Genomic DNA, 144,179 nt, shown 5'->3' with positions numbered 1-144,179 from the left:
ATTATTCCAATTTTAAACAACTATTTTAAGAAAGCTCAAAGGTCACTATGGGGAGTTTGTCACCTAACAAAAGCCGACAGCTCAGGTTTAGTGTCTCATTCCACCATCCTTGGCTGATGAGACTAATAGTTAAGGTGTTTAAAGGTAACCTACTCAACTAGTAGCCAGTCTTAATTAAACAAGTGGAACTTACCATCGTTAGGTTGTACAAAAATCGTTCATAAAAGTCACTTAGGGAAATTATTCTGTCAAGTCATAAGGGGCGATCATACAAGCAAAGCCACATAGGGCAACTAGCCAATCGAAGCCACATAGGGTAAATAGTCCATTCCAGGATACAGTGAAAGGGATTGACCCCAAAATCCATAAAGGCACAATAATTCCTTAGATGGTAAGTCCACAATAAACTTTGATTTAATTTATTAGATAGAATAGCCACTAGTTTGAGGACTTCTAAATGCACTATAAAGTAATCACAAGTAGTCAAACAAGCTACAAATAATATTAATGACACTAGCACATATAAAATAATCATTTTAAAACAGAATAGAAATATTTAAGATCCATAGCATGTTCAGATATATGAATTTAAATCCAATTCATCAATTAATTATAAGGAATCAAAATTAATAAGAACAATGAACCGCATTAGGCAATTAATAAGACAGTGAACAAAGATGAATAAACAAGCTAACTATCGTGATGTATAAAAAGCTTGAAGGTAATCCTCACCTTTCAAGAGTCTGTTCGTCTCCCCATAATGCTAGAGATAGTTGTACACACCCTAGGATCAAGTTCTAACAAAATTAGAATACTTTGTGTGGTTAGATTACAATGTAACAAAATTTATACAATTAGGATTAAAGTTAAATATTTAGATCATATAAATTTTAGGGCTTTATCCAACAATATGAATCTAAGTGTATGTTTTAGAACTTGAACTCTAACTTGATAATTTGTGAATTGGTATTAATTTTTCCCAACAATATCTAATATCATTATCATAAAAATGAGAGTTTAATAAAATGCTAAAATGATAAAAAATAGTTATTAAGAGTAGCCTAATAAAAACTAATATTAATAATTATATTAATCCATAATGGAAATGACAATATTGTCTAATAATGACAATGATTATAATAGCTAACAATAATGAACCTAGCCATACTAAATATTCTAATGATAATAATAACACCAAAAATAATAACAAAAGATAAACCTCGAATTACCTTCTTGCGAAACTCGACCTAATAACGTTTGAAATCAACCAAGTCCATGCTCAACTCGAACCCAACTCGGTCTAGACTTGGTGGAATGATAGCCGAGTTGACTCGGGAGTGACTTCTTCCTTTTCTTCTTCCTTCTTTCTCCCTCATCTTCCTTTCCTTTCTCCCTTTCTGCTTCTTCTTTCTTCTTGCTCTTCTCCCTTTTTCACTGTCAGTATGTCTAGGTCAAAACTCGCTCTATAACTCTACCTGATTCAAGGGCAACGAGCCGGCTTAGCAACTCACCCTTCTCCTTCTTCTATTCTCCTTCCCTACTTACTTTCCTTCTCTATTCCTTTACTCTCTCTTTCTTTCCCTCTCTCCCTGTTGGAACTCTAACTAGACTTAGACTAGACCCATGCCCAACTCAACCCAGCTGACTCGGCAGCGAATCAACCCAAAGTCTCTCTTTCTTTTATTTTTTCTTTCTTCTTCTTCTTTTTCTACTGAGATTTCAGCATCGTACGGACTAGACTCAAGCTTAGATTCATGCCCCGACTTGGCAGCAGCTTGAACCAAACTCGGACCGAGTCGTCTTGACTCAGTGAGGCACCAACATGCCCTCTCTCACAGATCTTCTTCTTTCTGCTTCTCCTCTCTTCCTCACTTTCTTCAGTCCTTCCTCTTCTATTTCTCTTCTCCTTCTCCTTTCCTTTCCTCAGTTGTAAGAAGTCCAACAATGGATTTAGCAAGGCTCGGCCCTTGTCGAGTTGAATCGAGTCAACAACAGCATAACACGGCTGACCTTTCTCCTCGACTCAATTCTTCTCCCACTCTACCCTTCCTTCACTCCATCTTCTTCTTCTCCCTCTCTTTCTCTGAATCCCATTTTACGACAAGACAAAGGCTAGACTCGGTCCCGACTCGAACCGAGTCACCTAATGTGGCAAGGTTGAAATGGTGCACTCTCATACTCTCTTATTTCCTTTCCATTTTTAAAAATGGCTGCCCTAAAAGGTAGCCTCTTATAGGCTATATTAACCTCATTCTAGAGGCTTCTGATGCCAACTAATCACTTGATTAGTTATGGGTTAGTTGTCCGAGCAAGTGAGTTTTCGAGGTGATATGTTCATATCCGAATCGCATGGCTATTGTGAGACCCGTATCCTAGTCCGTACCACTCTGTAAACTTTCGCGGTCCTCTTGATCGAATTCTAACAACCCTTGACCTATAACGGACATTTGCACGTGAACCTAAGTCACATCCCGAAGAATTATATCGGCTTGACTCAAAACTTGTACCGTAGCGATCGCATCGTCGCCGCGGTTCCAACGTCGCATCTCGCGCGCCGATGTAATACTTGGGCAGAGATGTGGGCTCATGTTCAGTTCGAGGAAAACATTGCGCGTTGCAAATATCTAGGAAATCTCTACAACACATCACATCAATCCATCAATCAAATGTCAAGTACAACACTCATCCCCAAGTACAACCACCTCTCCCGAAAATCGACTCTCTCCCTTACACAAGTACATCTATCCCTCTCTCCCATCACTTCTCTCCCATCATCTCTCTCTCCATTTTCAAGAAACCCTATGAGAGCAATCGTCCAAGCTTCATGGATAGAGTTTGTGTGGCCCACCTTCCTACATCCCATCTCCACCATCCAAGCTTCATCTCGACCATTGAAATACATTCCATGGAGCTCTAGGATGCATCGGTGGAAGAAAAAGTCCAAGAAGACGATCGGTGGGTGATTTTATTTGTTGATTTTGATGATTTGAGGGCCCACTTGTAGTGGGACCCATCTTGATGTATGATTTGTATCAAGAGGGGCCCATAGTGGCGGGCCCCTACGCTACTCCGTCTCTCTCTCTCTCTCTCTCTCTCTCTCTCTCTCTCTCCTTCCTTATATGATTGGCCCACCCAATGTATGTGGATCCAGGCCATCCAAAGGCAACGGCCCACTATGGTGTATAATCTTAATCCACACCGTCAAATCCTAGACGATGTGTGAAGCAGATTAGCTGATGTAGTTGTTGTACTGGTCAGCAAGTTCTTGGGTCTGATAACGAGGTATGTGTCATTCTTAAATGATCCATGCCATCTACATGGGGTCCACACATGTGGCACCATGCAGTTCAGATAGGGCGTAGACCCCACCTTTACGTATGTATTTCATATCTATACTAACCATTTGGGACGTGCTGCATGGGGCGCCCATGATGTATGTATTTCGATTATCCCGTCCATCTGTTGGCTAGACGTGTGGGACCCACCCACACGTGCTTGACGTGTAAGGGTGGGGCCCACCTTATATATGTGTGGTGCACACACACCGTCCCTCCATAGGGCACTAAATGTATGGGTTTTATCCAACTGTCCAGATCATCCATCTGGACACTGGAGATCCTTTTAAATAAAAATAATAATAACAATAATATTAATATTATTAATATTAATATCATATGAAATTATATAGATGTAAGAGGTGGCCCATGTGGGACCCTCCTATTGGTGATTGGCTGGAGTACCTCCACTGTCCAGTACTCTGGATGGTGGAGCCAAGTCATATGTGTGGCATCCTCACCGTCCAGACCTTGGACGATGGGGCCCACATCTAATGTATGTGTTGTATCCAACCGTCCATCCATTTGATCAGCTCATCCTAGAGCTTGGGATGAAAACTAAAATAGATCTAGTTATCAAGTGGACCACACTGCCAAAAACAGTGGAGATTGGATGTCTACCATTGAAACCCTTTTGGGTCACAGAAGTTTTAGACCAATATGATATTTGTTTCTCAGGTTGGTTCAGGTCCTTGTGACTTATGAACAGACTAGATGGAAAAAACATGTTATGATGGCCCCTGTGAAAGTTTATACAGTGGAAATCACTGTCTCCACTGCTATTTGTGATGTGGTCCAACTGACCTTTTGATCACTATCACCACTGTTATTTGTGGTATGGTCCAAATGATCTTTTGATAGGATTCGTTTGTTTGGATAATGCTCTAAAAATGATCTCTATAGATGGATGAATGGTGTAGTTGTTGTGGCCCGTTTGATATGGCCCGTTGGATGTATTTGGGGCCCATTTGATGTGGCCTGATGTGATGTATTTGGGGTCCATTTGGAAGGGCCCGATGTGATGTATATGAAGCCCTTGTATGAGGCCTAATATGATGTATTTACGGGCCATTCGTTAAGGCCCAATGTGATGTAATTATGACCCACGTACCGAGGCCCAATATAATGTATTTACGTCCCATTCGTTAAGGCCTGATGTGATGTATTTGGGGCCCAAGGGTTGAGGCCCATTGTGATGTATTTAGAGCCCATGGGTTGAGGCCCATTGTGATATAATTGGGGCCCCATGGGTTAAGGCCCATTGTGAGGTATTTGGAGCCCATGGGTAGAGGCCCATTGTGATATATTCGAGGCTCATGGGATGTGACCCTTTACGATGTATATTAGGCCCGTGTGAGTGGCCCATGATGATGTATATGTGGCCCATATGATATGGCCCACTTGATGTATGAGAGGCCCATGGATGTGACCCATCGTGATGTGTATTAAGCCTTGAGTGAGGCCCAATGTGATGCATATGTGGCTCATGAGTTAGGCCCATCGTGATGTGTATTAAGCCCTTATGTGAGGCCATGCGACCACTATATGTTTGGCTCTATGTGGGCCACTCCTTAGGAGCAATGTTGGTTAAATGGCCGCATTGATGGGCAATGATGGTTTAATGTCTACACTATGACCTTCCCTTAGGCCTTGTTCGGCCGATCATCGAGGTCAATTCCGATTGTCGAGGCCAATTATCGAGGCTGATTCTGATTATCGAGGCCGATTGTATAGGTCAATTATCGAGGCCGATTATTGAGGCCGGTTATTGATACCGAATATGAGTTGTGACAGCATAGCATCATGATACATTCCCATATGCATCATCTGCATATTCATTATGAGATGTGATTGACCATTGCACATGTCATAGTGCAGGTGGTTTATGGGACTCCCTTATAGGCAGAGTTATCCCACATGAGTGCATAATATGTGCAGGATTGATGCATGACTAGATTGTATGACTCATGCATCTTTCATTGTGTGTTGTGATTACTATACACCCTACTGACACCAGGGCCATAGCCTCCACAATCATGTCATGATGGCCAGATGGGACACCGAAAAACTATTACTAGCATCGGGCTTGTATAGATGGCCCTGGGTGAAAATTCTTAAACCCTCTTGGTACCAGAGGACGCCCCAACGTCAAGACCGAGTGGATATATATGAGTACATGAGGGCCGTATACCAATAGGCCGCGTCTCCCACTGTGTCGTGGTCGGTTGGGAGGGGGTGTGGCCTTACCTGCCTGAGGGAGTAGGCATAGCTAGGCTGAGTATGACCAGCTTGAGGAATGGGTGCACTATCGACAAGCCAAGCCTGATATTGGTAGGCGGATAGTGAGGTCTCTTTCACTTACCTAGTTATACACATGATGGGGCGGCAGGTGGCGAAGAGTGTACTAGACCTCGGTGATAATCCTAGAGATGTACAGTACTGATTCGTGGAGCAGGAGTTGCATACTTAACATTATATTTATTCATTCATTCATTCACTATCCACTCAGGCTGGTGGTGCGCAACTAATTGTTATGTGTACTTTCGCAATGGCCAGGATTTCGGTTGGGGCGTGCGACTAACCTGAGATCAGGAGCTTACCACATTGATTCTATCTATCCAAATTTAGGTATGAGACTGTTTTGGATAAAAGTCTTTTGTGATAGACCCCATAGCCTACGATACCACGTACTACATCCCAACTGCACATTGCAGCTTGGTCATTTCATTGGCTTGCTATGTCTTTTCATCGCTTATCCTGGATGAGGTTGATGATATTTTTTATGGACTTGTCAGTATTTCTGCTTACTCTGATATTGTACGGTTCGCAGAATTACTAATATTTCTGTTTACTCTAATATTACATTCTGATCACGTATATATTGCTCACACACTTACACCACCCTCTAAGCTTTCTATAAGCTTATGCACGATAGATGCGTGTAGTTAGGTTGCAGCAGCGTTGAGCTTCGAGCGTGTAGCAGACTCATGAAGCTTTACTTTTGATATATATATTTCCCTTTCAGCACTGTATTCAACTATTTATATTAGTGGATATGTGATGATGATGTTGTTTTTGTGATTTGGGTAAACTTGTGGTTATGCTTCTTACGAGATAAATGAACGTTAGAAAATCATCCTAGTAGGATCCCAGGATCGGAATCTAGTGTATGTGCACTGGGAGCCGAGAATGGGTTACTACGGAGGCTGTTGGCACTGGATTCGGTGATCGAGAATTTTGTGAGCCCGGTTTTCGAGTTTGGGGCATGACAGAAGATGGTATTAGAGCATAACTTGGAAATACCTGAAGATAACATTACATATCTACTAATAGCTACCCTGCACTTATGATTGTTGAGAACTTAGAATGGTTAGATCTCCGAGTTCGAATAAATTGAGATATTCTGATATAGCTCCCTACCATTGAAATTGTGAGGCTTCATAGTATTCCGATTTTAATTGTTTCTGATCCGGGATTCGAAGTTCAGTGAGGTCATCATAATGCTAAGGAGACGTCTTGGGAGCGCGAGGCTAAGATTAAAGAGCGCCATCACCATTTGTTTATAGATTGATTATGCCTTATATGGTATTGATTATTATGTGACGATGCTTCCTCTTCCCTTGCTTTGTCATGCATAATAGTAAATTTCAAGGATAAAATTTTTATTAGGAGGGGAGAGCTATGAGACCCGTATCCTAGCCTATACTGCTCTGTAGGCTTTTGCGGTCCTTGCAGTCAAATTTTAGCAACCTTCGACCTATAACCGGCATTTGCACGCGAACCTAACTCGTATCTCGAAGAATTATATCGGCTTGACTTGAAACTTATACCCTAGCGACCGCGTCATCGTCGCGGTTCCAACGCCGCGTATGGCGCACCGATGCAATACTCGGGCCAGGAGATATGGGCTCACGTTCAGTTTGAGAAAAATGCCACGCGTTGCAAATATCGAGAGAATCTCTACGACACATCACATCAATCCATCAATCAAAAATCAAGTACAACACCCATCCCCAAGAACAACCACCCCTCCCCAAAGTTAACTCTCTCCCTTACACAAGTACATCCATTCCTCTCTCCCTCACTTCTCTTCCATCATCTCTCTCTCTCTCATTCTCTCTCTCCATTTTTAAGCAACCCCATGAGAGTAACGTCCAAGCTCCATGGATAGAGTTTGTGTGGCCCACCTTCCTACCTCCCATCTCCACCATCCAAGCTTCATCTCGATTGTTAAAATGCATTCCATGGAGCTCTAGGACGCATCGATGGAAGAAGTCCAAGAAGACGATCGGTGGGTGATTTTATTTGTTAATTTTGATAATTTGAGGGCCCACTTGTAGTGCAACCCATCTTGATGTATGATTTATATCAAGAGGGGCCCATAGTGGCGGGCCCCTCCGCTACTCCGTCTCTCTCTCTCTCTCTCTCTCTCTCTCTCTCTCTCTCTCTCTCTCTCTCTCTCTCTCTCTCTCTCTCTCTCTCCTTCCTTATATGATTGGCCCACCCAATGTATGTGGATCCAGGCTGTCCAAAGGTAGCGGCCCACTGTGGTGTATAATCTTAATCCACACCATCAAATCTTGGACGGTGCAGGAAGAAGATTGGCGGATGTAGTTGTTGTACTGGTTAGCAAGTTCCTTGGGTCTGATAACAAGGTATGTGTCCATGCCATCCACGTGGGGCCCACATGTGTGGCATCCACGCAGTCCAGATAGGGCGTAGACCCCACCTTTATGTATGTATTCCATATCTATACTGTCCATTTGGGACGTGCTGCATGGGGCACCCATGATGTATGTATTTCATCTATTCCATCCATCTGTTGGCTCGACGTGTGGGACCCACCCACACGTGCTTCATGTGCGAGGGTGGGGCCCACCTTATATATGTGTCACACACACACACCGTCGCTTCATAGGGCCCTAAATGTATGGATTCTATCCAACTGTCCAGACTGTCCATCTGGATGCTGGAGATCCTTTTAGATAATAATAATAATAATAATAATAATAATAATAATAATAATATTAATATATTATATAGATGTATGAGGTGGCCCATGTGGGACCCTCCTGTTGGTGATTGGCTGGAGTACCTCTCACCGTCCAGTACTCTGGATGGTGGAGCTAGTCATATGTGTGGCATCCTCACCGTCCAAACCTTGGATGGTGGGGCCTACGTCTGATCTATGTGTTGTATCCAACCATCCATCCATTTGATTAGCTCGTCTTAGAGCTTGGGATGAAAAATAAAACAGATCTAGTAATCAAGTGGACCACACTGCCAAAAACAGTGGAGATTGGATGTCTACCATTGAAACCCTTTTGGGTCACAGAAGTGATAGACCAATATGATATTTGTTTCTCAAGTTGGTTCAGGTCCTTGTGACTTATGAACAGACTGGATGGAAAATACATGTTACGATGGCCCCTGTGAAATTTTGTACAGTGGAAATCACTGTCTCCACTGCTATTTACGATGTGGTCCAACTGACCTTTTGATCACTATCACCACTGATATTTGTGGTATGGTCCAGATGATCTTTTGATATGATTCGTTTGTTTGGATAATGCTCTAAAAATGATCTTTATAGATGGATGAATGGTGTAGTTGTTGTGACCCATTTGATACGGCCCATCGAATGTATTTGGGGCCCATTTGATGAGGCCCAATGTGATGTATTTGGGGCCCATTTGTAAGGGCCCGATGTGATGTATATGAGGCCCTTGTATGAGGCCTAAGATGATGTATTTACGGCCCATTCATTAAGGCCCGATGTGATGCATTTGGGGCCCAAGGGTTGAGGCCCATTGTATTTGGAGCCCATGGGTTGAGGTCGATTATGATATAATTGGGGCCCATGGGTTAAGGCCCATTATGATGTATTTAGAGCCCATGGCTAGAGGCCCATTGTGATATATTCGAGGCCCATGGGACGTGACCCTTTGCGATGTATATTAGGCCCGTGTGAGCGGCCCATGATGATGTATATGTGGCCCATATGATGTGGCCCACTTGATGTATGAGAGGCCCAGGGATGTGACCCATTGTGATGTGTATTAGGCCCTTGAGTGAGGCCCAATGTGATGCATATGTGCCTCATGATCAGGCCCATCGTGATGTGTATTAAGCCCTTATATGAGGCCATGGGCCCACTATACGTTTGGCTCTATGTGGGCCACTCCTTGGGAGTAATGTTGGTTAAATGGCCACATTGATGGACAATGATGGTTTAATGTCCACATTGTGACATTCCTTTAGGCCTTGTTCGGCCGATCATCGAAGCCGATTCCGATTGTCGAGGCCAATTATATAGGCTGATTATCGAGGCCGGTTATTGATACCGATTATGAGTATGTGACAGTATAGCATCATGATACATGCCCATATGCATCATCTGTATGTTCGTTATGAGATGTGATTGACCATTGCATATGCCATAGTACAGGAGGTTTATGGAACTCCCTGATAGGCGGAGTTATCCCACATTAGCGCACGGTATACGCAGGTTTGATGCATGACTAGATTGTATGACTCATGCATCTTGTATTGTGTGTTGTGATTACTGTACACCCTAGTGACATCAGGGCCGTAGCCTCTACATTCATGTCGTGGATGGTCAGATGGGACACTGAAAAACTGTTACTAGCATCGGGCCGCCATAGATGGCCCTGGGTGAAAATTCCTAAACCCTCTTCATACCAGAGGATGCCACAACATCGAGACCGAGTGGATATATATGAGCACATGAGGGCCGTATACCAATAGGCCACGTCTCCCACTGTGACGTGGTCGGTTGGGAGGGTGTGGCCTTACCTGCCTGAGGGAGTAGGCATAGCTAGGCTGAGTCTGACCAGCTTGAGGAATGGGTCTGCTATCGACGAGTCGGGCCTGATTCGTGGAGCAGGAGTTGCATACTCAGAAATATATTCATTCATTCATACATTCACTATCCACTCGGGCTGGTGGTGCGCAACTAATTGTTATGTGCACTTTCACAATGGCCAGGATTTCAATTGGGGCGCGCGACTAACCTGAGATCAAGAGCTTACCACATTGAGTCTATCTATCCAAATTTAAGTATGGGACTGGTTTGGATAAATGTCCTTTGTGATAGACCCCATAGCTTGTGATACCACGTACTATCATCCTGACTTCACACTGCAGCTTGGTCATTTCATTCGCACCACATATTGCATATTGCATTACTTTCTCAGTATATGACATTGGCTTGTTACATCTTTTCATCACATATCCTGGATGAGGTTGATGGTATTTTTTTATGGACTTGTCAGTATTTCTTCTTACTCTGATATTGTACGGTTCGTGGAATTACTAGTATTTCTGTTTACTCTAATATTACATTCTGAGCACGCATATACTGCTCACACACTTACACCACCCTTTAAGTTTTCTATAAGCTTACACGATAGATGCATGCAGGTGATGTTAGGTTGTAGCAGCGTTGAGCTTCGAATGTGGAGCGGACTCCTGGAGCTTTGATTTTTGATACATGTATTTCCCTTTCAGCACTGTATTCAACTGTTGATATTAGTGGATATGTGATAATGATGTTATTTTTGTGATTTGGGTAAACTTGTAGTTATGCTTCTTACAAGATAAATGTACATTAGAAAATCCTCCATGTAGGATCCCAGGATCAGAACCTGGTGTATGCGCTCTGGGAGCCGAGAATGGGGTACTACGGAGGCGTCGGCACCGTATTCGGCGATCAGGAATTTTGTGAACCCGGTTTCCGAGTTTGGGGCGTGACAGATAATCCAGTTATCTGGATGAACCTCTAAGGCTATAAGCTAACAGATGAACGATTCAGATCTGGAGATGAGGTCCACTTAGGGAAGATGGGTTTTTCCGATTAATGGAGAAGATGATGAGGTTGATAATGATGGATTACAATTTATTGGTTATTCCTTCAATCTAATTTGTATGGATGGTGTGGATTTGATCCTAGAAGATGGTGGGACCCGCCATTTAGTCTACGATCAATGAAATCCTAGTGGTTTCCGAGATATTCAGTTTCTGGATGTTTTCTCGTAATAATAAGTTCTCTTATGAGAACTTGCGGCGACTATGGAGGAAGCTTTAAGAATGCCCTAGATCTAACACTTAGGAAGCATTAGGGATGTTTCTAAAGATGTACGGGTGGTTGGTATTGTGCCATTTGTTTAAACGGAAAAGATTCCTTCCGTAATGCCCTAGCTTGCAGTAAAACCCGAAAACAGCTCTAGATCCGATTCCACGGTTGAGATTAATCCACATGGATGGTAAGGATTTGTAAGAGCCTTTCCATTTGTGGATTGCTAGCCTGGCAGAATGGCGAGTTTCCATTTTTGAAAGATCCCTCTCAAGCAACTCGTCTTGTGCATGAGCTTGTTGACACGTACAGTTACACCAACATGTCAAACTTTCATGGATTTGACCGAATTTGAGGTCCGCACATGATGGATGGTTTGAATTTCTCGAATGTGATCAGATGGTGGGCCCCCTGATCAAAACAGCAAACAATTGTCCGTCACTGGTGGGAGAAATTCGAAAGGAGAAGGAATTTCCTTCTTCGGGCTCGAGCCAAACCCGGTTTGACCCGGATCCGATTTTGGTGTGCTACAGGTGCAACGCCGCTGATGTGCACTCGCAATGGTTGTGGGGTCCATAATGAGGTATTTGGCAAATCCTCTCCATCTATGTACCTTAACATATCATTTTAAGGTATTAGACAAAACATGAGGTTGATTTAGAGCTTAGGTGGTCCATAGAAACTAGATTTTGTGTTATTTTATTGACTTTTATTATTCTAACGGTCAGTTTGATTTCAATCCGAACTCCAACGGTCAAAAGGGCCTTAGGAATCTATTTGGATGATTAGGACACTTATTCTATGGGCTTTCACTATTAATACCTTTATTATAACATCTTTCATAATATAAATGATTATCATTATTATATTAACTTAAAATTGAAATGCCTACTCTAAATAGAATTGTCCTTACAATAAATCAATCTTAAGGTAATTTTTAATTGTTATGTGGGCCACACTATATGAACGTCTAATTTCCAAGTCTCGGTTTACTGAGCATTCAAACAATCCAACGGTTAGATTGACTAGTATTTAATTATCAATAACCCCAGGAATCTTAAAGAATGTTTAGGTATGATATCACATGCCTCAACAACTAGATTTGGATCTTGGATCGATTAGTTAGTGTCGATATAAACCTACATTGAGACATAAGGGTCATCCAAGGGTGGTAACAGAGTAATCAAGCATGGTCTAAGTTATAGGTTACATGAGTTTTATCATGCTTTCATGCTAGATTTGATTTAGATGATAACACTCGAGTACTGAAAAGTATAGGGTGTTACAATCTACCCTCCTTAAAGAGAATTTCGTCCTTAAAACTCAACGGTCCTACCTATACTGTGAATGAGAATATCTCCTTTACAGTGTTTCTAATCATTCACCAATTTCCCTGTGACGCATTTTTGGTAGGTGTAACTGCTACTAAAACTAGGGTTATTTTATGATGTAACATGCATTACGAATTACTTGCATCGATTTGTGCACCACTACCCAAATCCATGGAATTACGCCCCGACCAAGAGGGTCACTACCTAGAGCGCATTACTTCCACGATAAAATATATGAACTACTATATATAAGGCCTATAACACATTACTTACATTAATAGAGAAATAATTCGAACCATGTGGGTTTTGGAATTCTAAGACACATGCTCAAGCCATAAAGGGATGTGGCACAAGGCTAACTTAATAAAGAAGAAAAGTAGCATTAAGTTATCTCAATAAAAGAGAAGAGTAGCAAATAGGCTAACTCAACAAGAATAAGGGAAGAGGAGCAAAAGGCCAACTTAATATAGAGTGGAAGCACGCGTCGCTCTCAAAATTAGCAAAGGGTAGGGCTTGTATCCGTCACCCCATATAAATTCATAGAAATCACGCATAATTAAAATCATACCTTAACCATAATTCCCAAAAGGATAAATGATTCATAACGGTCTATTAAATAATTACATGAAAAATCATAGTAATATGAAAGTATGTAAAAAAAATAAGATAAATCATATCAGCTCAAATTAGTGTAAGCTTAAAGGAATCTCTCTCCTTAGCCTTAGATCTCGATGTATGAAAGGTTCTACATGAATCACAACATCGCTTGAATAAGAGGGAGACACCATGCATGTGAAGAAGGAAGAGGATGATGGGCATCTAGGCTTCTCTCTCTCTCTCTCTCTCTCTCTCTCTCTCTCTCTCTCTCTCTGTCTTCCTTTAACATTGGGAGGGGGTGTGTTTCACATCCCACTTGGATTGGGTTTCTCCAATTTGACCTTTTCTGGTAATCTTTTCTTAAATTTAATTCATTTATTGTGTCGGGGTCGTCGAATAGAGTCAGGGTATATAATTTTCTTGGTAATCCAAAATTTAGATTGGCCTATCTTGAAAATCTTCCTAACAGGTGCCAAAACGAATATCACCTCAATTAACGGTCCACACTTAATGATCAGTGCCCTATTTTAGGAAAAATGTATAGTCATGATAGGTAAATGGTTGGACAAAAGTTAGTAGTTGATCAATGGTGGAAAATGCATAAATTTAAAATTTTACCTTTTACACCAAAATGCAGGAATTGGAGTTAAGATGGTCATCATTCAACGGTGTAGGATCATAGATCGAGGTCTAAATTTTGTATGATAGCGTAGTCATATGAGGCCAAAGTGTGGTCCAAATTTGAGTTGTAATTGATGGTGTAAAGTGGGTAAATTGGAAGCTCCAAATTTAGAAAGAGTTGGTAAGCCTAAAACGGATAACTTCGCCCCTAAGGAAAAAGCCTACCAATGTGTGGTTTTCATATTTCACACTTGGTCTATATGATAGAAAATTTAAGTCATTCATATAAAGAAAAATATCCTACTACAACTACCCACGAGCTTTCTTCACTTGATAGACACCAAAATCAACGGTTAAGGGGTTGATTTGTCAATTGGGTCACTTTTACAATGATCTAAGAGCTAAAATTCAACGTGTATGGTTAATTTACGATAAATAGGCATGGTATAAAATTTTACATGAAACAGATCATGGGAACCATGTGATTTAGAATTCAAGGGTATAGATTAATGGCATTAAGTACTTACGATTTTGTCATCTTTTATTTCTCTAACTTCCACAGTCCGTAACGTTAGACTATACCATCCAAATGCATTGAACTTTCACAAATATTCTTTATTTTTCATTCTCTTTCCATCACCCCATTTTGAGCCTTGATCGCTTACAAATGACCAAAATGCCTTTTTAATGGGCTATAACGCCCCGAGGTTTAAATCAATGTTTTCATATATTTAATAGAGAAGTCAGCCGGTAGTTGTAGCATATACCTTACGATCTTCCAAATGAACCATTCATTCTGATATTTAGGCAGCCCATTTGGTGGATCCAAATATAATGGACAGTTAAATGACATGTTAAAAATAGGAAAACTTGATGATTAGTACTCTGATCATGTACGTAGGTGGTTTTATGGTCGGTTTTGCAAATAGATGAATACAAGTAGGTTTTTAGAGTGATCAAGAAGTAGAAAATGTATACCGTTAGATTCAAGTGACTTATTCACATGTGTAAATTCTTCAAATTATAGTCCTGATGATGGGTTAAGCATATTTATAGGTGGTGATCAAGATGAACGGATAGCATCTCGATTCGATACGTGTACAAAGTGGACGGTTATATATCTTTACCTAGTGGTGAATAGTTGATTGAATGGTTAGTTATGATAAACAAGTGAGAATACTTGGATATATGATGATCTTGTCCTAGAAATCAACAGTCAGATGACTTGATCTATGGATGAAGATTATTTTCAACGGTCAAATTCAGGTTAGAGAATAGATGTAAGGATACGATAGGATAAATTGGTGACATACACATGTATATACTAAATTAAATTTCATGCTAACACTCGAGATTTTTCAATACTCGGGTATTGAAAAGTTCGGGATGTTACAACAATCAACTAGGAAAATCAGTAGTGATCAATGTCAAAATTGACAAGGGTGAAAACACAGGATAAAGTTGAGCCGCGGTAAGAGGTACAGGAGTAGGTGGAGCAGCCACCTATGAGGAGAAATCACCTGTGGATCGTAGATTATCGATGAGATACAGAGATTTCTTGAATATTACATTCACCCTCATTACGGATGAGGGGGATCCGCCCACCTTCTAGGAAGTACTGGATGACCCAAATGCAGAGAAGTGGATGGTGGAAATGCAAAATGAGATGGTCTCTTTGTATAAGAATGAGACGTGGAAGCTGGTGGAGCTTCCTGTTGGGCATAAAGCAATTGGGTCCAAGTGAATTTACAAGAAGAAACAGGATAGAAATAAGGAAAGATTAGTTGCGAAAGGGTATGCGCAGAAGAAGGGTGTCGACTTTAGTGAGATTTTCATGTCAGTGCTCAAGCAGGTATCTATTAGATTTATGTTGGCGTTGGTTTCCCAATACAATCTGAAAGTGAAACAAATGGATGTGAAGACTACTTTCCGATACGAGGAATTAGAATAATAAATCTACATAAAGAAACCATAGGGGTTCAAAGAAAATGGGTTAGAGAATAAGGTTCGCAAGTTAAGAAGGTCGTTGTACTGCTTCAAACAGTCGCCTAGGCAGTGGTACAAAAGGTTTAATACTTTCATGATGAGTCAAAATTTTACCAAAAGTGAATATGTTCATTGTGTCTATTATAAGACACTGAATAATGGATAGTTCATCATACTAGTATTGTACATAGATAACAGGCTTATTGCCAGCCATAGCATGTCTAAGAATGATACATTAAAGATTCAATTGTCAATGACATTCAAAATGAAAGATTTGGGAGCTGTAAAGAAAATTCTCGGCATAAATATTCATAAAGACAGACAAAGGAGTAGGCTACAATTATCGCAGGCATAATACGTTGAGAAGGCATTGGTTAAGTTAGGTATGGACAAGCTGCAACATCCTAAATTTTCACGGCCAGAGTTTATACTCGTGCCCGAGAAAACCGGGTGTTAATAATGTATAAATTGGATGCTTTAAAAATTACACCGTATTTTTTTTTCATTTAGATCACATCCAGATATATTTATGAAGGTAACATTCATGAGAATAAAATCGACTGTATTGATTATTTCATCAGTATAAAAGAATAATCAAATGTCCCCTCAATGGGAGCTTATTACATTTATCAAGTTCGTAGCGGAAGTATAAAACTAAATCATAGAACTATCTTCTTATTCTTTCAGTATAATCTTCCATAGGGAGATAGTTCTTTAGGTCTTTAATTTGTCCGCACCTACATCATCTGTACTCATAATGATGGTTATCCTTTAATATTAACAATAATTCAAGAGATTCATAAAAGTAATATAAGAGTTCTGATACATCCCGTAGTCCACTAATACGAGGGTATCAGAATGCGTAAACAACCTACATGATATGAATGCCTAGCAGAGTGTGTGCGTCTCATCATATGTAGTGATCATCACAATGTGGAATATGATTTATAGAAAGCCCAGCTCGACTTACATCCCATAACTACGGATATTCGCCGGCATGGCCAATGCTACCGTGGATTTACGTGAACACCTCAAGGTGCACAACACATGAGCTGGGTGAATTACGTGACATTATTTGATCATGGAGTGACTATTTGCGACATTCAATCCTGGAAGTAATGTGACACTGCATTTGTGAATTACACAAATCAATTTGTACACCACTACCTAAAAACCCAGGGAATTATGTAACGACCATGAGGGTCTATACCCAAAGCACATTATGTCCATGATAAAATAATTGAATCACTAATTGTGATACATCTTAACATATCACTTGCACTTATAGAGAGATAAATTGAATTGTGGAGGTTTTGGAATATTAAGACACATGCCCAAGCCTTAAAGATAAATATCGCAAGACCAAAATAATAAAGAGGAGAGTAACAATGGTCAACTCAATAAAAGAAGAGTAGCAATGGCTAACTCCACAGATAGACGAGTGGCAATGGCCAACTCAATAATGAGGAGAGTGGCAAGGGCAATGCTTGTATCCATGGCCCCACATAAACTCATAGAGGTCTCATGTAAACAGCATTATACTATAATCTCAAAGGAAAAATAATTGATGATAAAACATATAATTGTAAGAAGAATTTAAAGTAACTCGAAGGCATGTTAAAAGCAAGATAGAAAAAAATTACGAAGGCATGTAAAGGCAAGATGAAACATCAGGATGGCATGTAAGGGCAAGGTAAATATAATAACTTAAATTAATGTAAGCCTAAAGGATAAAACCCTCACCTTTGATGTCGGATTGCCCTCATTTGTTGTTATAGCTCTTGTGTTTATGCCACATGATTGAATTCTAAAACAATTCAATGGGTTAGGATTTTGCCTAAGATCTAGGTTTAAGCTTAGAGTAGTGATGATTTTAGACCTGAACCTAGTATAGGGTTATTAGCAGATGAGTGATTTACCCTAACCTCAATTAGTAAAACTCAAATTTAAGCAGAATTTACCTGTCGAGTCAGCCCAAATCAACTAGTTGACTCGCTAAGTCACCTTGAGTCGACTCGGTTTGACTCTCCCTCCTTTCTTTCTTCTTCCTCTTCCCTTCTTTCTTCTCTTACTTTCTTCCTTTCCTTCTTTCTTCTTTCATGTTCTCGATTACATCCAGAAGGGTTGCTGGACCAAGAATCACTTTGCAGCTCGACTGGCGACCTAGCCGAGTCAACTCGTGCAGCAGACCTTGACTCAAACTCACTTCCTCCCTCTCTCGTTCCTCTTTTCACTCTAACTCTCTCTTATCCTTCTCCATTATCATCCTCTGCTGGATCAGGGGCCTGCTAGAACAGACCTAACATGAGTTTGTTGGTGAGGCTGAGTTGTCTCGGCTGGGAGTTAGCAACTAGGGCAGTTGCGGTTTCTCCTTGGATCTCCTCGTTGTGGATCTTCTTCTTCTTCAATTTCTCTTCCTTTTCTTTTTCTTTTGTTGTGTATTCCACAACATGGGAGGTATGTTTTTATACCCGTCTGGGCTTCCAAAATCCTCTGCGTAACTCTTACGCATTCTGTAGTGGAATAGGCTGGAACTTATGCAGTCTTTGTGTTTGCGTAAGGAAGTCAGCAGTTACTTACGCAACTCCTCCTTGCATTGCTATGGAAGGTGGGATGGCCACACTCTAGATCTTTCTTTGATCAACATGGAGGTGATCGAAGATCCCCTACCCTCATTCCGGATGGTTCAAATCAGAGCCTGAACTTCGGACTTGATCGTCCTTGCGCGTGTTGCATCTGTTCCTTCTGTTGGCATAAATTGCGGAAAGAGTTCCACTAACCTGTCGATATGAGATTCTCCTGATTTCCTTAGAGTCTAGGTTGTAGTCAGAACTCCCCTTGATGGAGTTTGAATGGTTTGGATTTGATAGAGGTGTTGGGTAAGGGAGTACAAGCGGGAAGAAAGAATCAGAATTCTTTCCATTTTTGAAAAAGAAGCAACCACACGGCTTGTTCTTGATCTGTTCGTGTGCGCACACGTGTAAGGATATGTGTGGGGCCTTCGTGGTTCTGGTCGGGACATCACCCTGAACCGATTGGATGATTCAGATCATCCAGACGAATGATCAAGGTGGCCCACAACTCCCCCAAACAAGTATCGTCTATTTGCGTTGTGAACAACGCAATTTTAAGAGACGGTTCTCCCATTTTGAAATTCGTCAGGTCAAAAACTAGGTTTGACCCGACTTTCCATTCAGTGCATTGCTGGTGCATGTGTAACGTGCACATGCCCTACAAGTGGGGTCCACTTGTGATGTTTTTGAGTGAATATCCACTCCATCCATTCATTTCTCCATCTAATTAAAGGGGTTGAGCCCAAAATTGAAGCATATCCAAAGATCAGATGGGCCATACTACATGAAATGGTGGTTAGTATGATTTCCACTATTGAAACCTTTCTAGCCCTATAGTGATGTTTATTTGTCATCCAACCTATTCATAAGATCATACAGATATAGATGAACGGAAGTATCCTACTACAACTACCAATGACTTCGATGGACACCAAAATCAATGGTTAAGGGGATGATCTGTCAATTGGGTCATTTTTATAATGATCTAAAGGCTAAAATTCGACGTGTACAACTAATTCATGATATATAAGAATGATGAAAATTTTCACTTTAAACGGATTGTGAGAACCATGTGATCTAGAATTCAGGGGTCTAGGTTAATGGCATTTTGTAATTATTGTTGATCTAATAGTTTTGTGAAATCTAATGGTTCTACATGATTTTAGACACGGTTCTAAGTAATTCTTATAAAAGAAATTATGTCTAAACCATTATTGATGAAGGGTTATTCATTGATTTAGTTAGGGGAATGTACGTGTATCAAACCATGTGATCAACGGTCAGATGACTTAATTTATGGATGAAGACTATTCTCAAGGGCTAGATTCATGTTGGGGATTGGTTGTATGGTTAGGATAGGTAGACTAGTATCATACACATGTATGTATTACATTAAAATTTATGGTAACACTCGAGAACTTTCAATACTCATGTATTAAAAAGTTCGGGTTGTTGCACAAACCGAAACTAGTTAGCACACCTCATGTTACTCACTTTAAGCTTTCTTTAGAACAATGTCCTAGTACAAATGAAGAAAATCAAGTGATGTCTCGTGTACCCTATTTAAGTGTTTTTGGTAGTTTGATGTATGACATGGTCTCTACAAGACCAGATATTTCACATGCAATGGGTATTGTGAGCAGATATATAACAAACTCCAGTAAGCAACACTAGGAAGCAATGAAATGGCTACTTCGGTATATTCGATGTATAGTATACTTACTCTTAACATTTTAAATTTTAAAGTGTAAATTGGTAGGCTACATGGATGCCAATTATGCAGGGAAATGTGGATAACAAGAGATTAACTTCCAGCTACTCGTTTGTTCTAGTAGGTGGTGCGATCAATTAGATGTCAAAAATTTAGTATTTGGTTCCTCTTTTCACAACCAAAGTTGTGTATATGGTGGTGATAGAGGCTTTCGAAGAAGGTGTTTGGTTTAGAAGGATAATAAATCACCTTAAGCTTCAACAAGAAGCGTACCAGTTAATCGTGATAGAAAAAGCGCAATCAATTTGGATAAAAACTTGGTTTACCACTCTTATGTAAAATGTAATGATGTTCATCATTGTTGGGGCACAAAAATACACAAGTTCGTGGGAGTCGCCCAGCTTGTTGTGCGGAGGTTCCGTTGTGGGGGAGTTTCCATTGTGCGGAAGGTTCTGTTGTGTGAAAATAGAGACTCACACATGCAGGAACCCCCCCCCCCCCCCCCTTCATTTGCATCATCAGAGAAGTGAGAGAGGTATTAGGGAGCTCTTAGAGTTAGAGTGACACCACAAGCAGGTAGCTTGCAGGATGCTACCCGTGCAATGGAACCTCCCTCACAATGGCTGCGGAACAGGACTCCCAATGGTCCATCTGTTGTACGACAGTGATCTTTCTAGATTCGTCCATGAATTATTCTCCTATGCATATTGATATGGAACAAGGGATCTCGAGTTCGCACAACTCCTCTGTCATTGCAACGGACACTTTTCGAATTGAAATGCTGTCAAAATTGTTATTGGATTACTTTCCTTTCCTTCCATTACATCAATTCGATGTACTTTATTTTGGAATCAAGGAAAATATGGGGATATAAATAAATTCATAATCAATAAAACATGTGATGATGAATGTTTTTCTATATTACCATTGTTATTATTACACATGGATATTTTAACCCGAGATACTTCGTTTCTTGTCGAAATAAAATGGCGACCCTAATAGGGATTAAACCTAGAATCACTTGTTAGAAATGAAAGTATTTTTGTTGGGAATATCTATGTGTAAGACTAAACCTCGGAATAATTAAAAGAATGTTTATTATCAAACGACGCCATGATGGTGCCAAAATGGCGACTCTCAACGAGAACATCCTCCCCTTCATCTCCAAAATAAAGTACAGTTCGATTTTTATCGAAATAACTAATAGTTTGTTTTGAATACTAGAAAGTACCAAAGAAGGCTGGATCAGCTATGACCAGAAACAGGTGAAATCAGGTGATGTCTGGGATGGTCTCTGCCTCACCAACTATGCAAAAGGGCAATTAAGAATGGATAGTGGTAACATATAGAAGACAGAAGGCTTAATCCCCATTTGTGAAAAGCATGCTCTCACTGGGTGAGATAAGAGTGCCGATCGCACAAAATACGACAATGTGCATTCCCACCTTAATTTCACATTAATTGTACTCAAGAAGGACCAAATTACCCTTCACTCATCAAAATTTCCCTGCACTATCGATTTTGAAGAGAAAGATGCCAACAGCAGATTCATTAACAGTCCATAAGGATAAGGGAAAAGTTATCGTGACAAGCAAACCTTTGCCCATGGTACCCCCTGTGATGGATTCAGTGCAAGCTTTTATATCGAGAACATCACATTGTGAGATGACTAGTTCCTCAAGATGACAATGCGCTAGATTCGGATTGACCAACGGTTTGTGTAACACCCCGAACTTTTCAATACCCAAGTATTGAAAGTTCTCAAGTGTTAGTTTAACTCAATACATACATGTGAACAATATCGATTTAGCTATCCTAACCCTACATCTACTCTCCAACATGAATCTGACTGTTGATCATGTGGTTTGATACATGTACCTTTCCTTGACTAATCAGTGAATAACTCTCTATGCACAATGATTTAGATGAAAGTTCTTTTATAATAATTGTTTAGAAATGAGTATATAACCATGTAGAACCATTGGATTTCACAAAACTCCTAAATCTACAATAATTACAAAAATGCAATTAACTTACACCCCTGAATTGTAGATCGCATGGTTCCCACGATTCGCTTGATGAGAAATTTTATACCATACCAATTTATTATAAATTAACCGTACACATCAAATTTCAGCCCTTAGATCATTGTAAAAGTTGCTCAATTGACAAATCAGCCCGTAACCATTGATTTTGGCTGTCCATAGAGCGAAGAAACCTCGTGGGTGGTCATACTAGGATATTTCCCTTCATATGAACAACCTAGATTGCCCATAATATAGACCAAATATAAAATATGAAGACCCCACTCTGATAAGCTTTTCTTTAGGCACGAAGTTATCTTTTCGAGGCTTATTAACTCCTTATAAATCTGGACCTTCAGATTTAACCACTTCCTGTTGTCCATCGTAACTCAATTTTGGACAACAGTTTGGTCTCATATGACTATGGGGTTATACAAAATTTGAACCCTAATTTATGATCCTACACTGTTGAACGCGGAAGCTAACCCCTTCCTTTTGATGCAAAAGTTGAAATTTCAGATATATGCCTTTTCCACCATCAATCAACCACCAAATTTTGTCCAACCATTTGCCTATCCTGACTACACATTTCCTTCAAAATTGGGCCCTGATCATTAAGTGTAGACCGTTAATTAAGATCAAGTCCGTTTTAACACCCGCTATGAAATTTTTCAAGATAAGCCAATCTAAAGCTCAGATAAACTTCATATTTAGTCCTGTGACCCAACACAATTGGCTTAAACTAATGAATGGAGTGGATCCCTTATAAATATCATGATGAATCCCACCTGATTCGTAGACCAATCTAAATACCTCAATTATGTAGGTTTCACGTACGTTAAACTGTTGGGAAGCATTGGACCATCAAATATGGTGTGGGTCACACAGCTCGGATCCATCCCAGATTTCAGCTCACGCCCTGACTTAGATACACAAACCAAATGAATAGAGTGGCCCTTCACAAGGACCATCGTAAGTGGACCCCACTAGGATCGTAGACCAAGCGACACCTCCCACTCGCGAAGGCAAAATTCCAAGGAATCCATCACCGCATCGATTACACCACCCATCCTTGATCCAAGAAGGATCTAAACCACTTAATCCCTGCTGGAGGGAGATTTGATCACAACCAAGAAGTCGGAATAGACCACACCAGGACAACCAGAGTAGTGGACCCCACCCATCTCAGCAATAGAGTCAGAGTCAGATTCCCTCCACAATCGGCAACGACATAAAGAAATCTGTTGCACTCGTAAAGCCTTCCGCATAGGGCGTCCGAACTGAGAGACCTATCCCAATCCAAGCCATCCAAGCCATGGATAAGGGACTTCTGACCCTTCCCAAGCCGGCGAAAATGGGAAGAAACAACGGGGAATGGCATTTTACCATTTTCCATTGGAACGAAACCAAACCATGGAAACTGTCATTCTAAGCGATAGAAAAATCCAAGACGTCTATTCGATGGCCCGTCCAGATCCGATTGGAGCTATGGAAGAAAGAAGAAAAGCTCTGGAAGGTGATCTTTGGATGCAGACAGCAATTGCACTGTTCCGTTTTTCCTTGTTGTGCAATAGAGACTACATAAGAGTTTCGCATGAAGAGCCAGAGACCCATGCACCTATAAATCCTCTCTCATTCGATCATTGGAGAATGCTAAGTAAGAGAAAGAAAATAGGGAAAGAGAGAAACAGGTAGGAATGAAAGAAAAGAGAGAGAGAGAGAGAGAGAGAGAGAGAGAGAGAAGATGAGAAGTATTATAAGATGGTGTGACTCACTGAGTCAAACTAGGTTTTTGCCGAATCCAGCCCCTTGTTGGACGTGTTCTGAAGTAGGACAGTAGGAAAAAAATAACAAGAAAGGAAGAAAAGAAGAAGAAAGCAAAGAGGAAGAGTCGAGCCGAGGTGACTTAGCGAGTCGACCTGCTGATTGGGTTTGTTCAAGCAAACCCATGTACTGAGTCGACTCAACAGGTAGATTTTGCTTAATTTTGAGTTTTACTGACTAAGGTTAATTACTGATTTAGGGTAAATCATTCATCTACTAATAACCCTATATTAGATTCATGTCTAAAATCTCACTCTAAGCCTAAACTTAGATCTTAGGCAAAATCCTAGCCTTTGATCTTAGCTATTAGAGTCATCCAATATGGCGATCTAATCCCATGAATTGTTTAAAATAATGTTAGAATTCAATCATATGATGTATACACAGAACTATAACAACACCTGAGGGCAATCCGACATCAGAGGTGAGAGTTTTTCCTTTAAGCTTATCTTGCCTTTTACCGATTCTCATGTTACTATGATTCTCTCTCTATGTTTAATTTACCACCAATAATTACTTACCCTTTGGGATTATGGTATGATGTTAATTATGAGTGATCTTCATTATTTTTATGTGGGGCGATGGATACAAGCCTTACCCTTGCCTTTACCAATTTTGTCGAGTTAGTCCTCGCTACTCTTCTCTTTATTGGGTCGACCATTGCCACTCTCCTTTTATTGAGTTGGCCATTGCCACTCTCCTCTTTATTAAGTTGGCCATTGCCACTTTTCTCTTTGTTGAGTTAGTCATTATTACTCTCCTCCTTATTAAGTTGGCCATTGCCACTCTCCTCTTTGTTGAGTTAACCATCGCTACTCATCTCCTTTATTCTACCCTTGTGCTATTTACTTTTATGGCTTGGGCATGTGTCTTAGAAGTCCAAAGCTCCCACGATTCAATGGATTTTCTTCTTTGGTGCAAGTACTATGTTAGGAATCTCACTTCTAGCGATCAAATAAATATCATGGACGTAATGCTATTTCGGTAGTGGCCCCTAGAGTGACACGTAATTCCAAGTATCTTAGGTAGTGGTGCACAAATCGATGTAAGTAATTCACAATGCATCTTACATTACCTCCAGGATTGGAATTCGCAAATAGTCGCTCCATGAACAAATCATGTCACGTAATTCATTTAATCATGTGTTACGTCATCTTGGGATAACAGAATAAATCCATGTTAAATGTGGGACACACTGGCGAATCTCCATAGAATGGGATGCGAGGCGAGCTGGATAAGTCTAAATCATTTTCCACATTATGTGATCACTAAGCGTGATGAACCGCATATACTTTATTAGGCATGCATTCATGTAGGTTGCTTGTGCATATTAATACCTCTCATAGTTGTGAAGTACGGGATATATCAGAACTCATACTTTACTTTTATGAATCTCTTGAATTATTGTTAATCTCAAAGGATAACCATCACTATGAGTAGGGCGTTGAACCTCTATAACCGTATAAATGATGCAACAGATGTACAGATTGAAGACCTAGAGGACCATCTCACTATGGAAGATTATACTGAAAGAATAGGAAGATAGTTTTATGATTTAGTTTTATATTTTTGATGCGAACTCGATAATGTAATAAGCTCCCATTGAGAGGGTATTTGATAATTTGTTGAATTCTTTCACTCTAGTGAAATAATAATTATAGTTGCTTTTATTCTCATGAGTGGTTACCTTCATGAATGTAACTGGATATAATTATGATGAAAAAATAAGGTGAATTTTTAAAGCATCTAATTTATACATTATTAACACCCGGTTTTCTCGAACACGAGTGTAAACTCTGGCCATGAAATTTCAGGATGTTACAATTTATTTTCCTCAATATCATCAACAACGATGTATTCATCTTCTCCTCCAGTATCAAACCACTCAGGGAATAAGGAAGCAAAGGTCTTTATGGCAAACATTAATCAAATTGATCTGTCTCCGTTAGATGAGCACTTAGTTGAGATGGCGCATACACAAACCACCTTGGTAGAAGAACGCAAGAACTTTCAAGAGGCATTAGCAGCATCGACCCATGACACGACTCAGGTCCCTACTCCTCTTCCCATCTCTGTGTATGTCAATGCCAAAAACCCTCTTTGCAACCCCTAGATCTTTCATCTTAAATGTCCCTTGAGCTGAGCTTTTAGTATGTCGATCTCAAACATGCTATGACTAGCAATAAGCATGTCATTAATATATAATACTAAGATTGTAAGGCCCATAACCTAGTCCATACCATTCCTTAAGATCCCGCGGTCCTCTTGGTCAAATTTCAGTGACCCGCGACGCGAAGGTAGCATTTACGTGCGACCCTGAGTTGCACCCCATCAACTTGAGTCGACTCGACACTAAGACTTGTACCCTTGCGACCACACCATCACCGCGGTTCCAACGCTGCATCTTACGCACTTATGTGATACCCAGGCCAGGAGTTGTACGCCCGTGTTCATATCGAGGGAAACGCCGTGCGTTATGAATTCTGAGAGAATCTTTACCCAAACATCACATCAATCAATCAAAGTACAACCCATCACTCACCCATACCTCTTCCACCAACTAGTCAAAGCAACCCATGCCTAGCCCATTCCTTTTATCCCAAAAGTTAATGAGACCCATGCTTCCCATATCATATCTCTTACACACCACTCCTCTCTCTCTCATTTTCTCACTCCATTCCAAACAATTTCCAAGGAGAGGACATCCAAGCTCTTCCAAGAGAGCCAAGTGTGGCCGACTTTCTACCCCTCTCATCTCTCATCCTAGCCCTTCAATCTCCATCATCTTCCATCAAAGTTGAAGCCAAGGAGCTAAGGAAGCCAAGTGACCAAGAAGGAGTGCAATCGGTGGGTGATCTTAGGATTTTCACCCTTGATTTCTATTTAAGGGCCCACTTGTGGTGGGACCCATTTGATGTATGCTTGGTATCTTATAAAGGGAGCTTGTAGTGGCAGAGCTCCCTTCACCACTCAATTCTCTCTCTCTCTCTCTCTCTCTCTCTCTCTCTCTCTCTCTCTCTCTCTCTCTCTCTCTCTCTCTCCATTTTGGTTGATGGCCCACCATCATGATGCATGAGTTTTATTTACGCTGTCCATCTAGCGGGCTGACCCGCTATCAGTGAACGGACCCACCTTGCTGCCCACTTTTGGGCCGGCTTGGACTAAGGAAAACACAAGTATCAAATTTACCCAAAGCTGGTGGGTCCCACACATGTGGACCCACCTTGATGTACGTGTGACATCCACACCGTCCATCCATCTTGTTATCCAGATAGTGGAGCCCACTGTGATGTTTACGTGTCATCCTCGCTATCCAGTTGCTGGACAGTGGGACCCACCACGATGTATCTGATTTATCCATGTTGTCCGTCCATTTTTTTTTTGACGTGGGACCCACCCCACAAGTGTTGCACGTGTGGGAGTGGGGCCCATCTTGATTGCTTGTATATCCGCACCGTCCAATCCCTGAATGGTGGGACGGATCAACTGGTGTATCTCACCCAGCTATATAGGTGTTGTAGTGATGTCATCAAATTCTGTGGGCCCCACATGAGGTATGTGTTATGCCCATACCGTCCAGGTCATGGGTCCCCACCATGATGACATGTGATATCCACACCACCTATCACGTGTGGGGCTACCATGTTATGTGTTTCATATTTACACATGTTGTAAGGCCCGTTTCCTAGTCTGTACTGTTCCGTTGACTCCCGCGATCCTTTCCGACGAATTCCAGCAACCTGCGACCTATAATCAACATTTGTGCGCGATCCTAAGTCATATCCTGTAGATTTGAGTCTGCTTAATCCAAGACTTGTACTATCTGCACCGTCGCCGCAGTCCCGACGCAGCGTCTTGCATACTGATTCGATACCCTGGCCAAGAGATGTGGGCCCACATTTATTTCGAAGAAACGTCGCACATTTGTAAACCTAAGAGAATCTCTACAACCCATCCCATCAATCAATCAATCAATCAAAGTACACACCCATACTTTCTTTCTCCACAAGTCAAGCAACCACCCTAAGTCAACTCTCATGTCAAGTACATCAATCACTCACATCCATCACCTCTCTCTTACAACCACCATTTCTCTCTCTCTTTCTCAACAAAAATTTCAAGCAAAGTGGTGGACGTCCAAGCAATCCTAAGAGAGAAAGTGTCTTGTGTGTGGCCCACTTCCCACCCCAAGATCTATCATCCTAGCCCTTCATTTCTCATCATCTTCCATCAAAGAGAGGCATAAGGAGAGCGATGTTCCATCAGACCAAGAAGATCGAACGGTGGGTTTTTCTATAGGCCTAGATTTCATTATTTTGATGATGGGCCAAGTGGGGCCTACCGATTGATGGTATGGATCTCACTTTAGACCCTAGATGTGGCCGATGGCCCACTATGATTTTCATGATCATTCCATGATGGGGCCATTCTCCATGGACCCCATCATGATGTTTACTTCTCTAAGTTTAAAAGAGGTCATCTAGACCTTTCATTTTGGTGGAGAAGGAATCTCCACCGTTGATTTTGATTTGGTGGGCCCACATGTATTGGGACCCACTTGATGTATAATTGAATGAATGGAAGAGAGGGCCCATAGTGTCGAGGTCACTCCATCGCACGTGTCTCTCTCTCTCTCCCTCTCTCTTTCACCTTTTCTTGTGATGATGTGGCTGTGTGGCCCACCCAGATGGACCCCACCATGAAGCATGTATTTTATCCAAGCCATCTATAGGTGGGGCCCACCTTAAATGTGTGTTGTAGGCAAACCGTCCAGCGTCCAAGGGCGTTAGATGTGGCCACGGTGAAGTGTGAACTAACGGTGTGGTGTACTGGACGCTGGACGTGGCCACGGTGAACTGTGAACTAACGGTGTAGTGTACTGACATGCAAACCACCAAAAAAATATCAGTTTGATTCAAAGCTTTGGGGTGGGCTGCTCATGCTGGCCCCACCTAGATGTATGAATTCAATCCACGCCGTCCATCCTATTTCCCAACTCATTTTAGGCGTTGAGCTGAAAAATGAAGCCAATTCGATTATCTAGCGGGCCATAGCATAGAAAATAATGGTTTTACTGTTAAAATCCACTTTGAGGTTTCTATATGCCAAAACACATCGAATATTGGGCTTGATGTGTCTATCTTGAGCCGTAGAAGCCAATGGGTTGGGTGGATTCTATTGATGCGGGCCCCACCTAGGAAAATCTTTAAGAAAATAAAAAACATGTGTACAGTAGGCACTACTGCTGTTCAGAGGATGTGCAACGTCCTGCTACGCTGGGACGTGAAGAGGGGGTAAGGATGTGGGTCCCATCCGTGGCCCCCACTATGATGTGTGTAGAACATCAACACCGTGCATTTGGTAGGCCCCCTTTGAAGCAGTGGCCCCCCCAAAAATCAGCCGTATGTGGAACTCAGGTGGTCCACACTACAGGAAACAGTGATGATTGAATGTCTGCCATTGAAATCCTTTTGGATTTCACAGAAGTTTTGGATCTTTATGAAATTTGTTTTTCCTCTTCATCCGGGTCTGTGTGACCTTATTAACAGATTGGATGGCAGATAAACGTTATGGTGGGCCCCACGTGGGATCCACTGATGTATGTATTATATTCCACACATGTGGACCCCACCATAAGGTATGTGATTTATCTATACTGTCCATCCCTATGGCACCCACCATGATGCATGTGTTGCATCCAAACCATCCAACCATTTTCAAAGTTCATTTTAAGGCTTTAGACTAAAAATAAGATAGATCTAGGATCAGTGGACCCACCATCAATGTGGACAGTGACATCCACCGTTCAAACTTCTAAGGGCCATAGTAGTTTCCAATAAAGCCGATATTTGTTTTCAGTTCATCTATCACTATGTTAACTTATGAATTGGTTGGATCTCAAATACATTATGGCGGCCCACACAGTGACATGATCATCCATTGATCAGGTGGACCACACTGCAGAAATAGTGGAGGATTGAACGTCTATCATTGAAACCCATTTGGGTCACAGAAGTTCTAGATTAATAGGGAATTTGTTTTCCCTCTTAATCCAGGTCATTATGACCTTATGATTAGATTTGTTAGAAAGTAAACTTTATAGTGGGCCCTGTGGTTTATTTAACCGTGAAAATTATTATCTCTATTGCTATTTGTGGTATGGTCCAAATGATCCTTCAATATGATTCTTTTTGGGGATGTATGAAGCCCATTTTGATTTATTTGTGGTCATCCGTTGAGGCCCACCTTGATATGTATAAGGCCTATATGATGAGGCCTATATTGATGTATTTGTGCCCTGTCCATTGAGGCCCACCTTAATATGTATGAGGCCCATATGATACAGCCCATTTCATGTATCTAAGGCCCAAGGGTCGAGGCCCAATGGGATGTACACAATGTCCATTACAATGTGTGATTCCACCATGGTTCATGTAATGATGTTTATGGCATGCTATGCCTTGGGAGCAATGATGGTTTGACGCCCACATTGAAGTACAATGTTGGTTAAATGTCCGCATTGTAACTCTCCTTAGGGCCCATGGATAGGCCCATACTTATGTGTAGGCCGTCTAAGCCCATCTTCGTTGTAAGGATAGTTCATCACTTTATAACATGCCTAGTATAATTTCATGACTCATGCCATATGCATCATATGTATATTTGATATAAGTAGTGACTGATCATAGCATATGCTATTGGGCAGATTATTTATGGGACTCACTGATAGGAATTACCCACATGACGCGTGATAGGCACAAGATTGTTGCATGACTGGATAGCGTGATTCATGCATCTCACATTTGTGTGTCATGATCATTGTACTCCCTAGCTATATCTGGGTCGTGGCCTCCACAGACACATCATGGATGGCCGTATCGGATACCGAAAATACTTGGTTCTAGCACTGTGGGCACTTAAGATGTCCTTGAGTGAAAGTCTCAAAACCTTTTTGGTATTAGGAGTGCTCCAACATCTAGACCGAGTGGATACATAAGCACAGGAGTACTGAATACCAGTAGGCCACGTCTCCCACTATGTTGTGGTCGGTTGGAAGGGGGTGTGGCCTTATCCGCCCAAGTGAGGGGGTTGTAAACTAGGCTGACTTTGACCAGCTCGCAAATGAGTCTACTATCGACGAGCCGAGTGGGTATTGGCAGACTACTGGTCAGGCAGATAATGTGGTCTATTCCACTTACTGGGCTGTGCGGCTAAGGAGGCGACAATCAGTGTGAAGTGCACTAAATCTCGGTGATATCCCAGAGAGAAACTGTACTGACATGTATACTTGATGAGGACTGGCATGCTTGTTTTGCATCTCACATATGACATTTAGCTACGTAAGCCTCGCATCGCATGGCCTTAGTATGGCCAATAGCATTCATGCCTTACATCACATAGCTTCGGTACAGCTGATAGTATTCATGGACTTACCCGCATATTTTTACATTACTCTGATATTGTATATTTGGCACTTGCCTTGCACACACACTTACACCACCCTCTAAGCTTTTGTAAGCTTATGTACAACCATTGCGTGCAGGTGTCATTGGATCACAGCAGCGATGAGGCAGGAGTGTGCATCAGATTATTTTGGTGCTTTTGATTACCTTATATTTTTCTTTCAGCATTGTGCTTAAAGTTTTTGATATAGTGCATATGTGGTGATGTTGTTTTGTGACTTGGTTATGCTTGTGGTTATGCTCCATTACAAAAACAAAATCATACTAAAAATCCTCCTTGTAGGATCCCAAGATCGAAATCAAGTATGATGCTAGGATCCGAGAATGGGGCACTACGGAGGCTGTCAGCCCCGGATTCGACGATCAGAAATTTTGTGAGCCTATTTTCTAAGTTTGGGGAGTGACAGAAGTTGGTATCAAAACATAACTTGGGAATACCTAAGGATCACATCACATATCTATTATGAACTTAGAATAAATAGGTTCCGAGTCTAAATAGCTTAGCAATTTTTTGACATAGACCCTTAACGTTTATGCCTTCAAGAATTTTTAAGGCTGATAGGCCTTTGTTCCTTCCTGTAGGACATCGCTCTTCTGCTGATAGGCCCTTGTTCCCAAGCATGTGCAGTAGCAGCGCGCATTAGAGTTTGAGACTCTGGTCCAGGGGGACATGAATGTGTCCCAGTATGAGGCATGTTTCGTCGCACTATCGAGATTCACGACATACCTTGTTGATGATGATGGGCGGAAGGCTCGCCGTTTTGAGAACGGCTTGCGTCCTGCCCTCAGGAGCCATGTGGTCGGACACATGTTTTCGATGTTTGAGCAGATTGTGGAGAGGGCCTAGTTCTATGAGGTAGATTGGGCTAGTTTGCAGAGGGCCCATGACCAGAGAGGAGATCATAAGAGGAAGGTGCCCTCTGGTAGCTCCCAACAGTAGCAGCAGCGACGCATGACCCACCCAGCATTTTGAGCACCAGTGGCACCCCCAGCACCACCTCTGGGACCATTTTTAGGCACTTGCTTTGGGTGCGTGGGACAGGACATTGTTGGCATGAGTGTCCCCATCTGTAGCAGCAGCTGCTGAGGGCACCATATCAGCCTCCATGACATCCCCCACAGCAGCAGTAGTGACCGCAACAGTAGCTTCCAGGACCTCCCCACAGCAGCAGAGGTAGCAGATCAGACCACCACAGTGGTAGCAGCAGTAGCAAAGACCTCAGAGGGGACCTGCACCTCCCCAGTAGGCCCAGGGCAGATTTTATGCCGCCCAGCAGGACCCTCAGTCATCAGGAGGGGTCATCGAGGGTACTCTCCTTGTTTCTACATGCATTACACATGTATTATTTGATTTTGGTGCATCGCATTCCTTTGTGGCCGATGATTTATGTCGATCGACTGGTTTGCCAATAGAGTTTACCCGTGAGGGTTTGTTGGTGTCGACACCCTTAAGGAAGACTACAGTGTTAGACCAATTTTGCTCATCTTGCCCCATTCTGATTCGGGATATCTTTTTACCTGTTGATCTGTTCGTATTACCGATGTCCGAGTTTGATGTCATCCTCGGATTGGCTCACCGAGTACCACACTATATTGGACTACTCCGCAAGGACAGTCACGTTCTGTATACTCGGCATGCCAGAGTTCCAGTTTATTGCCGAGCCCAGAGGAGAGCAACTTTCCTGCCTATTGTCTTGTGCTTTTGAGGAGTCAGCTGCTTTGAGTATCGACCAGCTGTCAGTCATTGTGGTTTTCCCGATGTGTTCCAGGAGATTCCGGGGTTACCACGTCGTCGGCACACTGAGTTCCAAATTGATCTCATGCCCTATACCGTGCCTATTTTGAAGGCCCTGTATCGTACGGCACCGTTGAAGTTAGGGGAACTGCAAAAGCAGTTGGACGAGTTGCACGAGCTAGGCTTTATTCATCCGAGTAGTTCACCATGGAGAGCGCCGGTACTCTTCGTGAAGAAGAAGGATGGCTCGTTGAGGCTTTGCGTAGATTACCGCGAGGTTAATAAGGTCATGATCAAGAACAAGTACCCGCTTATGAGGATCGATGATTTATTGGATCAGCTGCAGGAGGTGCAATTCTTTTCGAAGATAAACTTACGGTTCGATTATCATCAGGTTCGGGTCCAAGATGAGGATATCCCGAAGACAGCCTTTATGACACGCTATGGTCATTTTGAGTTCCAGGTCATGTCCTTCCGATTAACCAATGCGCCCGCAGTATTCATGCAGTTGATGAACGAGGTCTTCCATTCATATCTCGACCAGTTTGTTGTGGTGTTCATTGATGACATTCTAATTTATTTGAGGACCCGTGAGGAGCATTAGCAGCATCTGAAGATTACCTTGCAGACCCTCTGTGCACACCAGCTTTATGCAAAGCCGAAGAAGTGTGAGTTCTAGCAGGAGGAGGTGAAATTCCTCGGTCATGTGGTGACGAGGTAAGGTGTCGTAGTGGACCCCTCGAAGATTGATGTCGTGCGTCAATAGGTCCAGCCCACAAATGCATCCGAGATCCATAGTTTCCTTGGTTTGGTGGGCTGCTACCGACGTTTCATTGAGGGATTCTCTCGTATTGCAGCCTCGTTGACCAAGTTGACCCGGAAGGGTGCCGAGTTCGTTTGGAGTGACACATATAAGCAGGAATTTATGGAGCTAAAGGATCACCTCATGTTCGCTCCTATCCTCACTCTTCCCTCTAGGAGTTATGGATTTATTGTATTTACCGATGCCTCGCGAGTTGGCTTGGGTGCTGTCCTGATGTAGCACGGGAAGTCGGTGGCTTATGCATCTCGCCAGCTCAAGGTCCATGAGCTGAACTACCCCACGCATGATTTGGAGCTAGCAGCAGTTGTCTTCACCCTAAAGTTGTGGAGGCACTATCTCTATTGGGTGAGGTTCGAGCTCTTCTCCGACCACAAGAGCTTGAAGTATCTGTTCTCTCAGTCTGAACTGAACATGAGGCAAAAGCATTGGATAGAACTCCTGAAGGACTATGATTTTAATCTCTAATACCACCCAGGTAAGGCGAACATGGTGGCGGATGCCCTCAGCCATCAGCCACAAGGCCTGGTGGCGCATATGATGATTCAGGAGTGGAGGATGCTTGAGGATGTGTCATCTTATGACTTCGAGATCGGCTTGCAATATTCTATCATGCAGTTATCGAGCCTATCGATTCAACCCTCTCTTATCGCAAGGGTAATCGAGGCTCAGCAGACAGATGAGTTAGTGCAGATTTATCAGGCTGAGGCAGCATTTGAGAGTCAGTCAGATTGGAAGATTAGTTTTGATGGTGGACTTCACTTCAAAGGCCGATTATATGTCTCGGATATTCCTGAGTTGCACCGAGATCTTATAACCGAGGCACATCGATCGCAGTTCTCTATCCACCCTGGCTAGATAAAAATGTATCATGATATGAGGCATCAGTATTTTTGGACGAGAATGAAGTGCCAGATAGCTAGTTTTGTGGCCGAGTGTGACACGTGATAGCGTATCAAGGCCGATCATCAGAGACCCCCTGGTCTATTACAGCCATTGAGATCCTGATGTGGAAGTGGGAGCACATATCTACCAATTTTATCATGGGTTTGTTGAGGACACAACGTGGTCATGTCGCCATTTGGGTTGTCATGGACCGTCTAACAAAGTCGGCACATTTTCTTGTGATTTGTGAGACCTGGCATGCGGACCAGCTCACTAAGCTATTTATTACTGAGATCGTGAGACTACACGGTGTTCCTGTCTCGATCGTTTGAAACCGAGACCCGAAGTTTACATCTCAATTTTGGGAGAGCTTCCAAAGAGCGATGGGGACTGATTTGCAGCTCAACACCGTGTACCATCCGCAAACCGATGGCTAGACCGAGAGGGTCAACCATATCCGTAAGGATATGCTTTAGGCCTGTGTGATTGATTTCTTAGATAGTTGGGACGAGCACCTGAGATTGGCAGAGTTCGCGTACAATAACAGCTATCAGGCGACCATTGGCATGGCTCCTTTTAAGGCATTATATGGCAAACCGTACAGATCTCTAAGTTGTAGGGCCAAGGTTGGAGAGCGGCGTCTCCTAGGTCCCGAGCTTGTGTAGCAAATGTCCGAGGCTATCGATATCGTCAGGCAGAGGATGAGCATAGCTTAGAGCTGGCAAAAGAGTTTTGCTGATCATTGACGTCGTCCCTCGGAGTTTATCGTTGGGAACCATATATATCTCAAGGTCTCACCCATGAAGGGTGTGATTCATTTTGGAGCGAAGGGAAAGCTTGCCCTAAGATTCATAGGACCTTTAGAGATCACCGGGTGCGTTGGCGGCATGGCCTATCGGCTTGCCTTGCCATCTCAGTTGTCAGGCATCCACAACATTTTTCATGCCTCTATGTTGAGGAAGTGTGGGTCAAACATCATTCCGGTTATTGATTGCCAGCCATTGGAGGTTCGTGAGGATGCTTCTTACATTGAGCGGCCAGTTCGTATCTTCGATCGAAAGGAGTAGGTCCTCTGGACCAAAGTCATTCCCTTAGTGAAGGTGCAGTAGGGCCATCATAGTATGAATGAGGCGTCTTGGAAGCGCGAGGCGGGGATTCGAGAGTGTTATCCCCATCTTTTCGATGTTTGATTGTATGTTGAATTATGTTTTGATTTTATATGATGTTATATTTTTTATTCCCTTATTAGTTATGGTTAGCTATGATGGTAGTACAATTTCGAGGATGAAATTTTTATTAGGTGGGGAGAGCTGCAAGGCCCGTATCCTAGTCCGTACTATTCCGTCAACTCCTGCGATCCATCCCGACGAATTCCAGCAACCTACGACTTATAATCGACATTTATGTGCGATCCTAAGTCATATTCTGTTGATTTGAGTCGGCTTAATCAGAGACTTGTACTATTGCGACCGCACCGTCACCACGGTTCCGAAGCCGCGTCTTAAACACTGATTCGATACCCTGGCTAGGAGATGTGGGCCCACGTTTATTTCGAAGAAATGCCGTGCATTTATAAACCCAAGAGAATCTCTACAACCCATCCCATCAATCAATAAATCAATCAATCAAAGTACACACCCATGCTTTCTTTCTCCCCAACTAAAACAACCACCCTAAGTCAACTCTCATGTGAAGTACATCTATCACTCATATCCATCACCTCTCTCTTACAACCACCATTTCTCTCTCTTCTTTCTCAACAAAAATTTCAAGCAAAGTGGTGGACTCCCAAGCAATCCTAAGAGAGAAAGTGTCTTGTGTGTGGCCCACTTTCCACCCCAAGATCTATCATCCTAGCCCTTCATTTCTCATCATCTTCCATCAAAGAGAGGCATAAGGAGAGCGGTGTTCCATCAGACCAAGAAGATCGAACGGTGGGTTTTTCTATAGGCCTAGATTTCATTATTTTGATGATGGGCCAAGTGGGGCCTACCGATTGATGGTATGGATCTCACTTTAGACCCTAGATGTGGCCGATGGCCCACTATGATTTTCATGATCATTCCAGGATGGGGCCATTCTCCATGGACCCCATCATGATGTTTACTTCTCTAAGTTTAAAAGAGGTCATCTAGACCTTTCATTTTGGTGGAGAAGGAATCTCCACCGTTGATTTTGATTTGGTGGGCCCACATGTATTGGGACCCACTTGATGTATAATTGAATAAATGGAAGGGAGGGCCCATAGTGTCGAGGTCACTCCATCGCACGTGTCTCTCTCTCTCTCTCCCTCTCTCTTTCACCTTTTCTTATGATGATGTGGCCGTGTGGCCCACCCAGATGGACCCCACCATGAAGCATATATTTTATCCAAGCCATATGTAGGTGGGGCCCACATTAAATGTGTGTTGTAGGTGAATCGTGAACTAACAGTGTGGTGTAATGACATGCAAACCACAAAAAAAAATATTAGTTTAATTCAAAGCTTTGGGGTGGGCTGCTCATACAGGCCTTACCTTGATGTATGAATTCAATCCATGTCATCCATCCTATTTCCCAACTCATTTTAGGCATTGAGCCAAAAAATGAAGCCAATTCGATTATCTAGCGGGGCATAGCATAGAAAACAGTAGTTTTACCGTTAAAATCCACTTTGAGGTTTCTATACGCCAAAACACTTCGAATATTGGGCTTGATGGGTCTGTTTTGAACCGTAGAAGCCAATGCGTGGGGTGGATTCTACTGATGCGGGCCCCACCTAGTAAAATCTTCAAGAAAACAAAAAAAAAACATATGTGTGTAGCAGGCACTGCTGCTGTCCAGAGGACGCGCAACATCCTACTGCGCTGGGACGTGAAGAGGGGGTAAGGACGTGGGTCCCGGCCATGGCCCTCACTGTGATGTGTGTAGAACATCAACACCGTGCATTTTATAGGCCCCCTTTGGGGCAGTGAGCCCCCCAAAAATCAACCGTATGTGGAACTCAGGTGGTCCACACTACAAGAAACAGCGATGATTGAACGTCTGCCATTGAAATCCTTTTGGATTTCATAGAAGTTTTGCATCTTTAAGAAATTTGTTTTTCCTCTTCATCAGGGTCTGTGTGACCTTATTAACAGATTGGATGGCAGATAAACGTTATGGTGGGCCCCACGTGGAATCCACTGATGTATGTAATGTATTCCACACGTGTGTACCCCACCATGAGGTATGTGATTTCTCTATGTCGTCCATCCTTATGGGACCCACCACGATGCATATGTTGCATCCAAACCGTCCAACCATTTTGAAAGCTCATTTTAAGGCTTGAGACTAAAAATAAGACAGATCTAGGAACAAGTGGACCCACCATCAATGTGGACCGTGACATCCACCTTTCAAACTTATAAGGGCCATAGTAGTTTCCAATAAAGCCGATATTTGTTTTCACTTCATCTATCACTATGTTAATGTATGTTGGTTGGATCTCAAATACATTACGGTGACCCACACCGTGACATGATGATCCATTGATCAGGTGGACCACACCACAAAAATAGTGGAGGATTGAACGTCTACCATTGAAACCCATTTGGGTCACAGAAGTTCTAGATTAATAGGGAATTTATTTTCCCTCTTAATCCAAGTCTTTATGACCTTATGATTAGATTGGTTGGAAAATAAACTTTATAGTGGGCCCTGTGGTTTATTTAACCATGAAAATTATTATCTCCGTTGCTATCTGTGATATGGTCCAAATGATCCTTCAATATGATTTTTTTTTATGGATGTATTAGGCCAATTTTGATTTATTTGTGGCCGTCCGTTGAGGCCCACCTTAATATATATAAGGCCCATGTGATGAGGCCTATATTAATGTATTGGTGGCCCATCCGTTGAGGCCCACCTTAATATGTATGAGGCCCATATGATGTAGCCCATTTGATGTATCTAAGGCCCAAGGGTCGAGGACCAATGGGATGCACACAAGGTCCATTGCAATGTGTGAATCCACCATGGTTCATGTAACAATGTTTATGGCGAGCTATGCCTTGAGAGCAATGATGGTTTGATGCCCACATTGAAGTACAATGTTAGTTAAATGTCCGCATTGTAACTCTCCTTAGGGCCCATTGATAGACCCATACTTGTGTGTAGGCCGTCTAGGCCCATCTTCGTTGTAAGGATAGTTCATCACTTTATAACATGCTTAGTATAATTTCATGACTCATGCCATACGCATCATATGTATGCTTGATATGAGTAGTGACAGAGATATAGCAGTTGATATTGACTAAAGTGTGATTTATTTGGGAGAACTAACATTCAAAGGAATATGCATATAACAAATAGATATAAGATGATCGAGTCAGTTTAATCAGACATCATTTACAGCAAGTATGTATGCATATCAGTTAGAATAGAGCGGTGATATAGTAGATAAAATAGTTTAAAAAATCACATGCATTCCATATTAGATACTAGATAAACCAGGGGACAAATGAGACATAATCATGGCAGTAAAGAGGAGCGGATTATAATCAGCCATTTTCAAAATTATCCAAAACATATACTACCCCAGACAGCAGTAGATTCCCAACCAAATTGACAAGCCCACTCATGGGCACCCAAAATTAAACGTCAGTCTTAACCCATCCATGGGTAACATATACAAAAAAATTGTTTAGACGGTCCAGGTTAGTGGGCGATCACATACACTTATGAGTGCGCAGAACATCCAAAAAGGTATTTATGTTCATACGCAGTAATGAGAGTGAAGTGTGTATGATAGAGCCCAGAGATCAATACTTATGGAGCCGAGGAGGATGGTGTCATATAATCTCGTCGACAGGTGAACAGCTCGACTAACTGTTGTACTGTCTGCTGCACTCCTTGGACTATCCGTTCCAAAACAGTAAGTCTATCGTGCACTGAGTGGATATCCTTCTGAATTGCCCCAATCCTGTCTAGTTTGAACCATTTGTCATACCCAGGCATTGACGTTGACAGTGCTTGATTGGGTCCAGGGGGTTCATCTCCGTCCATTTCAGTTCCTTCCATGGGAGCGTCGCCTGCATCTCCTACTTCTTCTTCTTGAAGCTCTTCCTTAGATGGATCCTCAGGGTATTTATGGAACTTCAAATCCATTCTTCGAATATTATTTTTGTTGAAGCTTTGGAGAGGAAGAACCGGATCAGTGGTCATTGGAAAGCCGATGGCATTGCAGACCATGTTTATGATACAGGGATAGGGCAGATGAAGATCCCTGGATGTATGGATGGCGTTTACCAACTGATAGACAAGCAGAGTCAGAAGACAGATCTTTATCCCTTTGGCAATTGAGTACACTAGGATAGTCATGAAACCCGTGAGATCGGACCGGTTGGTACTTCTGGGATATATATTTGTTGTAAAGATACCATGCTGAACCCGAAATCTTGGTTCCATGTACCTAGATTTCAATGCATTCCCTTGATACCAAGGGATGTCCCTACCATAACAAAGGTACTTAGTTACCATGGACCGAATTTCAACATCTTCGAGATCCATTTCTGGGAGACCCTCAGGTGCCATTGTCAGACCAAGGATATTCGCCATTATAGCAGGCATGATCAGCACATCATCTCCATCCAGAGAGACCATGATAGATGAAGAGTCTGACACGGGTGAGTGACACGTGGCAAGGAAGTTGCGTATTCATTCGAGTTGGCATGGCCCACCAAAATCTAGAACAGGTAGCTAATTTATTGTAGCAAACAGGGGTTCGAGATTGTATGGCTTTAAACAATCCCTGTCTACCCTTCTCTCGTGTATGAGCTTCCTACCCGTGTATTTTGGTGGTCGTGAAGGTACTTCAGCTGGAGGCGGTGCCGATGTTTCAGACTGGGACCCACCACGTGAAGTTTGTCAAGATCTTTGACGGGTGGGGATCCCACATTCTGGGGCCCTTGTGCCTCCTTTTTAAGCAAGTACTTTTTATCGAGTGGATCTCGATGACTCACCTAGACTGGGTACTTTTCCTTTGTCTTTTCCCATGTGAACAAAGAGAGGATTTGAGCAATTTGGGAAATAGGACAAAGTCCAACGGAAATACCCAAAAAAAAAAATAACCCTTGATGATTAGAAAGGTATTACCGTATTTTTGGAACTTCTGGGGCTGTCTGACAATGTACCGAGCCGTCTAGTTGAGAGGAGCACGAAGGGAGGAGAATCGGAAACCCTGGAATAAAATCCCTTTTTCGCACTCCACCGACTTATATCGAGCAGCATCTATCGATATCATCGATCCTTGTTTCGATGATATTGGTATACTCTTGATCAATTTTATTGAGCCTGTCTTCGATATCATTCTCGATCATATGGCTTTTCACATTCCAAAGGGTTATCGATGATATCGACCCTTGATCGATTAATCGAGAATGATATATTGACAGTTGTATCTCCTGTGAATGATTCTTCATTTTTTAGCATTCAGACGATCCTTCAAGTATAATGATAGAACTTTTATGAATCAATAGTATACCAAGCAGAATTGTGTACTATGCACATCAAAATTATAAACATTTGAATGTTTATATATATAATAAGATTGAGGTAACGAACCTTAGATATATCAATTGAAGCTCACCAAATTGCATCATTTTAACAAATATCCAGATCTAGATGAATGACCTGGACTTATTTTTCTATGCTTGACATTTCAAGGTATAGAGTTCAGTTTTTCTTTCACTATCCATTTTGGAACAGAATTCTTTACTGTGGTAGATTTAGTCTTTATCTCACCCACTTGATCCAATGACTCCTTCATTCTGTCTTTCCCTTTAAGTGGTGATGGATAAGTGTATTTCCTAGATGGACTTTTGCCATTTCGTATTTCTCTAGCTGGTGTGAATTTATCAATGTGATTTTGACCAGTGTTATGTGAAGTCCTTCTAGGTGTGAAGCATTCAAACTTATAATGACCCATATTACCATATGAATGACAAAGTGGAGAAGTTCTCATATTGCTACCTAAAGCAGCAAGTTTTTCAGATGTGGGGGCTTTATTTTCAATTTTTTTTTTTTTAGTTTTCTCATACCCTAGGCCACTCTTGTCTTTTCCTTGTCTTCCCATCCCTAACAATTTTTCTAGTTTTTCACCACTCTGAGAAAATTTATAGTTTATTTCAGTAAATTTTCTGGATTTTTATAAGTCAAACCGGAGTGTGTGATTCTCATTCTGGAGGTGCCTATTATCATCTTCTAATAATTCAATTTGTTTGATAAGCTTTGATGAGTCAGTTTTTTAGGGATAGGTTGATTCTTTCCAACTTGTCATTATCTGAATAATATTGTTGCATATCATTAATTAGATGTGAATTGATTTCCAATGTTTTATCCAGATCTTTTTGCAGCAGTTCCTTCTTATTTTCAGAAATTCTAAGTCTTTTAAGAATGTTGATGCTATGAATATAAAGCTTATTATAAGCATCTTGTAATTTGTCTTGATCTTCTTCTTCTTCTTCTTTTTCCATTTCCTCATTATCTGACGAAAATGATTCAGTGGCTTGCTATTCTTTTTCGATTTCAGATTCACTGGGAATGATTGGAGTAGTGGAGACCATAAGGAATTTCGAAGATTTTTGGTCTCCATCACTCTTTGAGTCACTAGATTTTGAGTTTGACTCCTCTGTATCATCCCATGTGGCAGCCATGGCTTTACCCTTAGTTTTTCTATTTGGGCATTCAGTAGACAGATGTCCATACTTCTAACAGGCATAGCATTGTGGTTCTTTGGTCTTTTTACCAAATTTACTCGTTGAAGGTTTGTTGTCCACCCATCTTCCTCTGGAAGGTCGGCCACGCTTCTGTTGGAAAAATTTCCTGAATCTTTGTGCTAGTAAAGCCACTTCCTCATCTTCATCATTTTTTTCACTTCCACTATCCTCATTTGTTGTTCTCTTTGAAGTTTTTAGGATAGTTGTTTTGGATTTAAGGATTTGTTTGAAGTGTGGTTCAAAAGTTTGAAGGGAACCTACAAGTTCTTCTACTTTCATTTCATCAATATTCCTACACTCTTCAATGGTTATTACTTTGGGATTAAACCGTTCCGGTAGTGATCTCAGTATTTTCCTACAGATTTTAGATACTGGAACTTTTTCTCCCAATCCACCCATGGAGTTGCAAATGATATTTAACTTTGTGAAAAACTCCATAAAGGTCTCATGCTCTTCCATTCTAAGACTTTCAAACTGTGAAGTCAGGAGTTGAAGTTTAGATCTCTTCACAGTGCTTGTGCCTTCATGGGTTGTTTCCAATAGATCACATGCTTCTTTGGATGTCCCACAAATACTTATTTGATTAAATATATCCTGGGACATGGCACAGTAGATGGCGTTCATAGCTTTAGCTTCAACAATCTGTCTTTCTTTATCGAACGTCGTCCACTTTTCTTTGGGTTTAGGTTTTGAGATAGTTGTGTCACTGTCAAGTACAATTTGTTCATTCGGTGACGCATATCCACTTTCAATTATATCCCAAACATCGTGATCCAAAGATCTTAGAAAGTAGTGCATCTTAGCCTTCCAGTATACATAATTTGAGCCATCAAATACTGGAGGTCTAGTGACCGATGAGCCCTCTCCTTTGGCCATATTCCCAACTTCAATCAAGATCACTCTCTAGGCGGTGAAGCCCTTAAAGAGAGACCCGCTCTGGTTCCAATTGAAATTGTGGTAAAGACCGCTTTAGTTGAAGTAGGGATATGTCAATATGTCCTAGAGGGGGGTGAATAGGACTTTTTAAAGTTTTATGATTTATTTAAAGCCTTATTACACTAATCCTAATAACAGACACATATTAGGATTACTCAAAAGTAACTCTACTGCCTTCCAAGCCCGGTACAGGATCCAATCACAAACTATTTAAGAAGTAAACAATATTCAACTTAGTTTATAATGGATATAACTATGTAAGTGTGTGAGGTGTGATCACAGATATTCAGATATGAAAATATTAACCGAAGTCACACAAACAAAAGAATAGCAATCTCAAACACAGTCATTTTTATAGTGGTTTGACTACTTGTCTACTCCACTCCCAGTAACCGCACTCAACCCTTGAGTGTACTGAATTTTACTAAGGAGGTTTCACAGCGGTTCACCTCAAACCTAAGGTTTCAAATCAGGTTCACCTTCAACTTTTACAACTTACACTGAGGTCGACTGTTTATGCTCTCACGAGCAAGGATCAACACAACGCACCCACTTTTAGGCACACTAGCCAAGGATCTTCCACAAGACCTTGAGGTTTCACTCAGTTCACCTCTAACCTAAGGTTTTAAATAAGTTAACCTTCAACCAGATGTTTATGCTCTCCACAGAGTAAGGGTCCACACAACGCACCCACCACGTACACTCCCACCGGAGGCCTCCTATGAGGGCTTGAAGAGATGAGAAACACCTAAGACCCAATCCTAAAAAGAAATGATCACAAGTGTCCTCTGGACTTTAATAACTTATAAATAAGTGGATGAGTCTCATTCAGCACGTTGACGAAAATCTCCTCCTTGTTGATGAAGAGTCTTCGACTTCCTTGATCCGCAACACAGATGATGTACCAATACGAGGCTTCGGGTTGGGTCAAGGTTAGAACGGAATCCTACTCTATAAAATATTTTCCTATAAGGAAGATAGAGTGGTTCCGATTATGCATTCAAGGCATCTTAGCTCAATAATTTGCCATTAAGATAGTTGTTGAAGGATCCTTGAATGCAGAAGTGCATTCCCCAATCCACTCTATTGAATATCAATGATGAGGGTGGATTGGAGGATAAACTCCCTTAAGAGAAATAGCTTTAGGTAAATGATCTAAGGCTTGAAACACACAAAAGCACTCTCTTCTTTCTCTACCAGCAACAATAGACAAGCTCTCTTTAAATAGGCAAAAGGTTTCAACAGACATAAAACGGTCACATTTATGACAGAGTTCGATATCATCGAGCGTATACTCTCGATAGCATCGATGGTCCGCTTGATGACACAAACTCAATGTTATACACTTTTGAAACCTTTAGCCGACTGGTTGATGGAATCGAAACACTTGTGGATGTCATTAGATTTCGAACTCTGATTTCATCGATGAGAGGTTCGATTCATCGATACTTGAAAGCGAAAGAGACTTGACATGAAATATTTCAGATTTTCAAGAATGATCGAGGGACCATCGAGATCATCGAAATTTGAATGTCGATGATATCAATATCAGAGTCGAGGCATCGATAAATCCAGCGGATTTCTCATTAAGCTTGCTGGACAGATTATGTCTCTGTTTGATGCAATCGACCTGGTACCGATATCATCAATATTTGAATATCGATTCTATCGAGAGACCCCCGATCATAGATAAATCATCCTGAAATATTTTGCTGGAAGAACTTAGCGCCCTAGACCAATCTCATCGAGAGCCTTCCGATATTATCGAGATATGAATTTCGATGGTATCGAGGAGGCTTCGATATATCGACGCATATATGATTTTCTTAAGGAAAATAGGGGCGTCGAAAATCTGTCTGTCGATATTATCGAGTCACCTTCGATGGACTCGAGATTCAAATATCGATGATATCGATATGTGGATCGATACATCGATAAATCAGCCTAGAGATATATGCGATTGCTAGACACTTTTTGTCCTCTTTTTGATGATATCGTTTTAGGCATCGAGGACATCGATAGAGAAGGTCGATCATATTGAGATGTGTATCGATAAAATCAACAAAGCAAGAAAACTTAGAGATTTTTTTATTTTCGAAAAAGTTTTCCTACTTAAAAACCCTATAATGTTCTAACTTGTTTTAAGGGTTTTATTCACCTGATGTTTTGGGATATAGGATGTGAGGCTTTAGATTTACCTATGGCAAGCTTGCACACATCCGGTTGAGGCAGACACTTGAATTGATCTTCCTATGAGGCTCTGTAGTCTAACTGACCCAACACATATTAATTGACAAACCAGGGCACTTTCATGACCTCAAGTACAAAATAGGCCTACGCTGACAGTGACGAGCCTCTCGTAGCGACTTAGAGTGTAAACTCTTGAACTTGCCTATCATATGTGATTAGCTAGGATTGATGACCCTAGATGGATCATTATTTAGGTAAATGATAAAAAGGAAGGTACCTTAGCTTCCCGAATAAGCTGTTTAATAAACTTAATTAAGAATTGGACTAACACGATCATACATGCATTGCATGTGCTTTGGCGAGGAAGTGCACATGTCCGGAGTGGTACATGTCATGATCATGAGATGATATCGCTGAGGGAGTGTAGGCGAGGGCATACATCATTATCGCATACCATTCCTGCATTAACAAGAGTGGATATGATTATTGTATTGCTTTATCATTACTGTTTGACTGAATTGATAACATGTTAACCTTTTCCTTATAGCTCCACTGAGTTTATCACTCCCACTCTGGGACGGTGTTTTAAAACACCAACCAGACTTTGCTGTAGTTTCAGGTGATGACGAGGCTTACGAGATGGAGCCTGTCTTCTGTGATGACGAGAAGGAGTTCTCCTACATGCAACTCTCTGGTGGGTCTATGTAGACCTGGGGCTGCGAATCGGGGCTACAGGGATATGGATAGTGGAACATTACACATCTTCATCTTGTGAATTTTAGAATTATACATGTAATTATTTAATCTGGTGACATTCATACTCTAGGGACTTACAATTCACTTGTATGCTTATATGTACTTATCACAGTCTTCTGCTTCCGTAATTTAACTATCCCTGGAGTATGATATGTTGTTTTGGTATAATCTCACTCATGTTTAAATGCACTAATACAAATAACATTTAATCATCACTATCTATGTTGCAAAAGTGATGTGCTGGAACTCGGGAGTTGGGCTCCTACTCGACCCCCAATTTTTAGGGCATTATAGGAGCACACATCCAGTTGAGGCAGACACTTGAATGATCTTCATATGGGGCTCACTTGAGTTGCTGACTCAATCGTCATGTTAATTGACAAATCAGGGCACTTTCAGTTTTGTTGTGATAGCTTGTGAAAATCACAAAAATTGTAAGAGGTTATTGAGGATAGCTTGTGAAAAGTTTGAAAATATTGGAAAGTCAAAATTATATGGAGTAGTAATTTTGAGAGTGGAGTAGGTGTGTGTTAAGTATTGAACCACTATAACTCTATGTGTATTGTGGTGATTAATAATCTTATTCTTGTTTTTTTATTTTGAAATATTGAAATCAAGGATGTCGTGAAATAAGATTTTCCTACCTAAGATTTTAGGTGAAGGTTGTCCTACGACTCAATTAAAATCAATATTTCAATATTAATTGTTATTGTGAATTTATTTTTTGTAATTGATTATCAAATTTTGGTTAAGTCCTATTCAAACCCCCCCCCCCCCCCTCTAGAACATCTATAGCTCAACTTACATTCTCCTTTCTAGACCTCGAATTCTGACAATCTTTCTTCATGTTCCCTATCATGTCACAACTCCAGCACTTTAACTATCTTTGCCCTTGCCCTGGATTTGGATCTCAATTGTGAACATCCTCTATCCCACTCAGAATTTCTCCCCCTTTAACTACTGCATCCGTAAAAGCACCCACGTCACTGATTTTCTTTCTCATCGCCTTCGACTGAAGAGCTGAAATAACGATCTCAACGCTAATGGTCGTCTTATAGGTGCACAAAGAGTCTTTAAACGAGTCATACAATTCTGGAAGAGAATTTAACAGAATACATGATTGATCTCCATCCTTCATCCCCTCATTCACATCCAACAATTTACAAACAATCCTATTAAAGTTACTAATATAAATCTCAACATCAGCTCCCCTAGTCATCTTTAGATTGAATAAATGTAGTTTCAGATACAAACGATTATCAAGAAACCTCGTCGCATAGATGTTCTCTAACTCCATCCATGGATCAGCCTTAGTTTTCTTTCTCATGACATTGTAGAGGACCTCATCCGTTAGAAACACTTGAATTGAGATATTGTCCTTTTGATCTAACTTGTTTCACTCTTTTTCTTTCATAATTTCTGGTTGCTTTCCAAATAGTGTGTTTTCCAATACTTGATAAACTAGAAGGCCCTTCATCTTCACCTTCCATAGTTCAAAATTATTTTTCCTAGAATACTTCTCTACATCGAACTTCATGTTAGACGACCTAGATATCTTGTCTTCAAATTCGATATCCTTCCCAATGTTAACTCTGATACTACTTGTTAGGACTCACGAAAGTACACAAAGAGGAATTAAACAAAGTAATCACAATCACACAAGCAAATCCAAAAGAGAACACTCTGAAGTTACGTGGAAAAACCCTTGCAGAAAAATGAAACTACCATTGTTTATCAATGTACATGAATGTTGAGTCCTAGTGTCAAGTGAGCCCCATATGAAGACTATAAGATCAAGACTCACCAAGTTGAAGAAGTTCGAGTGCACAATACAGGTATATTAAGCCTCACTTCCCAAACCAATCAAGCAGCTTCGATAGCATCGAAACAATGGGCTAAAAGTCCAACAACCAAGCTATGAAAAAATCATGGATAAGTTCGATGGCATCGAATGGAGTTGAAGACTCTTCACCACTAGGAAGATCTTCAACAACATGTGCTAAACGGGGCTCACTCACTTACAAGTAAGTTTTACAATTCGTTGTGTCTGAAGCCCTTTCCTTGTGTAGGATTGAAATTCAGAGTTTCGGTTGTCAAACTCACTAAGACCTTTCGTAGGTCTCCGACGGGAGAATATGTGTAGTGTCCTTACGTAGGACTTACTACCCTGTGTAGGCATTATAGGTTGCCTTTGTAAGCCCAAGAAGTTGCCAGGTATAGGCATAGAGTTTGCCTTATGTATGCATTGAAAGTTGCCTTGTGTAGGCACCTAGGGTAGTCTTGTGTAGACACCTTAATTTAACCTTGTTTATGTTGTAAAGGTTTATGGTTAACTTGATTTTAAATCATTGAATAGTAAAATCTGGTACACTCATAAGGATGAGTGCGTCAGCCGATAGTGGAGTAGGCACATAGCCAAACCACTATATATCGTTGTGTTTGTGATGCATGTTTTTGTTTATGTTGTGTTGATTCATGATATGATTAATTTTCGCACCCTACATATTTGATGCATTGCAACTGTTATACATTTCACTATCCTATCTTTTGTACGTGTGAATAGGTTTATGTTAATCCTGCTTACTTTTGTTTAAATTAGTCATATTAATTTTTAAGTATGATTAAAATTTTTAAAATTCCTAGTCACTCCCCTCCAGGACACTTGGCCATAATTCCATACTTCGATTAGCTGTTTAAACGCAATTTCAAAAAAATACCACAAAACAAAACGATAATACACTATGAATAAAAAAGTTACAAGAGATGAAACCTTATCGATGAAAGCCCCAAGAGGAAAAGCAAAGCCTTGAAAGTGCTCTGGTTTGTCCAATAGCGTGAGGGTTGAGTCGGTGAGTTGGGTGAGCTCCATATGCAGATCGTTCAAGACATGCCTCAACTGGATGCGTGTTCTGAGCCCATCAAAGGTAAATTAAGCCTCACATCCCATGTCCCAAAACACCTAGGTGAATAAACCCTTAAAAAAGCCTTAGAACAACATAAGAGTAAAAAGTGAGAAAACTTGTTTTTAAACAGGAAAAATTTTCTAAGTTTTCTGCTTAGTTCGATGACATCGTATTGGAGTCGATGACATCGAACACAACTGGAATCGATGACCTCGAACTGGAATCGATGACATCGAAATGAGACCTTTTATGTCCAACAATCACAAAGTATTTGGACAAAATATTCGATGAATCGAACATGCCTTCGATGACATCGAACATCAGTAATCAATGACATCAAGGGAGAGTCGATGAAATCAAAGGACTTAGAGCATTGTCCAGCAAATCTTCTTCGAAAATATTCTGACATTGCTCGAGGATTCGAACGAGACTCGACGACATCGAAATTCAAACTTCGATATCATCGAGAAAGGCTTGATGTCATCGAATTCAGACAAGTGTATGACCAGCAAGCTTCAGAGGAAAAACAATGGAAATGTTCGAGGAATCGAGTAAGTCTCGATGACATCGAAAAAGGACAAAGAAGTGTCCAGCAAGCTTTCAAGGAATATCTTCTGAAAAGATCGATGAATCGAACTGTGATTCGATGACATCAAAATTTGAATTTTGATGACATCGAATCAGGATCGATGACATCGTAGTTAGCCTTTTATTTGTCCAGCAAGCTCTTATGTAAAGTCACATATAATATCGAGGAATCGAACTACAATTCGATGGCATCAAAGTTTAAATCTCGATGACATCGATCATCTATCAACAAGTTCCAGGAATGTTTTACAGTTGAGTTCGTATCATCGAACCGATATTCGATGGCATCAAAAGTATACATTCGATGACATCGAACTCAATCAGAAATTGACAGTTTTATTTCCATTGTAGCTTTTTGCCTTTATAAGGAGAGCTTGTTCTTGGTTATTGTATTGAGAAAAAGAGAGAGAGCTTTGAGAGACTAATTGCATATCACCTACCCCAAGCTTTTTTTCTCATGGGAGTTCATCCTTCAATCCACTCTCTTTATTGATATTCAATAGAGTGGATTGGTGAATAAACTTCCTCATTCAAGGATCATCCAGCTACTATCTTAATGGCAAATCATTGAGCTGAATGCATAAGAGCTTGGAATCTCTCCGTCTCTCAAATGAGTAATATTCATTAAAGTAGATTCCAACAAAACCTTGACCCAACTAATCGCCTTATATTGGAGCATCATCAGTGTTGCGGATCAAGGAAGCTGAAGAATCTTCGTCATCAAGGGAGATCGTCTTCATCAACGTATAGAACGGGGCTCACCTACTTATCTGTAATTCATTAGAGTCCATAGACCCTATTGATCATTCCTTGTGCAGGATTGGGTCACAGGTACATCTCACCCCTTACAAGCCCTCATAGGAGGCCTCCGACAGGAGAGTACATTTTAAGTTCTTTGTGTAGGACCTTTGCTCTTGTGTAGGGTATAAACTTAGGTCCTTTGTGTAGGTCCTTGGCCTGTGTGGCCTAAACTAGAGTCTTAGTGTGGATCCTTGACCTGTGTGGTCTAAACTAGGGTCCTTGTGTGGATCCTTAGCCTATGTGCCTAAAACCTAGGGTCCTTGTGTGGATCTTTGGCCTGTGTGTCCTAAAACCTAGGTTCCTTATGTGGAACCTTTGCTTTTGTGTAGGGAATAAAACTTAGGTTCCTTGTATGGATCTTTTGCTCTTGTGTAGGGCATGAAACCTAGGTGCTTTGTGTAGAACCTTTGCTCTTGTGTAAGGCATAAACGTTTGCCTTGTATAGTCTAGGTATCTTGTATAGGTCCTAGAGTCAACCTTGTGTAGGTTGTAAAGGTTAGAGGTAAACCTGATTTGAAACCTCTATTAGTGAAATCCGGTACACTCAATGGTTGAGTGCGTCCGCCGGGAGTGGAATAGGTACATAGCCAAACCACTATAAATGACTATATTTAAGATTGCTATTTGTGTATTCTTTTATTGTGTATATCTTGAATGTTCATTTAAAGCATGATAACATGAATATCTAAAACTGAAAAGAATCACATCTCACACACTTTCACATAGTTCATCCATCATCATAGACTAATTGTTATATCTTGTTTAAATATTTAGTTATCTTGTGATTGGATCCTCTACTTGGCTTGAAAGCCATTAGAGTTGAAATGAGTATATCTTGATGATTGCATGTTAGATCAAAATTAGGTTAATAGGATTTCAAATGGCATAAAATTTTATAAAAGTCCTGTTCACCCCCCTCCAGCACACTTTGACCTATTCCAACTTCTTCTATTGCGGTCTTTACCGCAATTTTAAGCCCTAGCTTTTTCTCTCTCCAAAACTCTCTCAAACCCTTAAGTATGTCTAAACACCACCATAATCCCGATTACACCCATATATTGAGGTAAAAATAGAAATAAAAATAAATCATGCAAAACTGTGCAAACTGCGCAATTCATTGACCAATCAGTTTGATCGGTCAAGATGCATCGAACAGTTAGGTCAACCTGTCGACCAGAATTTTCACACTCCAGAAAATTTTACTAAAAAACCAAGTATTTTTTATATCCTTCGACCTCTCGATCAAACCATCGAGTAGTTGATTGCCTCGGTTTCAACGTAGATTTGAGGCATCCAATTTTCAACATGGGCTGCTTAGAGGTTGGCACGTTGGTACTAGACGTAATCCATTCATGAGAGGCGTACCATTATTTAGATACTTCCACCAAAGAATTAAGGCCGTCCAATTGTTAGATGTAGCACAGTTTAGAAAATTAATTTACGCATAAGGCAGAAGTTTTTATACCGTCTAAATGTTTTTCACATTGTGGCCCACCTACTGTATGGACAAGATTTATTTTTAAGAGAAGGAGACATGGCCATGACCACCTTATGGATGGGTTGGATATTGCACCTGTCAGCCACAATAGCACATGTGGTGGGGTGTGCATTAGCATTATTGTATACGTGTAGGCTTAGCAAAGCTCAGGCTTTTCCAAAATATGGTTATTACATTTAGAATTCATTTCGGAAAATTTCGCAGCCCACCTTAAAAATGAAAATCTTAAAAAGATGTAAATTTTGAGAATTGGATTTTCAAGAGCATTCATTTCTCATCATTTTTCCAGACCTAAACATAAAATCAGCCCCTCACTCAATGAAATCCCCCTTGCTATTTTCGTGTTGCAGTAGAAACTCGTATGGTTGGGATAGAATCTGGCATTGAGTTGTCTTTACCTCATTTAATTTATAGGCCTACCCCTAGCTAGTTTCCTCAGCTGCTAGTATTATTTTAGTTAATAAAGTACTTCAATAGGCACGGGCGGTGACTGCAAATCGCAACCCTCCATCTAGTATAAGCTCCGCGGTGGATGCCTGATGACGGTTCAATAGCAACACCAATCAGATAGTTGTAACAATCAGACCATCGGCAGTCACAAGATGGTCAGTGGTTAATATTCAGCAGAGGAAGTGAATGATGCTACGCTAGATATGGCTTTCAGGAGACGGAATTCTCTCTTTTGGCTTTCGGTAGTCCCTGAGATTGTGAAGTGAAAAGGAGAAGGGGCCATTTATAATGGGTTTCTGAGGAGATTTTTGTTTTTAAGAGTCTAGATTAGGCAAAACCCAAAAATTACACACAACATGCAACTAGATGAAAGGTCCCATCCGCCTGGAAGTGAAAATTCAGGTGTGCCCCTTTGGAAAAAGCGTGGAAGTGAAAAATCATTCATGTAATAAAATTGAAACTTAGCCATCCGCAATATGGTCCACTAGATGGACGGTCCAAATCCACGAAGGATATTGGTAAATGATATGGAAATTTCTCATTCTTCATGAGAGAGGAAGGAGATTATCATTACCTTGGAAAATAAACCTTTTTGGAGTTTTTGGATAAGGATGGATAATATTAGAGTAGCATGAATGAATGGGTATGTGTGTCAGAAAATGACTATAGAGAGCACATGGTACCGGTGCATTCATTCATTTTGTTCGTGACAGTGAGTATACACTTTCCAACAAGAAACAAAAGAGAGAGAGAGAGAGAGAGAGAGAGAGAGAGAGAGAGAGGACAAGTTAGAAGAATGGCAGTGGGTTTGAGACATACACCCGACATTCACTGCCCAACCATCCCTACCATCAAATTCAAGAATGAGGCTGGATGAAACACATGCCTGACATTCAGTGTACCAAACATCTCTACCATCAAATCAGTGCCTGTTAAAACCAAGAGGTCACCCCATCCCAATGGGACATATATGGCCCATTCACCTGTTCACTGTCATGCGTGTCGATGCTTCGTGCTCAGCAGTTTTGTCTAAGCAACCGCCCCTCCATCACCTCACTCTGCTTGCTCGCCCTTTTGGTGTTGGTGCTTGTGTGATCAAACCGTTCATTACTTGCATCAGTGCATAAGAGATGGAACGGCAAAACTTCCATTTACGCCATGAATATGGTTCTAAAGCTCACTGATTCGACTCGAAACTCAGCCAGTCAATCTGACTCAGCTAGATTAATTTGGAACCGTAACTGACTTGACTTCAACTCAGCTGGGAGACTCAACAACTCGACTCAATGACTTGTTTGATTATCATCCTCCTTAAAATTTAATTTTTATTTAAATAGTAATTATATACAGAGTCAGGTCCTTGAGTCAACCTGACCTTACCCAAAATCGGGTCACGTTTTTAGATTTTCAAACCTAGTTTACGGTTTTTATCATATAACCGCCTGTCTTTTAATCTATTTCTAGAAAAGTGCATGCCTTCAAAATATTCAAAGCAAAATGCCTAACGTTTATGAAATGGGAGAAAAACCCACCTGTTTGATCTTGACTAATGCCCAAAGACGGAAGTGTACCGTCAGCGGGTGTTTGGCGCATGGTATTGGGATGGATTTGGTGGGATGGGATTAAAAAAACTTAATTATTAAGTATTGGTAGGATTGTCCCTTGTTACCATGGATGAGCTTAATTCCATGGTATGCTTGTAATACAGTGGTACATTGAATAGATATACCCACCATCATTTGAAACTATTGAGAATAACATATGTATGTTATATCCAAACCTTCATCTATTTTATAACCTTGTTTTATTGCATGGGCCTAAAAATGCAGCAGATCCAAAACTTTTGTGGCCCCAAAGAAGTTTTCAACAGTAGGTATTCAATCCCTGCTGTTTTTTATGGTGGGGTCCACTTGAGCTTTAGATCTACTTGATTTTTTGGCTCATCCTCTAAAATGATCTCAAAAAATGGGTGGATGGTGTAGATATAGCCCACACATCATGGTGAGACCTACGCAAGTTGCTAACATTGAGTGGAATTGGCACAGGACCAACGCAATTCTATCTAATCTAATTCCAAGCTTTTCCATTCTTCTCAAACATTGAGTGGAATTGGCATGGGACCAAATGTAATTCGCTCTCATCTAAAGGTCCTATTTGCCCCTACCGTCTTACGGTTTGACCGTGATATAATCGTTGGAAGGGTTGGGGTTTGATGGAGCCCATCTTTATGTATATGTGTAATCTACGCCATCCATCCGTTTTGCAATCTCATTTCAGGCAATGAGCCCAAAAATGAGGAAAATCAGAGTAGCAGGTGGGCCCTTATAATGATTCTATTTGGCGTAGTCCACGTGGCCGTTGAATGTGCCTCATTTTTGGGTTCATGCCATAAAATGATTTTTCCAAACGAATAGATGGCATGTATTTTTCACAAACACCATGGTGGGCCCCACCTAGGTTCTGACCGCCAGGCCCCCCAAAGGAAATCAGATGACCTGACCGTGGCTGACCCACCAAAGGTGGGGCCCACGATAATGTTTGTGAGAAATCCACCCGTCCATCTTTTCTGTTAGCTCATGTTAAGACATGAGACCAGCCGGATCTGACACTCAGGTGGGCAACACGACTGGAAACGGTGGAAAGCGGCTGCCTATCATTCAAACCTTTCTGGTCTCTGACGTGATGTTTATATGCAATCCAAACCGTTCGTAAAGTCATTTCCACTGAAACGAACCGAACAAGAAAAAATAGACTGATTCAAAGTTTATGTAGCGCCACGAATGTTTCCACGCTGGGTATACAATCTACATTGTTTTCTATCGTATGGCCCACTTGAGCTTAAGATCAGCCTTATTCTGTTTTGTTCATACTATAAAATGATCTGGCAAAACATACAGACAACATGAATTTTTTTACAGACACTGTGGTTGGCCCTACCTAACTTCGACCCAGGCCAGGTGACATCTCATCTTCTGGGGAGCAGATTAGATGCATCCCGGCCTCACCCAACAGTGCAACTCTCACAGTGGGACCCACCTGAAACTCATTATAATGTTTATTTGCAATCTAAGCCGTTGATAAGGTCACATATAACTGCATGAAAGAAAAAAATAAATATCAACTTGATTTTTTAAAATAATAATAATAATTTGTGGCCCACGAAGCTTTTAATAACCAATCACCACTATTTCATGTATTGGGTCCACCCGATACTTGGATCTGCTTCATTTATTGGACCATGTCATACATGACCTGCAGAACTGAATGTACAGCAACGATGTACAATATGTATATCAAGGAGGGGCATACGGTGATGGTCGCACCGTGTTGAGCGTGGCCAGGGCCACACCTTATCCACTCCCCTCTCTCTTACTACCGCAATTTCAGGCTGACGTGACGTAAATGACCTGAATATCATTTACCTTACCATTGGTGGAGCACTATGATGTTTATTTTGGCAAGCTCATGCTGCGTCATGAATCCAAAAATCATGCAGATCTAGCTCAAGTGGGCCATGCGACTGGAAACAATGAAAAGGAGTTGCTTACCGTTTAAACATTTCTAATCTCCTGGGATAATCTAACGGAACAAAAATATTAGTATGCTAGAAGCTTATGTGGGCCCACGAATATTTCAATTGTGCGTACAGTTTCCACTCTTTTCTATTGTGTGGGTCACTTGAGCTTTGGATTTGCCTCATTTTTGGGTTAATGCCCTAAAATAATCTGGAAAAACATATGGACAGAGTAGATTACTTACAAACATCATAGTGAGAATATCACTTGCCTTTTATTAAATGGTATATAACCAAGACGTCCGATTGTCTAACAGCTTAATTATTTTGAAAGCAGGCTATTTTAGAGAAATAGCCTTAAAAGGCAGGAGGTTATATGAAAACCCCCTTAAGTTTATAAACACTAGTCAACTAAGTATAACATAGTAAGTTTTGATGTAAAGACATGGTAAATAGATTTTCCAGTCACAAAATCATGCGACTGATCAACCAAACTTTCTTCTTTTTTTTTGGTTTTAGTAAATAATCAACGACACATATTAGAGGTTTTCTAGACCCACACAGACCCCTCCCTACACTTACCCCTACATGCAACACACATATAGCTCTCAACGGTGCAGTTTCAGGTCAGGTTCTGTAGTACCCATATAGACCTGACATAACTGGGTTGAGGTCTTCGCGGGTCTGAGCGTCTCATTTCTTGAAGATCCGGACCTAGATCTGATCGGGTTTCAGTACTCGTTGGGCAACCATCGGGTCTCTAGATATCAGTTTTTGATTGGGTTTCGTAAAATAAGAGGATTTACCTGGTCATGCCCACCTGATATATGGATTTAGATCCTACACACATGCCACTTTGACACATGTGGTGCGTAAATAGCCTTTCTTACATGCATATGGCTTCGGAAACCTTATCCATTGCTAGAATATTTGATATATGTGTGTGTGTGTGTGTGGAAAAGGTTCTATGAGGACGACCTCATGGGAACTAGTTGTGTGGGCCCTACCATGATGTCTGTGTGTGTGTGTATATATATATAGAGAGAGAGAGGGGGAGAGAGAGAGAGAGAGAGAGAGAGAGAGAGAGAGAGAGAGTACTCAGGTGGGCTATATCATCTAAAATCATGAGAAGACATGCCTAAAACATATAAAAGCACTTGTTGGAGCCCACTTGAAACTTGGATGCCTCTGAAACTTGGTCTGACCCCTCATCCAAGTGGGACACACATAATGGATGGGCTGGATTTGTGAACCACATCTCTGTGGGCCCAACAAATAATTATGAATGTTTTAAAGGGAGAGTAACCCCTCTCAACTTTTGTATGTGGTGTGGCCCACACAAGTCATAGATTGACTTGATGTTTAAGCCCGAGGCCCACCATGGAATGGTGCATCTGACTGATGGGGTTGATGTTCGACAAGTTTCACGATGGTCGACCATATGCACAAATGGTCCACGTGTGAAGCAACACCTCATGAAATCCCCCAGGCCCAATTTTTACTTTGATCCAAAACTTTGATGGGCCATGAAAAATGAAAACAGTTTCCTCCTTTAATTTACATTTTTCTTTGCTATGGCCCACCAGAATTTTAGATAAGGGTGAAAATTTTGTCCCTTGGGGTTTCATGGGATTCCGCATCACATGGACTGTTCGGATTAGACGCATGACACATGTGCAAAGTTGCGCACATGCATAGGTGGGCATAACTATATATATTGTAGCTATTTATCATAAAGAACATTTTTTCTAAATAAACAAGCTAAAATATATGAACTCTTTTAAAAGTCATGTTGTGTAGAACCCAATCTATTTGGGAGAGAGAAAACGTGCATATCTTGTTAGCTTATGTCATCGGAAATGACTTGGACTAGACCCAACGGCACTGGAATTTACTGCGCCTTTGACACAGATGATCGACTCTCAATTATCATTTATAACTTATATATCGATCGGGTTCGGGTTCGGGTTCGGTTGGGCAACTAGGACCTCAACAAGAGCCCAACCCAAGTTTTATCAAGTTAGTGTTTGTATAGCCTCAGCCCTAGACCAAACCCGATACATCCTGCCTAAGCCCAACCCAATGTCGGGTCAGTCATGGGTCGGTCGGTCGGGTTAAACCCGCCTGACTTTCAGCCCTAATTAAAACTAATTGGACCCGACTTGACCTGACCAGCTAGATTTTAACACATGGATGGACCCTATCTGAACCTATCTGGACCACTGGACGTGATTTCTTGACAGTGTCCAAAAAAAAATAGACATGACCCAATATGATAGGGTAGCCATTGACAGCCCTAGGCACACATGCCAACCTGCAAATCGGCAGGACATCTTATATGTGCATGCAGCAGCCCCCACTGAATATGACCATAAGAAAACATCAGGCTTGTGACACCATTGGCAAGTTTCTTTAGAACATCGAATTCATTTTGTGTAGGACTGGCCCACCTGATGAGTGGACCACCCTGGTTTTCTCATATCCATCTTCACACTAGTCCACTATATGCACTGCCCGGATGTTTGACATGCCATATTGGCATGTGCCAATGTGAAGGATCGTGTGGGGGGAGCTAAAACTTTCGCATATATAGGAACTACAAGTGGAAAAAAAAAAAAAAAAAAAGATAAAAGATAAAACGACACCTAAGTATAGGAACGTAAGACCACAGAATTTCCAATTCACTTGGAAATCAAAAGGTAGCTGAGGAAAGGAAAATGTTTCGTCTCAGAAAAGCTAAGGAAAAATTTTAAAACAAAAAAAAAAAAAAAAATGTTTCTTCTTTGGGTCTGAATGGGGAAAAGGAAACATCCCTTTCCTGAGAAAATTAGAAGAAAAGAAAATTGATTTCCACAAACGAGGGAAAAATGTCACATTTGAGGAAATTGATTTCCTTTCCTCTTTTTTATTTCCACCAAACCCAAACAGGCTTTTAAATATTTCACAATATTTTGAAAAGCTTTGCCTGGTAAGTTAAAATAACAAAATAGTCCTACCTACAGGAAAATAATTTTTTATTGTTTGTCTTCAATCAGCTAATCAATAAACAAATAAATCCAAAATATTTTTGCATTGATTTTTATTGCCTTATGTCTTAGACCACAGACTATAAATGCAGGTTTGTTCCTGAATTTCAGAGGTTTTCACCCCTATACATAATTTCTTATTACATCGCACCAAACAATTTAACAAAAATAAATAAATAATAAAAAATAAAAAGCAAAAAATTAGAGAAGGAAAAACCATGGTTAGCAAGCTACTGTATAAATAGCCCCAGTGATCAGCAAAATGAAAATTCAGGTAGCTTTGCCAATAAATCATCATACCCATCCAAGTTTGTGAGAATAACATGTATTCAAGATGTTTAAACAACAACAATGAAAAGGAACTCATTTCTCTATAAATTACAAGCAAGTACCTTGTCTTATGAAATGACTGGAATAGCCGCTGTCTTACTCTTCTCTGGAAACCTAAAAATTAAATTCCATGTGAATGCTAGAACTTTGGAGAATCATCCTTCGACCTCCTATCCAATGGAATTTGCATTCAATCTATAGTTGGTGTTGGTTTGTGCTAATTGTTTCATCTACTTGGCTTGGCTGGCAGGGCCGGATACTGTGGCAGGGATCGATGCCGTATCTTGGTTGTGGTGATTTCCATTTGAACTACCAGCTTTCGCAATCTTCTGTAAAGCAGCTTTCTCGAGCAAAGCTTGCTCTTGCATGGCTTTCATCATCTCCCTCATGGTCTTTTCCTCTCCTTCCAGCTGCATGTTCATTATTATCTGAGCCTCCTTGTCGATTGGCTTGAAGTACTCTTCAATGGCAGCTTCCTACAAACATATATACGCATGGTACAAAGCATTTAAGAAGAAATGATCTAGTCATTTAATGGGCCAAAGCAATCCAAAATTCTATGTGGAAGCACAAAAATCACTTTTGGGGAGAAATCAATAAATTTCCAAAACGTTGAGGACCTGTTTGGATGGTGGGAAGGAAAAGAAACTAAAGGATGAATTTTCCCATGATGGGACGTTTCGCCATGTTTGGATGGCAAAGGAAACATTAGATGGAAAAACGTAATCATTACCCAAAACACCATAGTCAAAATCCCATAGCACAAAATACAGGGCAATTTTTGTAAGAGCTTTATTTGAGTTTCCACTTGTTATTTAAACAAGACTCCTAAAATGAAATCCATGGGAATTCATGCTCATGGGAAATCTTGAGAAATCATCATTAGATAATCATTACAGGTTTTTTTTTTCTTTTCTTTTCCCACCAACCAAATGGGCCCTAACTGAACCTTGAAGTTATTGCCATCTAAGCTAAAGAACAATGTGACAAAGATTGCCAAGATTTTGTAAATATCACACTATTATCGTGAAATTTTGATCCAATGATATTTTTCACGAAATTATCAGATTTTATTTCGAATTTTTTAAAACATAGAATAATCATTTTATAAGTATATTTCCTAAATTTTAAAATCATTTACTATATTAAATAAATATTTTTATTTTTACTTTCAATGAGATTCCCTCCCTCCTTATCATGCATTCTTATTTTTTGCAATGTTTTGAGTTTAAGTATATAATCATGTCTCTCTTAGCATCTCCTAAAGTTTCATTGAAAGATTTCACCATTTTTTTGATGTTTCCCTCATTCCACGATATATGCAATACCAATATGCTTTTATATCCCAATGATCCGACATTTATACCAATATTTAAATTAATAGCTAAGTCTAATAAGATCAGTGTTTGAAGTATCGGTATCGCTACAAGTTTCGTTGGCCAGGGATATGAAAACAATATCGATATCGTCGATAATATCGCCAATAACCGGAAATGCAGGGAAACATGGGGAATATGGTGGAACTTTTCAATGAAACTTCAAGAGATGTTAAAATACACATATTTGCATATTTAGAAACTAAAAATTACAAAAAAGGATGCATACATAATAAGTTCCCATTTAATGGGGGCCTAAAAAAGCATGTGTTGTCGTAGGAAATCAATTCAACCATATCATCCATCCCATCTATCCGTCCAACCATCTATCCAACCTTCCATGCAAACATTTGTCAAATATTTCAGAATATTGACAACACAATATTTCTCAGAGAAATTGTCAACAACTGGAAAAGAAATGAAAATTTGGGGTCTTGATATCGCCCATGTTGCGATAACAATAAGATCACGATATTATCAGTATTATCATCAACAAATTGAACACTGCATACATGTACCCCTAAAGAAATTTGAAATGAAAATTTTTTTTTTAATAAACAGATTCATGGCGATATCGAAACATTGGTGATATCATTGAAATATAGCTAATACACTAGTAATACAAGCGGCACTCGAAATTTACATGGTAAAAAGTATGCCCCTAAAGAAATTTGAAATGAATTTTTGTTGTAATAAATGGATTTATGGCTATATCAAAACGTTGGTGATATCATTGAAATATCGCCAATACACTAGTAACATAAGTGGCACTCAAAATTTACATGGTCAAAAATATTGGCGATACATTGGCAATACAAGTGACACTTAAAATTTACGCAGCAGAAAATATTGGTGATACATTGGCAATACTTAATGACGCATCGTCGATGCCTAGAATTTCTAATACTACCAGTGTTATCAATATCGCTACTAACATTATCGATATCGTTGAGCTGGAGATAAAGATAAAATCGGAGATTTCGATAATATCGGGGATACTTTGAACAATGAATAAGATCAACGGTCAAATTATATTGTGGGGCCTATGGGATCAATTGAATGGCCACCAAACTCATAGGATTTATTTTAGTTATTCATTAGGTTGAATTAAATCATGACTTGTCTAATAAGTTTCCTTTTGTGTTTTCTTCATCTTTTTAGCGAGCCACTTTTAGGGTACCAAACAATGTCAGAACAACACGAAAGTAGTCATGTTTGAAAGCCTATCAAGTTAGCTTTATTAAGCCCAAGATCAAGCAATTTACAACACAATTTGAGTTAATAGAAACCTTTTGAAAACATTGGACTGCAGTAGCCAGCTTTAAAACACTTAATAGATAGTCTAATTGACAAGATCTATCTACAACTAGGTCTGAGGAAGGCTAATGGATCCCTTGTTGGTGCATGTAGGCTTCCATTGCATCTAACATGTGCTCCTAACAACACCCTTGTGTCAGCCACCAATGTAACCTCAAAAGGTGCCTCAACACTAGGACCACGGAGTTCTTTCATGACCTCAAGTCCAAAAATTTAGTCAAAGCTAGAACACTCCAATCTGAGCATGATGAGCCTCGAGGTTAGGAGACTTGATGCAATCCTCCAATATGAATATCCATCAAGCCCAATACAAGTACTTGCAAAGACAAGTGACCACACAGACTCACATGTGGAGAAGGCTGTTGGCAACAAAATGCCCAATGGTAGAGATAAATCCATCCCACTGATTATTGGTAAGGGTGGCAATGGGCTAGGCCAAGGTTGGCCCTGAAGGCTTGCGTTGCTCTAAGCCCTTGCCCCAGCCCAGTCCAAACCCTAATCGGCTAAGTAGGACCTGACCCTAGCCCTCGCCCTAGAGGGCCGGGCCGGGCCAGGCTAGGGCCGGGCCACCCCTATAAGTTAAAGATAAGTTACATGTATCTACAGGTGTAATTAGTGAGTGATTGTTTATGAACCATCATGTTCTTTCAAAGAAAAAGTTTTTCTATGTCACATCTGTGTCAGATAAGACCATTCATCAACCAAGCATATGTCCCACCCAATTATCCACCATATGCATGGACCTCAATAAGTGCAACAATATATCCATCTAAAGTGGGATTCACAATTTGGACATTTTATAAGCACCTAAGTATCATCCATCACATTCTCCTAGAGTACCAAAGTTCTTTATATTACTACATATACTAGTATACGAACTCTATAGTCTAAGTTACTAATACCTATATACCATGTAATATATACACTAGAGATATGGGCCGAGCTGTTCATCATTGGCCTTGACCCAACCTGGCCCGAAAATGGACCTAGATTTCAAGCCCTCAGGCCAAGTTTAGTGGCTGAAGCTCTAGCCCTTCAAGGTCAAGTAATCTGGCCCATTGCCACCCATAGTTCTTGGTTCCAATATACACATGATACCCATAAAACTAATTCCTAGTCACCCAAACCCGATGACGTGGTTATGGAATTTATGGTACTTAGCCATGGAGACAACTCTCCCTTAGCCATAATGGTTGTGTCCACTTCATTCTTTTCCCATGGACCCACAATAGAGATTCCATGAGGAACTTTTATAACCCACTAAACATATGTAATGCATAAGTTTCACACACTTATTGTTGAAAAACAAAGTATATTCCATTCAATTAAGTGGTCATAAATAAACAAGATCCATCAACATATGTACCATTGGCTTTCCAAGCCAAGCAAACATATCAAATACCACCTACGAGACTAATGAGGGGGATAAAGGATCCCCGTCCCAGATCCCTCTCCTCAAAGAAATAATTTAGAGACCCATAATAGAGAACAAAGGGGGGCACAATGCATGATTTTATCCGCCTTTGCCACCTCAAGCCCAAACCCGTTCGACCTAGAATGTAGATGAAACTCCAAATAACACAATCATCAGCCTTTTCAAGGTGTATTTTAGTATAAAGCCTTTTAGACCTTTCCCCCTATACCCATTGACTAACTCATTAGTGATAAACAACCTATCCATCACATATCTACCCTGCAAAAATACACATTGGAGCAACAATTATTAGTGACCTTCTGCAATCTTCTTGCCAGCACCTTGCGATCACTTTATAGATGCTTATACGCCGAAAATTGGTACACCTAGATCAGCTCCCTCTTTTTTGTACAATGACAGATAAGAAAAAAGCACCTACTTATTTGAATCTCTCTCCCCTCATGAATCTCACTAAACACCACCATCAAATCTACTTCTATAAGTTCACAGCAAGTTTGGCAGAATGCAAGGCCGAAGATATCGGGACCAAGGGCATGATGCATTTTTGCCTCAAAAACTGCAGTAACTATGATTCCACATCTTCTGCTTGAGCTTCTGAGATAACAATAGACGGAACTTCCTCGGTCGAAGGCTTTGATGGGAACTCTTAAGAAAAAGTAGCACAGAAGTGGTTGGAGAAGCAATTACATATATTCTCTTTGACGGATAAATGTCTAATCAGATGTGATTGAGGAAGAAAACCCTCCTTCGAGCATTTCACTATCTTACAGAAAGATGCAGTATTACTATCTCCTTTAATCCATCCCAAGAAAATTTCTTCCAGTATTTTCTTCTCACTGCATGGTAGATTCCAGCACACTTCAACTTCTTTTCTAGCCAGTACGTCCCGAGAATGCACTCCTGCATTGACCTCCTCTTCCTCTGACTCCACTAGCTCTTGTTGAAGAGTTTCCTTAGCCAACCACAAATCCCCAAACTCTGAATTCTTCCATTCCTCAAGTTTTTCCTTCAACAATCTCATCTTTGACTAGACTACGACCCAATCTTGGTTGATGCATGAAGGACGGACCACCGATCTCTGACCAAAGTGATTAAATGCAAATGATCTGTCCACATGATCTCAAACTAGAACTGCTTTCAGCAGCAGGACTCCAGCTTTGAAGAGATGCAAATAGGATTGTGATCAAACATCCTCCTAACAAAATTTGCTTCTAGGAAGGCATCCTCCTGAGAAGCAGGGATAAAGAACCTATCCTAGCGACTCATAATAGGCTCAGCTTACTTGTTGTCCAAGTAAATTTAGCTCCTTGAAGTGAGAGGTCGAAAAGATCTGACCTCTTGTACAAACTCACTAAAACCTTTCATGCTTGTTCTCATGCTTGAGCCTCCACATTTTTCATGCTTGTATCTAATTAATTAAAGTAACACGACCAGACACTCCAACATCTGGGATTTTGCTAAGCTCCTCCCAAAACTCCGGGCTAAGCCAGGAATCCTTGGTGCCATTCATCGCAGATAACCCTCACCAGTTTTTGTCCCTCAGTGAACTGAAGAGGATAGGCTGTGACCACCTCCTGGAAATTACTGCCTCTTCCTGCAGGATCTTTGAGTCCCAGACAGCTATAATTCACCCAATCTCCCCATAGCATTTATGCATGTACACCTAACATCATTTTCTCCCAGGTCTCCCTGATATCCAACATGGCGAGAGACTCCTTTGATTCTTGCAAAATCAGCACTTCCACTTTAGTAGCGCGGACAGTATCCTTAATGGCAAGCCACTTGTCAATATTCCACCCCCCAACAACCCCAAAGTCCTTATTCTCTCGTGCCTGAAATCATAGTTGATGCTCAACTTCATGTTCATCAACTCACTTGGGCCTTTAGGCTTTATTTAAAAAACCCCAGTAGATTTTGCCAGTTTCTCTAACTTTTTCTTAACCCACGAAGTTTTTGTACCTTCCTGTCCTCTTGAGTACCCAAGGGAAACTTCCCCATTAGTATCTGAATAGCTTCAACTCCCCTCTTGTCTACCCATAAATCTACCTTCCTCCATATCCAGTGCTCTAGATCACTGATCAGCTAACTTCTTCCTTTTACTGACTGCCACAATCAGTGTGGCAATACCTCCATCTCCCCATGCCACCCCCACCCGCAACCCCTTCGCAAGACCCATCCTATTGTAGCAAGCACTGAATCCGGCTCAGAAAAATCTCCAATCTCGACCACCCTTTTCGCTGGTATAAACATCTCAACAAATATCCACATATGCACCAATCACCTCCAGTAGAGCAGTATCAGCCCCATCCACAGTAGAGAGTGACACCTTCTGAACAAAGCTTCTGTCTCACTATGGTAAGAGGGAGAAATTTCCTCTCTTTTACCCAAGCAAATGAACCTACTCAATATCTATTCTCCTTGAGATGCCCAAAGCTACTGACCATTCACCTCAAAGACCAAACGTGCCTTCTCTATAAGTCGGCTGTCCACATACCTCCTAAGACAGGACACCAACCTGCAGCCTTTGTGTAGATTTGAATCCAAAACCAGAAATAAGAACCCCTGAAGTCCAGATGCCAAGTCACCTCTTCTTGTCACACCCAGATCCATAGCTCAAGTGGTAGACCGAGTGAAAGATACCTCGTTTCAACACTGAGGTCTTGGTATTGATTCCCTAGTGGGGGTGGCTAACAGTGATGTGTGAACTTACAGTGGGTGTACTAACAAAATAACAAAAAAAAAAAAAAAAGTTCTTGTCACATGACTACCCACAACATCTATCTCCCATTCGAATCTAACTGGACTCCAACTCACTCCAAACCAGGGAATGCCAAATCGGTTACGTATCGGCCGATACGGCCGATACGTAACGGTAACGGTACGCACCGTTACCCGATTCGGGGCCGAAACGGCCGATTCCAATTTTTGTACCCGTATCGGCCGATACGGGGCCGATACGGCCGTAACGGCCGATACGGGCGTAACGGTCAGCGCCGTAACGGTCAAAAAACGGCCATTTTTTTTTGCATTTTAAGCTCCGTTTTTTATGTTTTTTCGAAACTTCTTGCTTCCAAACTCCTTCTCACTCCTTCTACAACTAATTTCGACCAACCTTGGCTGGATATTTGGGGAAAAAACACATTATATTGGCGGATTTTGTTGAATCAAAGCTTGGTGGGCCATTTTTCATAAATTTGTCAAAAATAGGTATTTATACTTTTTTTAATATGTTTTGCTGTTTTAATTATCTCATATGATGTGTTAATCATAGTAGAACATGTTAATATGCAATTTACAGATTTGGGGTGCCATTTAATATTTTTTTAATATTTTTTTCTATTTACGCATGAATTTTGCCCCTTTTTTTTAAAATTCAAAAAATCAATTTTTAATGATTGTTTTGTTGTTTTAATCACTCCATATGATGTGTTAATCATAGTAGAACATGTTAATGTGCATTTTACAGTTTGGGGTGCCATTTTATATTTTTTAAATATTTTTTTCTATTTACGCATGAATTTTGCCCCTTTTTTTTAAAATTCAAAAAATCAATTTTTAATGATTGTTTTGTTGTTTTAATCACTCCATATGATGTGTTAATCATAGTAGAACATGTTAATGTGCATTTTACAGATTTGGGGTCCCATTTAATATTTTTTTAATATTTTTTTCTATTTACGCATGAATTTTGCCCCTTTTTTTTAAAATTCAAAAAATCAATTTTTAATGATTGTTTTGCTGTTTTAATCACTCCATATGATGTGTTAATCATAGTAGAACATGTTAATGTGCATTTTACAGATTTGGGGTGCCATTTTATATTTTTTAAATATTTTTTTCTATTTACGCATGAATTTTGCCCCTTTTTTTTTTAAATTCGAAAAATCAATTTTTAATGATTGTTTTGCTGTTTTAATCACTCCATATGATGTGTTAATCATAGTAGAACATGTTAATGTGCATTTTACTGATTTGGGGTCCCATTTTATATTTTTTAAATATTTTTTTCTATTTACGCATGAATTTTGCCCCTTTTTTTTAAAATTCGAAAAATCAATTTTTAATGGTTGTATTACTGTTTTAATCATGCCATATGATGTGTTAATCATAGTAGAATATGTTAATGTGCATTTTACAGATTTGGGGTGCCATTTTATAATTTTTTAATATTTTTTTCTATTTACGCATTAATTATGGCCCTTCTTTTTTAAATTTAAAAAATAATTGTTTAATGATTGTTTTACTGTTTTAATCATGCCATGTGATGTGTTAATCATAGTAGAACATGTTAATGTGTATTTTACAGATTTGGGGTGTCATTTTATAATTTTTTTCTATTTTCGAATTAGTGACTTTATGTTTTTATTTGCTTATATTGGACAGGTTTTGCCTTGGAGCTTCTTAGGGTTTAGTTAGAATATAAAATCATCTTTATTAACATAGGTCATACACTCATACTCAAATCTAATTATCTAGTGTCTACCTAAGCCTAAAGAAATGTCTGGATCTGGCCAACAACAAGTAAGTGATGATATTGGATGGCAACATTGTGAGAGGGTTGGTGGTACTAGACACCAAATGAAGTGCAAGTATTGTGATAGACTAGTGACTGGTGGAATTACTTGTCTCAAACAACATTTGGCACATCGAAAGGGTCAAGTTGCGCCATGTAGTAGAGTACCGAAAGAGATAATGCTTTTAATGCAAGCTAGTCTGGATGAGTCGAAGGGTAAACGTGCTGCTGTACAAAAGAAGAAAGATGATATTTTAGATGCAGCTCGACAGGAAGTGTTTAGTCCTAAATATATGGGCATTCGTGATGAAGATATTATTGATTCTGACGAAGATTCAAATCGAGAATTTACTATAGCTAGGAGAGAGAGCTTGCATCTAGCTCGTGAAGAGGAAGAACGTCGCCGCATGTTTGACATGCATGGGTCAATGCGTGATACAGGGGGGGCAGTAGGAGTGGGAGTGCAACTGGAAGTGCAACTGCTTCTGCAGGTAGAGGTGGGGGGTAGGTTTGGTGGGTTACGGCGTATGCTTGGAAGCCGACAACAGACATCTTCACGTGATGCCTCTATACATTTGGATGAAGAAGTAAATAAGCCTAGGAGACTCTCTATTGATCCAATCCTATTTAGGAAAGAATCAACTAAACAAAAGAAGATAAAACAAATGTGGAGTAGAACTTCCGTTGAGAAATTAGGTAGAGCAGCAGCAAAGTTATTTATACATGCCAACATACCTCCTAACGCAGCCAATTCTCCATATTGGCAGGTGGTAATTGATGCAGCAGCAGAAGCAGGTGAAAGAATAAAAGCTCCTACGGCTAAGGAGATTAGGGGAAATGGACAGATGCAGAGTATGCGGATGTGAAAGCATACATGGCTACCTTTAAACCTGTATGGCAAGCCAGAGGATGCACAATCATGTGTGATGGTTGGACTGGCCCAACCAGACGCAGCATGATCAACTTCATGGTATACTGCCACTTAGGAACTATATACCACAAGTCAATTGATGCCTCAGAGGCAACAAAAAATGCTACTTATATTAATGGACTAATGGATAAAGTTGTGGACGAGATTGGAGAGGAGAATATAGTGCAGATTGTGACAGATAATGAAGCAACATATAAGCTTGCAGGACATATGTTGATGGATAAGAGAAAACATTTTTTTTGGTCACCATGTGCTGCCCATTGTATTGATCTTATATTGGAAGATATTGGGAAGAAGAAGAATGTTAAGGAAATGGTCGAAAGGGCAAGGGAAGTGACGACGTTTATTTACAACCATAATCAAGTAGTTGCAATAATGAGAAAGTTCACGAAAGGACGAGAGTTGTTGAGGCCTGCGGCGACTAGATTCGCAACAAACTTTATAGCATTAGAGAGTTTATTCCAGCATAGAGAAGAGTTGAGTGAGATGTTCGCTTCCCGAGAATGGCTCAACACAAAACATGGGAAGAAGACATCAGGAATACCGGTCGAAGTTGTGAACACCATACGGGACAACAAATATTAGAAGAAGGTCAAGGCGATCCTAAAGGTGATGGAGCCACTAATGAGGGTACTCCGTCTTGTTGAATCCAATGAAGCACCTACCATAGGCTTCCTATATGATGCCATGGATAAGGTAAAGCTTGCAATTCAACGTGATTGTAGAAGTTGGCAGACTTATTGGAAGATGATCGACAAGAGATGGACAAACCAACTCCATCACGATCTTCATGCAGCAGGTTACTACCTAAATCCTAGGTATAGATATGCCCAATCATTTGTTGCGGATGATGAAGTTCGTGTCGGGCTAAAAATGTGATAAAGAGATTAGAGCCGACTTAGATCTGCAAATAAAGGCATTAAATGAATTAGATACATTTGGAAATCGCCTTGGTAGCTTTGGAGATGCTCTTGCACGGCATGCAGTATCTAGATTGCAACCGGCCGAATGGTGAATTAATTTCGAGATAGTACGAAGGCTCTCCAAAAATTTGTAGTAGAAGTTTTGAGCCAGACAACATCTTCCTCTAGCGGCGAAAGGAATTGGAGTTGTTTTGCGCTCATTCATTCAAAGAATAAGAATAAATTGCTGACTAGAACATTAGATAGACTTGTCTTCATGCACTACAATATAAAACTAAGAATGCGACGACATCATAGAAGCATTACAGCTGTCGATGACGGAGACTACTGTCCAATAAACTTGGATAATATTTATAATGAGGATGACCCACTTCTACCTTGGTTGGAAACAAGGGAAAAACAAATTGAAGAGGATAGTGAAGAATTGAAAATTGATGACCGAAATACGCAGAGCGCAACAAGAGAGTCGTGCAAATGTGTTGGACCCGAAGAGGGGAAGCGTTTATGCCACGTACGATACGGCTCAAGATCAACAAAAGAGTACGAGCGGTGGTAGCGTGGACCGTGTCGGATGAAGACGATGACCCGCCCCGGTGGCGGCACTTCGGTGTTGCTCGTGCCCTATCATGCCGTCTGAGATCACGATGTCGATGAACACGAGGTGGTACACGAGGTCGAACTTATGAGTGTACCGAGTCACGATACAGCCCAACAGGAGGTGGGTACATCTAGTGGTGCACCGGGTCCGAGAGGTTCGGAACATCAGCAAGCTCATGGTCTTGGTTATTATGATGGATATTCTTATGGTGAATTGAATTATGATGGTTATACCGAGCCTGTTCCATCACATTCATGTTGGAGTAACCCTCCCGATCAATATCAATATGATTATAGATATCCGATCCAAATCCAAGTTACTCATCACAAGACGCACTCTCAATCTCAAGATTCTCAACAGGCCTGAGTATGGGCACCGGTATGGCTATTCGACGCACCGGTGGATATCCTTATTCCGGTCGAGTCGTTGCCTAGTCGAGGATCGTCATCCTCTAGTTTCGTTGATCTAGTATTTCCTTCCGGCTGGATATTATGGATATGTAGCACCTACACCTATTGGACATCAGCCTGATGGTGACGATGACGATGATGTGGAGGTCGAGCAACCACAAAAAAGCAGATTTTCATTTTGGTGGTGACTTGTGATTGTGACTTGTGAGTATATATTTGTGTTAAGGTAAGTATTTGTTGCAGCAGACAGCTCACAACAGTATTATTGCAAGAAGCGAGTACACACTTGACACTGCCGAACTTGTATTTAAAATAGCTCCCCCGACAACCAATCAAGTAATCCTTAATCAAGTTGCAGGGAGTATATCAGACACTACTAATTTTTTATTTTTTATTTTTTAATATTCTTGACTTGAGGATGACAAGTCATAGACAAGAATCACAAGAGTCACGTGCATGGTGCACCACACTGCACAGGACCACAGGTATGTTCGAGAAATTCCTCAAAAATAATTGCAAACACCTGATGTAAGATATTTTCATTTTACATTCATTCTAATATATCTATCATTGATAGTAGATAGTTAGAAAATTAAATATATGAATTTTGTAGTCAAATTCAGGTTATCTGGTTCATAAATTCATCAGAAAGTCCGATACAACTTTTCACCAAAGAGTGGACCGTTACACCACCATAAACATGTTCCAATTTATAAATGAATGCATATTTGGAATGCTTAGAATATTCTGGATTTAATCCATATTTTTTCATATTTTTTTGGCAAAAAAAAAAAAATTTGCGCCGTTACGCCCCCGTATCACCGTTACGCCCCCGTATCCGTATCGGTTTTGGAGGACACCGTTACGCCAACCGATACCGATACGGGACACCTTGCTCCAAACCTACTACTTAGAGTGCTAGCACAACATACCACACCTCAACTCCCCAATGTCACATCCTCCTGCCATGTGAAATCCTACTCCTCCAGCTCCCGTCACTATTCCAACAAGGCTCCAGGTCATTCCCTTAAACTTGAGAAATTGAAGACGAGCTACAAGAAGGCCCTACCCTACTAGGATTGAAGCTCCAACGAACCCACTTACCACTCTCGTCGCCACAAGGAAAAGGAAACGATAACCCTCCCCTAAATCCACTTCTGCCCTGATTACCACCATTCTTGCAAATGTTAAGAAGGATTTTTTTATTAATAAGTACCTAGCTCTATCAACTTCCCGAATTGAGAATCCAACTCTATTAAGACATTTTGTCCATGCATGTGTCGGGAACCTGTACAAATGAACCCTCATCCTTTGTTAGACACCACGTCGGACAGACAACTCTACACCTTACCTATATCAATCTCCTAGTGCAAAATGATGTTATTGGACAAGGCCAAGATTTCCTCATTAAGGAAAATGCTTAGAATAAAGCAGTCAACGGACAGTTTATCAACCCCTTAGGATCAGTAAAAGGAAAATTTGGCATGGCATCCACCAATTCCAGAACGGAACATCCTTCACGGACGCTTGAAGCCACCACTCTAAAGGCCAAATCCTGCAATCAAAATTCCACCCAACTAAGGACCTCCACCCTACCCACTTCTCTTGGATCGCACATCAACTGCAAAGCCCAATACCTCTCATAAGAACCTCTCAACCCCTTTGGGCCACTTCACAGAGCAGCCTCCCTTCGATTGACCCATCCTAACTATGAAATGGTCAAATGTGCTCCATGCATATCTTGTCTTTATCCTCCTCTGTTCACCTAGCTCAAAGATTCTGATAACATGGCCCCTTGACTTTCCTCCCATTGAGCACTTAGGAGGGCTTTCCTTGCTTCATCTTGCATTCTTGATACCAGGTCCCACTAAGAAAATGCAATTTTCCTATGGGATCTCATTTCCCTAAAACTTAAGATATCTGCAACTATTCCATACTCTCCAAACACCTTCAATAGATCATTTTGATCAAAGGAGAAGGGGATGTTTTCTACCAACAAGCTGAAGAGGCCTTTGGCCTCTTGGATGGACTTCACCAAATCCACCTTTCACAATTGTCATCAACTTCCATTGATAGAATTGACTATTAAAAGGATTATGCTCTTTTTATCTTTCCCTCTAGTTTTTTTTTTTTTTTTTTTTTTTGGCAGAAAATGACATTTTCATGTAAAAAACACCCGAATGGGAAACAAGTTCCTAATATGAAGAGCTGCATCCTCCACGGCTTACACTTTCCCTAATTGAAACATTAGCAATGCTATTTGCCTCTCTTCCTATGTGGTCAAACAAATTGTTCAAAAGGCAATGTCATGGATCTTGTTAGAGATGACGTTTAATTTCTTACGCTCAAAATTTGAAGAAGTTGCCTACAAAGGCCCATGGAAGACATGATTGGCACCCACACTCTTAGGATGCCAAGAATGCCACAAATACCTGTGTTACCAAGGGAAGAGCATCAGGATTTAGCTTCCAAACTCCTACAAGCAAGCATTCAAGCAAAGCTTTATACTTTTTTCATGAGTAACCAATCATTGAAGCATAATCCCCTAGGAAATACAAAATGAAGAAGTCATGGAATTCAAATCTAATAAAGGTCCCACTTGATGAGGCAACTTCATAGGAATACCTACATCAATGAAGATCTTACTGTTCCTCTCTTCCAAGTCCCTCAAGCCCCAATAAAGAGCAAACAGAAGCATGCAACATAAGATTCCACTTGAATGGCTTGATCATGAAACTCTTGGAAACTTCACCTAGTTTTTCTTGAGAGTCTACCAAAGCAGACACCCCAAAATTTTCTTACCATCTGGCAATGGATAAAAAGATGTTAAACTGTTTCCTCATCCTTTTTAGACATGAAACACACATTCGAGAGTCACGGGTTCAAGTTGGTTGAAGTTGAGGGTTAGATCAACAATCACTTTCCAAGAAACAAGTTCAACCTCCAAAGGAACAAAGGCACCCCAGCATAAAGCACAAAGAGGAGAACCTCTTTCAATGTTTGGGATTTGAAGAATGATCTCTAGAGTCCTCACTATTAGGAACAAACACTTCCCCCAAAAGACACATTAACTCCTTTAAACCCTTAGATCCCTCATCTTTGACATTTCTTCTAAGACTGATCCAAGTCAATGATGCAAATAATATATATCTTTATGATAAAAAATTACATTGCCATCATTGTCCAAGAAACGCATCCATGAAGCTTCCCCCATGAGGAAAGATTTTGTGGTGACATTTGAATAAAAAAATTGTGAAGCATCTTCAAGCATGGAAAATCTCACAATAGTCGAAGAAAGGCAAAACTTAGTAGTAGATTACCTGCATAAGAAAAGCACAAATTCCTTTTTCCAAGCTTCAAGAGCGTGTAAACAACGGAAAGAAAAAAAATGGATCCTAACCCCCACAACTATCCCAGCAACTTCCAAATTTTAAAGGCATATGAATAATATTTGAAAAGAGGACCCATTTTGGCATTTTAATTAAAATTGTAGAGTCGGAGTTAAGCTCTATAGCGCGTGGAAAGTGAAATTGATTCGTGTCCTTCGCCTTTAATAGTTATTATCAGGTACGAGAGACCAAACTTATTTCAGACAGTGTTATAACAATTTTGAAGGGCCCAATGCCTGCAAGGACCTCTGTTTGAGTCTTTCTCAAGCCTAAGTTCTGCGCCAATGAAGCACATTCACAAGCATTTACAGTGCAGGATGCAATGCTAGTGAGCTAGACACAACACCTGTCACATTTGTTGCTGCAGCCATCCAGGCATCTGGCATGGGTCAACCCACCGCCAGGTCCAAATGCCGATAACGCCAGACACTAGTACCAAAGTTATCACCAGCACTGCAACCCTTACTGAGCATGTCGCACAGAGTCTATTTTGCCTCAAGGCACCAACAGGTTTGGGCTCCAACTTTGTAGGCACAAGTACATATTCGCGATGCGCCACTTTGATTGTGTGTATACACACACCAATCAGAGGGCACCAAATCAACAATCAACATTCAAAATGCGTGAGTACATGTGGACCACACAGATACACTTGACTCCACCGAGCCCCGAGCCCATATAAACCCCACTAGGTCCCAGCTTGACTGACACACATGAACATATATAGACCAACACAAAGTATGTAGAGCTCCCTTCTCACTCAGTCACCACGCAAGTGCACAGGTGAGCCAAGATGCTTCCTTTGGCAAGGTCTCTGGCTGGAACATGCTTTAAGCAGCACTCTGCTAGCACTGTACCCAACAGGGTGTCCTCACCTTGCACTGTCCTGCTATCACTGTAACCAGCAGGGTGCTCTCACCCTACACTGCTAATAGTAGTGCCCTGCCAGCAATGTACCTAGCAGGGTGCTCCCACTGTGCACTACTCTTAGCAATGTTGCACCCAAGAGGGTGCTCTCTACCTGCACTAAACTAAGCAGTGCCCTGCAGGTGTTGTACCTAGCAGGGTGCTCTCGCCCTACACTTATATTAGCAGCATTGTACCAGTGTTGTACCCAGCAGAGTGCCCTCACCCTGCACCGCTCTTAATATTGCCATGCCAGCCTTGTACCCAGCAGGGTGCTCTCTCCCTGCACCACTCTAAGCAAGCAGCACTCTTCTAGCCTCGCACCCAGCATGGTATCCTCACCCTGCACTGCACTAGTTAGGGCCTTGCTAGCATTGTACCTAGCAAGGTCCTCTCACCCTGCATGCTCTAAGCAGCACTCTGCTAGTGTTGTACTGCAACAGGGTGTTTTCACCTTGATTGCTCTAAGTCAGTGTTTTAAATAGCGGTAGCATGTTGTATAGCATTCAGCCCCCTGTAGCATATAGCATGAATAATGTAACGTGTAGCGTAAGCTACATGATACTTCTATTTTTTAATTTAAGTATAGAAAAATATGATAAATAAATTTTATTTTTTTTTTTAAAGCAACAAATTATAAAAATGCCTAAAAGATGATTCATTTTTTCAAGTATAAGCATATTCAAATAAGTTATTAAGTATCATTTATTAAAAGCCAATCCACATATAAAGTCATAAACCAAATCAAGTAATTATCACATCAACAACTTTCTAAGAAAACCACTTAATTTTTTTGAATCAAAACACTTCAATTAATAATGTCTAACTAAAACAAGTCACAACTCACAATTATGAAAAGAAATATAAATCCCATAGGTTTAGAATATTACTATTAAGTATAATACAAAGGTCATCTATACAAAGAGGGGTTTTCAAAAACTCTCCTTCGAACCCCTTTTTCTTTTAAGTTTAGTTTTAAAGGTTTTTTAGCATGTGAGTTTCACACCAACTTTAACAAAGGATCACCACCATTTTAAGTGAAAGTAAACAAAGAAAGGTTTGGCTTTAACTTTACATTTTAAGTTCTTTTTTAATATAAGTTTTACACTATTTTTAACAAACAAAACTTTAAAAATAATAATAATAAATGCACTCTTCACTCTTCAAAAGTAAAAAAATAAAAAATACACTATATTATATGCTACAAACGCTAGACGCTACGTAGCTGTAGCATACGCTACAACCCATGTAGTGTATGCTACAGGGGATTTACGCTATGTAACGTACGATACGAGCGCTATTTGAAACACAACTCTCAGTAGCCCTCTGCTAGAACCTGGCAGGGTGACCTCACCCTGCATTATTCTCAATAGCGATATCCTAGATAGGCCCTCAGCAAGGTGCTTTCAAATTGCATTACTATGACCAGTGTTGCTGCACCACTGGGCCCCCAACAGGGTGCCTTTCCACCCTGTGTACGACATGATCATCCGGTGTTGTTGGCTTTTCAATCCTGTGAAATCTCATCAGGGTTCTTCTTACCTCCTCACCTGAGATCCATCTCAGGATCGTTCATTGCATCGTCCCACAAAGTTGTTCACACTGCAGCTTATGAGATGCTCTCTACATTGCATAGCTAGAGCGACTTAAACACTTCACAACTAAGGGCCATATAACACTTTGTGGCTGCATGGATGGTTCAACAATCCCATGCTAAAGGGCTACCCCAATGCCCAACAACTAATAGACATGTCTAACGTCCAACAGCCAAATAAGTCTCCTTGATGACTAATACTTATCGAGACACTTCTCAAATGCTTATCAAATAGGCAAGGCAAGGATTCGACATCAATAATCTTCGACACGCCAAGCTACAACAGATTAGATTAGGGTTGCGCCATCACTACACAGTAAACAACATTACACCACTCATAATCACCTACAAACATGGTGTTGTTTATTTGGTTTTCCCTTTCAATCAAAGGTTTTCTCAAAGGAGCTGTCTGGATACAACAAAACATCTGGTTATGGTTAAAAAAACATCAAAACTAAAAATAGTAGTTCGGTTATGTGCAATTTTTTTCAACCTAGTTTGTTAAACACATGCTAATATGGAACAAATTCAAACTTAATTCAAACTTGGCACGCACGCATGCATATATATATATATATAATGTAATTGAAATTGAACATAAAAAGTACCGTCCATCACGCAACAACAAATCTAACAATTAAAACATCACTTCACCATTTTATGTTGGTTTATGATCCATCTAAAGTGGGGCCCGGTATTTGGATAGTTTAATTTGAGTTACGAATTTCTCATGTCTTTGGTTTATGATCCATCTAAAGTGGGGCCTGCCATTTGACAATAATTTTGAGTTACATATTCATGTGTAGTTGTGGATTTGTGAGCAAGAGTGGCAATGTGTCGGACGGTGTATCTAGCCCAACCCAGCTTTAGACCAGGCTTGGACCTATTACCATGGCCTGTTTGCCACGCCTAGGCTTCAGCTAAATGGCCTGATCAATTTTTCAAGCCAGGCTTGGGCTCCAAGTCATTCTAGCCCGACCCGGCTTAGCTAGCTTGACCTAACTTCATATGTATGTCTTATATCCTACAAAAGTCATTCTAATCTACAATTAGGCAACCCATGCACCTTGAAGGTGGTCCATTAATTTTGTTCATTTAATTTTTTTTAATGCATGTGTGGCCCACTTGATCAGTGGATATATTAGAAACATTTGGACTGGACATGGATTTAATTAATTGTTTGGGTTGGCCTTGGTCAGGCCTACCACCAACCAATTTTTTGGGCACAGGCTAGGGCAGAACTCTGGCATAGGGCCTTTAGTGTCAGGCCAGGCTGCCATTACTGCCGATAGTTGTCTATTTGGGGGTTGTTTGGTTACATCAATAACCAGTTAAGTTAAAATAATAATAATAACCAGTTAACTCCTTTTTAACCATGTTTGGTTAAGCAATTGAAAGTGAAAAAGTTTTTTATCTAGTTAATGTTTTAACTGTTGGTCGGCTCACGAACATCTAAGTTACACATTGAAATTCAATCTATAAACAAATGAATAAATAATCAATAAACCTAGAAGACAATATCCTAGGGTGTTACATTCTACCCCCTTAAAAGAATTCCATCCTCAAAATTCAAGCATACATATCAAGTCAACGGATGGGGATACTCCTCTCTAATCTACTTTGTGTCTAAGAGTCCGCTATGTTCTACGTGATGTATGGTTGGGTGTGTGCTTAAGCGTGTATAATTGCCTACACTAATATGAAATTTTAGTCTTTTAGGGGATATTTTTCCCGGATGACCTAAGTAACTCCGAATTGCAAATTCTAACCTATAAACTTGATCTTTCGCCTTATATCTTGAAATCCAACTGGTCGCATCATGTTGTAGGCCATTCCATTGTGGTAATCTAACCATCGAAGCATCACATTCATTCACACACCCGATGAAGTAAACCGATCACATTGTCCTTAAACCTTGTACAAGTTCTTCATACTGTTGAAATCCTTATCTAATCACCACATCCTGAGATATTTCTATTTTAGTGCTCTTAGTGTATTTTAAGGCTTGTAAGCTTTGAACTTCATCAAGCTTCATAGATTCAAAAAGTCGTTTCTAGTCTTGAGCTTCTTCATTTGGGATAGTCGTAAGGCATTCTGGTAGGAATGCCAACCACTACGCCAGTGTAGTGGCTTAGAAAGTGAGCAGCGAGCAGCAAGAAGATGGAAAACAACAGCGAACTAGCGCATTTTACTAATAGGCTTTTCAGCCAGCAAGCAACAACTTCAAAGCTGTTGTGCATGTTGGCACTCAACAGTCTTTAAGCTTCAAAATGTATGCGTGCACTAGCGCGTTTTACTAATAGGCCTTTCAGCCAGCAAGTGGTTGTTCTTTTTAACCACTTTCAGATCTCTCACCCCCTCCCCTAAATACACAACTAGAGGTGGCAATGGATCCGGTTTGGCTCAGATTCTCTCTTCCTGTGCCCAAGCTCGGCCCAAGCCCAAACTTGAAAAAAGTTGGTTGGACCGGAGCCTGACCAAGCCCGCCCTGAAATCTGATATGATCCCTATTTCCCCCCTAAATGTTCCAATCTATCCACTGGTCAAGTAGACCACACGTGCACAAAAAACACTTATCAATGTCTACATTCAAGATGCATGGGGTGCCTAATAGAGGATATGAATGACATTTGTACGATATAAGACATATACATTAAGTTAGATCGAGCCGAGTCAAGCTAGGCTAGGTTAGGCTAAAATGGCTTGAGCCCAAGCCCAGCTCAAAAAATTGATTGGACCATGCATGTAGGCTAGAACCTGGCACATGGGCCAACCTAATCAGTCTAAAGCCCGATCGCTAGCTGAATCACACTCGTCGGGCAGCTTGGCCCATAGCATTACCAACAACCTCACATGAGAAATATAACTCAAAATTAAACTGTCAAATGTCGGGCCCCACGTTAAATTGATCGTAAACCACCATAAAATAGTGAACTGATATTTTAGTTGGCAAATCCGTGGATGCCTTGTTGACGGTACTTTGTATATTCAATTCCAATTCCAAAATAGCACATTATTTTTTAAACAAAGTTTAAAATTGTTCCATATTAATGTGTATACCAAACTGGGTAAAGTTTGTACAAAACTAAACTATAATCATTTTAACCAGAAAAAAAAAAATTTTGTTGTATCCAAACAACCCCTTAGGGAAGAGGAAAAGAAAGATGTGAAAGTGGTTAGATAGAGAAACGACTATTAGGGGATCTAAAAATATCCAATTTTCGGTTTTTTTTGTTAAAACATTAATCAAGGAAAAAAAAAAATCCACTTTTCATTGCTTAACCAAACATGGTTGAAAAAGAGTTAACCGGTTATTTTTTTAACTTAACCAGTTATTGGCGTATCCAAACAGCCCCCACAAGATGTAATTAAAGGCATGTGGTATATCATGGCCCTCACAAATTAATAAAACCCTTCAAAGGGTTAATTTGTTTGCTAATTTGTCTTACTCGAATTAGCACACAAATGTCACTACCCAAAAAAGCTCTTGGATGGTCATCAGCTACTTTGCAGAATTTTTTTATTTTCTAGAAGGATGAAGGGAAGATGACGGAAAATAGAGCGAGAAGAGAGGGGTCAATAGATGAGAAGGGTACAAAGGGGATCTTTCACCTCGCGTGGGCGATCTACAGCTCGCTACAGGGTGAGGGCTCAAAGCAGATCTACTTTCAGCAGCCACAACAGAGATTCATTTCCCACTCGTTGTCCCAGAAGCAGCTGGAGCTATGGTAGAGTTTGGAGTTCATCGGAGGGAAGGTTGCACTCCTTTAAAGGAAAAGGTGTGGTCGAGCTTCAGCTGAACTTCCTCTTTGATATCAATTGTGACGAAAGTAGAGGGTTTGGATTCCAGCAGGCAAAGGGAGAAAGAGGGGTAATAGGAAGAGTCTCTAAGGTGGCGGATTCATTGAATACCCCACCATCTCTGTCGATTGCTTCCTGGAGGAGTCGATGGAGCTGAACTTCTCTAGGGTCTTTGGGCAGTTTGGGTCAGGCAGGGAGGCTATCATCCATGGGGTTAAGAGGTTGAAAGCCATTAAGAGGCTGCTTTTGTCCATACTTCATGATGACTTTCCTTCTCTGGCTGTTCTCTGTTCTGTAGTTGATATTTTGATTAACCATTGTTTCTCAGTTTCGGAGAATGGGGATGTGTTGGTTCCTCCTTGTCAACGGAATCTTTCTGATTCAAAGATTGATAACTTGGTGCAGCTTCTTTCTTGCTTGCAGGGGTTCTAACCTTCTTTGGGGGTAAAAGACTCATTGTTGTGGCTGAATGATAAATCGGGAATATTTTCGGTAAGGTCTTTCAACTCACTCATTGCTCAGGATGGGAATAATGGCTCATGTTGTTAGGCTGGCCTTGTCTGGTCCCATGGTGCTCCTATAGTGTTGGCCTTCATTTGGTGTAGCAAGAACAGGGTCCTTGCCATCAACAATTTGCGTAAAAGGGCTATGGTGTTGCCGAATATTTTCCTTCTTTGCTTCAGAAACGTGGAGTCAGTGGACCACCTATTCATTCATTGTCTCTTTGTTAAGGAAGTTTGGTCCACTACTTTGTTTTCCTTCAATGCCTCCTAGGTGATGCCAAGTTCTATCAAGGGCTTGTTCCACTCCTTGCATGCTGACAGGGCCATTAGGAAGGGCAAGTCTAGGTGGAGGGCTGCTCTACTTGTTGTTCTTTGGTCTATCTAGGGTGAAAGGAACAATTGCTTTCACAACAGAAGTGGCTCTATAGCTGGGGTTATCAGTCGGTTGAATTGTATATCAGGAATTGGGTGCCCTGAAAGGCAGTTTGTGTTTTTCGTTCTTTTCTTTTCTTTTTGTTTCTGCTTTGTTCTCCTGTTGGCCATTTGGCTTCTAATACGTTGCATTATCTTTCTCCAAAAAAAAATAATAATAATAATAATAATTGCCTTACTCATGCAAATGATTCACTCCAAATCCCAACTAAGCAACCACTCACAAATTAGTAAACAAGCCCCATACCACACTTGTTAGAAGGAATAATTGTGTTCTCTAAAGGCCACAAAGTTATAAAGTTTTGGACAGTTCAAGGTCAAGTTATTTGCTTATTTTAGCAAATGATATTTACCACATCTTGAAATCAGGCATACCGTTTCTTCCAGCTTTCGGTTCAGTGTTTGCATCTCCTCAACCATGCGGCGAACCTCTGCTAAAATAGCCTGTTCTGGGATCCTTCTTAAAGCAGCCTTCCTTTCTTGTGCCTAGTTAATAACAAGCATGTATTAAATGAAGATATAATATTTTACTAGCAAAAGATACCCCAAGTTAATGAACAAAAAATCTTAGTCACCATACCTGATTTAATGAACAAATCTAACTTACCAAGGGTAAAAGGTCCAAGAAAATATTAACAACACAGTTATAACATTATATGAAAATTTGGAATTTAAGAGTGACATAACATAAATGGCGTGTAACAGTTATAATTTTAATCACTTACCCACCCAAAACCAACTCATTGGTTTAGGCAGATCTTACAGGTGAAAAACACTATTGGTGGCTTGTTGAATTATTGCCGCCTCTTTGCTTTGTCTATTAAGTTATGGAATGGATTTATGCGCTACTTGTTTCGACCTACTTTTGTTATCTTTAATTCTTGTTATCTGGAATAAAGACAATAGGTAAGCAAAGACACGAGAGTGAAGTAGAAGGAAGAAATTGGGATAGGATTGACCAATGGAGAAGACATATTTAATCAAATGGTATTCAACAATCTAGGTAGGTAAGGACCAAAAAACCGAAGTGCTAAAAATTTTACTAAACAAGCATCAAATATAACCAAGCATAAATCAATGATCAGTGCCATTGGATCTCGATTTCTACACCCAGATGCAAGATATTATTTGTTAGATGGAACACAAACTCTCAGAGTTAGATTACCCAAAATCTGTATTTTGACATCTGGAAGTAAATAAGAAATACTTGTGCCCCAAAAATCTATAAGACAGTACTAACATGCTTCTTAAAACAAGCCTATATTAGAATCTCACACCATCTTTGTTGGGCTGTCAATGAATCGGGTTCAGGTTAGGTCCTGGTGTACTCAGCGTGATCGAACTTGTGGGAGCCACACAAGTGGACATTGCATGGCACCGTGCTTAAGCACGCTGCCCAAGCATGGGCCCAACTTGTGGGGCCCACCATGATGTATATGTTCAATCCACACCGTCCATCCATTTGGCCAAGTCATTCTAGGCCTTGGGCCCAAAATTGAGACCGATCCAGATCTCAGAAGATCCACACCATAGGAAACAATGGGGATAATGATGTCCACCATTGAAACCTTCCTAAGGCCCTACCATGGTGTTTATTTACCATGCAACCATGTTCCTAAGGTCACGTGACTTAGGGGGAAGGGAAAACACAAACATCACTTTGACTCGAAGCTTTTGTGGACCCCACCACTGTTAGAAACAGTGGGAACGACCTACTGTTAAAACCTCCCTGGAGCCCACCGCTATGTCCGTGCCAAATCCACTGGGTCCATCCATCTTTTTTCCAGCCCTTTTGGGTGGCCTCTCGAAGGCGGGACCCACTCTGGCATGTCCCATGGGTCCATCACCGTCCATCTATTTTCCTAGCCCATACAAAATGTGACAGATCCAAATCTCAGCAGGACCACGTTGTCGGAAATAACATGATTGAATGTCCACCGTCGAAACCTCTGAGGGGTTCACCATGAGTTTATTTGCCATCTTACTTGTTGATCAGGTCATGCAGTCCTAGATAAATGAAAATCACAAATATTATCTTGGTCCAAGTAGTGGAACCCACTTTAAACATTGGTGAATGAGTGTCACCATGGAAACCTCCACGAGGATCCACAGTGATGTATCTTTCTTACATCCATGTAGTGCATCTGTTTTCCATCCCATTTTGGGAGTGGGCCCACGTGAGGTATGTGAAATCCACACCATCCATTCATTCTTCCCATCCCATTCCAATGAGTAGATCCAAAGCTCATCTAGGATCACACCACAGCTAACAGTGTGATTCAACGTCTACCATGGAAATCTTCCTTAGGCCCACTGACTGTTGGGCCATGTTGGCCAGCATGTGGGGCCCGCAATGGACCCTGCCATGATGTATGTTTTATCCAAGCCACCAGTCCATTGCCCACTGTGATGTGAGGTGCCCACCTTGTGTGTGTTCCATCCGCATTAGCTAGGGAGCCAAACCTGTTGGATATTGTCCAGCAGGTGGAGCACCCTGCTAGCCAGTGGACATGGCCCACTGTGACAACCCACCTTGCTGATGTACTGTACATCTTGGCCATCTTGTCAGCCTATGTAAGAGCTTGAGCCTAATAATGGGGCAGATTTATGTCCCAAATGGACCACCCTTTATGGGTCAGTGGAGTTAATGATGCCCACCATTGGGACCCTTTTTAAGGGCCTACCGCAATGTGTGTATTGTGCCCACACCATAGGCCCTACCTTAGTGCGTGTATGACGTTCACGCCATGGGGCCGTCTTGTTATACGAGTTATGCGTTGACCATAGGTCCAACCTCATTGTATGTATGGTATTAGCACCATAGGCCCATTTTTATGTATGGGATGTATCTACATCATCCCACCTTGGGACCCATCCTTATTTCGGGTCCTACACATTGCCTATGATTTAGCCCATGTAGACCCATTATTGTAGATGGTAGGCTGCTCTCTTAGGCCTTATTTGAGGATAGTTGTAAGGCTCGCTGTGATGTCCATTCTGAGCCTACCATGATCATTTGTGAATCCTGCAATTCATCGCCTCGTTTGGATGACGATAGGTATATATTTTGGCCACTTATGTGTGGGTTTGCAGGCTTATTGAGTGGGCCCATTGACTTGAAAGCTCACTCAAGTGTAGCTCTCTGGGGCCCGTTAAACTTGGTTTCCAAGTAGGTTCCACCTATTGTGAATGATGCATTTTCCTTATCATATGGTGTGATGTTTTACATTTGTGTTGGTACGACACTTTCTTGATTATTTATGTGGCATTACATTAGTAATTAGTGCAAAGTTTACGCTTATATTTGTTATAGCACTTTCTTTACATTGATGTGACACCTTCTTTATATTGAGGATGCACTTACTCCATGCTAGATGTAGCATTTATCTTACTCTTGATTTAACATTGCTCTTACGTTTAGTATAGTACTTCTCTTATGCTTGATGTGGTATTACATTATCATATCTCATCCGCATTATATTTACGTGACTTGGATGATGGCTAATTCATGAATTTTGGCTCACCTATGCGTGGCAAGGCCACATTGACAACCTTACAACTTGGGGCATTTTCAGGGGACCCATATGAGATGGGGCTACCATACATGTATGTATGGCTTACATGACATGGTTGCATGACTCGGATAATGGACTCCTGCATTCGCGCATTGCATGATGCATTTGCATTCACACCCTAGCGACATCGGGGTTGTGGCTACCACACGATCATCATGGTTGGCAGCTTGAGTATGGACATAAGAAATCTAGTAACATTTACTAGGCACATAGGATGTCCCTGGGTGAGTCCCTAAACCCTGTGGGCCACAGAATGTTCCAACGTCAAGACCGAGTAGATAACATGAGCGTCTGAGTGCCAAATACCAGTAGGTTATGTCTCCTACTATGTCGGGGTCGGTTAGAAGGAGGTGTGACCTTATCCGCCCAGGTGAAGGGAGTTATAAGCTAGGTTGAATTTGACCAGCTCTTGAAATTTGTCCATTATCAACAAGCCGAGTGGGGATTGGCATACCACTGACGAGGCGGATAGTGAGGTCTCTTCCACTCGCTGGGTCACGAGCACGATGGAGCGGCAGGACAGTTTTAGAGTGTACTAGACCCGGATGATTCCAAATAGGAACCGTACTGAGATGTGGATTAGACATCACGATTGGCATGTTGCATTGCATCTTTAGCATATGACATTTGGCCCTGCAAGCCTCGGCATCGCATGGCTTGGGTATGTTGATAGTGTTTATGGACTTGTCAATCCGGCCCTCCATCATTACGCTTATTTTGACATTTGTATGCTTAGCACATGCATTGCGCACACACGCACGCTCTCTAAGCTTCGTAGTAAGTTTATGCACATTGTTTACATGCGGGTTATGCTAGAAAGCAAGAGCATGTGCCTGTCTTTTAAACTTTTGTAATATTATGTATTTCCCTTCAAGCACTATACTCGAACTGATATTATGGTGAAAATGTAATGATGTCTTAGTTTTGGTACACTTGTGGTTATGCTAATGTGCAAAAAAAAAAAATCGAAACATGGCGTATGAGAGCTGGGAGCCAAGAATGGAGTACTACGGAGGCTGCCACCACCAGATTCGGGGCTCGGGAATTCTGTAAGCCCATTCACCGAGTTTGGGGCATAAAAAAAGACTTGATGACCAATGGTCTGACTAAAAGTCTAGCACTTGATAGAGTGGAACCCCAATTAATTGGGATAAGGCTTAGATGATAATGAATTTCTATATGAAATGATGAATAATAATATTATAAATCTTGAATGCCTGGTATTATGTTATATATGCCCGATATGACATTGCCCGTAGACAATTTGAAAAAGAGGCATTTTATGCTTCTGAATAGGTGAATAATGTGCATGGCTAATGAAGAATCAGTCAATCATCTTTTTATTCATTGTCCAATGGCAAAGGAAATCTAGGCTTTCTTCCTAACAAGATTCAGAATCCCATGGATGTTCAATGGATCCATTAGCAAAATGATTCTTAAGTGGACTAATGGGCCTTTCAAAGGCCGCAAGAATGTCGTATGGAACCTAAACTTGTTTTGGAACCCGTTTTGGAATTCTTTGGAGGATTTCGAAGCAAAGAAACAATAGGAACTTTGAGAGTAAGTTTGCTTCAAGTGAAATCATGAGAAGGAATATCTAGGGTATGATAATTAGCTTCACTTTTCTGAGGCCTAAGTTCAATGGATGCTCATATTTTGATCTCTTGGCAGAAGTGGGGCCCACGTGATCTGTTCACAACATCCGACTCATCCATCACAAGTTACGTCACATTATCGCGGGGCCTAAAAAATCAGCCCAAACAGAAACTCGAGTGGCCCATAGAATAGTAGATACGTTGAGAGGGGAGCCCACCCTTGATTTGCATGGGTGACCCACAATGCTATGCATACGGAATCTAGGGCATTCAGACACTTCATCTACCATGGATATCCCAACCAATGTTCGAAATATCGGTATCATGTTAAGTATCGCACCCTTGGGATACAAATATGTATCTGTTATCGCACAGGAAATATCATTTGTATCAGGTACTTTATTGCACTTTTTGGAAAGCATGGGAAAACATTGGGAAAATGGTTGAATTTTTCAATGAAACTTCAAGGATTGTTAAAAAAAGACCTTAATACACACTTTTAAGTCATAACATCCCAAAAAAGAAGTGCACATAATAGTTTTCCATTGTATAGGGCCCTAAGCTATGCGTTGTCTGATTGAACTAATGCAACTATATTCAAATTAAATGCATAACATTTTGAGTGTATGTGATGATCATTTCATCAAACACTTTCAAATACTTCGAAATTAGTCTCAACTGACAGCTGATTGAAGGAAATTTTCAAAAGATATTGATATTTTAATAAATTTTATTAATTTTTAATTAAAAATGATTTTTATTTTCCAAAAATTGACAAGGACTTGACAAATCAGTAGATCAGCCCTCGTACATGCTTGATTTCATGTCTAGAGTGCAACATTTCAAGCAATTTGGGAGAAATTGGGGAAGTTTCAAAAATTTTCCAATTTTCCCCAAATCAAACTACCTACACTCAAATTTTGAAATTAGAGTGTATGTGATGATCATTTCATCAAATGCTCCTAAATACTTCAAAATTAGTCTCAATTGACAGCTAGTTGAAGGAAATTTTGAAAAGAACATGGAGAACATGAAGAACCAATGGATATTGAAATCAAAGCTCCAACTCCATGATTTTTCATGCAAAACATGAAGAGCCAATGGATTTTTAACCATTTGACACTAATTTAACATAATATCAACAAAAAAATTGGATCGAAAATTGAAAATGCTCATCGGATCGAACATGTCGGATATATCGGCACTACCCGTGCGTTTCGTATCGTACATGCGGGATACAAGATATATTGTGGGATATATCGGCCGATATCGTCAATATTTAAAACATTGATCCCAACTATGCCTTATACCAACTAATTGGGTCAGTAAATGAATTCTGTTCCACCATTCCACTCTATCCAGAGCCATAACTTTAGCTAGATCATAAGTCATCGAGTCTTTTATCACTATCACCACCCATGTCCTTTTAGGCGTTCCCCTTGCCCTTTTAGAGCATTCAACTTGTACCAACTCACTCCTAAGTGGAGGTCATCAAGCCAAGGATAAACAGATGCAATTGACAATCATGTAATTTTCAATATATGATTGTAAGACAAAGCCAACTCAAAATAGAGCTTAACAATGAGATCAACACAGCCTACCTGTTCAAGACGTCTTTGGAGTTGCAATCTGTAAGATCGAATTCTTCTCTCTTCGTATCCAGAAAGCACTCTGACTACAAACCAAGCTTTCCTTCCAAACTCCAATAATTTATCCATATTACTGAGCAATATCTGAAGTTAATTTTTTCTGCACACAGAGAATACATCAGCACTTTTTTTTTCTTTTTTCTTTTTGAATAAGCAGATGTATTAGCTTCTATGATGCAAATTGAATTGCAAAAAGTAACTAAATCATAGATCATTACACAGTTAAATCTGTCATATTTAACTTGTAGAACTACCAGTTGAAAAAATGATGTTAAATCTTTGTGTAACACCTCCTAATCGAATCATTTAGGATTCAAAAGTGAAGGAAGCTTCTTATTTACTAACACTGGATAAACAAGCATATTACCAATTCAAACCCTTATTGCCACAGCTGTAGATATAGGTATTTTGAGAATATGCCTCAAAGACTGATGGTTAATGGTGGCCCTAATGGGTGCTTTTGCTAGAACGGGTATTAGTGAGATAACCTTTTTAGTAACTGAGAAGAGAAGGGCAGTGATATTGATCAACAATAAGCTCAGAAGACTCTTGAAATAGGTGAAGGCAGAGAAAAGAAATCAATGTGAATGGGGCTCCTAGACAAGCTAGGACACAAGTAGAGGATTATAAGCCATACGATCATTACAAAGTCGTGGTCATCATCCAAGCCTTATACCAATTACTTGGAGTCAACGACATGAATCTTGTTCCACTGTGCCACCCTTGTCATGTTATTCAGATTTATAATGGAAGTTATGGCATATAATTTTGACACCAGCTGCCAACCTGACACAACCCTCCTTTATCCAGGATGGGGACCAGCAATAACAGCACAAAATTCCCACAGGCACAATGTCATAGACTATTACGTAGGTTGATTACAATCAAGTGCTCTCTAATAGTCTATTCCGTAGGTTGATCACAATCAATGAGTTCTATGCTATTACAAAGTTATATCTGTAGTATTTACCTTTTAGATGACTGATATCTTGTCTAAACTCTAAAGAAATGCGAGAAAGGAAAAGCATTTTTTAAAAGATACAACTAATGAATTTGTGTCCCCACCTCTTTACCCCCTACTATGACACATATCAATCATCAAGGTTAATGAGTATCAAAAAATCATTCTTCTCAACAAGATGAGCTTCCATCCCGGTCCCCATTGTCAATTCATCATGGTTAATAGTTATCAACGCATCGCTCTAGTCTTGTCATGTGTCCCCTACTTCAAACCCTAGGTCACTGAACCAACTGACACTAGGGTACTGAAGCAACTGACGCTACTGCATCAGTTAGGTTTGCTTCCTTTGACCCAAGAGAACCTAGCTAGAGAAGCTTTTGCCTGAAAGGTCCCCTTTGAATCTTTCTTCTTTTTTTTATTTGTGAAAAGAAAATTGTACTTTTCGAGAACAGGCTCCATTCCACCAATCGGCATATCCAAATCCACCTTCAATCCCATTCCCTCCAAGACTGTAACTGTAACGTCTCGGGAAAAAATCCGTACAAAGACCCGAGTACCACCTCAGGCAGAAATCACTTAGGACCAAATCCTTTAAAAATTAAACGGAAATTAACCAGTGCTAAACTAGATTACTTGTAAAATTAGCACTAATCACTTTAAATACGATCTGTAAGACCCAAAATGAGTAGAAGCGTTAACGCTACATTACCTAGAAACTTAGAATCCATCTCAAAACCCAGTTGCTCTCGGGAGCATCATGAAACTCCGTTTCGGACCTGGACCGCAGGTCGAAAGTTCGATTATCGAGAAACTATACGATTATGACCACATTACTGGGCTTGACAACCATCTCGGAAATCAAGTCTTAATAGTATCCCGAAACGCACAACTTGAGCCCGAAGCGAAGTGTGTGAGAAACGCAAATATCTTTAAAAAATGAACTGAAACTTAAGTGAATTGAGTCGTTTCACTTGCAGCCCAAATCTAAGGGTTCAGACCGTCGGAATCTGACCCAATTACACCCTCGGATCAAGGAAAATTTCCAACACATGTCAATGTACTTGTGGCCTTGATCGAGTACCGGTGACCGTCGAACTAAAACTGGTCCTCCGCGGTCGATCTGTAAATCCGATCGGACCGAAAACTTAGCCTGGCCTAGATCCAATGTCAGGAAGCTTAAGTCCGACCGCATGCAGAAAAGGGGCCTCCAAATGTGCTCCGTTGGACCGAAACTGTCGCCCTTTGGCTATAACCTAAGTATACCTTGGCCCTGGGGCCATTTCCATCAGTCCTGGGCTTATATAAAGGCCTAAAACCCTCTCTCACCCTTCACATACGAATTTCTAACTCTAGGTGAGAGAAGAGAAAAAGAGAGAGAAGAAAAGAGAGAGAAAGTGTGAGGGAAAGCTAAGGTTTGCTGCAGAGATTCTTCACTGCCGCTCTATGTATCGTATCACCGTTACCATATCGCTATACCAGTGATTCTAGTTCCATTTTCAGGTAAGAAATTCTAACCCTAATTTGTTTTAGAGATACAAGTAGAGTGAATGCTGAAGTAGCTAACCTATTCCATGTTATAGGTTGTCGTTGTGCCGTAGACGAGGACTTAGTCTTTAAACTGAGTTCGTTACAAGTCTACCAGCGTAAGGCGCGGACTATAAACGTTTAGGTTATGGTTTTTAAAGCTTTCAATGTCAGTCAATGATTTATAACTGACTTGAGTGTTATCACATATGCGTAGTTAGGATGTTTCAACATATTACACATATATGTAGGTTAGGCTATTTCGAATGCATTCTAAGTATTTGTTAAAATGTTTGAATGAATATGGAATTATGATTTGTGCTTGCTATGATTATTGATTGCTAATACATGATCGTTGTGCGTGTGGAAACTCCTATGTAGGAGGATTTGCTATAACATGTGTTTTAACTGATTTATTACCTCTATGTAATATGTGTAAGACTAAGTGTTTGATAAAATGCCTGAATGAAAAAATGCTTGTTTAAATGCATGTAATGAGGGTGTTGAGATAGGATTCTCAATCCCTTTAACTATGGTTATAGTACCTTTTATATAACCTATCTTACTACTATGTGTTGTATGGATGAAATGTCTGTGTATGGTAATATGTGTAGTATATGTTTGTTAAATTGCTCAAGTAAGATTTATATCTGATTTTCAATTGTCACATGCTGTTTTGGATTACTATATGTGAATGCTATTGTTTGGAATGTAGTTGGGGCTACGATGTAGTCCAGGCAATCGGTAATTGTCTGTGAACGGTGGTTAAACTACTTAACCACGACAGACACGCCCGATGAATCCGAGTCGTACGCTGCTTGTCAGTAGTTGTTAAGCCACGCGGAGTGCTTATGCGCTCCATGTCGATCGGCTCAACGTATGCTTGAACCAGTCGAGCTTGTCAAGCAACCCGGTTGACTCAATGTGTGTACACCATGTATGGACACTACTGTTTGAATCTAAGGTACCAACTTACCAGTGTCAAAACCTGTTTAACCTTGGTACCTCGATCCGCTAAGACTCATGAGCCGGGCATAGTGGCATGGGACACCGTGGCGTGCTGTTGGCATACGCTGGGGCGACGAGCCTCCCCATAGTGTCCAGTGAGCAACCCAGACTCGTGAGCCGAATACGGTGGTATGGGACACTGTATTCGAGTTGTCGACCTACAATCAGGTGACGAGCCCGTGGTGACCTTAAGCATACACTAGAAACTACGTTGAGGTGACGAGCCTTTTCGTAGTAAACTAGAGTATAAACCAAGCCTACGCTGACGGTGACGAGCCTCTCTGTAGCGACCTGGAAACCATCTATCGTATGTGACTTCTAGAATTGACGACCCTAGATGGATCAATGTTTGGGTTATGATATAAGGGAGGTACTTTAGCTTCCCAATCCTGCTGTATGAAAAGGTCCAATAAGAACTCGGTAATCACGTTCATGCACCGCATTGCATGTGCCTTTGGCGTTGGTGTTGAGCACAGAGGAAGGGGTGCATGCCACGACCGTAAGAAGAAGATCGTAGAGGGAGTGCAAGTGAGGGCATGCATCATTAATACATATCATTTTTGCATTAACCAGAGTACTTAGAGAAGCTTGATTGTATTACTTTATCATTACTGCTTGATTGAATTGATAACATGTTAACCTTTGCCTTATAGCTCCACTGAGTTGATCACTCACTCCCACGTTCTGGGACAGTATTTTAAACACCAACCCGACTCTATCTTAGCTGCAGGTGATGGCAATGCTTATGAGGCAAAGCCGGACTATTACGATGACGAGGAGGAGTTCTCCTATATGCAACTCTCTGGCGGGTCTATGTAGACCAGGAGTTGCGCTGACGGGGCTACAGGGTTTTGGATAGAGAACATTACACTTTCTGATTTTGTACATTTTTTAATTAAACTTGTAATTATTTAACCTAGTGACATTCATACTCTGAGGGCTTGCTATTACTTTTGTACAGTTTATATACATATCACAGTCTTCTGCTAGCGTACTTTTATTGCCTCTGGAGTATGATATGCTGTTTTGGTATAATCCTATTCATGTTTAAGGCACTAATACGGACAACATTTAATCATCATTATCTATGTTGCATAAGTAATGCGTTGGAACTCGTGAGTTGAGTCTATGCTCGACCTCCGATTTTCAAGGCATTACGGTAACCCCATCCCACAAGTGTAGAGGCACACCCTAAATGTTAATCTAGACAATCCTACTAGGCTGTTACCGTTGTCTACGATTTACACAGATATTAATAGACATGCTTATTTGATCCATGTGATTCATCCTCGATGATAGGGCATACATAATGAACAATCAGTGCTCATCCGCATTCATATGTATGCCTTCTCTTTTTCTTTTTCTTTTTCTTTTTCTTTTGTTTCCATTGTATCTAACAATTCACATTTTTCTCTTTCAAATGTCAGATTTGGAGCTTCATGAGCTCTATGTTAGACCTTCATGCTTCTAAATTGGGTTGACCTCTAGCTCTTCTAGAACCAGGACTATGTATTTGCACAGACCTCTTTATAACATGTACTACTATTTCTTTCTGTTTTTTTTTTTTTTTTTTTTAAGATTAACATGCACTACTAGTTTCTACTAGTAAGTAATTGTTATGATCATTAAGCTACAAACGGAGTTACCATTTATACCCAGCCTTATTGATAGACACATTCTCCATCGAATTTGGGACAACAGCACATCATTGTATGATTTGCTTTTATTAAAAGTAGAAAGAGAGGGTATATCTATTAACCGGTGTAGAGGTAGATATCATTTCCTAAATATTTATAATGCTCTTAATCCATAATTCCAGAATTCTTTTACAGAAAGAGATCTATACCCAAGAATGTGTATTTTGATGTAGTGCGTATGAATGGTATATGAACCTTTTTGCACTCTTATGTATTTGCTCTCTTTAGTCCATCTTATTATAATGCAACAATATTACTGATTGATCTTGATTCTAATTGTTCAATCAATGCAATCATTTTTTTAAGGTAAGGAAGAATTTTATTGAAGAGAGTGGCAAAATGGCAAGATACTACAACTAAAGCCCAGCTTACACTGACAATATGGTCAAAGGCTTCAATACAATGAACCCAATCAATCACAATTGACTTCATCCTCATAAATGCATCCACTACCGTTCCACTTCCATTCCAGAAGCACCAGTTATTCCTTTCCTCCCAAAAGAGCCCAGATTACGGCCAATAAAACTGACCTCCAAGCCACCCTTTCTTTTCTCCCGACCACACCCCATGCCAAGCAAGGAAGAGACCGATCATGGACCCTGGCATCACCCACACTATATTGAAAAAGACAAGAAACCTCTTCCACACCTTCTGAGCAAACACGCAATTGATAAACTAGTGGTACATGAACTTTGTGTTCCTCATACACAACGCACCAGTTGGGGATCACCATCGATCTTTTTTTGCAGATTGTCTATGGTAAGCAGCCTAGTTCTTCCCACTAGCCTACCAAAACCTGCAACCTTGGGAGGGACCCCATGCCACGCATTCTTTTCTCCCGACCACACTCCATGCCAAGGAAGAGACCGATCATGGACCCCAGCATCACCCACTCCATATTGAATAAGACAAGAAACCTCTTCCACACCTTCTGAGCAAAGACGCAATTGATAAACAAGTGGTAAATGAACTTTGTGTTCCTCATTCACAACGTAGCAGTTGGGGATCACCATCAATCTTTTTTCGCAGATTGTCTATGGTAAGCAGCCTAGTTCTTCCCACCAGCCTACCAAAACAACCTGACTAAACCTTGGTCCACAACTTGAATCCCTCTCACCCAAAAACAGCTTGAACTAGTGAAGCCTCTCTAAGAGCCGAATAAACTCCTCCACTTCCTCATCTGTCAAATTCCTCCGACAAGGAGGGGACTATACTCCACTGAAAACAGAGAAATACCGATCAATGGTAACATCCCCATCCGGAGCTAGACTAGCTAACCACGAAAACTCCACCTGGATAGAGCTCTCCCCAATCCACAAGTCTACCCAAAACCGAATCCTCTTCCCATTACAGCATTAAAAGAAAAAAGGATCCCCTCCTTGTTCACCGATTTGCCAACCGCCTTCCATAAATCCAAAAGCTCTATCTGACGACAATGGACCTTCACCCACCAACCCCATTCCTGAACGCCATATTTGCTAACAATCACCTCCCTCTAAAGCCTCTCATCTTCCATCCCGAACCTCCATAGCCACTTTCCTACTGCAAGGTTCATCTGCTGCAATTTTCTGATTCCTGCTCCCCCTTCCTGAAACGGCCTACACACCTCGTCCCATCTTAACAGATGAAATTTCTGCTTCATCTCAGATCCTTGCCACAAAAAATCTCGCCTCAACCTTTCCAACCTATCCAGTACTGACAGCAAGCACCTGAATGGAGACATGAATAAAGCAATAGGTTCGACATAGCCGCTTTAATCAACATAATCCTACCTCCCAAAGAGAGATGTCAACCCTTCCACCTAAACAACTTCCTCTCTACCCTTTCAATTACCTTTTAATTACTTGTCCCACAAATGTTTTGCAAGCTTGACAACACACATAGGGAGCCCAAGATACAGCGATGGATGAGACCCAGCTAGACACCTAAATACCTCTGCCAACGTTGGATATGCAAATGCCCAATAACTCACTCTTGAGAATATTAACATTTAACTCGAACACCACTTCAAAGCACCTCACTATTTTTCTCAAATTGTCCACCATCACAACATCTGTATCACAGGAGAGAATAATGTCGTCAGTGAACTGAAGATGAGAGATCTGGAAGTCAGTTCAGCGCCCTGAAGTCAATAATCAACACAATAAATTGACCGTTATCCAACATCTTACTCAATGCTTCTACAACACCACAAACAAGAATGGGAAGAGCAGGAAAATAATCTTTGGAAGACCCATTAACTAGCATCTAGAACTTAACTGCTCAAACACATTCTTGGATCCAATTCCTCCACGTCTGCCCACAACCCAACCTCCCCAACATATAATCAAGAAAAACCCAATTCACATGATCGTACACTTTCTCGATATCCCACTTACATATAATGCCCTTTTCCCCTGCCTTATATCGCGAGTTGACACAACGGACGACGATCAATGAGCCATCCAAAATTTGCCTACTCGTCACAAATGCACCTAGGGATTTTGAAATGACATTCCCGCATGGAATCTTGAAGCGATTTTATTATTATTATCTTTTTTTTGAAGATTTTATAAGGTCCCCCAAATCAAAGTAATAAGCCTAAAGTCCCGCAAGCACTCAGCTCCTTTAACTTTCAAGATGATAGCTAAGAACGAAGCACACGACTCAAACGAAATCCAACCTCTCTCCAAAAATTCAGCTAAAAGCTTCAAATTCAATGCAATAATATGGATGGTTAAAAGGAAAACTAATCAAAGTTCCAAATTCCATTTGTGATTGTTAAATGGTTTTATATATATATATATATATATATATAGAGAGAGAGAGAGAGAGAGAGAGAGAGAGAGAGAGAGAGGAATGCTCACCTACACACTGGTTCGCACGTCATTACATGCGAACCTTGATGTCTACCGTAAGATCTGACGTATGGTCTAGATTACGTGCAAATTTGAGAGTGAGTTTCGGTCATACGCACGTTGCAGAGAGAGACGCTCTCCTACTCACACGGTTGGCTCCTGACGCGAGTTTCTTACGGAAGCCTTTCGCACGAAGTTACTGCACTAGGATGTTAGGTGGGGCCCACCATGATGTTTGTGAGAAATCCAACCTGTCCATCCGTTTTGCGAGATCATTTTAGTACATTAAACCAAAACTGGAGTGGATCCAAAACTCTAGTGTGATGAATGAGAGGAAACAATGGGGATTCAGTGACTACCATTGAAACATTCATTCGGCCATAAAAGTTACTTATCAAGCTAAGTTTTTTGTGATTTTACTTCATCCCATTAGGAATGACCTTATAAACGATTTGGATGGCATATAAACATCAAGGTGGAGCCCAGGTTCATTTCAATGGTAGTAAAGTCTTTCTCCAGTTTTACATCTTGTATGGCCCACTAAAGTTTTGAATCTACCCCATCTTTGGGTGTATGTTCTAAAATGATCTCGCAAAACAGATGAACGGGGTGGATTTATCACAAACACCACGGTTGGCCCCAAATAGCATCCTAGCACACCTACTTTGTGCGACAGGCTTACGTAGAAAACTCGCTATAAATGGAAACAGATTGGCTACTCTCTACCACTAACCAATGGCTAATGGTCGGTGCTCTGTGGACCCCAACACGGTGTATGTATCTCATCCATGTCGTCCATGCATTTTTCCAAATAATTTTATGGTATGAACCCAAAACTCAGGTAGATCAAAATCTCAAGTGCGCCACACGATGTTGATTTAAACTCTCACCATTAAAAATTTCTTAGGGCTACGAAAGTTTTGGATCAAGCTGATATTTGTTTTTTGCCTTCATCCAAGTTTGTATGACCTGGTCTACAGTTGGATGTCAAATAAACATTACTGTGAAACATAAGGGGTTTTTAACGATAGACGTTCAATCACTACTCTTTTCCCATGGTGTGGCCCATCTGATATTTTGATATGCCTCATTTATGGGATAAATTATTAAAATGATGTTTAAAAATGGACGGACGGTGTGGATAAAACACAAAGATCATAGTGGGACTCACATAGCACCGACCGCTAGCCAAACCACGTTTTTTGAGAGATTGGGTTTGAGAGGGTTTTTTAATGAGAGTGAGAGAGTCCGAGAAAGTGGGGGTTGCGTGTGAGAGAGTATCAGATGCAGATTTCCTGGGAAAGCAAGCTTTTGAGCTGGAAACCTTGGTGAGGCACACCGTAATGTTTGTGAGAAATCCACCCCGTCCATCCATTTTGTGAGGTCATTTTAGAACGAGGGTTAAAAAATGAGCCCGATCCAATACTCAAGTGAGCCGAAAACGTGAGGATTGAACTTCCACAGTTGAAATATTCGTGTGGCCAAGGAAGTTTTGAATTAGGCTAATATTTTTGTTCTCAGTTCATCCCAGTAGGAATGACGTTATGAACGGTATGGATGGCATGTAAACATCTTTGCCAACCCCAGGGAGGTTTCAATGGTAGGAATTTCCCTACCCACCTTTTCCTTTAGTGCGGCCCACTTGAGTATTGTATCCTGCTTACTTTTGGTCTCAAGTCCTAAAATGAGCTAAAAAAATGAATGAACGGAGTAGAATTTTCACAAACATCATGGTGGGCCCCACCTGGGTTTACAACTCCAGTAACTTCCTACGGGAGTCAGGAGCGATTTAGAGAATCAGGAGAGTGGATTGAGAACGCGGTTCGGCTAGTGACGGTGCCACTAGATAGGTAGCTAGTGGTCGGTGTTATGTGGGCCCCACCATGATCTATGTGTTTTATTCACACCGTCCATCCATTTTTACACAACATTTTAATAATTTATCCCATAAATGAGGCATATCAAAATCTCAGGTGGACCACACCATGGGAAAAAGAGTAGTGATTGAACGTCTACCATTAAAAACCTCCTATGGCCCACCATAATGTTTACTTGACATCCAACCTGTAGATCAGGTCATACAAACTTGGATGAAGGCAAAAAACAAATATAAGCTTGATCCAAAACTTTTGTAGCCCCAAGAAATTTTTAATGGTAAGAGTTCAATCAACACTGTGTGGCCCACTTGAGACTTTGATCTACCTCAGTTTTGCGTTCAAACCATAAATTTATCTGGAAAAATGGATGGACAGCATGGATGAGACACATACACCATGTTGGGGCCCACAAAGTACCGATAGGGGAGTAGCCAATCCATTTCCATTTACACCGGTTTTCCTGCGGAAGCCTGTCACAGGAATTAGGCGTGCTGGGATGTTATTTGGGGCCACTGTGATGTTTGTTAGAAATCCATCCCATTCATCTATTTTGCGAGATCATCTTAGGACATACGAGCAAAAATGGGGCAGATTCAAAATTCGAGTGGGCCATACAAGATGGAAAACTAAGAAAAGACTTTTTTACCATTGAAACCTTTCTGGGCTCCACCTTGATGTTTATTTGCCATCCAAACCGTTTATAAGGTCATTCCGAATGAGATGAAGTAAAATCATAAAGAACTTAGCCTAATAAGTAGCTTTTGTGGCCAAATGAATGTGTCAACAGTAATCATTGAATCCCCATTGTTTCCTCTCATGCAACACACTAGAGTTTTTATCTAATGTACTAAAATGATCTCGCAAAACGGATGGATTTCTCATAAACATCATGGTGGGCCCCGCCTAGCATCCAGCGCAATAACTTCATGCGAAAGGCTTCTATAGGAAACCTGCATAAAGAGGCATGGAAGTGGGAGAGTGTATCTCTCTCCGCGAGATGCACATGACCGAAATTCACTCTCAAAATCGCACATTATATAAGCCATACGTCAGATCCTATGGTTGACATCAAAGTTCGCACGTAATGACGTGCAAACTGGTGCGTAAGTGAGCATTCCTCTCTCTCTCTCTCTCTCTCTCTCTCTCTCTCTCTCTCTCTCTCTCTCTCTCTCTATATATATATATATATATATATAGAGAGAGAGAGAGAGAGAGAGATGCTCTCCCAACAACCAGTTCTCATGGGAACTTCATAAGAACTTTTGACACGTGATGTGGGCACAAAATCCGAACGGTCTGCTAGATGAATTACCTCATGAAACCCCCATAGCTAACTTTTTGGCCTGATCCAAAAATCTGGTGGGCCATAGCAAAGTGTAAATTTTTGTGTGTGTGTGTGTGTGTGTGTGTGTGTGTGTGAGAGAGAGAGAGAGAGAGAGAGAGAGAGAGAGAGAGCCAATGGTTAGAATCATTTAGTCAATGATGTTATGTTGTAGTAAGAAAACCACAAATTACAATGAAAAGCGTAGAAGGATAAACTCAATTGTCATCTTCTTCTTCTTCTAAGCCTTGTCCCAACTAATTGGGGTCAGCTATAAGAATCTTGTTTGGCAATTACCACTATATCAAGGACCACATCTATTGTTAAACCATGGGTCATCAAGGACCATCTCCACATCGGTCCTTTTGGGCCTTCGCCCTTCCCTTGCCCATTTATAGCCTACAACTTGAACCAACTCAACCCTAATTGGTGCGGTTCTTAGTCTCTAATAGACACAATCAAAGATTTTCTTCTTTGAAAATAAGCAGCGAACACAATTAGCAAATAGAAAAAAAAAAAAAAAAAAGGAGTATTTGGTCGAGCCTTATGTTGTAGCCTCGTAGGAGATAAGATGTAAGGGTCAAAACATTGGTTTCGATCTTAGCTCAATACACAAATGAGACAAACAAATTCCCACTTGATGCAATAAAAACACAAGGGCGTCGAATATTGATAAATAAACTAATCAATTAAAACCATGAAAATATATGTATGATGAAAAATCCAGGATGTAAGTCACAGCATTAGATTTCAATCTTAGAATGATAGGCAAATGAGATAAACAAACTCCCACTTGATGCAGTAAAAACATAAGGACATTGGATATTGATAAATAAACTAATTATTAAGACCATGAAAATATATGCATGACGAACAATCCAAGAAGCCTTCTATCTAAAGTCATGTTACCTAATTTGAACTTCTTTCCTTCTAGATCCGCCACATAAACACAGACAAGGATGTCCCATATTTCTCTGAAATAACAATATAAACTAATTAGTATCAGAATTTACCATGTGTGCATCAAGCAATGTATATGCAAGCAGTCCTCTAACAAACTGAAATAAAACAATTTGAGAAGACATACGCAATCCCTACACATCCACATAGGACTTCTAGAGATGGTTTTGCCAGAGAAAACATGCCACTACTAAAATACAGGAATTATACAGACTTCTAGAGATTTTATTTTTATTTTTTAAGGCAACAACATGTTATTAGAAAGCCGCAAATGCGGACAATGAACACAAACCCACAACCCCAAAGATACTAAAAGACCGCCCGAGGCATGCTTAAACGTAGACCGCCCAACCCAAAACCAACCATTTGACTTTACAAAGGACATCTTCAACCTTCGAACATTCATTCCTAAAACAGCGCCCATTCCTAGCACCCCGAACGGCCCACAAAACGGCAATAATGAGCAGCCTCCAAATAGTCTTACCAGATTTCCCAACTCCACCATTGTGCCGAGCCCAAAGCAAATCTCCCAAATTCAGCATCACCCAATTGACATTCAACATGCTAAGGATATGATCCCAAACTTTTTGGGCAAATGGGCAATGGATAAAAAGATGATTTATCGATTCCTTGTTCGCCATGCACATCAAACAAATATTGGGAAGAACTAGGGATCTCCTCTAAAGATTGTCAATCGTGAGGACTCTCCGACGACCAAGGAGCCAAACGAAGACCGCCACACAGGGAGGAGCTCCGTAGAACCAATGGAGGAACGGGTGCGATGGAGAATGAGAGGAAGGCGAGTCTGACAACATATCAAAGAAGGACTTCACCGAGAACCTCTCAGATCGGACCCTTGTCCAACAAATAGCGTCCTCTTCATTAGGAACATGCATAGACCCCTTCAAGAAATCCAAAAGATTAGCCACCTCATCAATCTCATCATCCAAAAGAGCCCTACAACAAGGAGTCTAGACAACTGAGCCCTCGAAAAAAGATACACAGTCCACCACACGAACACAGCAATCATGGGCGAGGCGAGCAATCCTCAGGAAGAGAGCTTGAAGAGGCTTATCACCACACCAAGGGTCAACCCAGAAATGGATGTGCGTCCTGCTACCAAGTCTAAAAGAAATCCCATGTCTAACAAGGTGCTCCATGGTAGCCAACGCTTTCCACACAGTCGAGGCCTGGTATAGCAAATAGCTAAGAGGACCTCACAACCCAACCTACTCCTAGCATACCGTACTTGGAAGCAATCACTTGTCTCCACAATCTACCTTCCTGCACCATATCCATTTCCCAAGAAGAACAGTATTTATAACGCGTAGAGGTTTAATACCCCCTCGATTGGCTTGCAAACCTCCTCCCATTTAAGCAAGTGAAACTTCCTGGTATCAGTTGCGTCGTTCCATAAAAAATCCCTTCTCATTTTCTTTAACTATTCAGCACGGATTTAGGGCATCTAAAGAGAGACATAAAATAAACCAGCATATTAGACAACGCGGCCTTTAGAAGGGTTAAGCGCCCACCCGAGGACATATCGACATTTCCACAAGGCCAACTTTCGTTCAATTCTTTCAAGCACCCTATCCCAGGGATGCTTGGTCAGCTTCCCAATGCATAAAGGCAGCCCTAAGTATGTAGTAGGAAAGGAAGCGGGTTTGCACCCGAAGATCCAAGCAAGCCACTCCAAGTCACCATCAAGGACATGCACACCGAGCAACTCATATCAATGTTTTAAATATCTACGCTATGTAGCATGTAGCTTACACTACGTAGTGTAACTTAGCCTTAATGTTACGTAGCTCATATAAATAGCTTAAGTCGTGTGTGGCCTCTGCTACATGATAATTTGCATATGCTACATGCTAATAGACTACACCAGCTACGTAGCTCACATTACAAGTTATTTTTCAATACAACAAGAAAATCAATTAATGTTTCCAATGATTTGTTACATTTTTCTATTTTCAATTAAAATTAGTTAATCTTTTCAATGATTTTAGTAAAAATAATATGAGTAACAACATTAAATCAGCTTTGTTGCTCTTTCTTACCTTTATATTTAATGATTACCTTTTCCTAATACTTCAGGTTGGTTTAGTTACAACAAATATCATGAAATTTTGTTAAATTTCATTATTAATCAGTCTAATTTGGTGAATATCATGAAATTGGTGCAACCAAGTGCAACATTGAGGAAAAATCTAGAATTAAGAGTGTAGCTTACGCTACACACTATGTAGCTTATGCCTCACGCTTCAGAGTGTAAACACAATGCTACACACTATTCACTATTTAAAACACTGATTCAGACTTTGCTGCGTTAATATTCAACCCCGAAACCTCTTCAAAGCAAACCAGAATTTTTTTAAGATTGTCCACTGACTACTTGGCATCACTAAAGAGGAGTATCATCTACATAATGGAGGTGCAAGATCTGATACCCCATCAAGGGCATTGCAAAGTCACTAAAAAAAGCCTGTTTTCGACTCTCTTAGCTAATATAGCACTGAGGGCTTCCCTAATAACCACAAATAAGGAGAAAAAAGCTCCCCCTGCCTAAGACTCCGAGAAGCTATAAAAAGGCCCTTGGGCGACCCATTAACCAGAACTGAAAAGGAAGCTAAATGCACACGAACACTAATCCATCCTCTCCGCTTCTGGCCACAACATATCCACTCAAGCATATAGTCCAAGAAATCCCAGTCGACATGGTCATAGGCTTTTTCAATGTCCAATTTGCAAACTAAACCAGGAATCTTGTCTCTGTGCCTGCAATCGATGCACTTATGAGCCACTAATCCGCTGTCGAGAATCTTTCTACCTGCGACAAAGGCACCTTGACTCTCTGAGATCACAGAAGAGAGAACCACTCTGAATCTAGTCACAAGGATCTTAGCCAGAATCTTATAGGGGCTTCCGATGAGACTGATAGGCCTAAAGTCTTTCAACTGCTCAGCAACTTCAATTTTAGGAATAAGAGCACTGAATGAAGTACCCATCTACCTAGCCAAACGATCTCTCTCCCAGAATTTTGCAAGAAATTCCATGACATCTTTCTTAACTACGTACCAAAAATTTTGGAAGAACAGGATAAGGAAACCATTCAGCCCCGGTGCCTTTTCTCCACACATAAGAGCTAAGGATAGCTTTCACCTCGTTTTCAAATATCTGCTTTTCAAGCTCAAACGCTTCACTAGGAGTAAGCTTAGAGAAGTGAAGATTGTCCAACCTCGGCCTAGCCCACCAATCACTAGACAGGAGATTGTTGAAGGAGACTATGGTGTCAGAGATCTTACTTTTATCCGTGGAAGAACCCCATTAATCAACAGAGAATAAATCATGTTAGCTTGAGCACGCACACTAGCAATGCTATAGAAGAATTGTGTATTCTTGTCCCCTTCTTTAAGCCATACCGCCCTCAATCTTTGCCTCCACTTTATTTCCTCATCCTTGGCCCAGGAAGTGTACCTTTGAGATAGGTCAGCCCTATTTTTACTATCATCAGATGACACGCCACCACCCTCTTCTACCAGCTCAAGTTGATGGATCCTCCCTCTTACCAAGAACATCCTTTTTCTAATTTTTTATTTTCTCTTTCAACAATTGCAACTTCCTAAATAACCTGAATCCCACGAACCTTGAACCAAGGAGGCCGACCAGTCTTCCACCAACTGGTCGAAACCTTTGACTTCTAACCACGCCGCCTTGAATTTGAAGGGTTTCGGACCCCAATTTTCTTTAACAACCACTAAGAGCATAGGTCAATGATCTGAGTCCACTCTAAGAAGACCCCGCCACCTCACCAACAGATATTTCTCAACCCAGTCTGCTAACAACAGAAACCTATTTAGCCAAGACATAGCAACGTCTTCTCAGCCACTTGACCAAGTAAATCTGGCCCCTCCCATGGGCAAGTCCATCAAACCGTGGCAGCCCAGCCGGATTTTTCATAGGAGAACTACACCACAATAAAGTCTCCACCAATGCACCAGGGAATGTCCCACTTCTACCTAATCCCATCAAGCTCCTTCTAAAACAAATCATGCAAATTGCTCTTGCATGGGCCATATACTGCTATGAACACCCAAAGGAATCCTGAAGAATAATCCCATAATAAGATCGAAAGAGGAAAAAAAAATGCCCGAGAAAGAATATACCATATTCCAAACCTTCAATTTCCAAGCAATAAGAATACCCCCAGCTGCCCCCCGAGGTGTCAAGAGAAACCCAATCAAGATCGTTAATTCCCCAAATTAAAGCCAACATACCTCTGTCCACTGCCGGTAACTTGGATTCTTGAGGAGCAGTGATATCAGCTATCGTCTTCTTGCATATCCTATTGACTTGGGCCCTCTTGTAATTAATTGAGCATTCTAGGCTCATCAACTCCCTCCAACCTCTAGGGGATTTTCCTGGGCTTCGGCAACTTCCCTTGTTGTTGACAGTGGACTGCCCTGGATTGAACAAACTGGTAGCAGTAGATGTCTTCGTCACGCGGCCCACATGACATTTTGAAAGGTTGTAATCCTTCCAAAGAAAACATGTTAACATCAAGGAATTATATGAAGTCACACTGCCCTTATGTTTCACGTTGCCCTTATGTTTTATATGAAATCCTTGCAAAGAAACATATTAAAACAGAGGAATTATAGTGTTGATGCATCAGGAAGTCAATAGCTTCCCAATATGCCCCATCCATAAGGGCGCGTTTGGATGCCTGTAAGTTCTTTAAGTTGTAACTTACAGGTGAAAGTAACTTATAGGTAATCCTATAAGCTATAAGTTACTTACAGGTAAGTTGGTTTTGTATGTGGGTAACCTGTACATTAGTTACAAATAAGACGTTGTATATTCACACCAAGCAAAGCTTGGAGTAGGGAATTATTCCAAAATCTAGTTGACACAAAAGAAAGCTTGGCACAAAGTATTGCATTTTATTAAGCACATTTAGATGAATACTTGAGTCAATTCTTAAGCTAAACTAATCATCGGGTGGGCCATAAAAGTCGGTCACATATTCAAAATACCTGTAATGTGGAACAGTAACTTATGAATGGATCAGAGATCAGTGTCATTTTTATTAGGTAGCCCATTAAATTCATGACCACCTGATCATCACACGTGGAAAAGCATGGGTCTACTTTGATTTCTATGTTGTAGGGACAAGGAGGAAGGCAAAACACAAAATATCAACCTGATCCAAAACTTATGTGGCCCACCAAGATTTTTTAATGGTTGGCATTCAATAAAAGTTGTTTCCTATGGTGTGGCCCACCTGAGATTTGAATCAACTTCATATTTTGGCCCATGCCCAAAAATGAGCTAGCAAAGCAGATGGATGTGTGGATACAACACAGACATCATAGTGGGCCAGCTTTCCTCATCTCTCGCATGTCCAAGGGGGTCGAAGTGACCCCAACGCTGGGGGGAGAAAAGAGAGGGATCGACAAACCTCTCCGCTAGAGCTAACCTTGAGGGGCAGTCAAGGAGAGAGGGAGATGTTGGAGACGGCTGGTGGTTCTTTCAATGTCCATCAATGGGTGCCTTCACTCAGCTGCCAAGTATTCCATAACAATAACGGTGGTTGTAACGGCCACTATCATTACCTTTACGATACGAGTTGTAATGGTCATTACAGCACCCGTAACAGCCATTAGTCTCTTTTTCTTTATTTAAAAAAATCCAAAAAAAAAACTTTATCTACCCCATAACGGCCTTCGCGGGCGGCGTAACGGGACGTAACGGCAATTACAGGTCATTTTTTTCCATAACAGTTGTTACAATCATTACGACCCCGTAACATGCAACGATTGCCACCGTTACCTTTACGTAACAGCTTTTACGGCCCTGTAACGGCCATTACGGCACACCATGTCAGTTGTGTTTCCCCTTCCTTTTCCAAATTCAAAAAAGAATTTGTTGGCTTGTAAGAAAGTCCCCATTTAACTGAAAAGATAGACCTTTTCCCTGTCACTTTTCTTTTAAATTTGCTTTAGTTGAGACTTTCTTACAAGTTGAGAGTAACTTACCCGTAAATCTCCTGCCCAAACACCACCTATAAGTAACTTACAAGTAAGTTACATTTTACAAAACTCTCAGGCATCTAAATAAAACCTAAAGGTGACATCCACGGTTCAAGGATCCACACTGTTGACTGATTGGCCTCACCATGAGTTCTGCTTATACAGACTGCACGCATCAAGACACTATTCACATCTCAATGTATCAGGACCTAATAATTCCACGCTTCCATAATCTTCACTTTTATACATCAAACCAACTTATAATTTCACTTTGAAAAGTAGTCTCTCGTATCAACCAAACTTTTTTTAATGAAAAGTGAAATTTTATTGCAAAGAGAAAAATAAAATTGTTAAAATGCTGCATAACATCAACACAAAACAAGCATGACCAGCAAAAAATAAACACAGCAACAGAAAGCCGAAAAATAAAATACGACTAATAAGTAAACTGCTCCCAAAAGGATAGAAGAACGAAACTCATGGCAGACTTCGACTATCCATTGTTTGGAGGGCCGACAAGGTAGGGCTGACTTTTGCAAGACTATCGGCCAAGGAATTATCCTCTCTAAAGCATGCACAAGACTTGTTGGCTGATTTTTGCACAGATCAAGCACTTCCCCAAATTAATGGTTGACCTTTGGCCAATATGCTAGAAGGCTGAAAATGAAATCCAATAACGATCTGCCAGATTTTTTTTCCTCCGATCGAACATCAGATTGTTTCTTTCTAGCAAGGTGTTCCATAATGCTAACAATGTGTGTGACGGTGCCCACCTTATGGATAAGCTGAATTGGCGTAACAGCCGATACAGGGGGCATAACAGCCAATACACCCCTGTACCCACGATTTTTTTTCCTCCAAAAAATCTGGAAAATATTTTAAAAATTGTAAATATTGCAAATATGCATTCATTTATAATTTTGAACATGTTTGTGGTACTGTAACGGTCCAGTCTTTGGTGAAAATGTTGTATCAAGCTATCTAATGAATTTATAAACCTAATAACCTAAAATTGATTGCAAATCTTTTATATTAATTATCTAAATATATGATATCAATATGAATTTTTTAGAATGACTATAATACCAAAACATCTCATATTTGCAGGTGTTAAATGTATTTCAACATACAGTGTGTAGGGACATTTGTGTCCTATTATGTAATTCATATATCTAATAATTTAATATCATTTCCCCCAAATAGATCTTAAGAAAAAATTGAAATTAGATTTTGGTGAATAGTATTGTCGATTTGGAGCTGATTTGATGGACCATTCGATGCCCCAAATCAGCCTCAAATTCATGCAATCTATTGGCACTTATCCCACTAATAGATTGGTGGACATTTATTGGACAGTGAAAAATGGAAAATATCAAATGGTCAAATTTCAAAAAACAAGTGTCTATAATTTGGGATTGTGACTTAGCAACAATAGTGTCATAATTTAATTTATTAATTTTGAGTTAATGTATGCCTCATGTAAAAAAAAATTAGGGTCATGTATGTGGGGCCCACCTCGATGTATGTGTTGCATATCCATATGATGCAGAACAATTAACCACTTGTTCTAAAAGCTCGAACTATTAGAGCATGGCGAATTAATCCATTTATCTCATAGCTCAGGCCCCACATCACATGGGTTAGGACCTCAGCCGAACCCCCCTCGTGGGCCCCATATCACATGGATATTGCCTCACACGAGCCACCCACCCCGAGTGTGTCCCAACATCCCACAGGCTACCCCACTCGAGCCTAGTGTGAAAATGCCCCTACAGTAATCACCCATAGTGAGGGGTCTCAAACACGAGACCTCCCGCTCTAATACCACTTTGATGTATGACAATTAACCATTTACTTTAAAAGCTCAAACTGTTAAAGCATCGTGAATTAATCCCTTTATCTCATAGCCCAGGCCCCACATCGCATGGGTTAGAACCTCGGACGAACCCCCCTCGTGGGCCCCACATCACATGGGTACCGCCTCACACAAGTGGGGCCTGCCTCACACGGGCCACCCACCCCGAGTGTGTCCTCGCATCCCACAGGCCACCCCACTCGAGCCCGGTGTGAAAATGCTCTTGCATTACCATGTCATCCATCTGTTTTGCCAACTCATTTTAGGCCATGGTCCAACAATGAGCCAGATCCAAACCTCAGGTGGATCACTAGTGGGTGAGGCCCTGAATATGGGGCCCACCTTGATGTATTTGTACATCCATGCTATCAATTTGTTTTTCCTACACATTTTAAGGCATGGTCCCAAAAATCAAGCATATTTAAACCTCAGGTGGACCACTAGTAAGTGACACCTCGAATGTGGGGCCCACCTCGACGCATTTTTTGTATGTCCATGTCGTCCATCCTTTTTTGCCAACTCATTTTAGGGCATGGTCCAAAAAATGAGGCAGATCCAAATCTCCGATATACCACATAGTAGAGATTGAATTCCCACCATTAAAAACTTCTTAGGACGTATATTTTTTTTTAATCAAGATGCTATTTGTGTTCTCCCTTGATCCAGGTCTACGCAGCCTTATCAACAAGTTCGATGGAAAATAAACATTACAGTGGGCCCTAGGAAGTTTTTAATGGTGGAAATTCAATCCCTATTGTGTGATCCACTTGAGATTTGGATCTGCCTCATTTTAGGGACCATAACCTAAAATGAACTAGAAAAACGGATAGAGGGCATGGATATAAAACAAATAAATCAAGGTGGGGCCCATACATCGAAACTATGCAAGTGCACTGAGCGGCGTAAGCCGCGGACTATTTAAAAAAATAAGTGCGTGGTTGTTTTACAGCCATGCCATCTATTCGTTTTAAGAGAGACGAGGGGGGGCGCACTAGAGGGGGAAGGAGGAGGAGCAGTTGTTGTCGTAACAACGCCACAGAGCAACCATAGCAGCAATAGAAGAAGTAGTAGTAGAAAAGAAGAAAAATAAGTATTTCTTTTCTTCTTCTTTTTCCTTTTTTTTTTAATGTTTTCTTTTTAGGGGTATTGTGTGTAACGATTGTTACGGGGACCATAATAGCCATTATGCCCTATAACCCGTAACGGTCATTGCGGTTCATTTTTTTTGAACCTCCCCATTTCAACCCTATATCGCGTAACGGTAATCGCTGTTAATATTACGTATCGACCGTTATGGACGTAACCAATTCTGCACCCTATGCTTTCGAGCCAAATAGACCATAAGCTAGCCTAGATCACCAAAGCCCACAACTGCCTTCCAATAAATCCCCAAGCACCCAGCACCCAGCTACCAAGCACATCCATAATAGTCTCTAGAAGAACTCACCGAATACCGAACTAGGAACATACGTTCTTGTAGACCTCCCAAGAGAAATTGCAGTGAATGGGGATGTGGATCACAGACCTCAACCACACATCAGCAAGATCTTTTGCCAACTAGCATTACACAAAAAGACTTCAAATGGTCCACCATTAAGATCCTATCTAAGAGAGTTAGCCATATGAAGGCCTTGACTTCCAATCCCCTAATTTTGAGAAAGCAGAGAACCTTTCTAAAACCTAAAAAAGAATTACTCATTTAGGATCCTCTTTACCAAGAATTCTTACAGGTCTGCATCATATTCGCCAGCAAGCCGGCCAGTACTATTATGTAGGGAGGGCAGAGGGGTTGAATCATAAAAATTATTGGTAAATACGATCCCAAATGTGCATTCTTTTTGGGTTTTGGACATATTTGATAGTGTAAGGTGCCATTCCTTGTTGTTGAGTGTCAACATGACCTGATGCAAGTCAACCAAATAGGCCATAATCAAGCATGATTTGGTGGATTAGGGCTCGTTACATATAAGTACCCAAAAAAAAAAGAAGAAGAAGAAGAAGAAGAAGGGATGTTTCACCCCCTCTTACAATATTTCTCAAAAAAGTCCACTCCACTTGGATTCATCGAATCCTATTCAAATTGTGTGTTTTGATCCTCAAAATAGGCCTAGATCTAACTTAAGATTAGTTTCCAAGCTTCCTTCATGGTTAAGATGAAGAAATAAGTGGAAAACAAGAGAAATTTTGAAATTAAAAGTTTTCAAAATGGGCCTTTTATGGCTGTATAGGCTTGTAACGGCCATATCAGCCCTGTAACAATACCGATACACCTTGAATCGGCCTGTGTTGGCTGATACAGGCTGATATGGCCCTTTTTCATAACAGACCGATTCACCCCTGTATCATGTAACCGGGTTACTGTTCCTTTAGATATCAGCCAATGCAGCTGAAACGTAACCATTTTTCAATCCCATGGATAGTACAATATAGAGGGACCTAATTGAAAAGATTCCATTCGGCTCTAGCATCCAACTTCTCTTGTCAACCCCAGTCCTCAACAGAAGTACCTTCGACAAAAGATTGAGCGGATCCATCAGATTCCTAAATTCATCATACCTGAGGTCTCATCTAAGGGGGACTCCAAAAGTCATCCCAACCCAAGGAGCTGAAAGAAATGGTCAATAGGTACCCCTTTTTTTGTATCAATCATGTGTAGATCCTCATATCTATCACACAACAGAAGATCTAATGCCCAGAAGTCCTAGAACCAAAAATTCAAACCATTCCTTAATCTGAACAAGAAATTATTGGAACAAAAATCCCCTGCCCAAAAAAAAAAAAAACCCTCCAAAGAGGTTTTGCTTGGATACATCCCAATGCATTGCAATACAATAGGTCGGGAGTTGGGACTTTTGCCTTTGAATCCGGTTCATATTCCAATCATCCACATCATTTTTATCATGAGTCTCATCTTCTACGGTGGAATGTCAACAAATAAAAGCTCCCAATTGGATTATTTCAACCCTCTAATAGTTTGGCTCTTTTGCTTTGAACATGAACGGTCACCATAACTTTCGCATAATTGAAGGGTAGAAATATTCCATTCAAGAAATTTTTCAAGAATCCCCCATCGAAGGAGCCCTATCAAATCAATGTGTGGGTCATTTAAAACACCCAAATCCAATAGCCAAAATCACGACGTATCTTGTTGCAGTATGCTGGGATTTAATCCAACAAACCTCCTAATTCAACCAAAATCAAAACGAATTAAAAACTAATTGCAAAACTAAGATCCCCATAATCCATACCAGATTAAATTAGCCACACATACAAAGATTCAAGAGGCAACACATGCCACCATTGAACGCATAAAATAAATAAATAAATAAGACAAACTTCTCATATTTTCTTAATATTCAAGCTCTAAAAAAAAAAAATCACACACCCCATAAGTTACTTATTTATAACCTAGAGCAAGTGAAATCCTAATAAAGTAAAATGCTAAAACACCGTTACTTGTGACCATGTAGGGCTCCTTCATGTGGACTCCATGTTGGGCTCATATGTGACCATGTGGGACCCACACATGTGATTAAGTTGGGTACGCTGTATGCATGTGAACCTAAAGATCTACTTGCATAACCTCCCTTTCAAATAAATAAACCATCACCCCTCATCACTGGTATAACATAACAACCATTGATATCTTCACCACACTTTAACATAACACCCTCTCCATCCATGGACGCGGATCAGGTGGTGTTGCCACCACCTCCAACAGTGGCGTGTAGATGTGTTGGGTGTTGTGGGACCAAGCGTGCTGTACGTGTTTTATATCCAGGCCATCCATCCATTTTTCCACCTCATTTTAGGGCATGAACACAAAAATGAAGCAGATCCTAAGCTGACACCCATAATTGAAACCTTTCTAGGGCCCACTGTAATGTTTATTTCTCATCCAACCTCTTGGTAAGGTCAGTCAGACCTGGATAAAGGGAAAACATTACTATCAGGCTGATCCAAAACTTTTGTGGCCCCCCAGGAAGTTTTTAATGGCTGGCTTTCAATCACCACTGTTTCCTGTAGTGTGGTCCACTTGAGTTTCGGATCTGCTTCATTTTCGGGTTCATGCCCTAAAATGAGGGGGCAAAACGGATGGACGGCGTGGTGATAAAACACGTACATCACGTTGGGACCCGCAGCGCCCAACACATCGACACACCACCGCTGGAGGTGGTGGCAACACCACCTGATCCGCGTTCATCGACGGAGAGGATGTTATAAAGACAACATGTTGGGCCCACAGAGCTTGGGCATAAAAAACGGTGTTGTACAGGATTCCGGTCCCTCCCGAAAGACAGCAACTGCCATTTCCGGGACGCATGCCTCCGCTTGAAACTCTCTATAACCCCAAACCGAATAACGATTGAATTTCCAGATTGATTGATGCTGAAGGAAGCAAGTTGAGAGGTCGCTTACCTGAATTTTCATATTCGCTTCCGTTGCAAAAAGGAAGAAGAGATGGAAGTGGAGAGACGAGAGGCGGTGGTGCACGATAACGTGCGCAGAGGATGCTGGCGTAGGTTAAGAAGACGGAAGACTGTCAACGGACCGGAACGGACCGGGCTTGCCGAAAAAGATTTGGATGAGCACCATCCACGCCAGGCCCAAATGGCATTTCAAATCCAAACAACCGACCTCGCCTGGATTCATATTCTTTAAAAGTTGACTTTGGCCCATTTGTTAATTCTGAAATCATCTGAATCTGAAATATGAATTTGAATTCTAAAAATTACTAATGAATCTAGAATAACTTGTTTGTTAACTTAATGTCTAAAATGTTTGAAATATATTAATTGGATACATTTACCTATATGAAACAACTGTGATTGAATCCGTACCTTTAAAAACTTCATGAATTTCACTTAAATGTTTATTTGTCATCCAACCTATTGAAAAAGTCACAGATAGCTAGATAAAGAGATGACACAAATATCAACATGATCCAAAGCTTTTATGGCCCAAAAAAAAAATTTTAATGGTCAATCGCCACTAATTCCTTTACAAAGTTTCATCTAAGATTTGAAGCTAATTTATTTTTTGGATCATGCCATGAAATAAGCTTTCAATATGTATAGACGGTATGGATGTATTCACATATATCACAGTAGCCCCCAGGTGTGAGCTGGATTTCATGAAAAAGCATTTCCCAAGAAGGCCACCGCTGGAAATCTATATGGGCCCGCCATGATGTTTGTGTGAAATCCACCCCATCCATCCATTTTGTGAGATCATTTTAAGATATAATGCTAAAAATGAGCCATATCCAATGCTCAGATGGGCCGAAAATGTGAGGATTGGACGCCCATGATTAAAATATTCACGGGGCTACAGAAGTTTCCGATCATGCTAATATTTGTGGTTTGAGTTCATCTCACTAGGAATGGCATTATGAACCGTATTTATGGCATGTTAACATCACCGTCGACCCGGGGAGGTTTCAATGATAGGAATTTTCCTACCCACCTTTTCCTTTAGGGCCCGTTTGATTTTCCATGATCCTGGTAAATACCTGGTAAAGAAGTAATTATTACGTTTTCACTTATTTGAAAATGAGTTTGTAATTCTACCTAGAAAATCGGTCCAAAATGTTGACTTAAATACGTGGGCCCCACCATAATGTATATAATATATCCATGTCGTCCATCTGTTTTATTAGAATATTTTAGGGCATGATCCGAAAAAATTAGGAAGATCTAATGCTCAATTGGCCCACATGAAAGGAAACAATGGACTTAATTTGTCTACCGTTGAAAGTTTATTCTTTTACTAAACCCACATTGAGGTTTATTCACTATCTAACCCGTTCATAGGGTCACATAGACATGGATAAGGGAAAAATATAAGTCTGATTTAAAACTTCTAAGGGCCTCAATAAGTTTTTATTAGTAGGCATTTGATTCTCACAATTTCGTGTGGTGTGGTCCACTTGATCTTTGGATTTGCCTGATTTTTGGGCTCATGACTTAAATTTATTTGGCATAATGAATGGGGTGGTGTGGATAATCCACACACATTATGGTGGGCCCCATATTTATTTTACAAATTCCTCAATTTAAGTGTTTAAAAAGTAATTGGTCAAGCCAGCATTGGGAAAGATGCAGCTAATTTCCTTGGTAAATAATGATTACTCATTTACAAGGTAATTACATTTGAACCAAGAAATCAAACAGGCCCTTAGTGCGGCCCACTTAAGTCTTTTATCTTCCTCATATTTGTCTCAAGTCATAAAATGATCTTAAAACACATATGGACAAATTAGATTGATCACAAACATAACAGTGGGTTCCACCTGAGACTCCAGTGCACAGGAACTTCCTGTTTGCACATAATTCGCATCCCAAATCTAGGAGGGGATTGCGTACTACCCCACCATGATCCACCTAAATATGAACAATTAAGGGTTATGTGGGGCCTATCATGATATATATGTTTTATCTATACCGTGCATTCATTTTTCATATTATTTTAGAAATTAAGACAAAAAAACAAGACAAATATAAGGCTTAAATGGGCTACACTATAAGAAACTGTGAGAATTGGGTGCCTATCATTGAAAACTTCTTGGGGCCACATAAGGATTTGATTAAGCTGATTTTTGTGTTTTTTGTGTGACCTTATAAAGAGATTTGATGCCAAATAAGCTTCACGGTGGACATCAGAAAGGTTTTAACGGTAGTCTTTCCTACCCCACTACTTTATATTGTGTGGTTGACTTGAGCTTTGGATGTGCATCTTTTTCAGATCATGCTTTAGAAAGATATAAAAAAGCTGATAGATAGAGTGGATTTAATACATAAATCATGGTGAGCTTAGAGAAGTGCCCCATGTTAAAAGTTGGGATGTGTATAACACAAGGGAGAAAATCTTTATCGCAAAGGACAACTTTGGATTTAAAAATAATAATCATGGAGCGCATTCTTGATTCCTCATTAAGCTAGACTCCTATCATGAAAAAATTTCAGCATAAAATGGTGGAGCTCTTTCCTTCTTCCGCATTAACAAACACCACTAAACATGGAATATTTTCCAAATTCTGTGTTAAGTGCAAAAATTCAGCGTTAACAAACAGGCCCTTAAACTCCTCATTTTAACTTAAAATTACTTAAAAGTGTTAATAACTAAGTATGGAAATTCTTATCTACCTTGATATGAAAAGAAGAAAAAATAACCAGCTAAAAAACAATTGGAATAAAAAATAGTTACCTATCGTATGTGCCTAAATGAGAAAATAAATAAAAGAAAGAAAAGATAATAGTATGAAAGTCGTCGATGGAAAAATTAAAACGCTCTAAAAAAAAGTGAAAAAAGAAGAAGAAGAAGATGGGTTCAGAATTAATATCTTGTGTTGATTTGGCCATTTTAAAGTAATTATCATAATTAACATTATGGAGAGAAGACTAACTCTTATGTATTATAAGTTGGAATTCACTAAGCATACTAGTAGCTTGGTGTTTAATTAGATTCTATTAACTGATTGATGATGAAGAATTTAGTTTAATAGTTTACTAGTGATATTAAGTTCTAGACTAATAATATTATATTCTCGTATCGTTGAATTTTACCTGCATACATATAGGATTACATGGAATGTTGTTTTTATGAGAAATGTTTAAAATTTGGATTTTGAATATATTTTTTTCACATGCTTTGCTCGGGACTAGAAAAATGTTGATTGGGGGGTATGTTGAGTATAAAATATTATATATTTCTCCCTTATTATGTATTGGTTTTATTAGCATGAATGTGTTTAATTGATTTATTTACGTATGTTTTCCTGTGCGAGGTGATTCGAGACCTAAGATGAAAAGAAAAGATTTAATGTTTAAAGAATGACTAAGACATGGAGATTTAGAGGTGATTAATAAAAACTTCAAGGGTAAAAAATCCAAGAAAATCAAGTGCAAAAGAGAGAAAATGCTGGAAGAATCACAAATTTCATTAACAGAAATAATAAACTGTTCAGTCCCACCTGAGGTTGGTTCAGTTCGACGGAATGTGCACAAAATAATCCAGCGATAAAAAGTGACTTTCATAGAAAATTTGGCTTGACACTTAGGTGCTACCGAAGCCATGTTTGGTACCATTGAAGGGGAGTTCAGTACGACCTGACGGAGACAGGGACTTCATATCTATTTTGGAGAAATTTCACTGCAACCGAGAGAAAATTAGGTGCAACCGAAATTATGTACAGTTGTAACCGAAGGTGACTATCGATGCGACCTAAGCGTAACATAAATGCATAAAATTGAAATCGGTTCCAAGTCAGTGTGAATTTTTCTTATTTAAATGAATGATTCTAACCTTCCTAGAGATGAATTAAGGTAGAAGAGATGAAGTAAGGAGTTATGGAGCTTCCATGGAATCCTTCTTCTCCAATCCTTTAGTTCTTCTTCAGTTTTTATATTTTTCTTTTGAGTTTTAATTCAATCATCAAGAGTCTTCTTCGGCAGGGGCACATGTGGTGTACCATTTGATGGTTATTGGGGATTATTATTAGCATTCACAGTTAGTCCATTCATCTAATTGAAATTAGGATGATTCCGTCAATTCTAAGTATACATGTTAAAATTTTGGGCACTAAACGGGAGTTTGTAAGCATTCATGGCATTCACTTAGGCTTACGACATCTCTTGAAATGCAGGGATCGTAAGACAATCTATAGATGTATGTTTCTCTCACAAATACCACAAGTTCTTTCAATAGCCTCACCGGTTTGGACCGCATCTACTTTCCTTAATTCTGTGGCTTTAACCTTCCGTGTGAGAACCATAATCCTTGCCTTCACATGGTCTTCCTCTTTCAAAACATATATTCCCCCTTTCTCCTTAGGTGTGGGTTTGGTACTACTTGGTTTGTTAAAGGTATTCCAAAATTGGGCGTTTTTAGCCAACACATCAAAGTAATCCCAAGCCTTATCGGGATCCTTATGAATTTGTCGTTGCACATCATCTTTACAAATTGGCGCATGTTTGAATTTAATCATCATAGAAAAAGATAATTGCACGCCACATTTTGTAACCATGATGGGGACGAGTGAGTAGAAGATCTTTAAATAATTCCCAACACTGAAAAAATGTCTCGTCTCCCTTTGGGAAATGTTCATGATATTTCTCCTTAAATTGTTGGTTCTGTGAATTGGGAAAAACTTTTACAAGAATTCCCAGGTCATCGATCTCGGCTATAAGGAGTGGAGCCATGATTTGGCCCTCTCCTTTAAAGACAATGGAAACAATTTTAATCTAATTACGTCCTGTAAGATATTGTTAAAATGAAATGTCGTAATAATCTCATCAAATTCTTTTAAGTGCAAATATGGACTTTCATAATCAAATCCATGGAATTTAGAGAGTAATTAGATAATGCCTAGTTTAAACTCAATATTATTTACATTTACTGGAAAAATCATACAAGATGGTGCAGTTGTTCTCTCAAGTTGTAGTTAGTCACGTAAAGTTTTGAGCAGTAGAATATCGTGCACCTCATTCTCATCACGTATTGTCCTAGCTGGCAGTGTGTTATGCATAACATTGTAACGCCCTGAATCTTGGGTGTTGAGTGAATACTCGACTCCCGATATTCCGAGTATCACTTATGCATTGTGGAAGCGGATTCTATGGTTCATTTTACTTGGCATGCGAGCTTTAAGGAATTTAAGATGGATCATGCGACATGCACTGAAATGGATGCAAATTCTAACTCAAAGTACGGCTAATCAAGAAGATGTATATGCCTACTGTACGGGACCATGTCCCAGAAAAAATACATATGGTTCCAGAATACAAAATGTCTCAACTCAAAATCTCATCGCTACCCCTAAAGCGACCTATAGTGGCCCGCTTAGTAGCTAGAAATACGAAAGCTCCTCATCCAAGTCCACGAATGCCTCCTCCAGCACGTCGGACTCCAGGGTACCTGCATCTATGATAGGGTCTAGTTTATGTTTTAAAACACTATCCTAAAATGGGAGTGAGTGATTAACTCAGTGGTTCCATTAACATCAAGTTACACATGTTATCAATTCCACAAGCACATTTAATGATAAAGCAACTTAAACAGCTAGTTCCTATATACTTTTGTTAATGTATGTGCATGTTATTATGAGATGATGCATGTCCTCACAATCCAACACTCCCTCATGGTGACTCTGACTCATATTCGCAAATGCCAACACTCCCTCATCACGAGATCACAATGTCCAAGTCGCTATAACCTATATTAATGTAAATGCGATGAGTGATTATGTTAGCCGAGTATTTTAATTAAGTCCATTCATCCAGCAAAGATTGGGGGAGCTGAAACACCTTTGTTTAATCAATGGTTCTAATCCAATCATTAGGCCTAGGGCGACTGTAACGGCATTGTTCCTACGATCCTTGATCCGTTTAGGTTCGTCACTCCTAGCTGAATTCATACGATAGGCAAAATTATGAACCAAATTACTCACGATCACTATGGGGGAGGCTCATCACCCTAGCATATGCTGACAACACGAACACAATGTCCCATACCACCATGCCTGGCTCCCGAGGCTTGGGGATTGTAACGCTAACGACTATGAGTGGGCCTCTCTAGGGTGCAGGGTGCTTTAGATTCAAGCGGATGTGATCATATATGATAAACACACATTATTGGTCAGCTAGTAGACTAGTTCAGTTAACTCAGGCGAACATCGACACAACCGTCACTGGGTGCGAGCATCCCGTGTAGTTCAACTACTTTTGGTTGTCTGCGTTTGACCTGGGTCATTTGGACTGACCCGAGCCAATCGCCCCAAATAGGGTTGCCCTTCCAAGTTTTATGGTTTGCCGGCTAACCTGATTAACCAATTAGCCACAATCAATTGGTACACTGCATGCATTACTCGTCGCAAGAAGAGTAAAGAATACAAAACAATAGATTAGCAGGGTTTTACTCGATTTAGGCAATTTATCGAACATGCGAGCGTACTACCCAAATCATCGCAATTCACATGTGAGAAGGCAAAATTAGGCGCATATGTAAGAGAATAATATGGAGCATGAATAGAAAATTTCAGTAATTTCTCCGTATTCTAACATGCAATCAGATGTCCAAGTTACATTACATAAAATTTGAAATTTATGGAAAGCAATTAATTGAATGAATATACACTAGTTAGCATGCGGACATCTACTCACTACACAAACTACTAATTGTGGCATGAGTTCGATAATTGACAACCTAAGGGTAATGATTGTTGAGACTTAAATAATGCATAATTTTATCCATTTATATCTTGGTTTTATGAACATGAATCAGCTTAATGTTCTATTTTACTCATGTATGTGTCACAATATGAATTTAAGAGCTTGGATTGAAAGAGGGTGTTAAAAAGCATGGATTTGATGCTCAAGAATCACCAAGGCAAGGGATGGATCTTAGAAGACTAAGGTTAAAGAATTAATATGCCAAAGATCTAAGAAAACCAAGTGAGGAATGAAAAGAATCGAAGATTTGAAGTGAAGAATCCTGAAATCATCCTGAAAAGTGTATTCTGAAGCTCTAAAGTCTATTTTGGAAAACTGCGCAGCGTGAAGACTATTTTAACAAAACTGTGCAGCGAGAGTCTATTTTGAAAAACTACGTAAATTTGAGACAAATTCTAAAGTTTTCCAACTTTGTACGAAAATTGGAGTTCTCTACTTATAAATAGGACTTTCTAAGGCATTCCTAAGCATCATTCAAGGTATCCCAAAGCAAAATTTAGGGTTTTTAAAGAGTTTTTAATTTTATTAAAGTTTTATAAGTTGTTTTTTATTTTAGATCTTTTTTATTTGCATTTTTTTTCTTTCTTGTTGCTTTTTATTTCTGCAATTTAATTATGTTTTTCTAAGTTCCTTCTAGCCTAAGCTAGAAGGAAAGCACATGAGTTTAATAATTCTTTAAATTATGATAACTGATTGTTTTAATGATGAGAAGAATAGTATATGCATGTTATCTATTGTTTAGGTTTTGTTTTTTGATCTTCTTGTGAGATCCATATGTTTCCATCATATGAGATCCACATTAATGGATAGACTTATCCTAGATCAATCAAATTTCCTAGATAGGAGAGGTTCTCAACCTGCTACATTTCTTTGATTTTCATTATCTCATGGATATTGATTACTTAAAATCATTGACGCTTGAGAATATATGTCAATGGTCTAAATTCATGATTTTCTAATCTTTTATATCATTTATTAAAATATTTAAACTGTTTTATTTTCTGATTAGGCTGACCATAGTGCTCAGATTCTAGTTGTGTTATCCAAGTCATCATAATTTTGGAACATTAACCTATGTGTGGAATTTTGAAACTTGAGTGTTATTTTAATTTAGTTGAATTACATCCATTCAAAAATCCTAAAATCAAATCATCAGTTTAGTTTTTATTACTTAGTTTGTTTTGTATTTGATTTTCTCCTTCTCGCAATTCATCTCCCTATGGGATCGACCCTGTATTCACAAGATATTACTTACGAACCTCTGCACTTGGAGGTAAGCAATCAATGGTCTGCACCTAAAAATGGTTTGTCTGTTTTTGGTGCCGCTCCGAAGGTTAGGGTCCGTAGATCAGCGTGTCGATGCCCTGCACCAATGAGATTAGCTTGCAAGGGCGCATGAAATCAGCCTCTAAGGCTCAAATCACGAGGAGGGTCTAATAGTTACCACTTTTTTGTCGTTGGGTTGTTTCCTATGACGTGACGCGGTCGTGTACTATGTTGTAGCCAGCGGTAGTAGGAGAAATCTCCCAAATCAACTCCCCCAAATATTTCTTTCTCCTCCTCTCCCCACTCCCTCTCCCTGTTTGCAATAAAATTGCATATGGGAGTGAGTTTTTAGGCTTCTTATAGTCCCAGATTTATGTACAAATAGCCATAGGGGTCTCTTTTCTATTAAACTTGCCTTCGGTGGGCTATTTTTGGCCTACAGGGTCCCTTGGGGGCCCGCTGGCTCATCTACACCAAGGGGCAGGTGCCCCACCATAAGATCTATGATCAATCACAATTGGGCTGAGATTAGATGCTTTGATCAACTGTGGGGACCCCACTTGCGATAAACGTCATTGGTGATTGAACGGGGATGCGATTATACGGATGCGAATGGGAAAATATCCTTAACTCATGCCTCGAGTTTGGTCGCAATCCGACGGTCGAAAAGTCACAACTTTGTGAAAGAGCGGAGGGCCTATTTCACTTAAGTTTCAGATATTTGCCTAAGGGATTTGATGTTTCAAGCGCTTAAACTGTTGGCCCAAGTGGATTGATCCTAAGCACTTTCTTGATTTGCCACCTGCGATGGGTCTTAAGCCCAGTGAGGCAGACGATCATCTATAATTTTGGACCTAACGAAACTACGCTGAGTGGTCTAGGTCTATTTTGGTTTGTTGGGGTAATTTTGGGAGAGCCCCCCACGAGGTCCGCTTCGGGTCTACATCCTTCTTAGGTTTAACTATGTTTGCGATGCCATCCCTTCATAATTTGTGAAAGTGGCCGATCAACGATGTTTATGCTTAGTTTATGGGGCTTCGCACGCTTCCACATGTAGTCTCCCTACACGGTCCTGGGGCGGCTCACTGGTAGACACCCTAGGATCATGTGTCGTTTGGCTCAGATGTTACAAACATTCTTATCGAAATTTTACTCATTCTTAGCCATGGTTCTAGTTAATTCATAAGACTTCAAGTGTTTTCTAACACGGTGATGGATAAACAATCCTTTAACTAGTCCTCCTTCACTTAGAAATCTCAATGTGTGATTACAGATCCACTTGGCATGAACACACAAAACCCTAGTTTAAAATTGTAAGTGCTAGGATGTTGAGCACTCATAAGTTGTCAAATTTTGTAAAGACAAAACCACTTCAAAGTAGATGTTCAAAGATTGGTCTATGTTCACGAGAAGATCAAGCTCAAGATCAGTTTATGTTCAAGAGAAGGTCAAGCTCAAGATCAGTCCATGCTCAAGAAAAGATCAAGCTCAAGATCAGCTAATGTTCGAGAAAAGATTGAGCTCAAATTTAAGATGAAGTCTAAGACAAAGATCAAGCCAATTTGAATAAGATATTTGATATATCTCAGGTGGTATAAAACCCTAGAAAGACCTTAGGATTGGGTGCTTTCAAAATTGTTTAATTATGGGCTTTTATACTTGTTTTTCCTAGAATTCGGCTAACCTAACTTTCGGTCAGCCTAACCTCAAACTTGAAGTGAATAACAACTTTTGTTATAAATTTGGCTAGCCCGAGTTTTGGTTCAACTAGCATGAGCTTGAAATTCGGCCAGCTCGAGAAAGTTCGGGTCAAATTCTAGCTGCTTCAACTTTTGGAATTCGGGGGTCGTAACTTTAAGAAATTCTATAACAAGAAAGCTTCATCGTGGTGTTTTACATGAGGTGGAGCCAGTGGGGTAACACGAGTAGGTGGTGTTAGTGGTACTGCGTTTCTTGGAAGGGTATTGTGAACCTGTTGTTCTAGATCATCCACGGTCTATTAGGTCCTCTGCATGAATGTCTCCATCCGTCCCAGGATGGAATAGAATGGTGTCCATCCTTGGGTATCAGGGGGTGCCTATCCTGGGGATGACCCTTGGAGTGCGGCCTCTGGGTGGGTTATTGATAGAGATGGCGTTGATTCTCCCACAATTGATTCTTAAGGTGTGCCATTCTCAGTTGTGTGTTTTGGGGGTACGGAGTTTGCTCGAGTAACCTTCCTCTTGGGAGCCATACTTCCTGCAGATAGGGTTGTCTAGTTAGAGTGTGCATATTGCCTTAGAAAAATCCCTAGTATGATGAGTATAGGTTCTTTAGGCAGTTATGCACTCCCAAAATTTTCCATACGTCCAATATATTTAAAATTTGGATCCTAAGTCCCTGACTTATTCTTGTCACTCCAAGAAAATTTGCGAGGCAAGATTCCACAATTTGTGATTTGTTTTACCTTTATGGGGTGTATAAAAGCTTGTTGTCTAGTAGTAATTTCTACTGATTTTTATTATTGTTGGATTTTTATGGAATTTTCTACCTACCCAATCGAGATGAAATTTTAAAGAGAGGTTGATGGAGACTAGGTGATCTATTGAAATTTTTTAGAAGTTTTCTGATATGTCTTCTTTTTGCAACTAGTGAAGATTTCCCTATATGTCAAAATTTTGTTGAATTAGTTAAAATTTTGGAAAAATTTAGAAAATTCTCTATTCCCATAAGGGAAACTTGTTCTTCTTGATTGTTACTCTATTTAAGGATGGCTTATAGTTCAAAATAAGTTTATTCAAATTTCTGGGAATTCGTTCCTTAGGGTATCTAGGTTCGTTGTTCTTAAATTCCACGTCAAGTTTGATGGGGACCCTGATAATGGGTTTCTAATTTCTTGTTTTCTTAACTACTTAGGGGGAATTAACTTTATAAGTATCTAATTTTGATTGTGTGATAAAGCTAATGATGGTCCATTCCCTCAGGCCCATTTAATCTCATTCTCATGCTCTGATACCAACTGTGACATCTCAAATTTTCACGGCTAGAGTTCATACTCATGCCTGAGGAAATCAGGCGTTATCTCAAGGTCTTATCTTGATTCTTTCTTCTCATCTAGATCACATCCAGTTACATTCATAAAGTTAATCATCCATAAGAATAAAATTAACTGAAATTATCATACTACAATTAAATAAACTTGTCAAATGCTCTTTTAAAGGGGGGCTTATTTCAATGTATGAGTTACATAGAGGAAGCATAAATACAATAAGTCATAAACTGTTTTTCTATTCTATTCAATAAAATCTTCTATCAGGAATTGGTCTTCTGGGTCCTTAACCTGTACGTCACCTGCATCATCTATACGGTTGGAGAGGGTCAATGCCCTACTCATAGTGATGGTCATCCTTTAAGATTGACAATAATTCAAGAGATTCTTAAAAGCAATGTTAAGGTTCTGATACGTCACGTACTCTACTACTACGAGATGTATTAGTATGCGTAACCAATATATATATATATATATATATATGAATGCATGCCTAACAAAGTATATGCGGCTCATCATACGTAGTAATCATCACATTTTGGAATATAATTCATAGCAAACCCGACTCGACCTGCATCTCATAACTACGGATATTCATCGGTATGTCCAATGCTACCGTGCGTTTACGTGAACACCTCAAGGCGGCACAACACATGAGTCGGATGAATTATGTGACACGATTTATTCATGAAGCGAGTATTTGCGACATCCAATCTCAGAAGTGATGTAACACGCATTGCGAATTATTTACATTGATTTGTGCACTACTACCCAAAAACCCATGAAATTACGCGATGACCAAGAAGGTCTTTACCCAGAGCGCATTATGTCCATGATATAATAATTGAATCACTAGTTATGATACCTTCAATATATCACTTGTATCAAAGAGAATGTAAATTGAATCATGAGAGTTCTGGAATATCAAGACACATGCCCAAGCCTTAATGGTAAACAGTACAAGGCTAGTAAAGTAACCATTCCCTGCTTTCTGGGTTTTAGATTAGGTTTATTGCTTTCATAAGATTTAGGACTAGGATAGTTTGCTTTCAGTTGGTTTAGTCTTCTCGCTAGCCCAACTTCACGTTAAGAACCTTGGAATAGCTTCAATTCTCCTTCTTCAGGTACTACCATTCCATCACTTCTCCTTTCTTTTCTTTGCCTCATGTGCATTGCATACTAATCTCTTTTACATTGAGAACAATGTAGATTTTAGGTTAAGGGTGTGGATTAGTAAACTAATCAGTGTAATCAGTGAAAATTTCAAATTTTCAAAGTAAAAACCTGTTTAAAAAGTGATAGTTTGTGCATTCTTTAAGAATGTTTTGAGTATGATAAGATGAAGATTAAATTCTGAATTGTTGGAGTTTGATCAACTGAGTAGTCTATCACTTAAAGTTCTTGCACTTAATTTATTAAGAGGAAGTTTGAATACCATGTTGATCTAAATCACAAGACACATTCAATTTGCTTTCTGAGAGCTGTGCTAGAATTACTGATTGTTAGCATGTGAATCACTGATAGATGTTGAGAATTAAGTCTGGAGGATTTTATCCACCTTAAAAGATGAAAAAAACTAGTTAAAAAACAGTGAGATAGACAAAAAGGTCATGTATGATGAAAAGACTGTAAAAGAATGAAAAAGAATAGAAAGTTTGAAAAGAATGAATAAATAAAAAGAGACTATCGATATAAAATAAAAAACTAGAAAAAGAAGGAAAAGGGGATAAGTTCGGAATCAATACTTGATTATTCAATTAATCTTGAGTTGATGAGCATGACTAATATTATGTAATGATAATATATATGAAGTTATACTCTTGAATGAATAATAACGCACCTATTTGATTGATTGCTCACTTGGTTCAACTCTAAATTTTCAAATTTTTACTCTTGCTTCTTTGGACTATACTCATTCATACTCATCTGCACAAAAGATTGTTTTCTGATAGTAGTTTTGAACTTTGAGAATGAAAGATTATTTCACGCATGTTTTGCTCGGGACTAGCAAAATGCTGGTTGGGGAGTGTGTTGAATGTCAAATATTGCATATTTTCTCCTAATTATATCTTGGTTTTAGGAACAACATAATGCTTAATGGTATATTTTATACTTGTTTATGTTGCAATGTGAATCTGAGAGTTTGGATTGAAAAGAATGCTAAAAGCATGGATTTAATGCTCAAGAATCACCAAGGTAAAACATAGATCTTAAGAGGCCACGAATGAAAAATTCACAGCTAAAGATCCAAGAAAACCAAGTATAAAGGATGAAGAAAGGACTTGAAAGAATGCAGAATCCGCAGCAGAAAACAAGACATTTTGGTCCGACCTGAGCCAACTTCGGTCCGACCGAAATCACAGAAAACAGTCCAGCAAGAAAACATGATAATTCGGTTTGACCTGAGCCAACTTCAGTCTAATCGAAGCTTCGGTTGGAGACTTTGGTTGGAGTCAGTCCAACCTAAATTTGACAGATTTTCTATACATGATTTTTTAGCATCAACTTTGGTCCGTCCGAAATTGTGTAGAATTGTCCAACGACAAAGTGAGATTTTCAGTCTTAATTCGGTCCAACCGAAACTAACTTTGGTTCGACCGAAGCATAATACAGGGCATATGCAGAGTGTGTAAATTCAAGACGGTTTTCAAAAATTCCAAGGAGTTGCGTAAGATAGGGCTTCACAAGTATAAATAGGAGTCCTTAGGACATTCCTAGGGATCTTCTAGGGTTTAAGGAGTGGAGCAGAAGGGTGGAGAGCTGCCGCCAAGAGTCTTTCTTCTTCTTCCTTAGTTGTTTTTATGTTTTATTTAAGAGTTCTTAGTTCAATCATATCTATGGTTGGCTAAATCTCTTAGCTAGGGCTAAGAGGTAAAGCTTGTAGTGTGATTGGGATATTTACTTTGCTTTGATTCATGTTTATATTGAACTTCATTGATTTTTAGTTGATTTTAAGGAATATTTTCAATTTTCAATGGTTTATTGTGACTCAAATTACAATAGAGCTGTGATATATAGCTTTGAATATCTTCTTTTCCTATTTAAGATTGTGGGATTGGTAAATCCTGTTGTTTACCATCATCTCTTAGGCATGGTTGGGTGACGAAATCCCTTTCAAATCTCTACAATTCTCCTCCATTGAGGTTAAATTAATGGGAAGTTCAGATATTTAACCATCTCTTTCTCCAACTGGATAAGATAGGACTCTGATTCCAGTTGGATCTCTTGAATCAAGTAAGGTATCATCCTAATAGCTACAAGTGGATCCTTGGCACCCTAGTTCCCACCTTTAAATTCACAAGTTTCAATTACATTATTCAGAATTACTCTCTCTATTATTTAAGATTTAGATTTAGATATTCTTCTAGTTCTAATTCTAGTTATTTTCAGAAATGTATAAGTTTAGTCCCTGTAGATTCGACATCGGTGTCACTGAGATTATTATTACATCACGACCCTACACCTGGGGTTGTGAACAACCTTCAACTGATGTAGATTGGACGACTAAGATGATCACTATCCAATGGTAGATGCTATAGGATCATCAGTTTTCTATGATGTTTTCTATTTTCTTCAGAATTTCTCTTCTGTGCACAGTCCAATTGTGATTGGATCTGTGCCCAGGCGGGGGCTTGTCTTTGTTTGAAATGATTCAGGGTTTGGTTGAATTTGATCCCTCTACAGGGTGTTGATAAAGATGTCGTTGATTATCCTACAATTGCTTCCTGAGGTGTGCCATTCTCAGTTGTGCGTTCTGGGGGTATGAAGTTTGCTCGAGTAGCCTTCCACTTGGGAGCCATACTTCCTGCGAACATGGTTGTCTAGTTAGAGTGTGCCTATTGCTTTGGGAAAATCCCTAGTATGATGAATATAGGTTCTTTAGGCAGTTATGCACTCTGAAAATTTTAATTTCTGATCCATATGTCCAATCTATTTGAAATTTGGATCCTAAATCCCTAACTTATTCTTGATATTCCAGGAAAATTTGCGAGGCAAGATTCTACAATTTAGGGTTTGTTTCACCTTTATGGGGTGTATAAAAGCTTACTGTCCAGCAACAATTTTTACTGATTTTTACTACTGTCGGACTTTTATGGAATTTTCTACCAACCCAATTGAGATGAAATTTTAGAGGGAGGTTGATGGAGACCTAGGTGATCTATTAAAAAATGTTTGAAGTTTTCTGATGTGTCTTCTTTCTGCAACTAGTGGAGATTTCTCAATATGTCAGAAATTTGTTGAATTAGTTAAAAATTTGGAAAAATTTAGAAAATTCTCTATTCCCATAAGGGAAACTGGTTCTTCTTGATTGTTACTCTATTTAAGGATGGCTTATAGTTCAGAATAAGTTTATTCAAAATTTTGGGAATTCATTCATGAGGGTATCTAGGTTCGTAGTTCTTAAATTCCACATCAAGTTTAATGGGGACCCTGAATATTGGTTTCTAATTCCTTGATTTCTTAACTACTCAAGGGGAAATAACTTTAAGTATCTAATTTTGATTGTGTGATAAAGCTAATGATGGTCCATTCCCTTAGGCCTAGTTAATCTTATTCTCATGCTCTGATACTAATTGTAACATCTCGAATTTTCACGGCTAGAGTTCATACTCATGCTCGAGGAAATCGGGTGTTAATAATGAAAGAATTTGGGTGTCTCAAGGTCTTGCCTTGATTCTTTCCTCTCATCTAATCACATCCAGTTACTTTCATAAAGGTAATCATTCATAAGAATCAAATTAAATAAAATTATCATTCCACAATTAAATAAACTTGTCAAATGCTCTCTCAAAGGGGGGCTTATTTCAATGTCTGAGTTGCATAGCGGAAGCATAATTAAAATAAGTCATAAATTATTTTTCTATTCTATTCAGCAAAATCTTCTATCGGGAACTGGTCTTCTGGGTCCTTAACCTGTACGTCACTTGCATCACCTATACGGTTGGAGAGGGTCAATGCCCTACTCATAGTGATGGTCATCCTTTAAGATTAACAATAATTCAAGAGATTCTTAAAAGTAATGTAAAGGTTCTGATACGTTACGTACTCTACTACTATGAGATGTTTTAGTATGCATAACCAATATATATATGAATGCATCCTAGCAAAGTGTGTGCGTCTCATCATACGTAGTGATCATTACATATTGGAATATAATTCATAGCAAACCCGACTCGACCCACATCCCATAACTATGGACATTCGCTGGCATGTCCAACGCTACCGTGCATTTACATGAACACCTCGAGGTAGCACAACACATGAGTTGGATGAATTACATGACACGATTTGTTTATGGAGTGACTATTTGCGACATCCAATCCCAGAAATGATGTGACACGTATTGCGAATTACTTGCATCAATTTATGCACCATTAACCAAAAACCCAAGGAATCACGCGATGACCAAGAGGGTCTCTACCCAGAGCGCATTACGTCCATGGTATAATAATTAAATTACTAGTTGTGATACCTTCAACATATCACTTATATCAGAGAGAATGTAAACTGAATCATAGGAGTTCTGGAATATCAAGACACATGCCTAAGCCTTAAAGGTAAATAGTACAAGGCTAGTAAAGTAAAGAGGAGAATAGTAATGGCTAACTCATAAAGAAGAGAGTGGCAATGGCCAACTCAACAAAGAGGAGATGGCTAACTCAATAAAGAGGAGAGTGGCAATGGCCAACTCAATAATAAAAAGAGTGGCAATTGCTAACTCAATAAAGAGAAGAGTAGCAAGGGCTAACTTAAGAAATTGGTAAAGGCAAGGGCAAGGCTTGTATCCATGGCCTCACGTAAATTCGTAAAAATCGCGCATAATTAAAGTCATATCAAAATTCCCAAAGGATAGATAATTGATGTTGGTAAATTAAACAATTTTAGAAAAGTTCACAGTATCATGAAAGCACATAAAAGGCAAGATAATATCATCTTAAATCAAGTAAGCTTAAAGGAGAAAAACCCTCACCTTTAGTTGTTCGATCGACTATTAGTAAGGTCAAAGGCCTAGGGTAATCTTAAGATCAGAACATGTTCTCTTATCCTGACTCACATGAATCGGATGATCAAGATTAGTGTCCAGTTCACCACTACATTCTAAGCAGGTTTAATGGTTATAGAAGGTGTGATTTATATTCCACCTCTATTGTTGTGAAGGGATAAGAAGAGGTAAGAAGGACAAAAAGAAAAAAGAAAAAAGAAAAGGAGATCAGTTGAACCTAAATTATTCTCAAGAAGTAGTCCAGTAGACTAGTGCATGCCTGTTCGTTCCTTCTTTTCTTCTCTTTCGTCGTCATTATTTTGACAGACAACGCCTGACAACTACTTCTTGTCTTCCTTTCTTTCTATTTATCTCCTTCTTTCTTCTTTCTTCTTGGATGTTTCTTTCTCATCCTTCTTTCCTATTTATATTTGTTTGGTCCCTACGGAAGGAGAGTCATATTTCGACGACTTTTCTCTCCTTGTGCATTCTGTTTACGCAAGGGGTCCCACTGTGGACCTGCGTGTGGACCCCAATCTATGGGGTGGTAATCGTGTTTAGTTTCATCTAATTTTTAGGTGATCTCTTTGGGAGGAGGCCATCCAATGGACATCTCTGATCAATACTAGATGCCTGTCACTAGTTTCGTTGCTCGGCACGTGATCGAGCAGTCGTCCATTGATCAACTGACGGATTGATTCTCATCTTTCTTGATTTAAGGAGGTTTTCCTGAACAGTTAGATGTTGTCTTCTGATGGTATCTAGCCAGTCGGGTTCTTGACCTGATCACATCTCCTTGCGAATAAGATTCTTGAGAGTGCACAACCAGAGTTTTCAAAAGCATGGTTTACGCAAGAGAAAAGGTGGAATGCCTTATTCTACTTCCCTCGCATTCTTTTCGGACATTATGGGTTTGTTCGGACCTTCAACTGATGTAGATTGGATGGCTGAGATGATCTCTGTCCAATGGTGGATGCTACAGGATCGTCGATTTTCTCGGACGTTTTCTATTTTCTTCTGAATTTCTCTTCTGCGCACAGTCTAGTTGTGACTAGTTCTGGGCCCAGGTGGGGACTTGTCTTTGTGTGAAACGACTTGGGGTTGGGTCAGATTTGATCCCTCTACAGGATTGACGGCTTGGATCGTCCTTCTGGATGACGACGATGATCCGTCTTCCATATAATAGACGGTTGTCCGTTGTTGGCAGGCGTAAGAGAATTTCTCTTTGATTTGAATCTCATTGGGTCAACCTCTCTTTGAACGACTTAAGTTTTAGGTGTGGTGCGGGAGTATACATTCTCTGTGTACATGCATCAGATTGTAAGGCCTACAGGGATGTTATGGGAATTCTACTCCGTCCATTCATTTTGTGAGTGCTTAATACGGCCCATCTTAGAGTGTAAGATGGATCTAATTTTGAGGTTGGCCATACTTATGGGTTACTCTTTTAAGTCGAAATTCAGGTTGTTATAGATTTGACACTTATATGTACGAGAAAGTAATATATAATTGGGGATAAATATGTAATATTTAGATCTCAACATATATCGAATATTTCAATCCATCAAGCCATATAGGGTAAACAAGTCCATTCAAGGCCACCACAAATATTTTAATCCATCAAGCCTCATAGGACAACCAAGTCTATTGAAGGACACAATAAATATTTCCATCCATCAAGCCACTTTGGGTGCTAATATCACAAGGATTTAATCAGTTTACATAACTTTCACATGATAAAGTTCACTAGTTCATTGTTGCTTTCGTTGATTCATAGCATTAGGAATCCAAATCACATAAGCAAATCATGAAGGTGGCAATGTGACAATTCATAAAATGGCTATACTGATCACATAAACAATTACAAATAGCCCACAGGTTTCACAATTGGTTTGCAATTGCCATATTTCCACAATTCTAAGCATATTAATAATCTAGCACATGTTGCTCATATAAGGGCATGCTATAATTCATGTTCATGTGAAACATACAAAATAAATGTAATATTCAAGTGATTATAGATGCTTAAGAGAATGTATAAAGTTAAATCGGTATGTGTGAAAATGCCCTTGTTTGTTAATATACGTGAGCGTTGAGTTTGTCAATTAAGTGAGCCCTAAGTTGAAGACATCAAGACCAAGACTCATCAAATATGAAGGCATACGATCATACTTAACAGGTAGACTAAAGCCTCATTAAACCCAAAACAAACCTTGAAAGGTATATGCCCCCATAAGAACCTAACTTACCCTAAAACTATTTCAAAAATCTTCCGGTAAGTTTAAGTGGTTTGCACTTTGAGTATTTGAAGAAGTATGAAACAAATAGGTAAAATATATGCCTTGTTGATTGCATCGAGCTGCAATCGAGGACATTTTTGATGTCATCGAACATTGTTCGATTACATCAAATACATGTCCATATTTCCAACAATAAAATAAAAACATGATGGGAATTGTCAATTGCATTGAATGATGTTCGATGACATCGAAACTTATGCTTCGATGACAACGAACACATTTCGATTACATCGACATTGGGCTTACTTCTTCCAAAAACCAAATATACTATAAGTGCTCCTCGATGTAATCGAGAGTAAGTTATTAATGACATCGAAGGCTGCTCGATTGCATCGAAACTAACTCCAGTTTGTCCAGCAACCTTTCAAGGAAAATCCAATTTTCTTTGAGCGCATCGAAGACCTTTCGATGTCATCGAAATTTAAATCTCGATGAATTGAAGGTCTAATCGATGACATCAAACAAAGGACAAAACTGTTTAACAACCTTTGTATAATTTTTAAAAAGTAATCCTAAGGGCATTGAGACATCCCTCGATGGCATCGAAGTGCACATCGATGACATCGAAAGATGCTTAATGAGATCGGATAGAGTCTGTCCTACACACAATTGAATATCTAGTATAGGAAGTCGATACAATCGAAGATGGTTCGATGACATCGAAATTCAAATTTAGATGGCAACGAATACCCTTCGATGACATCGACAATGTTAGATTTTTGCCTATTTTTTTATCGTTGGGATTTCAACTCTATAAATACACATGGTTTACTTCTTGTAAAATGAGCTAGAATTTAAGAGAGTTTGAGAGAGCTGCTTTAAGAGTTAATATAATCTTCCTCATTCCCTCTTTCTCATTAGAGTTTATCATTCAATCCTTGACATAAGTATTTACTCACATCTTTATTACTTGGATTGAATTATGAACTATAACATTCGATGAGTTTCCAAAAGTACTCATCATAGACAAATCATTGTGTTGGAACTCTTGAATGCATAGCTCATGGGAATCTTCTCTATGTGTTTAAATCATATAATTTAAATAGAGAAGAACAACCAAACCCTAAGCCTCACAACCTCGAAGCACTGATTGAAGCATCAGAAGTGGTTGGGTTCAAGGGAGCTGACGATTCTTCATCAATATTGAAGATCATCTTCACATTGTGCGAGAAAGGGACTCACTCACTTATCTATAAGTATAATGAGTCTATTGAGTCTGAAGCCCTTTCCTTGTGTAGGATTGGGATTTTCTATGATCAATAAAGTTAACTTTCAATGAGGGATTCAACACTTGTTAGCCCCAATTAGGTCAATTCCCAACTCAACCCATCTCTACTCGAAACCCAAGGCGACTTGATTGACAACCGTGGCTCTCGCATGCGACTGGGCTGCTCAGGAAGCTAGTCAGGACACCAATTCCTAACATATGCAATGATTTGATTTGATAAGAACTTACATAGTAACATGCAAGCACAAGATAGGGGCATGTAATATGCATGCACAACTGAAAATGACATGTAAGATGACTTACCCAACCCAAACTCGGTGAAGAGTGGTCGAGACAACTCAGTGAGGATGCATGTGGCTGTTGGGCTTTGCTAGTAGCCCGTAACTACGGGTTCCTTCACCCTTTTGGCCTATGATGAAATCCATTCTTGAGTAGCGACGCTTCGGAGTGGTAAGATCCTCTCCTGGCTCTCAAAATTTCCTCTCTCTCTCTCTCACTCTTTCTCCCCATCAGGTGCTGAAAGGGTCATTTGAACGAAAGAAAATGAAAGAAAAGTATTATAATGCTAGTTTCTCGATTGGTGGTTTGTGGGAGCACAAACCTCAGGTTCCTGTCAGTCAAACCGATGGTGGCTATTGGTTGAACCGATAGTTCTGTCGGTAGAACCGACAAAACGCGATCTCCACTAGATGTTTTGTTATACTCAGTTGGTTGAACCGATAAAGTACTACTTACCTTATAATCAGTTGTTCTCACTACATTATGGTCTCGATGGTTGGTGTGATTCTACCGGTTAATATTATGCTAAATAATCAATTTGGTGAGTTCGATCGAGGGTCTTTATCTAACCAAACAATAGGGACTCGATAGAAGGTGGATATGAGGGTCCAGGGCCCACAATTGGTTCATATAGAAAATTTATTGAATTTTGGATATTCGGAAATACAATTTCGTCTAAAATATTGAATCTTTTCAGGTTCAAGCATACATGTGCACGTGTGATCACTGACTAAATCGAAAAAGTTAACAGTGAAACCTGAGGGCATCTAACTCTTGAGTATTAAAGGGCCAGAGTGTCACAAATTTCCCTTCATTTAGGTCTTCTTGACATTATCAGCTAGATGGATGGGAAATAAAAATTACAAAAAACTTCACGATAGCCCTTTGAAGATTTTAATGGTGATGTGCTCAACCCCTACCTAAGATTTTGATATGCTTACTTTTTGGGACCATATCCTAAAATAGGTTGGAAAAAGGGATGGACTTCGTGGATATACAACACATCATCAAGGTGTGCCCCACAGTAAGGGTAACACATAATTCTGGGATAGTGGGGTGGGGTGGTGGATGATCCTAGGTGGAATGTGCGCTCCACAGTCTTGTGCATATATCATCAAAACTATTCATCAAATGCGCCCCACCAGGATGAAGGGACACACTGAAAGTTAGTCCATTACCAAACTTAGCTGGGCCACAACAAGTGAATAAATAGTTTTTAAGTGTGATTGCACATTGCTTCCTGGGTGAGTCCCACCTCTACCAAGATCTAGACCCTTCATTGAATGAGCCCAGTTAGAGATGCCTAGCTTAATTTTCCATGTAAGGCCTATTTGGATACCACCGAATAAGTTAATTTTTCTACTTATAGCACTATATAAGCAACTTATTTCAAATAAATAAGTTTGGTATATGATTAGTTATAAGTAAATTTTTACTTAAATTTACTTGATTACATTACTTATATATACATATATACATATATATATATATAGTTTTTTTTTACATTTCATAAGTTGCTAAAGAGAGACATTAGGAGAGACCAAAGAGAGAGAAGTTTATAAGCATGTTGTTTTCCAAACATATTTATTTAATAAGTAGATACTAATATAAGCTACTTGAGTATCTTATTTCCATGTAGTGATCTCATTTATTAATGCCTGCTAATGAACGGATAAAAGAAAAACAAAGCGGTCATCCAAATTTAGTGGCCCACAATCATCCGATCATTTGTAATAATTTCTACGACATAAAGATTCTTAAGACGTCTCATCTATATGGTGGGTGGGCCTCATTGGCTCAACAGACCGGATCACGCTAATGCTTTCTGGTGAGCTAGTCGCTTACATGTGATTTGACACTCATGCAAGAAATTGACTACTCGCACCGAATGGATTCGAGATCCGCTTCCTTTCTTAGAGTTGTTGCGAGCCCGTGCAACTGAAAACTCATTGTCTGACTGGAATGCGGATTGCATCTTGTCTCCGCCTGGATGGATTACTGCCCAGGCTTATCTATAGAGGGCTCATTGCGATGTATCTGTTTATCCACGCTGACCATTCATTTTTTAGGATCATTATAAGGTAGTGGACCACACCACATTGGGCACTTGGGTTGCATTTTCTGTACAAAGCATTAAATGCAAGAGTCATATGGGGTGTCATCTACTTGAGTGTTGGATCTACTTGGATATGGGCTTATACCTTAAAATAACCCAAGAGAAGGGATGAACAATGTCGATAAACAAATACATGGGCTAATCCGTCCAGGTGGGGGCAGGATGCAATCCCCGTTAGTCGTTGACTGCAAATGTGGAACACTGCACCTACTTAGGTACCATGTATGTTTGGTAAAACTTTGTAGGCCCCATTATGACCAACTTCACTTTGCTTATGGATGAGCCTAGAAATGAGGCGGATCCAAAGCTTAAGTGGACCACACCACATGAAATAGTGGGGAGACAATGCTTACCATTAAAAACTTCTTAGGGTTATAGAAGTTTTGGATCGAACTAATATTTGTGATTTCCCTTCATCCATGCATCTGTGACCTTATAAATAGGTTGGGTGGCAAATAAACATCACGATGGGCCCTAGGAAGGCTTCAATGGTTGTCCACTACTTCTTGTAGTGTGGTCTACTTGAACTTTGGATTTGCCTTTTTTTGAGATCAATGTCATAAACTGATCTGGTAAAATGAATAGACATAGTGGAAAAAACACACACATCATGGTGGGCCTATAGAATTTTGTAATATATACAGAATACTCACGTCAGTGCTATGTACCTCTACTAGGTAATCCGACTCTTGTTTATATATGCTCGGTACAACATTTGGGCCAGTTCATGCGGGAACATGAGCTCGAGAATAGGTGGATGCAACACTCAAGCAAGTCACTATCCATCAGTTTTGCCCATTCATGTTAAGACATTAGCCCAAAAATAAGGTAGATTCATAACTGAAGTGGGCTTTTAGATCCATCGTGTGGGCTTTCCAGATACGTAATCTCTTCCTTAGCAAACTAGGGCTCGTCTTGGAGAGAAAGGATTATGAACTCACTGGCTTTTCGGGTCTTCTTTTCTTAGCTGATCCTTTATGGAGATGTTCATGACCCGCTAAAGATCTAACTTGGTGCCACCAGAGCTCCTCTAATGAAGACAACCATGCTAAGGTCTGGAGACCTCAAGGGTTGATCTCTATCAAACATGACTACCCAACATCTCTTGATGGCCCACATTGTCAACTTAAAGGTGTTGAATGGTCTGGATCAAACCACCTCCTTCATTTTATAACCTTGAATGGTGATGTTCTGAAGTATTGAAGGGATTTGACTCCTGATAATGATCTTTCATTTGGACACTAGATCTCCCATTCTCTTAATTCCGATCATCATGTAAAACAAGACCTGATATAGGTTTAATCGTCCCTTTACGAACTGGGCCTAAGACTATGCCCATGTTGGCTTAGACATAGGTTCTCTCCCTTGGTCTTTGGAATCTTTTAGATCATCATTGGTTCTCCAAACGTCTCTGTGGAAATCTCTCATTTTGGAAGGATTGTAAGAGATGACCTCATGGATGAAATCATATCTGGTTAAGAGATATGATAAGCTCCTCCAACAGGTCTTTTCTAGCCGTGCTAGGCACGTCCCTCATTTAATGGGCACATTAATCATGCCATATGGCATGCGATGATTCATCACCTTAAAGGGCTTGATAAGAGTCTGAACCATTGCAATAATGATAGAATGCGTAACAACAAAAGAAGATCAAACACATATCCTCTTTGAGTGTGAGAACGATTTTGATTGTGCCAAACACGCAGTGTTTCCATGTGGTATCTTCCTATTCGGCCTTGTAAGGGCGTCGAAAATGAGTATAAACAATTCCCCCACGTCCCTTCGTATCAAGATATGCGATGTGACTTTCAATATCCAAATTTTACGGCCATCTAGCTTCACAATACATGTCAATGCGAGTTATACGCTCGACCGTTATGCGAGATATTGTGAGCATCAGACCTTTAATAGTCTTAGGTTAGGACAAGCACTCCATAAAGGGTGATGGCTCGAGCACTGTACTCGGCCATTATTTACAAAATGACATGAATTGGCTAGGGGCAATTGCTTACTTTTGCCATAACCTTTTGTCAATATTTTGATAACGCCTAAATATTACATATTTATCCCTTATATTGCATCCCTTTCCCCTACATTCGAGTACTAAAAAGGCTTAATTAAGTGTGTTTTCATCTTATAGAGAGATTTTGAAGTATATGTCAAATTTGTGCTTAAAATGATGATTTACAGCCTAAAAAGAAATTAATTGAAGAATTGAAGTTTGGAGGATTAAACTAAAGATCTCAAGTGCGAAAAGTCCACGGAAAATAAGTACAATAGTGGAGAATGAAAGATCAAGTGTGTTAAGAAGAAATGAAGAAGATCAACAATTGTCGATAGGTCTTTGATCCCATCGACAGTCCATCAATACGACTTGATCCCATTGAGTCACATAGCGAGAAATTCTAGAATTTTAAGATTGGTTGCTAAATAATTCTTTCAATCCCATTGAAGACACTTTGATCCCATCGAGAAATCATGAAATTTGAAAGTTCGTTGTTGGACAATTTTCATACACTCTTCGATGCCATCGAGTGATCCTTCAATCCCATCGACAAGTCCTTGATAGGTCTCGATCCTATCGACAGAAGTGGTGACTATGTGCGAAAGTGCAAACCTCCTATCTATATTAGAAGTTATTTTAGATGTTCTTAGGCATTCTCCAGGGTTTAGAGAGAGAGAGAGAGAGAGAGAGAGAGAGAGAGAGGGCTCGGGTAGAGCATTGATAACGCTGTCCCACCTTAATTTCCTTATAGGTTCTAGTAGTTTATGTGTTTCTTTTGTTTATGAGTTAGCTATGTCTAGATAATCTCTTAGCTAAGGCTAAGGGGTGAAGATTCTAGTTTATTATAATATTTTAATTCATTTTATTTTAATTCATTTTGATTCATACATTGGATCTAAATTATGATTATTTAATTGAAAAAGGTTTGAATTTACTTTATAAGTCTTTGAGTTGTTAATTTCTAGATTCATTGTGAACTTATGTTACAATGGAGCTTGCTTAGAGAAGGAATCAATATATAAAGTTTATTAATCTATTCTAGACTTTGGACACAATAGATTATTGAATTCCATGTGATTGATGTTAGAGCACTTCATGAGAGAATTGTTCAATTGAAATCATGCTATATTAGATGCTTGTATATGGATTAACTATTTGATTTTTCTATTAGAATGAATCGGATTTTGGTTCTGTTAGTGCATTGACTTGTGCACCTACTTATAAATCATGTGTTGTGTGCTGAAAAAGAGAGCTAACGATGTCCTTTGGGGGGGGGGGGGGATAAATAGGATAATGCTAAATAAAGAATACAAAAATCTCAATCGCCTGAGTGTTAAAACCTTGATTCTAAATGATTCATAGGACAACCTTCACCTAAAATATTAGGCAGGATACCTTATTTCATGAATATCTTTAAAATCAATCTTTTAAACTAGTAAGAGAAGATAAAAGAATTATAGTATTCACCACAAGAATGAAATAATAAATAACATCTACCACCAAAAGATTAAAGTATTCATCACAAGGCACAAGGGGTTATAGTGGTTCGGTGCTTAAAACAACTACACCTACTTCATTCCCAAAATTACTACCATCGTAATTTTGACTTTTACTATAATAAGGTTTTTATAGGTTCACCTTAACAACTTGATATAGTTCCTTGAGATTTTCATAAGCAATCACAATAAAAACCCCTTTTATGATTTTCACAGGCTATCACAAATAAAAACCCCCTTTATGATTTTCACGAGCTATCACAAATAAAAACTCCACTGAGATTTTCATAAGATATCTCAGACAAACCTAAAATGAAATATAATAAAATAATATACTTATCTTCAAATGGAGATTCGAAGACGTGGCAGAAGCTTGTAGCAAAAGAAATTCTTTCTTGAACGTAAATGGCGCAGTGTTCAATCAAACAGAAAGAGTCTAGGGTTCTATAGATTTTATAAATAAAAAACTCAAATGTTATTTGATTCAATTCTCTTAGATCTCAATGAAGGGTATACATTACTCTCTTAGAATAAGATTAAAAAGATCTTAATATAAGGGAATTGAATAGGTTATAAATTAAATTATAAATACCACACAGATACCTTTCCGAGGACTTGAGCTTCTCTCTCTTGCAGAAGGAATATAGTAAATTTTTGTTGTAATTTAGAACAAGAGAATGCCTCAATTTATAGACAAAGAGGTTGGAAATTCGGCTTGCCTAAGACTGGCTTTAGCTACCCGGATTCCACGGGATTCATTCCAACAGCTATTGGATCGTGCGGGATAAGATCTATCTAAAATTCGTCTGGCCCGAGGTCAAATTTGGCTAGTCAAACATGTAAGTGTTAAGATGTTGAGCACACATTAGTTGTCAAATTTCATAAAGACAAAACCACTTTATAGTAGATCTTCAAAGATTTGTGTATGTTTAAGAGAAGATCAAGCTCAAGATCAGTTTATGTTCAAGAGAAGATCAAACTCAAGATCATTCTATGTTCAAGAAAGATCAGGCTCAAGATTAGCTTAAATTCAAGATGAAGTTAGAGATAAAGATTGAGCTTAAATTCAAGATGAAGTTCGAGATATAGATCGAGCCATTTTGAATCAGATATTTGATATATGTTAAGTTATATAAAACCGTAGAAAGACCTTAAGACTAAATACTTTTAAAATCGTTTAATTATGGATTTTTATACTTGTTTTGCCTGGAATTTGGCTATCCTAACTTATGGTTCGGCCAGCCCAACTTCAAGCTCGTAGCGAATAACAACCTTTGTTGTAAATTCGGCTAGCCCAAGTTTGGAATTTGGCCAACCCGAGAAAATTTGGGTCAAATTCCATCAGTTTCAACTTTTGAAATTTGGAGAACTTCGGCCAACCAAAGGTCAATTTCGGCTAGCCAAATTGTGATGTTCGGCCAGCCGAAGTTAACCTTGGGCTAACCGAATTTCGGATAATCCTTATCTCACGCAATTCGAAATCCATTGAACTTGGGTTAGTCGAAGCCTATCTCGGGCTAGCCAAAGTTCTAACTTCTTTGTCTATAAATTGAGTTCTTCTCTCATTCTGAATTACATAATTTAATTATCAGAATTCTTCTACAAGAGAGAGAGAGAGAGAGAGCTCACATTATTAACAAGCTATTGAACGGTATTTATAATTTATTTAAATAGCTTTTTCAATTCCCTTTTATCTCAAATCTTTCAAGTTTAATCTAAGAGAGTAAACTATATTCCTCTTTTAAGATCTAAGAGAATTGATTTAAGTAGTTTTTGGGTTTAACATAATTAAAATCAATAGAACCTTAGACCCTTTCTATCTGACTGAACATGGAACCATCTACATTCAAGAAAGAGGTCCTTCTGCTACAGGCTTCTGATACGTCTTCTACGGTGAAGATAAATATACCTTCTATAACTCTTTTTAAGTTTTTCTGAGATATCCTGTGAAAATCTCAGTTTAAGGTTTTGTCTGAGATAGCCTGGTAAAATCTCAGTTTCGGTTTTTATTGTGATAGCCCGTGAAAATCACAAGGAATTGTATCAGGCTTTTAAGGTGATCCTGTGAAAACCTTTTCATAGTCAAAGCCAAAATTACGAGGGAAGTAATTTTGGGAGTGGAGTAGGTATGGCTGTTTTTAAAGCACTGAACCACTATAATTCTTTGTGTCATATAGTGAATGCCTTTTATTTTATTTGTGGTAGATTAAATGTATTTAATTTCAATTGTGTGGTGAATGTTGTACTTATTTATTTTACTCTTACAAGTTTGAGGTTTTGATTTTAAAGAAATTTGTGAAATAAGGTTGTTCTACCTAAAACTTTAGGTAAAGGTTATCCTACGAATTATTTGGAATCAAGGTTTCAATACTCAAGCAATTGAGATCTTTGTATTACTTACATATTCAACACTTGTTTCGATTATTTGATATTATCCTATTCACCTCCCTCTTCTTGGACATCGTAAGCTCTCCTTTTCAAAATATCACAATTTGGCTGGCCGAATTCCCGTAAAAATCAAAGATTTGCATTAATGGAATTTGACCTGAACTTTCTTAGGATATCCAAACTTTAAGCTTAGGCTAGCAGAATTAAAATTTAGGGTGGTCGAATTTTCAACAGAATTTGTTATTTTTCTCGGGCTTGATGTTAAGTTGGCTGAGGAAGTTAGGCTGGCCGTACTAGAAGTTAAGCTGGCTAAATTCCATAAAAAAAAACACTTATTAAAACCCAAGTTAATGAATTTTTAAAAGTACCTAAACCTAAGGTCTTTATAGGGTTATACTACCTGTGTTTTAATAAATGTATGTGACACCTTGTCTTGAACATTGACTTGATCTTGTTTTGAATTCGGGCATTAATTTCTTGAGAAGATGTGTCGATCTTGAGTTGATCATAAGTCCATCTTAAGCTGATCTTCCGGCATGTAGAGTAGTTATGATTCCATATTTATGATCTGACTTTGAAGCAGTTTTATCTTAAAAAATTTGATAATCTATGTGTGCTAAACATAACAACACTTACACGGGCATTTACTCGTCAGTGAGTTGATTGAGCCATTGGAAGCTGAAGAACAAAGAGACATGAAGACTTGGACATCAAGGAGTGAAGAACAGGTAAATTGAGGTGCCTTGGTGACCCTAACCTTAGATCTAAAACAACTTAGTCTCTAGATGATCCTTACATTTTATAGGTAAATCTTGATTAATTATCACATTACCTTAGGAGCCTTAATGGAATATAATAAGTTAGGCTAAAAGATGCGCAAAGCTATTGTAAATGCAATAGCGCAAAACAACAATTTTTGAGTGGTTCTCGATCTCATCAAGAGTCTATCAATGGGTCTTGAAGTCATTGATGACCAGCTCTATAAGATCTAATAAACAGTCTAACAACTAAATAGAAAATTCCAAAATTTTCTCAATGGGATCGAGGATAGTTCGATCTTATCGAAGGACCTTCGATCCCATAGAAGGGCCTTTCGATCCTATGGACAGAGCCATTAACTAGCCATTTTTTAGCCGTTGGAAATCTTTTTCTATAAAATGGTCATTCATTTCTTGGATATTTCAATGAGTTTTTCCATGCAATAGAAGCCTAAGTGATTCTCCACTCTTATTCCTCATCCTAAGCCTCTAAACCAAAGAGATCTAAGTCATTTCCTTGTGATTTATCGCTTAAATGAGTATTTCAAGCCCCCTTTGAAGATGAACTTGATCTCCTCCATGTTCTGGATATTAGACACTAAATCTATAGTCAAATCATTGTTTAAATCCTTTAGAGCACCCATTTAAATAAATTCCCTACAAAATCAACTATCCATTAGTTGTAGGAGATTTCATCATCCTCCCTTGCCATGGTCACCTCATTGGCACATCACATGCATGATGAACAATTGTAGGAGCTGAAGCATTTGTGTTAATGATCAGGGGAGCACAATGGGAGCTGATTAAAGCACGGGAGAACATTGATCAAGCAACCCAAGCAAGGCGCAACAAAGGGGCTCAAATTGACAAGTGTTAATTATAGAGTCCATTCATACTCCTTCCTTGTGTAGGATTGAGTATATAATTTGTGACATAAACTCACGTTGGTTCTTTATAAGACTGTATCGCCACCAACACGGGTGAGTGCGTGTGTAAGTCCTTGTGTAAGCCTTCGATGGAAGTGTATGAAAGTGCCCTTATTTGTCAATATATGTAAGTGTTGAGTCAGTCTGTCAAGTGAGCCCCAAATTGAAGACCACAAGATCAAAGACTCATCAATTGAAGAAGTTCGAGTGCTCTATATAGGTAAACAAATGCCTCACTTCCCTGACCAAACCCTTGAGGTATATGACCTTATCCCTAAGAAGCTAATCTCACCCACAAATGTTTTTGGAAAATCCTTGGTAAGCTTAGTTTAGGATATTTTAAGTATGTGAGGAATTATGAACTATATAAGTAAATTTTATGTCATGTTGATTGCATCGAAGTGCAATTGAGGATAGTTCTAATGGCAGCG

At 39.9% G+C, this 144,179-nt stretch overlaps 1 protein-coding gene and 1 non-coding gene across 7 annotated transcripts; one reads left to right on the top strand and one right to left on the bottom strand.

Moving 5' to 3' along the window:
• Nucleotides 1–59,617: 59,617 nt before the first annotated feature.
• LOC131239884 (uncharacterized) lies at nucleotides 59,618–134,202 on the bottom strand. 6 transcript variants are annotated; one of them, XM_058237788.1, is made up of 6 exons: nucleotides 134,084–134,188; nucleotides 113,167–113,390; nucleotides 100,810–100,874; nucleotides 88,628–88,775; nucleotides 82,232–82,342; nucleotides 59,618–60,204 (listed from the first exon to the last, which is right to left on the bottom strand). In XM_058237788.1, the coding sequence occupies exons 4-6, from the start codon at nucleotides 88,742–88,744 to the stop codon at nucleotides 59,959–59,961; spliced, it is 474 nt and encodes a 157-aa protein (XP_058093771.1). In that variant the 5' UTR covers nucleotides 88,745–88,775; nucleotides 100,810–100,874; nucleotides 113,167–113,390; nucleotides 134,084–134,188; the 3' UTR covers nucleotides 59,618–59,958. The 6 variants fall into 6 exon arrangements, with proteins under 6 accessions (XP_058093771.1, XP_058093773.1, XP_058093772.1 ...); XM_058237790.1 differs by lacking the exon at nucleotides 134,084–134,188 and adding an exon at nucleotides 105,138–105,396 and having other exon boundaries at nucleotides 113,167–113,426; XM_058237789.1 differs by lacking the exon at nucleotides 113,167–113,390 and having other exon boundaries at nucleotides 134,084–134,202.
• On the top strand, nucleotides 99,738–99,837 carry LOC131241888 (small nucleolar RNA SNORA64/SNORA10 family). The gene has a single exon (XR_009169454.1). It is a non-coding gene; the product is annotated as a small nucleolar RNA SNORA64/SNORA10 family (small nucleolar RNA).
• Nucleotides 134,203–144,179: the final 9,977 nt, after the last annotated feature.

This window comes from Magnolia sinica, chromosome 3, assembly GCF_029962835.1.
Source record: "Magnolia sinica isolate HGM2019 chromosome 3, MsV1, whole genome shotgun sequence".
Classification (NCBI taxonomy): domain Eukaryota; kingdom Viridiplantae; phylum Streptophyta; class Magnoliopsida; order Magnoliales; family Magnoliaceae; genus Magnolia; species Magnolia sinica.
This window is presented reverse-complemented; position numbering and strand designations above follow the sequence as displayed.

What these genes read in the sequence shown, in the direction of transcription:
- LOC131239884 (XM_058237789.1), bottom strand. Translation starts at nt 88,744, where the DNA reads ATGGATAAATTATTGGAGTTTGGAAGGAAAGCTTGGTTTGTAGTCAGA. An exon ending in TCCAAAGACGTCTTGAACAG is followed by an intron (nt 82,343 to 88,627) that starts GTAGGCTGTGTT and finishes GTTATTAACTAG; the next exon opens with GCACAAGAAAGGAAGGCTGC. An exon ending in ACCGAAAGCTGGAAGAAACG is followed by an intron (nt 60,205 to 82,231) that starts GTATGCCTGATT and finishes ATATGTTTGTAG; the next exon opens with GAAGCTGCCATTGAAGAGTA.